The sequence below is a fragment of the Tachypleus tridentatus genome, chromosome 7, assembly GCF_004210375.1.
Source record: "Tachypleus tridentatus isolate NWPU-2018 chromosome 7, ASM421037v1, whole genome shotgun sequence".
Classification (NCBI taxonomy): Eukaryota; Metazoa; Arthropoda; class Merostomata; order Xiphosura; family Limulidae; genus Tachypleus; species Tachypleus tridentatus.
In genome coordinates this window covers 138,244,667-138,375,432 of record NC_134831.1, presented here as the reverse complement: position 1 = coordinate 138,375,432, position 130,766 = coordinate 138,244,667, and the positions used below count along the sequence as shown (strand labels likewise).

General features: G+C 31.6%; 3 protein-coding genes and 1 long non-coding RNA gene across 36 annotated transcripts; 3 read left to right on the top strand and 1 right to left on the bottom strand.

Moving 5' to 3' along the window:
* The first annotated feature begins 18,391 nt into the window (after positions 1–18,391).
* LOC143256708 (USP6 N-terminal-like protein) lies at positions 18,392–58,332 on the top strand. Of its 16 annotated transcripts, none has more exons than XM_076514293.1 (15): positions 18,392–18,548; positions 34,696–34,825; positions 36,878–36,990; positions 37,247–37,412; positions 38,772–38,814; positions 39,603–39,683; positions 40,626–40,733; positions 42,630–42,739; positions 44,688–44,736; positions 49,667–49,732; positions 51,625–51,679; positions 53,080–53,240; positions 53,671–53,770; positions 54,318–54,568; positions 54,860–58,332. In XM_076514293.1, the coding sequence occupies exons 3-15, from the start codon at positions 36,987–36,989 to the stop codon at positions 55,466–55,468; spliced, it is 1,803 nt and encodes a 600-aa protein (XP_076370408.1). In that variant the 5' UTR covers positions 18,392–18,548; positions 34,696–34,825; positions 36,878–36,986; the 3' UTR covers positions 55,469–58,332. The 16 variants fall into 16 exon arrangements, with proteins under 16 accessions (XP_076370408.1, XP_076370418.1, XP_076370419.1 ...); XM_076514304.1 differs by having other exon boundaries at positions 18,405–18,548; positions 34,750–34,825; XM_076514301.1 differs by having other exon boundaries at positions 18,405–18,548; positions 34,683–34,825.
* On the bottom strand, positions 23,336–32,946 carry LOC143256709 (uncharacterized). Its single transcript, XR_013031444.1, has 2 exons — positions 32,809–32,946; positions 23,336–23,625 (listed from the first exon to the last, which is right to left on the bottom strand). It is a non-coding gene; the product is annotated as an uncharacterized LOC143256709 (long non-coding RNA).
* Positions 58,333–69,566: 11,234 nt separating the features above from the next.
* Positions 69,567–80,300, top strand: LOC143256707 (uncharacterized). Of its 2 annotated transcripts, none has more exons than XM_076514291.1 (6): positions 69,567–69,739; positions 70,038–70,185; positions 71,778–71,912; positions 74,106–74,240; positions 74,573–74,752; positions 79,369–80,300. In XM_076514291.1, exons 2-6 carry the CDS (start codon positions 70,041–70,043, stop codon positions 79,389–79,391), a joined length of 618 nt encoding a protein of 205 aa, XP_076370406.1. In that variant the 5' UTR covers positions 69,567–69,739; positions 70,038–70,040; the 3' UTR covers positions 79,392–80,300. The 2 variants fall into 2 exon arrangements, with proteins under 2 accessions (XP_076370406.1, XP_076370407.1); XM_076514292.1 differs by having other exon boundaries at positions 69,567–69,781.
* A 10,671-nt stretch (positions 80,301–90,971) lies between these two features.
* LOC143256705 (CCR4-NOT transcription complex subunit 2-like) lies at positions 90,972–130,217 on the top strand. 17 transcript variants are annotated; one of them, XM_076514275.1, is made up of 16 exons: positions 91,022–91,107; positions 94,498–94,662; positions 99,543–99,608; positions 102,762–102,942; positions 106,300–106,401; positions 107,334–107,443; positions 111,318–111,353; positions 112,098–112,184; positions 118,177–118,260; positions 120,016–120,066; positions 120,835–120,869; positions 122,412–122,508; positions 124,868–125,024; positions 125,954–126,015; positions 126,706–126,856; positions 129,125–130,217. In XM_076514275.1, exons 2-16 carry the CDS (start codon positions 94,548–94,550, stop codon positions 129,357–129,359), a joined length of 1,569 nt encoding a protein of 522 aa, XP_076370390.1. In that variant the 5' UTR covers positions 91,022–91,107; positions 94,498–94,547; the 3' UTR covers positions 129,360–130,217. The 17 variants fall into 17 exon arrangements, with proteins under 17 accessions (XP_076370392.1, XP_076370391.1, XP_076370400.1 ...); XM_076514274.1 differs by having other exon boundaries at positions 91,023–91,107; positions 106,303–106,401; positions 112,098–112,199; XM_076514273.1 differs by having other exon boundaries at positions 91,024–91,107; positions 112,098–112,199.
* Positions 130,218–130,766: the final 549 nt, after the last annotated feature.

The following is a 130,766-nucleotide window of genomic DNA, read 5'->3' as shown; positions in this document are numbered from 1 at the left end:
TTAAACGAATGATTGAGATACAAATAGCTCTATCTGAGTGATATTACTTAAGAAACTTTATGTGTGTGTTTTTCGTATAGTAAAGCCACAAAGGGCTATCTGCTCAGCCCACTGAGGGGAATCGAACCCCTGATTTTAGCGTTGTAAATGCGGAGACATACTGCTGTACTAGCGGGGGGCTAAGAAACTTTGAATGTAGATACTGAAATATAAATATTAATTTCTCAGGAAATTATTTTTTAATAAATTAATAAATTTTAGGAGTTCAAAATAAGGGTACAATTTATTAATCAAAATTATAAAAAATTATACACATTCTACGCTACAATTATTTAATGAAATATTTAATGTTATGGTTTGTGTAACACGTTAAATATATTTAATGTTTGTATACTAATATTTTCATCAAATAATTATTATAACTTAAGGAAAAAAAAAAGAGAGAGAACATAATAATCAATGCCATTAAAAGCACAACTTATATTAAACAACGTTCATATTTCAAAGATAACACAATATCTATGTTTCTATAGAAAAAGTTACCATATTGATCAATGTCATTAGAAGCATAATTTATATTAAGTAACGTCGATATTTCAAGGATAAGATGACCTCTATGTTTCAATAAGAAAAGTGATAGCATTGATCAACGCCTTCAGAAGCACAACTTATATTAAGCGACGTTGATATTTCAAGGATAACCTTGAATCACATTCCTACCAGGGAATGGTCCCGCATGGCCAGGTGGTTTGGATGCTCGGCTCGCAATCTAAAGGAAACGGGTTCGAGTATCAGTCTCACTAAACGTCCTCACTCTTTCAGCCATGGGTGCATTACAATATTACGATCAATCACACTATTCGTTGGTAAAAGAGTAGTCCAAGAATTGACGGAGGGTGGTGATGGCTAAATTATGGATGGCTAGTGCAGATAGTCCTCGTGTAGCTTTACATGAAACTCAAAAGCAAACAAAGTAAAGAAAGATGTCGTCTTTCTTAAAACGTCTGTTAATCTAGTCATCAACCCAAGAAGACGACTAGCTTACATATTTATCTTCCTCCATCAAAGCTATGTTCTTTCAAGATGTCACTGTTACTATAGAAACGACGAATTTGAAAACTGTAAATAATATTTAACTGTGCAAACTAAGACAACTGCATATATATTCAAGGTGTATATCTGAACAAATTAAATAATATTTTAAGTATAATAAAACAGCTTAAAGAACTTTTAGAGAAACTATCAACTATCCTATAATTTTTCCTTTTATTTTTCTTTTGCACTCAACTATCGTATAATTTTTCCTTTTATTTTTCTTTTGCACTGAAGATCCCAACACAATCAAACAATGAAATCTATTTGCAAATAATAATTGAAAATTATAATTTAAAAAAATCAGTTAACTAAATTCAGGTTCATCTGGAAGAAAATTTATTTGTCTTATGTGGTTCACCTGTAACTATAACGTTGTCTCCATTTATAAAACCCCTACTTATGCCAATGGTTCATCTGCAACTATAACGTTGTCTCCATTTATAAAACCCCTTCTTATGCCAGTGGTTCATCTGTAACTATAACGTTGTCTCCATTTATAAAACCTCTTCTTATGCCAATGGTTCATCTGTAACTATAATGTTGTCTCCATTTATAAAACCCCTTCTTATGCCAATGGTTCACCTGTAACTATAACGTTGTCTCCATTTATAAAACCCCTTCTTATGCCAATGGTTCATCTGTAACTATAATGTTGTCTCCATTTATAAAATTCCTTCTTATGCCAATGGTTCATCTGTAACTATAACGTTGTCTCCATTTATAAAACCCCTTCTTCTGTGGTTCATCTGTAACTATAACGTTGTCTCCATTTATAAAACCCCTTCTTATGTGGTTCACCTGTAACTATAACGTTGTCTCCATTTATAAAACCCCTTCTTATGCCAATGGTTCATCTGTAACTATAATGTTGTCTCCATTTATAAAACCCCTTCTTATGCCAATGTTTCATCTTTAACTATAACGTTGTCTCCATTTATAAAACCCCTTCTTATGTGGTTCACCTGTAACTATAACGTTGTCTCCATTTATAAAACCCCTTCTTATGCCAATGGTTCATCTGTAACTATAACGTTGTCTCCACTTATAAAACCCCTTCTTATGCCAATGGTTCATCTGTAACTATAACGTTGTCCCCATTTATAAAACCCCTTCTTATGCCAATGGTTCATCTGTAACTATAACGTTGTCCCCATTTATAAAACCCCTTCTTATGCCAATGTGATATAGGTCAGTATTCAGATAAATCTCTACATAAGCTGTTTAATCACTATATTTACACTAGGTATACTTGGAGTGATGTTTATTCAGTAGACTAATTACTTACGATTAAATAATGCACGAGCCATACAACCATGAGGCCGTTATTATCTCATAGAAAGTGAGATCTCTCCCAAAACTAGAGATTTTTAACCACTGTTTAATGAACTTTGTTTGCATAACGCTTTCATAATGAAAAGTAAAATAATGTAAAAATAGATAAACCTGCTCAGTAAAAAATGAGTAAGAAAGTAGAATACACATTTAACCTGAAACGTCGGCTTATATTTCACTTTCTGGAACATATCTACGAAAACAAAATCCAGAGTTATAGACGTAATCTATTCAAATTTTAAATGATAGACTAAACGTATCTGAGCAGATAGAAAGTTGTGACTGGCACTCATAGTTTTTGTGGGTTTTTGTAGTAATGGGTCGGGAATTGTTATTCCTCGGATCCATCACCAGCCTTATTTAAATAAACTTCTAGTTTTTAAATAGACTTTTGTTTTGTTTATTCAACTACGGAAAATAAACACAAACTATCACTAAAGAAATCTCAACCTGCATAATTAAAACTGGGGGAATGTTTTTATCAATGTATTTCATTTATACACCGATAGTTGAAAAACTAAGCTACAAATAATAAAACAGTATTTCTTACTGTTAAGTCTCGGGATGGCTCAGAGGTAAGTTTGGGGGCTTATAGAAATTGTTTCCATTCCTGTGGTGAGCGGAGTACAGACAACTAATTGAGGAGCTTTCTCCTTAATAACAAAAACTAAATTACTATTAAAGATTAACTAGACTATTTGCAGTAATGCAATAAAACATCAGGAACAAATTTTAAATGTCATGTATCGCCAGTCGAAAGTACATTTCACATTTCATCGTTAATTGGCGTAAGAACGCTGTAAATAACAGAAAAAGGAGAGACGAGAGAAAACAAAAAGCATTGAACTGAAAGCGATGAGAAACTTGTATGATAATTTCCGTTCCTTTTCATTCTAAAGACAGATTACGTATATGAAATATAACAAACATTTTAATGAGCACATTAAACTGAATATACACATGCAATTGTAATAAGTAATTATGTGTGCACAAGTGCGTAGTGGAATGTTCGTGGACGACTGTTAGGCTTAATTGCTTTTTATTTAACAAGCAGAGCTTGACGCGAAAAGATGTTTACGTACATTCATAACGCGGTTCAGGAAGACAATAACAGATTTTAATATTTAACAAAATCAAAGAAAGTCGTGTGTCATGATTTAAAAAAATGGCATTAATTTGAGAGTCGGTTTTGCTCTTGTGAAAAAATCACTTCATAGAAAGGTGTTGTTGGGAAAATTAATTTTCTTTAATGTTAATCCATAATTAATATCAGAAATCATCAAATTCGTGTAAATATGTATATATAAACTAATAATTTCGAAAACATTTCTTTAAATGCTTAATGACTAAATATTATATAAAACTTGTCACCACATTTAAAGTTTTCTAAATGCACATACTTAACAATTCTGAAAAATCATTAGGTTATATACAATGTGATGCTTGTATGCCTGTTTAAATGATAAAATATAATAGCATATGCTATGTAAAGAATTATACTCGTTTTAAGGCATTACTGTTAGGCCTATTATATTTTAAGCATTACATTCTTTAAATTTTCAAGAATAACGACAACGTATAATAATTGTATTTCGACCACACTATGAACGTCATATCAGTTGGTGATGATGCACTTCATTTAATCTACAGTTTTATAGACTGACTAGGATTCGATAGATAGAGGTGTAATCCGAACACTAGTCATATACACCATTTGATACGACAACTGTTACGGTTTAAATGCCATTTCAAAGCTAGAGAAGCATCACAGTCAATCTCTACTTGTCATAATGCATTAATGTTAGATTTATTATATTTTCAACATTGCTTTCTTTATCATGTGTTTGTAATTTTTACATTTCGTTTATCCTTTCACACAATAAGAAACTATTCATAATATAAGTAATGAAAGTTTGAATCTTAGCGGTACATGAACAAATGACCACCATCAGAAATCCTTCGGTTTCAGATATGGCCGTTTATAATTTGGAATGTTTGTTTGTTTTGAAGTTGAGCACAAAGCTACACAATAGACAATCTGTGCACTGTCAGTTATATGGATCGAAACCCAGTTTCTAGCGTTGTAAGTCCGTAAAAATACTGTTGTGCCACCGTGAAAGGGGATTTTTGAATGATGACCTACTAGAAAAAAAAGACAAGACAAGCCAGCGACACTCGCCACCACAAGGGCTTTGTCCATATTTCAACTAGATAAAGGAATTTGCTGTCACTCTTATAATGCATGCACGGTTAAACACTGTTTAAAAAACAATCAGTGAAGAAATCTGATTTAGAAAAAAACGCTACAGTTGACTAATTTATATAAAAGTAATTGAAATAGCAATAAACTTGAATTATTGTCTTTAGATTTCAATTTTTACATTACTGTCACTAGTTAAGGTATATTTGTGGATTCGTACTAATTCCTGTGTATACGTATATGTTCTTTACTTGTGTAGGCCCGGTATGGCCAAGTGGTTAAGGCAGTCGACTCGTAATCCGAGGATCGCGGGTTCGGATCCCCGTCACACCAAACATGCTCGCCCTTTCAGTCGTGGATGCGTTATAATGTTACAGTCAATCCCACTATTCGTTGGTAAAAGAGTAGCTCAAGAGTTGGCGGTGAGTGGTGATGACTAGCTGTCTTCCCTCTTGTCTTATTACACTGCTAAACGAGGGACGGCTAGCGCAGATAGCCCTCGTGTAGCTTTGCGCGATATCCAAAACAAACTAAACCAAAATATTTGTGTATACGTATATGTTCTTTACCACACACTAGTTCTGGAAATACGTTTTGATTGTTATTGATGGTGACAAGGAGGCAAAAAATAAAAAGCGATGCACTTAAAAAACAAATAAAACTAGGGTTAAGATTACAATGTTAAAAGGTTAAAATGTGCCTTAAAAAGAAAAGTTGAGAAATATTTGAAAGTAAGATCACATAAAGAATAAGATATAGTCTCTCAGATTTATCATAAATTTATAGACTCACATGAGAATAAAAAGTATAAGTAAGTTTAGAAAACTATAGGTTCTCATATATATAAATATAAGTAAAACTCATAACAGTTCCCTCAAACAATATGAGTTTTATTACTATGATTGAAAATATCACATGTTCAGGCACAAGATGTTATAAACATGTTCAATAAAGTTAGAAAGACACAAAGACTGCCTTTACTTTCCAGATGATAACTTTAAAAAAAATGTTGTTTTTTTATATTTCGGCCAAAATTTCGTCATTGGCGCTTCATCAGGTCTACTGATACATCTTCTAGTCCTCATGAAACTGTAATGGTGAAAGTTGGCTGAAATTTCGAATATTTCACAAAAGGTTCAATAAACTTGTGTAGAAAAAAGGTGGAGCTCCATCCTAACCATTTTTCTCGTCTTTTAAGCACGAAAGAAGTAATTATAATTTTTCATTTGGTTGCACAAAAAAGTAGAAAATGTTCTAAGAAAAATGCAAAGCAACAATCAAAGTATCATGATTTCCTTTCTTCTAGTTGCTTAATATCTGAAACAATATGGTAATGAAAACAAAAAGCAATAACAAAAGTACCACGTTTATCTTTTTATGGGCTCAATAAGAGCTAAATCTCCATTTTGTGTCAAAAATGAATAACGCCATCATTTGATTTTTCAATATGTTAGAGCTGTTGGTGTTAAAAATATAGAATTACATTTTTCAAGTAATACGTAATATTAACATTAAAAAATGTGTAAACTACCATAAACTGCCTGAAAACCCCAGGTTACAGTATTTTTACAACTTAGTTCCCAAGGTTATTTTATACTGAAAATTGTTACTTTTTTTCTAATCGGGTCCAAGATACTCTTGGAAGAGAATTATCCATTAGGTTTGGAATGTTTTCACATATTGTGAAAAAAAAAACCTTCTTTGAAATTCAAATCATTTTATAGCTGTTTTATGCAATTGCACAGTTTCAATGAACATTCCACGCATCGATTACAATGGCTACGTTTGTTATTGGTAAATAATGTACGCAAGTAACCCAGGACTGTCATATTTGAATGTAGCTTTACAACTGATGGGTTACATCATTCTAATGTTTTCGATGAAGCAAAAACTAGTACCAGTATTGAGTACAGTAACTCCGTGTGAATTGATGTCTATTTTATAATCTTGAAACGATTAAGTGAATTCTTACGATTAATTCTGCAAACAAAAACTGCTTGTTTGGAAATGTTTCATTTATAAATTAAGTTACCAATTTACTAAATCCGATGACAAAATTGTTGTTTTCAATAATTAACTCTGTAAACAGCATTCCTATCCTCTGTACAAGATCATAAAATAGCCAACTGAAACCTTTCTTTAATGTTTGGCCATTTAATATTTAACTTTCGGCAAAAGCTAATTATTAGATCTTTACGCCTTTACTATATTTGGTCTTTAAATACATTTTACACGTATGTTCAACATAAAGCGTTCATACTTCAGCTTAAGTGGTTCCTTTGGTATTAGCCAGAATGGGCTTTTAATACATAAACTATATACAAAGCTCACAACCCATTCGTTAAACTGTCATGCGAGAAATTATATGTTTGTTTTAAAGCAGATTAACAGCTATCCAGATACATGTACATCTAACTGATTATTTTATGTCCATTATAAGTTGATAATCGTATTTATAATATCACTATTCTCATTTTCTAATTTGTTTTATGCTAATACTGCTGGAACATATTATATGTAACCTTAGAAACATATGACTGAGCGCGTATTCATTAAATATTTGGAACATATCACTAACTACCAATCAATTAATGTTTTATGTGTGTTGTTAATCCTTCCAGGATTTAATATTTGAAAGATGGAATAGATAATATCACATAAGTATTCTAACAAGCTTAAATATAAGCCTTAAAAGGCCATTAAAAATTGAAGATTCTAATTAGCAGGTAATTTGTATTTAATTTTGAGCCACGAGCAAAACTCTATTTATTTATTTTTAGTAGTTATTTGGATAAACTTTAGTATCATTCAGAAGAGCTAGACTGCTGGAATTTAACACAAAGAAGTGTTAAAATAATTTATTGTTGTTGTTGCTGTACAATGGGCTGTCTTTGCTCTGCCCATTTCAAACATCGAAATACGATATTTATCGTTATAAGCTCAGAAACATGAAGGTAACATTTCACGTATACGTAGAAAGATGTAGCTAGTTTTATAATTTTTCCGTAATTTTAGCCGATTTTCCTATTTTCATATGAATAGTTTTATTAAGTCGTGTACATAGAGATTGGAAAACTGTAAAGAGTATACAGATTTAAAAAGGTGGAATTATTACATTATGTGTCTTTTGTTCTACAATATGACTTGGTAACCATATGTTCTCATGACAAGAATGACGTGCAATGTTAATGATTTGAACACAATTTTATTCGCCTTAACTAAGATGACTGTGTTCCATATCACCTGTAGTGTGATTTCCAAACCTGTTGCTGTTCCAAACGGCCCCGCCAGTAGCACAGATTATGTCTACGGACTTACAATGCTAGAAACTGGGTTTCGATACCCGTGATGGGTAGAGCACAGATAGCTTAACCTCAATAAACCAACCTGTCCTAACCATTCTGCTGTGCGAAGTTTTCGCTTCAGATGAAACGTTGAAGGCTTTCGGCTATGCAACACTTGTCCTTTTCTGGAAAGATCCATGAAAATTTGTCTCCGATCAGAAGTCAGCCTATCGTCCATAATTCCAAAGTGAAGAACGTGATTATTAATGTTATTGACAAAAACAAAGCTCTGTAATTCAACACGTTAATCCTCGAACCAGACTCGGCCCCAGTTTTATCAAAAATATTTTAAAGAAGAGATTAAATAATGATTTAAGAAGGTTGTGTATTAGTCTGTTTTTATTCTATCTTTTATTTGAGTTCAAAATACTTACAATAATTGTAATTTATGCAGTGATGCTTTCGCTGAAAATTACTGAATAACTGAGATGGTTTGATTATTATGTTTTTAGGATAAGGTCGCTTCGCATTAGAACTCTAGTGTATTGTCAATTTTGTTTATTTGAACAGATCTCATAGTTCTTGATAGACTATGAGAACTGGGTTTAATATCGATAATATTACTTCTTCTTATGTAATAAATTAATTACCAACTTCAATGATCTTAAAAATAAGTAAACTCTGTCTTGTTTGCTGCATTTAATATATTACTGTGTTCAGTACTACCAAACCAACAAACACAGAGAACATTATCACCTGAATACAAACACATACACAGACAAATGATTTGTTATTTGTTATTTTGAATTTCGCGCAAAACTACACGAGGGCTATCTGCGCTAGCCGTCCCTAATTCAGCAGTGTAAGACTAGAGAGAAGGCAACTAGTCATCACCACCCACCGCCAACTCTTGGGCTACTTTTTTACTAACGAATAGTGGGATTGATCGTCAGATTATAACGCCCCCACGACTGAAAGGGCGAGCATGTTTGGTGCGATCGGGATTCGAACACGCGACTCTCGGATTACGAGTTGAACGCCTTAACCCACCTGGCCATGCCGTGCCCCAGACAAATGAAGCAAGAGAAACACACGCACAGAGACAGGCGGTTCCAAATAGTGACGTCATAAAAACAGTAAAAAACGAAACATTCAGACAAACGTAACACAAACATGCAATCACAATAAAACAATAAATACACATCGAGATATGTGATTTCTCACTAGTAAGGCCCGGCGTGGACAGGTGGTTAAGGCACTCAACTCGTAATCCGAGGATCACGGGTACGAGTTCGCGTCACACCAATCATACTCGCCCTTGTAGCCGCGGGAGCGTTATAATGTGACGGTCAATCCCACTGTTCGTTGGCAAAAGAGTAGTCCCAAGAGTTGGCGGTGGGTGATGATAACTAGCTGCTTTCCCTTTAGTCTTACACTGCTAAATTAAGGACTGCTACCACAGATAGCCCTCATGTAGCTTTGCGCGAAACTGAAAACAAACTAGAACAAAACAAACCACACTAGCAATATCAGAAAAGCAATGGAAACCGAAATACGCCGACAAATATAACACAAACATATAATCACAATAAAACAATAAACACACATCGAAGGTATTCCAGGTATGTACAGTTATCATCGATGGTATTCCGGATACCTACAAATATTATCGAAGATATTCCAGGTGCATACATACTGTTATTATCGAATGTATTCTGGGCACATAGAAAGAGCTGCTCCTTACAACTGCAAACCTTACATTAAAATAGCATCAATTAACTGTTTAATTAAGGATACAATGTGGGCAGATATAAACAGCCTGAATGATGTGAAGATGTCTTCTAGCCAGGACACATCAAATCACACTTGCAAGGGGCAAAGCCCAATGTCAAAACATTTGTTATTACAGGAGCACAATTCAGTATTGAAACTGAACCCGTCCAGAATGAACTCACACAAAACATTTCTTACACAAAATTGTAACGATTAACTTCTAATGACACACAAAGACAAACCAGCAGGATTAAAGTTCACGAAAATGAGACACGGGATGCACGGAGTCTACTATCAAACGGTGTTATTCTCTGGTGTCAGAAACTTCAGGTAGAAGAGGCTAAAACACCTATCATAGTCGTAATTCACGGTTACGAGCACGTTGGCCCAACATGGCTAGGGCGATCGAATTTAATGGTCACGGGTTCGAATCTCCGGCTGCTCAATCATGGTCGGGTTGTTGATTATTCTGGATTCGAGAAGGATTTTCCGAGTTTTCGAAGGTGAAATTTGACGTTATCTATTACAAATGCATTCTCAAAAGAAGCGACGGGGTTAGGGTATGGAATCTCTCAAGTTTGGATTTTGTTCACTTATGAAACATCAGCCCCCCTCTAGTACAGCGGTAAGTGTTTGAATTTACAATGTTAAAATCAGGGGTTCGATTCCCCTCGGTGGACCCTCAGCAGATGGCCCAATGTGGCTTTGCTATAAGAAAACACACATGAAATATCAGTACCCTCACAATTACACAATAAACAAATATCTCATCCATATATACAAACCTTTATCACAACTGAAAACAACTACTGAACAATAATCTAACATAATTACAAAACAAATAAATATTCAACCAACGATCAAACATTCAAATGTACCAAAAACACAAGTAACATTAACTACAAATACAGAAAACAACGGTATAATAGAAGCAGTCAAAAGCACATGTATTGGTTTCATCAGAAGATGTCAAATCCCTTAAAATCATCACGACAGAATTGTTTACTCAATAAAGTAGCTAAGAAACATCTCACACCTATAATTCCTTACATAATTCATACATTCGTGAGCTCTCTCTTCACCTAAAAATTCAAGATATAATACAATAATATCCAGGGTATAATACTAAAGAAGTCACATCTAACCAGGTCACACAATATCATCGAGATTAACGTATCAGTAAGGTATCTAGGTGAAATACGTATCTAATAAACTGATCAAGCGAAAAGTGACTTTCGCTAGTGAACTGTTTGATGTCTATTTTACGAATCTAACTAAGTGAAGTGGTGAGTAGTGAGCACTAAAAGATTAAAATTCATGACTATGAAGACTGTAAAATAAAGCATTTGTGCAATTAATATTAACATTTGTGCCTTAATTTCGTGAATGAATTGTGTAGTATTTGTCGGTTAACAAAATATTCTAGGGGGAAGGAAGAAGTATAGATATCACGTGGCCCTCTTAGGTTGCCAACAGCAACACGAACAAAACACTGATAGAGGCAGACTTTTAGCTACAATCAACATCGAAAAATCGTAATTTGAGATACATGACCTAGGAATCATTTTATTAAGCCATTACACATTGCACTAAATAATCAAAGGATAATAACAGCTTGCTCATGACGTTTACGATAAAACAAAAGCCCCCTTTATAAAATATTGCCAACCATCGCCCTCAGGTTATTGTTATGCAAATCAGGCATCCGATGATCAGTCATGCAAACGACTGGTTTTTCGCGCAAGATATTGTTGTAATTGTCACTTTGAAGTGAATCCCATAGTTTGAAGTGTTCCATGAACCATGGTTATAGCTAAAAAGAGAGAGAATACGAGACAGTGATTTGGATGCTTCAAACGCATGAAGAAGCATTGATCGAATGAAAGTTAATCAATCACAGCAAGCTATGTAAGCTAGCTACAGATGTAGTTAGATTAGAAGGATATGTGACGAGTTCTACACCAAAGATGGAATTTCTCGGATAGCTGGAAAGATAAATAACTACCTTCCACAGTACAAAACAGACAACCTATTGATTCTAGCTCATCCCAGTAGGCCCGGCAGGGCCAGGTGGGTTAAGGTGTTCGACTCGTAATTTGAGGGTTGTGGGTTCGAATCTCCGTCGCACCAAACATGCTCGCCCTTTCAGTCGTGTGGGCGTTATAATGGTACGATCAAACCCACTATTCGTTAGTGAAAAAGTAGCCCAAGAGTTGGCGGTGAGTGGTGATGTCTAGCTGCCTTCCCTCTAGTCTTACACTGCTAACTTAGGGACGGCTAGCGCTGATAGCCCTCGTGTAGCTTTGCGCGAAATTCAAAACAAACAAACAAATCATCACAGTTATTAGATACCTGTTTCAAGACAAATTCAAATGTTTGCAACTTTATACTGTTGATGTTACTCTATACAGAGATTTGAAAGAGACTTCATCACGACTTTAGTAACATTAATCCTAAGCACGCAACGATTGTTCCAGTCTTATTTGCTGTTCTTTGTGACCATTCACATCGGCAATGAATGTTATGAACTTCATGTGACACAGCCACTTTTACCGCAAATTTATATGAGCATAAGTTTGACTAGTCATTTACATATTATATTTCACTAGCTATCCTTACTCGGGTATTACCTGAACATGTATCGGACATTTAGCTATTTTTAAACACAAAGAATCAAAATTTCGCTCTTAATGTGACAATAAAGTCAGTTGCATAAAAATCCTAACACTGAAAAGAAACATATGCTATTTCTAAGCGTACTATGAACATAAAATTATATGAAAGGTAGCCTTCCTCATGTCATCCTGTATCACTGTATCATTGATCCTATCCCCTCATAACTCTCGTCGTATCATCCCGTATCACTGTGTCCAGTTTAGAGCTAATTGATTCTATCCCCTCATAACTCTCGTCGTATCATCCCGTACCACTGTGTCCAGTTTAGAGATGATTGATCCTATCCCCTCATAACTCTCATCGTATCATCCCGTACCACTGTGTCCAGTTTGGAGCTGATTGATCCTATCCCTTCATAACTCTCATCGTATCATCCCGTACCACTGTGTCCAGTTTAGAGATGATTGATCCTATCCCCTCATAACTCTCATCGTATCATCCCGTATCAGATGTGCTGTTGGTTGATCAGGAAATGTAGAAACGTGTAAGGAAAAGACGTACGCGCTAACGTTTATTTGTATAGATTAGGTGAGGACCCAACCCCTCATTATGACATTTCTCATGTTGTCCTGTATCACTATGTCAAATTTGTGCTGATTTGGTAGTTTTCCGAACTTAGATGGGGGTCATTCCCCACAAACCATTCATAACCTTCCCCTATCTAATTAGTAAATAATAATAACAATTAGATATTTATTTTCTAACAACATGTTGTACCAAACAACAAGTGATAGCATATAGTTTTCTTGTTTTATGACTCACGAACAATAGGGTACAATAATTGGCCAATATTTTTCGAGGTAAAAATAATATGCAAGTGCACACCATCAGAATCCCCTTAGTATACGTGCAAAATTTCAGGCCTCTAGGTTTGTTTAGTTTAATTTGTTTTGAATTTCGCGCAAAGCTACTCGAGGACTGTCTGCGCTAGCCGTTCCTAATTTAGTAGTGTAAGACTAGAGTGAAGGCAGATAGTCATCACCACCCACCGCCAACTCTTGGGCTACTCTTTTATCAACGAACAGTGGGATTGACCGTCACATTATAACGCCCCCATGGCTGAAAGGGCGAGCATGTTTAGTGCGACGGGGATTCGAACCCGCGACCCTCAGATTACGAATCGAACGCCTTAACCCACCTGGCCATGCCGGGCCGTCAAGTGTGTTTGAAGACTACAGAGTTGCAACTAAAAATGTTGATAATTTATTTTCCTTCGCCTGTAATAACAAGTTCATAGTTTACTACAAATATTGTTTTTCTTTTTTTAAATCATAATACTTGAACCATAATTTTCTTTAGAGGAAATGTGAATTGAAACAATATAAAATATGAAATAGCACATAGTAACAAAGAAAATAACATTTTGGCCCCAAATAGAATATAGTAATGCAAGTCCAATTGTACCTCAGATCTTATTTATATTAACAATTTTTTTTTTACTCTAGTAGGACAATATACAAATTTACAACGCTAAAAATCCAAGGTTCTATTCCCTACGGTGAACATGGAAAACAAAATAGTTCAAAGTGACTTTGTTCACCGCTGGGACAGCTATCAGTCTACCGATTTACAACACTAAAATCAGGGATTCGATTCCCATCAGTGGAAACAGCGGATAGCTCGATGTAGTTTTGCTGTGCGAAAACACACACACAATGTGACTTTACTCTACAACCACAATTAACAAAGTTAACAAATAATGGCCCTAAAGTTTTGTGTTATTTTTCTTGTTACTTAAACAGAATAGATAGATGGTCGTTGTGTCAGAAAATTTCTTTATCAAACAGTTTTAAAGAATTTACTTCCATCAATTTACGTAAAGTGCTACACACAAACGCGCGCGCGCCCTCTAGTTTCATCTAGTTGTTAAACTAAATATGTTTGTTATAATCAAACTTGAATGCCACCGTAGTGCATAAATTATGTTACGAACTGCCACGTACTATACTGTGTTAAGCGAAACGAAGTCTGGTGGAAATGTTTTATGCTTCATTAAACTTGTCAACTGGCCAATGCGAGCTCGCGCGACCGCACAATACTTTGAAGACATAACATTAATTAAAGATTTAAACGTAAGTGCATACACATGCAATGTCAAAATCGTATACTTCACAGTTTATTAGCAGTTTTTGAAGAGTAATATAAATGAAAAGTTGAATCTCTTTAACCCTTTGATTTTAAGTCTTCTAAACTTTGGCATGTTCAAGATTTTCACAGTAAATTATTTACTGGTGTGCCTGTTCTTGATGTTTTGTTAATTTCTTTTTGTATAGGTAAAAAGTTTTATCATTATGAAAATATATGTTTTACCTTGTAAGATGTCACACCTCTTGATTCTTCTTTAGTCTATATGATTCCATGCGATGGACAGAGCTCAGATTGCCCCACGTGTAGCTGTTTTTGCTAAAAAACAACTTTGTGAATGATTTTCTAAAATAAAAACCTTCATCGTATAAATAAAATCGTTGCTGAACGATATTATATAACAACAAATAATTTACGTCAACAACAAACCAAAAAAAATCCACAAGAACGAAAGCACAGAAATAAAATTATTATATTATGATTTATTCCACATCTTTTAAAGGAATATAACAAAGAAAATGCTTAGCAAAGAGATAAAAACGGCTTATACAACTCAACCGGATAGTTAACAGAATTAAAACAAAAACAAAAGTTTCGTTCTGGCTTCATCTCTTCACATGGCTAGAATTTTTAGAAGAAAAACCGAAGTATTGTTCATACCAGATTCCTCCAGCAGTATTCAGAAGAAAGACCAAAGTATTGTACACAACTGATCGTAGTAGATAAAAGTTTTGTTTAGTAAACGAAAGTACTGGCATTTTGGCTTTGAACATGTTGATCGGGTATTGTGTACAAATATTCATGAACGCCCGTAGAAAGGGGTCAAAAGTAAGCATTTGACCCCTCCTACATTTCATACAAAATTGCAGTTATTATGATGTAAACTTAACATTGTAATTAAACTAAATATTTTCAGTAATTCTTATTGTAAGTTTTTGTTTATGTTTAAGGCCGCATATTCTTTTGGTTTATTGACTTGCACTTTAGATATTTTGTCCCCACTCCTTGAAAATATTTATATGGATGACTGTGAAAAGATTGCTAATCCAGAGATGGAAAATTGTAATTTAAATTAACATGGATTAACTGAATTAAAATAGTGTAAAAAGGTTTTTGTAGCATGTTACTATAACGTTTGTCTTCCTAAATTTAGAAAAACAAGCTAACAATGTATCATTAAATAAGCTGTATTGTTTAGCAAAGAGCAGCTAAGAAAAGTGCAACAACTGCAGTTTCATCTTCCTTCATAGCTTTCGTTAACGTGAACTTTAAGTCACGTCAAATGTTTACGATGGTAATCATATGTGATCATTTTAAGAATCAATATTTCTTTGACGTGAGTAGAGAGAACTGTACATACACGTGAAAATACAATACTGAGAACAAAAAATATGCTTTACATGTTTTGTAGTTATAAGTTTCATAAACATCAATTTAATAAAAAACGCCAAATAGTATAACAATTATGTAACTATAAATTTTATTTTAGTTAAAAAGCATTCAAGTAGCTACCTCGTTTGTTGAACGACAAGCCAGCAGATGGCGACACGTGTTTTGATTTCAAGTAACAGGAGTGGCAAAAAATGTTGCCATAGTTCCATGAAGTGGCTCCCGATAGCGCGTTGCTGGGTCACCATGACAGACGGGAGTTGTCCAGAGTTTGTTGGTGGGAGCATGTTGTTGAGACACCATGATGTCATACCAATGCGTGCTTAGGTGCCACTCAAGTAGGTGCCAACAAGGAGAAAAATGGAAACCAGATTCACAGAACACAAAAAGTCTCCTTCACACGTTTTCGAACACTGTAAATCAAATAAACACAACATAACCATAGAAAACATTCAAATACCAAATAAAGAAACACACAGAAACAAACGCAAAATCAAAGAAGCCTTACTTATAGAACAACTCAAATCTAAAATAAACCAATACAAAGGAACACCTTTATAACTATATATATATTGAAACATCTAAACACGCCCTCTACATTCCTACACTCATTTACACAACCCCTTCAAACATGTGGTCAGCTATCGGTCAGTTACCTCTTTCTTTATTTATGAACCTGACTATTACCGAAGAAGGTCGAAACGTTGTTCACTCCTCTACATAAAAATTTTCTCAACCCAAACCAGCCGCTTTTACATATATATTTTTCTCTACAAGTGGGTTTTCTTGTCACCACTGATTAATCCTTTAGATCTGCTTGCAAATCCAGATAAAAAGCGGATAGTGTTGATGATTTACTGCAATAGCTGATCCAGGATTTCGTTAATTGGGTTGCAAATGGTGGGACTTGAGATATGTTATTCTGCAAAACAATTTAAATGGTATGAACTGGTTGACTCCAAAAATCATTAATAGGGCAGAGTTTGTAATATATTTTAGTTCCCCCTTTTGTTATAACCACTTTTTTGTGCCCCTTAAGTATTTCTTTTAAATATTCAGGGAAAGAGGAGTAGTTTTTACTTGTCTTCATGATATATTATAGATACTGTCTTATCCTAGTTGGCAGTCACAAATTGTAAACAAAATGTGGATAGCTCTTGAGAATACCATCATCTTAGAATTGAAACGAAAACACTTCAATACTACTCGTACATATTAAACTGGGAAATTTAAGTTCTACAGTAAAAAGCATCTAATCAAACAAAATGCACGAGCTTTTAAATTTCTCGTGACAATCACTGGGCTTTTAATCAGACAAGTCTAAAAGTTAATCAGTTACATAATAATATCTAGTGTAAATAACCAAGCTTGTTGGAAGAAATTTCAACTTCCAGTCTGCAAGCACTTAATACTGTAAAATGTAATTTTTATAACTAAAACTTGTTATTAAGGTTTGATGCAGGTAACCTGCCTATCACTCAAATGTCAACCTTAAACTAAAATTACACAACATGAAACTTAAGTCGTTTTTATCTAGTTTGTTCATTATTTCTTAAAATGATAATAGGCATGGCCATTAATATTCGTTGTTTCTCATAAAATTGTGTTTTTTTAAACTTTACATTGTTATTACAGTTTGATTTGTTTTGATTTTCGCACAGCTACTGGAGGGCTGTCTGCGCTAGCCGTCTCTCATTTAGGAGGGTAAGACAAGAGGGGAAAAAAAGCTAGTCATCACCATCCATCGTTTACTCTTGGGCTACTCTTTCACCAGGGCGAGCATGTTTGGTGTGACGGGGGATTCGAACCCGCGACCCTCAGGTTACGAATCTAGTACCTTAATCAGTTGGCCATTCATAGAGCAGAGAATATTCTTCATTTTCACATCCTCCGGTAGCACAGCAGCATGTTTGCGGACTTACAACGCTAGAAACTGGGGTTTGATACCTGTGGTGAGCATAGCACAGATAACCCATTGCGTAGCTTTGTACTTAACTTCAAAATACATTTTATTTTCATACAAACGTCAAATTAAGAAAATTGTTATTTATTTCAATGCTTATAATACTAATGGCTACACAGGTGTGATGTTCGTTACATCTGAGAGTTTAGAATTATTTAATACACAATCATAGCAATATACAAATCTGAAATTACTTCGATTTTCACAGCAGCAGGAGATTCCAAAACTTTATAAAGTAAATAATGCTTCCTACATCACCTGGAAGCTTCAAAATTCTACGAGACAAATACTAACTCGTGAATGATCACGAACTATTGATAAAACAAAGTCTATATACGAGTATTTTGAGCGAAAATCATATCAAGTTCCGATATAAATTGATATAATTTTTAGCATTATTTAATGTATGTTTATACCAGTAATTTTTATAAAGATTGTTCAGTTTGTCATTTTCATAGATCTGCTGAAAGTGTAATATATTTTATTCTGAAATGTTCATTTGTTGTTGGGAGACACTATCCAACATTAATTGTGATATAAATTAAACAGAATCATTTCTTAACCTCTATGTATATTGATAGATGTCGCAAAAATATGTGTGTTATCACGTGACAAAGAGATGTTATTTATGGCATATATGTGGTGTGGTTCATGATAAAACAAAATTGAGGATGGAAGAATATAACACACTTTTATGTTTCGCTTTAATTACTAAGAAAAGGATTATAACATAACACAAGGCATGTAAACGGTAAGAGTTTGAACCATGCTCAACTTAGCTTGTAACGTAGGAGAGCTGGAGTCAATTGAGCCTTTTTTTGTGTGTGTGCTTTACACGTTTTGTTTTAAACTTGAATTATTAAAGTTAAATTAATTAACTTCTTAAGTGTTTTTATTTTAGTGGGGTTGTGACACCGATGTATTATAAGAGGTCTGCTTTTAAATATTTAAGAAATTAAATATCGTGAACGCCAAATATTAGGAAGTGGTATTATTCTTTATAAAAAAGTAAAACGCTATTTTCAGAAATCAAATTATTTTAATATTTATCAACATAAACCTCCTATACACTCGGCAAAAATCGTTAAAATAAACGAATATTTATATATATATTAAATGACTGAAATATAAATTATTTGTTTGCAGATAGATAACTTAAGAACAAGGTTACACATAGCGCTGCTGTCTGTGCCCTGCCCACCAGAGGTGTCAGATATGATTTCTAGCATTGTTAGTCTGAAGACAAATTGTTCTGCCCCTTGGGGGTGAAGGGCTAGATGTGAATAAATTAGTTTAAGAATCTAACTTATTTAGGCCAGTCTGATTTTGAAGGGACTCAAAAGAAATTTAAAATGTAGGTCAATAGGCTATATGCTATTTATGCTTCTAAAATTTTCTAAGAGTATTATTTGAGGGGGAAGAACAAAGTAAAGAGATAGTTAGGAAGTACAATGGTATCAAATGTTATTAAATATAAAATATCGGCCTTTTTTGTCCATAAGAAGTATTTTTTTAGTTATGAACAAAAGCTGAAATTACCTTGGACTTCGTTTTCAAAGTTTCATGCAGTGGTTTAACTACATGAGATCCTCTACCCCCATATAAAGTAATTGGCCCACCTACATTTATTCCCCTTGTTGGCAGCTACTGAGTTTACCAGGCCCACTTGCAGTTGAAGAAGCTGTGAAGTATACTTATGCCACTGGTTTCATACTGTTTCAAATAGCCATTAAGTCCACACATAATTTTCTTCTAATAAATGATACTTCTGTCAGTTTATGTTGCATAGTATAATTACCCTAGCTGTTTCAAAAAATTAACATCTTTAAATCAGTAAATGTCACAATTTATTGAGAAGTTTAAAGTCTTAAAAGAATAAATTGTGATATCTCTGTTCAGGTGGACTGCTGGGTGTGCAGAGCCCTCCAATGGAGGTTACCCCCATGCCATCCTGATGGACTTGTCACTGAGTTAATATTTGTTTGGTTTTTTGCTGCAGATTGTTTTTCTTCCCCTTTTTCTCATCAGTTTAATTATTTTTATTACACAATAATTTGTAATTGGCAAGTACTTTTGACCCATCTGCATCACTTTCCCCTGACCCTTTTACCAAATACAGAAGTTTTAGGTTTGGATTTTTCATAATAGTCTAAACTAAAATGCTAAGTTCTCCATAAAAATATCTAATGTGCATTATAAGCAGGTCACAATGGCTTTAAATACAACAGGGATTAAACAATATACAATTGTTAATAAGTATTACCAAATGTTTTAAGAAGGGAGCTATTTTTCTTTTGTTCTTTCTGAAACACTTTGCTTTATTATGTTATTTTTCAGTAGTTATTGCTGTTCCCTTAACTTACAATGGATAGGCTATTTTTTGTTTTTTAACAGTATCAGTTATAAGATAAAATAGGTTATCATTTAATTGTAAAGGTTTTGTGTTCAGCCTTAGGCTTTTTATCTTATGAAGAATATTTGGCTGTTTAGAAAGAGTTTATAGGAAGGTTATTACATATTAGATAATTTTTGGGATGGAAGAGCTGTCATATGAGAACTGGTTAAGGTCCTTAAAATTACTTTCTATCAAGACCTGAAGGATAAGAGATTTAATTGAATGGTTCAAAAGTATAAAGGGAATAGATAAGATTGATGTACCTTTTTTTTGTACATAACGATCAGACTAGTAGAAGTAGAAAACATGTATAATTAAAATTAGGCTGAGTATAAGTTGCTTGCAAAAAAGTGCAAATTAGATAAATTTCTGAATAAGTTTGTGAGACTGGAATAAATTGTCTTTAGAATAAATAGGTGCAATAGGATTTAAAAAGTTGAGAACATAAAAAATGAGGACTTTATACAAGCAGGTGTGTGGTTGGTGAAATCAACAGAATAATCACGAGGAGCCCTTTGTTTCCTGCAAATGTTATGATATGTTAAATTAGATATCATTAGCATGTAATAAAATGTGCATGTTTTGTTAACTTAAACATTTAGATACAAATATAATTATGTTTAGAAATGACAATCACTTAGTAGTGAAAGTAGACGATAAACAAAAGTTTACTTTGACACGTGTCGTGCAATTATCAAGCTCTGTTCATGTCTTTAACTCGGACATTCCAGAATTTGTACTGAACATCTATTCTATCTGTAAAATAAATACAAAAATTGTTAATAAGAAGCAAGTAATACTTTTGAAGATGTAATTGGAGTTTTGTCAATTAAAAAAAAAAAAAATGTAATAAGACAAAGAATAACTCGTGTTCTGTTTACATAAAATGTAATTTCATTCTATTGACAAAATATGAATAAAAATTGTCATGTCTTGCTTTTATTGGAATTCTAAATTATGTATACGAAAAACATTTTGGTTGGAATTTATCTGCTGCTGTTGCCTTGGTTTTTGAAACAGGCTTGTCAGAACAAAGGCAAGAGTTTAACATCAGGTTTGCACTCATAACATTAATATCTGCAGTGTGGAGAAAAACTTTGAATATTACCTTGGCATTTAGAAATCAAAAAGTAAAGCAGCAAAATTATTAGATATTCCACCCTAATTTCCAGTTTTACAAAGTATAGTTCAAAAGTTTTATTTTGAAAAAAACTTGCATAAATTTCTTAGGTGAGGTATTAAAGCATTCTTTAAAAAACAATGCCTGTAGTTTCTCAGAAATATTAATTTGGATTTTTTTTATGTTATATTTAAAAGTAAACAGAACTTCAAGAAAATTATATGGTGGAACTTTGTTATTTAAAAATTCCAAATCAAAAATCTGTTGCTTTACAGATTTAAGTACAAGTTGTTTAAGTAAATATGTTTTAGTTATTGCATTTATTGCTATGTATAATTATATAAAAAAAGAAATTTCAAGATTTCACTGCATGTACTCGTAACAGTAATGTAGCTAATCCATTCTTAGTGATAGTTGTAGAAGATTTTTGTGGAATATATACAATATTATGAACTAAAAAGCATCTACAAACTGTGTTTCATGACATCAAGGTTTATGAATCCAATTTTTATATTCCTAGTAAACATTTTTTGTGATCATCAGAAATATGCAATTTAGTTACTGGTAGAATTGGTTTGATTTTGCTTAAACTATTTCTTAGTAATTGTACAATGACCTTACTAAAATTTAAAAACACTATTAATAAACATATATACATGCATCATTTTTCTTTTCTTTTTACATTTATTGTTCATATTAAAAAGAAAACTTATAAAGATTTAATTCTTAAACAGCTTAAGCATTTACAATTACACTTTGTTCTTAAATTTCAAATATTTAGGTGTGTGAGATGTACTGTACTTATTTTTTAAGCTATTTTAGAAAATTAACCTTGAAAGAATTACCTCTGTTAGAAAATAAATTTGTAATGTTTTTATGTATATTTTTACTTTTTTAGTTTACAATGATATAGATATTTAAATCTTTCAAAGAACTGTTAAACTGTAATGCAGTAAGAAAATAGTTAATTTTAATTATAATTAATTATGTTATTGGAAAGGTATCAAGGAATTATAAGTTTAACAGTAACATCCAACTTTTCTAATACCTTTGGTGTATCTTCCTTTATTTCCAATATATCATATTAGCATGTCATTTTTTGCTATGTGTTATTTAATATGTAACTTGTATTGGTGACAGAAGTATACTCAAAATGTTCATGCTACCCACAATTATTAATGAATGATAATAGAAATATTTAATACATTATAAATTTATCTAATACTCTAGCGTAATAAGTTTTACCCTTTATTTCTTTACTTTGTTTTATACATTTTCATAAGATTTGTAATACAAAAATGTTTGAGTAACAAAGAAAACATTAAGTATCAAACAAAATTGCATTTAAAATGTACAATACAGTTTATTTAGGGTTTTACATTCATCTGAAGCCTTTTAAAGTCATGTTAGAATAGTAACATTGTTTTAAAGTACTTGAAAGTTGTAAAAAAACAAAACTGCCCATGTTGTTCATACCATACATGTACATCACATTGTTTCTTGTTGACCACAAAATGTTTAAAAACTAATTCTACCAGTTCATCCTTTGATGTTTTAATTATACAGAAACAAATAAAACTTGTTTATTCTACATTATTAAATACAGAAATTCATAGTTGCTATGAATACCACACACTGATATTTGAACTGGTGCTTTGAATTATTTTTATTATTATATTATACACTAAATGTGCATCATTTGTTACATTTTAAATGCTTTAGTAGTCACCTTAATACTAGCTTAAATAACATACTTGAATATGTAACTTTGTTAAACTTTTGAGAAACAAAGTTTTGTTGTTTCTTGAGACATGCATCATTTCACTTTATCATTTTTCATATATGTAGTTTAGATTTCAAAACGATTACTTTTGATGCAACATAGTAAATAAATCTCAGAATGGTCCATCTTGCAAAGTATTTTCTGAAAATTTGTGAGGTTACAAACATTGACTGTTTACCGGTTGTAGTTTTGATAGTCACATCTAAGTGCAGTGATGAATGGAGAACAAACAGCACTTCATACAAGTGCTGTATCCACTTTATTTGATCAAATCAGAATTCAGAGTCACTAGCAATTGGCTGTAACAATTGCAGTTTTTAATACATAATGTGATATGCAAATAACACATATTTACACATTAAGATTGCAGCACAAACTTGATGTTACTATTAAATGTCAGGGTTAACTAGTTTAAGGCAGTCATGTCTGTGATGGTCATTTGGTGATCCACAGTTGACCTTGGAGTGTCTTGTTGATATTCAGCCTTCATACCTTTCCAACTGCTATGTAAGTATTTCAGTTTCTTTACACTATTAAAAAGAAGAGCATCAACATGTCAGTGTTATAAGGAAAGAGAAAAATTATGTGCAGTGAATGCTATTAACACTACTGTATATCATTGCCCGCAAACAACCCCCTCATTGGTCAATTTAACAGCTACTTTAAACGTTGAAATCACAAATAACTTGACTGGCCATTATCATCAGTCACTCTAAGTTCGTATTTTATGACAGATTGTATTTTGTGTATGTATATAAATTCAGGTGGGGCACTTGTATCATTATTTAAACACACGTATATACGTTGCAGTTGCTAAAATTTCATTAGTAGATATTACATATCATCGATTTTATTCTGAACACTCAAACTGTGCATGCTTTGTATCCAACCATTTTAAAACAAACGTTGAAAAACATTAGGCCTGTTAAAACCTGTTGCTCTGTTGTTGTCGTTAGTTATTTCTAATGGACTAGATTCATGTAGAATTCAGAATATAAAGAAGAAAAATTCTGAAATGTAATTCAAAACAGTTGCTTTAGTCTCATCTTAACTTGCATGCTTATTTGTTTTTTGAAACCTAAGAAAAGATTGAAGTAAAATTTTCGAGCTTTGTTACAGATGTAAAAAAACCAGAAAAAACAAACAGTATAATACATGCTCTCTTTGCTGGATGTCTTCAGTGGAAACAATCGTGGAGTTAAAAACACGGTTCAAAGCACTATATTATATTTTTATTATAATTGAGTTTGCGATATATATGTTTAAAACTTAGATTTTGGAACCTACAGTACCAATCATCTCCAATCGTAACTGAGTTTTTTGTGTTTTTTTCATAAATAGGCAATATTTTGATTGCAGAGCAGTAATTAAAGATGACCTAGGAAGGTCGAAACGTTGTTCTCTCCTAACCAATAAAAGTGTTAATACCCATACCAGTTGTTCTGAGATGCATTTTTATTTCAAGTGGGTTTCTCGTAATCAAGAAACAAACGTTTATAAACATTATATGCTTAGTTTTGTGTTTTGTTTTAGTACTGACCAATCAGAATAAATGTCGAGCCCTATATAAAAAATATGGTCTGTTCAAATTTGTCTCTATTTTCATAACAAAAAAAATATCGACAGACATAAAATCGTTTATTAGAAAAATAATGATAAATAAGTACTCTACAACATAGGATCCGTGTATATATAAAACAGAATTGTCGGTTTGTCTGGTGGCACAAATATTTTGTAAGTTTGTGAACAGTTTGAAAGTTGGTAGTAGAAAATTGGTGGATTCTGACTGACAGATTTTAAGGAATAAGTAATCAGTCATTTCAGTTTATAGCATGACCCGGCATGGCCAGGTGGGTTAAGGCGTGCGACTCATAATCTGAGGGTCACGAGTTCGCATCCCCGTCGCACCAAACATGTTCGCCCTTTCAGCCGTCGGGGCGTTATAATGTTGGCTCAAGAGTTGGCGGTGGGTGGTGATGACTAGCTGCCTTCCCACTGTCTTTGCGCGAAATTCAATACAAATCAAACTAAACTTTCTTATTGATCTGTTTTATACGTAAAATGAGCCTTGTCACCGTGAAGTAACAAGTCTGGAATATGAAGATAAATGCGATGAATTAATATTAACGTCGTTTGTATTCGTACGTGTAACTTGTACGATTACAATTTGATCAATATTTTTTATGATGTGTCAACTTTTTATTTCAATGACAAACTCGAAATGCATTCCTTTTTGTCTTCAGTCATGCCCTAACGTGTTAATATAGAATAATTTCGTTTATATTTACTGTGTAGGTAGAGAATATTGAAATGGTATAACGAGAAGTATTTGTCTTGTTTTGTACAATAGATGGCAGCGCAGTTGAGTATTGAAATTTGTAAGAGTTGCTAATTCAACAAATTTCGACCCGTATGGTAAATTTGTTATTTTATCTAGGAATAGTTTTCCGCGAAACGTCTGACGTGAATCTGATAAAAAGAAGGAAATTTGTTTAGCATATATATATAAAAGGCTCAATACTTGAACCTTTACAACTGTTATTATTTTAGGTACTAATTTTTTGTAGTACAGATTGTAACACACAAAGAAGTAATAACTATTTCGTTATAAAGTGTATATAAATACCATGTTGAACACATTTCGTTTACAATGCTTTCGAAGTAGCCGGAGAAAAAGTATGTAATTTTCTTGCATTTTTGCTCGAGAACCTTGTTGTTGCTTTGTTTTTCACTGTTTGAGAAGGTAATTAAAAATACAGAAATGGAATCATACGTTAAAAAAAACGTATTTTGTTTATTTGATTGTATATTGTGTACAATATATATTTGATCTCTTTTATTGGAAAAAAAAATGTTAAGTGAAAGGATTGGTTTCTCGTAATGATATTTGTGTAAGTTATGAGACATTAAGCTTCGTAATCTTCGTTGTGTTGCAATATTAAATTTATGTGTGTGTAAACATCTAGAATATTAATACGTAAGTTTTCCATATTTACAAATCACAAGTCATTTTCTATTGTCTCTTATCTTCTTTTGTTTAAAAACATTTTCAAATGTATGTGTAATTTAAGTTTAATATGTTTTATTTACTAAATATGAAGTTACTACAAGGGTGGCGCCATTAAAACTAATGCAAAACTAGGGAACTGTTTAGGCCAGCATTTCCCAGACTTTTCTCAGCTACGCCCCGTTTTAACAAATATGCTGTCTTACACGCCTCCCACCTCTTTTTTTCTTATTTTTGATGAGTTAAAGTGTGGCTGGTGTTGTTTCAACTTTGTATATATATGTAAATAAACAGGCACGTGTACCACACAATTTACTGCTCTGTCATTGCATGTGATTTAACCTCAACGGGTAACTATAACAAGTTAATACGTCTGTGTTATGAAGTTACTGAATGTACGTTTTTAAATTTAAAACTGTTTTACGTCAGTGCTTTTTTAAAAACCATTTTACATCAGTGCAAATTTTAAGACCAGTGCAAATACGTTTTGTAACTTACACTTAAAAAAAAATCACAAGCCATTACATGTGTACTTAGAGTTTTCAAACCTGTGTGAATTATATGCATTATACAATATTACTGAAATATGATACAAAGAATCAACAGGAGAGCAGCAGCTGACTTTGTTTCAAACACTTTTTTTAACTTCACCCCAGTATCTGGTATTATTAGTTTTATACAGTTATAATTTTCCCCATCGCAATTTGTTTTTCCTTTGTGTTTAAGTTTAAAATTTTATTGTATACTATCTGCTTCCCGTATATTGAGATAATCCTATCTTTCAAGTGCTGCTTGTGTGTGTGGGTTTAACACGTTACTGTGCTGCCTTTTGTATGGTGTTTGTTGTCCATAATGGAGTGAAAGAGACAGACGAGAAAACAGATTTCCGGTCATTAATATATATATAGTCGTGTGTAAGCGTGACTTTTTATGGAAAAGTGTCGTATAACGTAGATGAACGACATCGTGTTCACTTCCTTACGTTTTTCTTTCGGATATGAACACTTGGTGGAAATTATCGCTCAAATATTTACTACTGGAAAGAGGTAGAAGAAAAATGCTACCAAAGAATTTTTTTTTTTTTTACGTTCTAAGCGCATCATAATATTTTTATAGATGTTTGAAGCGCGAGGAAAGGAAGTAAAATTAAGTTTTGTTTCCTGAATAGTTATAGTGAAACATGTTCTTTCATGAACAATACAATGACGGCAACGTGTGCAATATATTTTAATATTAAGATAAATTCAGCGTTTAAAATGCATAGTAATTTTACCTTTTGTGTCAAATATGCAATTGCTGCCATAAGTGATTTTTATTCTTGTTTCTATTTTGCTACATGTCTGTCGTTTGGCAAATCTTTTTGAAGAGTACGTAATGTTTTGTTGTATTTGAGGTTTTCGTGTTAGAAAATACCAATTACAGCGTGTTTTCATGTAGGATCTCGGCGTGTTGCGTCATACGTATACATAATTAAACCATTGCCACGTAAGAGGCGTGAGCTAAACGTGCCTTATGGATATGTGGAGATGAAATTTCATCTATTGACTTACGATTTTGCTTGTTTCAACTTAATATTGTCGATCTAAAATATGGAAAAAAATGTTGAAATTGTTTGTAAGCTTTATGTAGCACGACCGAACGCCAATTTCGAAAATAACCATTCTAGAATGAAAACGCGGAGATGCTTAACATCATGCAATTGCGATTATTTTGTAATTTGGTAAGACATTGTTAGAAAAATAGGTATAAGAGTACAATTAATTTAGGTAGGTAAAACAAAGGAGCCGAAAGTAGCTGTTGAACGGCTTTCTACTACTGATGGTTCTCTTTATCAATGTTTTAGTCGTGCCATCGTTAGGTTCCGAAAGACATGAAAATATATATAAAGTATTTCAAAGAACTATGTTGCTGAATGTGATTTAAAGTACAATAAAAACTACATGAATTTGTACATTTTCTGTGCATGAGTTTAAACGAGAGGGGAATAAAACCTCAAAAACGTTTAATAAAAAAACGTGGTTTAGAGTACTAGACTCAGTCCGCTGATTCATGACAGTCAATCCCACTTTCGCTGGACCTTACACACCCAGTAGTTTATTGAATTTCCTGAAAACCTATACACTGTCTTTGTTGACGCTAAGCCTAACGTCCATTGTGGTTTTAGAGCAATAGACTCGGTCAGCTGGTCATGACAGTCAATCTCACTTTCCGTTAGTAAAGAATAGATCAACAGTTGGCGGTGGGTGGTGTTGGCTAGTTGCCTTCTATCTGGATTACCAGTTTAAAAATAGGGAAAGTTAGCACAGATGACTAAGAGTAGCTATGCGCGAAATTCAACAAACAAACATTATCGCTAAACCTATCTATTTCACTGCATGTTAACGGTAGACATTTTTGTATACATACCACTGAAGGATCTGTAAAGAATGGAATTCCTAAGATTCAAGAAAGATTACTTGTTTTACATCTCCATTCTCTGTTTATATAGAGTAAATTATTTTTCACCAAGTTTAGCGTGTCCTATTCTAGACACACACTCATGATTCTGATGTTCTTCAAGATATCCAAAACTCGTTACTTATTTTTATTCAGATGCTTTACGTCCCTCGGGAGTTTGCAACATTTTGAACTGGTACAGTAATCTCTTTGTTCTAAAGGACTTGTAATTTGTTACTTATATAAAAGTTATACACAAGCAAGCTAAATATTACTAAGTAATACAAGCCGTAATTGGATGACGCAAGCTCACTCTAAATAGTAAGAACATTCACGCATTATATATATACATATATATATATATGTGTGTGCGTGTGTGCATACACAACTCTAAGTATTAATAACCATCCAAATTTATTTCTGTATAAAACATAAAGGTTCATTGCTTTAGCAACAGTAGCAATGACCCATAATAAACCTTAATTACTGGAATCCGCTGCCTATTAAGATATGTGATTCAGTTTGATCTGTAAAATTATTAATGTAAGAGTCCTAATATAACAAAATAACAGGTGTGGTGTAATTTAGATGAACCATAAGACTTTCACAATTCCACAGTTAATATATCTAAATGTGATATTTCTAACTTACATAATGAAAAGGCACGGTGTTTAAGGGTCCAAAAATGAATTTTTGAAAGTGATACCAAAATGAACCATATGTGTTACGTATTTTTCTCCTGAATCTTATTTGGTTATTTAGGGTGATGACGTCATTAATAAGCCCAAATCCACAAATTTATGAGTAAACTCACGACGTTAATGGCTATATCCCAAACATATATTTCTTCGAGTGGAAACGCCCCTGACAACAATTCATATCCGTTATATTGACGTTGACTGCCTTTGTGATAAGATATATGTTTGGTATAACATAGGTAAAAATACAAGTTTTTCCCGAAAAATTGAATGTTGAGTGGCAAAGAATGGGTTTTGATTTGATTATTGTAAGAGGTTTGAACTGGCTTACTGTTACTACGAGTGGATAGTATTAGTTCTTTTGTAAGCCTATTTTATAACTCGAAATTCATTTTTAAATGTCTATGTACTGTTGTAACGGCTTTTTTTGTTATTGTTGCTATTCGGTGGGTTATTGTGAATTATGCCATAGAAAACAATGCAAAGTTCAGTCTACTTAAGGATAACACAAAAGTTTTATTTCTTGAATTTTAAGTTGTAGAAGGTAGTTGTATTATTATTCGTTGATAGGCCTAAGTTCACATTAAGTTCAAGCACTTAACTTACTAACTTCTCTCGTATGTATGGCACGTTCTATTATTTTAAGCAATTCATCGTAGATAAATTTTCGACGCAGTTGGACATAGCTGGAGATTAAATTACAGCAATTTATCCCAATATTTAGAAGTTTCCATGTCACGAGTTCTGGGTATAACACAGTTCCAGTGAATCAATTTAATTACGTCTTACCTGTTCAGAATTTTCAGATGGCATAGTCACAAGGATCAAATAAAAACTGTTTATTAGATGTGATAATATGTAAACATTTCTGATTGAATTTCCATTGTATTTTGGTTGTTGTTATTCTAAGAAACAGATAATATGATGGGAATAACTTTTTGTGAACTTACATTAATATTTATCAAACTTTATTATCTCACCTTTTTCCATTTTCTTTCAAGTTTTATTATAATATTTAGATTATTTATCAGCTTATGAAACGTATAAATGGACGTACAGCATAAGAACATTGAAGTCTTGCTACTTTTGTTAGACTATAAGGCTTCCTTTCAGTAACAGCGTCCCCTAATGAGCGATTATGAAGTGATAATGTGTTTCGTCCTTCAGTTACGTTTAGACTATATGTCCTAAATATTTAAAAGGTCACCAAAGTGTATTTCTAAAATATATAAACAGAAAAGACTGGGTTGTAATTCAATATCATTTTTCGGGAAGGGGGTAATTACTTTTAAAATTATAAATAGACCAGGTCCTCCTTAAAATTGCTCCTTAAAAAGGAGAAAAAAGTTTGTCTGTCTGTTCTCTGTGTCCTATGGTGGCACAACGGTATGTAGCATTGCTCTGAAAGGAACAAACAAAATTCTCTTTCCAAGCTTAAGCATTCTTTATTTTTTAAGTCGTGTACGTTAGGAAGTGACGCAATCTTTTTAAACAATTTTTGCTGAATGTGGCCTAACATATGAATTGAAAGTAGCATAAACTTTGATAAATAGTTTTCGAACAGAGTCCGTTCACGCATAATTTGTCCCATAGAAATTGTTGTAACTCTATCAGGCTTCATAATCAACAAATATCAAGAAATAGGCCTAGAGTAGGTATTCACACACGATAAAACTAAATTTCAAAATTTAAACTTCTGAATCAATTAAAGATGAATTTCGCCATCACTAACTCATATTTCATACGTCACAAAGACGACTTGTCAACGCCTCCAGTTTTAGGGTAACTCTAATAGAATAATGGGATTGAGTGTCGTGTTATAACGCCCTACGATTAAAGGTGTGAGCATTTTTGGTGATGAGATTCGAATCAGCAAATCGCGAATTGCATGTCGAGCGCCCAAACAACCACGAGACTGTGCGAGACCAAATTTGATCAACTGAAGTAGTGTGTTGCAGAAGTTAACTTTTATAGAATAATATATTCTAATAGTTTTGACAGCAGCTATCATTGGCACAAAAGATTTCTTTCAGTGCAATAACAGATTTAAGAATTTCTGTTCGAATGAAGAGAGAAAGTTATCGTTAAAAACGTCAGTACAAATTTTGAGATTTTAATAGCCTCGCTTATCCATTTTGAATTTGTGTTTTGTCAATTAATAACGGCCAATACAGAACTAAACAAGAGGGAATCTTCAATAGCCGCAACTGTAATTAAATTTTAAATTGTTCAAGAGATGGAGATATGAAATAAATATTTGAAAAACAAAGCACAAAAACGGAGCTATTTTTTGAGCTGTTATGTCGTTTCTAAAAACAATTGGGATAATAACGCTATTAGCGTTTAGGTATTTTTATTTTAAAAAACAAATCTGTTTCGGGTTTTCTCTCTTTCACACACACTTTGACGTCGTTGTTCATTCTCTCAATACAGAGTTAACTGTTTGGAAAAAGTGTAAGTTAACCAATGGAATATTAATGAATGTTAAATTTCTTTGTGGCAGGATTTCTGTCTTTTGACCTCTATACAGAATTTGATTGTGTAATTAACTCCTCTGACTGTTGTAACGATGTTATTTACCTATTTTGGAAGAGACTTAAAGAACGCAGCAACAAAAAAGTGCCATTGAAGATAATAAACGTCATAATATACATACTTATAATCACAACGTTTGTATGGGATACTGAGGTAAAAAAAACGAAAAGCTTTAAGCATTACATTAAACATGAGGCTTAAATCACGCTTTGTTCATCTAGAGATCTGTTTTACATCACGCTTGTCGGTGTTTGTATGTGTTGTGAAAAACTTAATAACATCGATGTTAATGACATTTTCACGTATATTCAATAGAACTATTCAGTCATTATGATTTTTATTTTCTCAAATGTCCGAAACAAACAAACGTTCACATATTTTAATTCTGAGCGTCGTAACAGTTTTAAAAAAATCTCACTTTTGAATTGCACATTCAATAGTAATAGTAGTATTATGTTTATTTGTATAGAAGCATACGCCCCAACTTGTAAAAGGATACGAATGATAATACATGGTGTTTTATTGATTCATTTGTACTGTCTTTCTTTAATCACGAGCACTAACTCCAGTAGAAAAACTGGTACGCTTTTATCCTCTAATGTTTGGTACAAGAACACGAAAGTGATTGTATAGGATGCAGTTACACAGAATAAACATACGCTTTTCTTGTTGTTCACGCTTAAGGACACAGTCTATATTTAGAATAGGGGCCCAAGTATCCAGTGTTAATGTGTGTACTTTGAAATAAGTGTAAACGTCATCAAGAAAAAAAAAACGCTAAAAACTTAAAAATCTAAATGTTTACACGTAAGACTAAAAAAAACCTTTTCGTTCAAGTAATAAATTCTGAATACACAAAATTTCAAATGATTTCTTCTCATCAGATATTTTTTATATTTTTTTAATAACTGAATTTCCTTCTGTTGCTAAACATTTTCATACACGAAGTTCTGAATATCTTTATCTTCTTCATATCAAATAATTAATAGTTAGTGTTCTTACTTATTGTATTAGTTTCCAATTCTTTGTGGACTTACTTGAATAATTTCATCATGTAATTTTTTCTCCCCACACACATAAGTTAATCATTCATTGGTTTCAAATAAGTTTTTATATGAAATTCACTGGTGATAATAAATCCAATACGTCCAACCTATTGGTCGAATGAGGACTACTTAGCAGTCACATCCGAAACGTGCATGTAGATAAGATCTGTAAGCCGGATATGAAATCGCATTCCATAGAACGTGCCTGGTATTAAGCCAGCATTAAGTAATTCTTCATCCCATGTACGTGTAAACTCCAACTATGTAAGTGTGTCGTTGTTTGTAATAAATCCACTTGTATTCGAGCGAATTTGAATTAATATCGTGAAAAACGTAAGGCTTAATTATAGTTTGCGATTTGTATTTAGTATGTACTTTTTATTGTGTTTAGCTCTAATATGCCTGTTCAGGATGTCTGATTATTTCTTAACATTTCTGATTCTTAATTTTTAAAAGTATAAAAGCCCCTTATCTCTTTGTAATTATGAGGTTCTTTTATTGTGATCCTCAGTGGGACGACAGTAAATGTATGGACTTACAATGCTAAAACCCGGTGTTCGATTCCCCACGGTAAACACAGTAGATAGCCCGATATGACTTTGCTCTAAAACAATCTTTATTTATGTCGTGGGTTGTTTTACAGTTATTGGTTATTAACCAACTTTAGAAAAGGTAAAGTTTGTGAATCTGTATACTTTACAGAAACTGATAGAAGAGAAATACATAGTTGTTACGTCTCAGTGGAACGCATTTTGAAGTCACATGAAGTAGATAAAACTAAGAGCATCTTGAAATAAAACTCCATAAGCTATCTCCAGCATGGATATAATAATAATATAAATAACCCGAATATTGAACAAATTAATTTGGTTGAGGTAAACCCATATTTCTTTCTACAGGCTTGGCATGATCTTATTGTCTTGAAGATACATCAGTACATCTCTACGCACCTAGAGACAAAACAACGAATATATTCCAATGTTTAGTACACAAAAGGTACTGAATTTTAAAAAGAAAATGTAGATCCGGTATAGAGGGCGACCATGTCCTGTAGAACATGTCTTATTTAAATGAATGCAGGAAGAATAAAAGTAAATACACGCACCCACAGTTTCGATCTATGTATACCATAAGTATAAACATACGTATATGACAGGAGTCCCCATTAGTGACTAATCGCCTAACCGATGAGTGTTTGATAAACTTACGTGTGCATGTGAACTCGTGGTTAAGTAAGCCGAAATTGCGTCCAGGCAAGACCGTTTTCTGCTTTTTGTCATCGCAAGTTTTATCTTCCCTGGTTATTTCGTTGTTGTATAAAGGATTGACGTATTATGCAGCTTAGAGTTAGTCATCCCAACAGTATGTAATAAATTCCGTAAAACATTTGATAAACGTGTGAGCTTAGAGTTTAGATAGAGTAGTATGTGAAAAAAGTCGCTACTGGTGTTCTTTCCCGCCCTTTTAGCAGAGGATACGTTTGTAGTGTTGGGTATGGATTAGGTTTATGTAACTTGTATATCAATATTCGTTAATGGTAATAGATGTATCTGTGAAACGCCTATGGTGGTAAGCTGTTGATTTTGCATTCAATATAAATGATTGCAAGGTCTCTCTACTTGTTAAAAAAGTTCTTGACTAAGTGACGTAATATTCTGTTGTATTTCTCAGATTTTATTACGTTTGATTATAGAAGATCTCTGTAATAGTACTTAATGGCACCATTTGCTCAGTTTTCAAAATTCATTAGTAAAACCTAACCTTACATCACAATACTTGTCAAAATGTAATTATCGTGTTAGTAAATTGAGGAATATGTTCGTATGTATGCATTTTTATTGAAAAATTATTGTGTTTATATCCAGTTTTATTTAACAGAACGATTCAGTATAATACAGGACCTAGTTAATTAAAAAGCAGGACTTAAAACAGGTTTATTTATGGATAAGAACTGAAGATTGGAAAGAATTGGAAGACTTGATTCTTACGAAAAAGTCAAGACTGAATGGTATATAAATTTATTGTCAATTTGGTTTACTATAGTAAAAGCATTATTGACCTAATATATGTTAAAATTTATAGATTAACTTTTTTTTTGATATAATTACATGTGCCCTAAAAGTCAGTGAGGATAGCTTTGCAGAGTTTTGAAAATATCCTTGGTGTACAGGTGTTTTTAGTGGAAGCTTTATAAACACTCATTTATAATTGTACATAAATATATTTAACACTGGTTACGTAGCTCAAAATATGAGAAGTCCTATCTAGTGTCTTAAATTTTTCATTATTTAGATAACTAGGCTTGCCATTCTTTGAAACTGATTACAGTATTGGTTATGTCATCCTTGTGAGCTATCTTTAATATTATTTGGATCATTGTTGACACTGAACCCTCCCCCCCAATGAATATTTTATTTCTATAACATAAAATAAGGAGGAAAATGTATTTTGTTGTATTTGATGAAGTTTACACAAAGTAATATGTAATGCAAGGGTTATGTATACACTTTTGACCAGAATTTTATATCTGTATGCACAGTGTATCAAAAACAGTTTTAAAAGTTTTACCTGTTTTTATTTCTAAAACTGAAAATGTTTTTACTTGCATTGTTGTGCAAATGTGCACTGAGTGAAATACTTTGTACTGTAAACATTTTCAGAGATGTAATAATATAAAAAATTGAAATGTTGTGAATGCAAATGGCATTTTATACATCAAGAGTATTTGTTATCTTTAATTTGGTTTTTCTGATATTTGTTACTAATACAAGTTTACAGTATTATAGCTCATAAGAAAACTATTTGGAAAATTTTGTACAATTTCATTGTTTTATTCATCACTACTCCCTTAATGTATGTATACAAAAATATATATATTATCCTGTTTTCATAGTTAACTATTTATAGACAGGTATTTGTTTATGTAGTTAGCACTTGTCTTCAGTCAAATAACATACCGTGGACAACCAAATGATAAATGATTAATTTTTCTGGCAATCATAATGGAACTATTAAAAAAAAAACATTACCACTATTTATATAGCTAAAACATATCACATAAACATGCACACACACACACACACACACACACACACACACACACACACACACTTGAATGCAGGTTACTAGTTTAAGTCCATTACGAATTACATGGTCTGCATTATCTTTCACTACAAAATCATGTGGAATATAAGTACAAGTATGAGTTATATTTTAATTAGAAATCTGGAGTACCTTAAGATAAATTGGTTGTGCTACCATGTTTAACTTTATGGGGAACAAAAACTGAATTTCAGCTACTGTTTTCATGAGTACACGTATGAATTGTTTGATTCAGTATCCAAGAAATAAAGTGGCTCATGTTTTTGTCAGTGTCTGACTTTGGATACGTTGATAATGTGTATTTCTATGAAAATACACTTCTATATATGTGCAAGCCTTGTGTGTGTAACTATGTGAAATGTGCTCAGTGTTGTGCAGCACTTCCAAAGAAGAAGACATTTAAATACGTTAAACCACCCCTTTTTAATAGTTCAGGTAAGAAGTTAAATGACTTTATTTCTAGTGCTAATGGATAATTGGACTTAGAGAAATTTCCTATTGGTGTCCTCTGTGATGAGTGTTTCACTACAATAACTATATTATAAGTGCATTTGTATATCGCTTAATTTGTTTGAGGGATAACATGACATTTTTTTGCCTACTTTGACGTCAGTATCAGCACCTATTACATTTAAGTAAAAACTAGTGCAGTAGATAAGATAATATTAACAGTTTACTTGCTATTCTTGTATACATAAACCACCCTTTTTCCATCATAACATATAGAAAAGAAAATACATTAGTTTTTAAAGTAAGTTTGACTTTTATTTATACAATTTTATTTTGTGTAAAGCTCATAATTAAATATCTTTATTTTTTGTAGTTTTTCTGTTTTGTCTTCCACTTATGTATTCATTTATCCAATGATAATGTTATGAGCAACTTTTTTTATTCACGTTACTTGATGCTATATGTTTATTCTGCTAATAATGTTTTTAATTAACTCTTTGGTCAACAGATGGCTTATCAACTGTGAATACAAGTACCATGGTCTTTTATATCATCTTTCCAGCTTTTATTGCTCTGAAAAATGATACAAAATTTCATTTTATCATTTCCATTCAACAATGAGTAAGTATTTTTGTATCTTATTCTCAGTTCATTTCTCATTCATTATGTTTTGAAATGTTATATAAGTAATTTATGTATAATTCATTGACATTTTGTGCAAATGTATAAAATCCTTGAAATATAAAAGTGGGAAATATAAATTAAATAGTTATGATAAAATCATGATTATTCTGTACAAGTTGTGTTTTTTTATGTGTATGATAGCTAAAAGAAGTATGTTTGAAATTTTGTTTTTCTTGATTTTATGACTGACTAGGCACTTATAACCTAACGGAGCTAACACAGTTGCAAAGAACAGCTGAAGAGAGAGAAGCAGTAGTAACAAAGTATGACCGTGGTCGAGAGAATGTAGCCAGTATTGACCCTTGGGAAGATCCAGCTTTTGAAATATATCATGTCACAGACCGTTATGGGTTTTTGCAGTAAGTTACTAGTTAGGAAGTGACCTGTTCAGGTTTTCAGTTGAAACTAATAGTATTTCCTTTACTGTATAAAGTAGTTCCAACACATGTGTGTCACTGAAATAAAATATATTTTTTTCGTCTTTTTACATCAGCTTCAGTAACTAGTGTTACCAGTAAATTTTCCTAAGTTTATCTAGATGGTTATGCAAAAATGGTGAATTCTTAGAATAAATACATGTTTCAGCTTAAACTTTCCTGCTACAAAGAAAATTTTAAAAAATTTATTCATTTCACAAAAGCTGAGAGCTCATAAATAAATGTAATTTTTTTCTAATTTACCTTCTGCTAGTGTAATTACTTATCCATTGATAACATTATGAGTTGCTGTTAATTTTATGAAGTTACTAGATGTTATATGTTTATTTTGTTAATAAAAAAACTCATGAATATTTATGTAAGTGAAGTTAAATATTAGAATTTTCTCCAAAAATAAATATACCTGTGGATGAATTAAATAAAAGAATTTTGTTAGGGCTACAGTAAGTTTGTGTGGAAAACTTTAGTCATTTTTTTTTAAATTTATAATCTATTTTTTAATGAAGTGTAAAACATATGGGAAATTATTTTTAACAGCTAGTAATTATTCAGGAGGTTTATATTGGGGCTTATTTCTATAACCACTTTTGTTTTGGTGTGCAAATTTGAAAATATAAACTGCATCTGATCAATTGCAACAGTCTTATTGATCAGATTGGGTTCTGATCTGGTCTAGTGGTTACATTACCTGAACTGTGGATTTGAAAACTTCAGTTTCATGTCTCATTACTGAAACAAACAAAAGAAAAACAGGTTCTCTGCACTTTGGTGCAGTAAGTATACTATAGAAGTGGCACTAAAAATCTGTAATGTAGTCAAACAAAAACATGGGTGCTGTTGATGAGCTGCTTCTGTCATTTCAAAATTAGAGATGGCTATATGCAGATATTACTTACTTATTTTGGTTTGAAAATTCTTAACAAAACTTATAAATCATTTTAATTTACAATTTTTATTGAATAAAAAGTTAATTTTTTTCAAATATGTAAATAGGAGAATAATAATTCAGGTTCATTCAGATATTTTCGTAGTTTGAATTATAAAAAGAAGAGTAAACAACAGGCAACCTTTTGTAGAAAAATATAGTCATAACGCAGTTGTTTTAATGTATAATTACATGTACAGTCGAATGCTATTTGTTTTTACAGATTGATTTTGTGTATTAGTAAGTGTTAGTTGTATTTCAGAGTTTTAAGTAATATGTTCACTGTTAAATAATTTTAACTTCGGCTAAGATGAAGTTTTAATATATCATACAAATAAAATGATTTTTGTTTATAGTGATCGTCGCCTTCCAGAAAGACTAACAGCTCATGAAGAAAAGGTAATGTACATAAAGCATACCCTTTATTTATTTAACCATTTTTTTCATCTTGTTCATTAAATGACAAAGGAATTTTATTAATGTAGTTAAAATATTTTTTAGTATCATGGTTATCACTTCAGTTTAAACTCATATAAAAAGGAATTTGATTGTCCTTCTCTGTTATCTTATTTTTAACGTTAATTAAAAACAAAACTGAATTAATACAAAATATTGGTTACTGAAGATAATTCTGAAGATCTGATGTTGAAAATGTGTAAAATTAACGTTAAATAGTTTAATAATGTAGCATGAAAACTGGCCTGTAAAGCTATAACCAGGATGAATTACAACAGTGAATTGCAATGTAAAGCAGTTAGGTCTGGTTCATATTTCACATTCCAATATAATTTCTGGTTTCAAGCTAAAATTACAACATGTAGAACGCTCTTGTAATATGTTTCTTTTTATTGAAAATTGTATTGCCTTTGCTTCTGCATCTGTAACATTAAACATTCAGAATGACACTGGAAAATTCAACATTCATGCACTTTATTCTATTAGAATGGTTGTGACTTTGTATATCTCTTGTTGGGAGGGGGGCTTGCAGAGCAATCTTGATACTTGACTACATATGATGTACAGCATTTATCTGTGACTGCAGTATAAAACATGCCTTAGAATGCTGTAAGCTGCATTGATGACTGTGCATTAATTTATCTGTTTGGTACTTTAGCTTTTAATGGTATTTAATGTTGTAATAATACACATTGGCTGAGTAAGTTAATTTATATTCCTGTATTTTGTAGGTTCGAGAAATAGAAAATGAAAGGTTAAACAAATGGATGAAAATGCTTAAATCATGGGAGAAGTATTCTCAGAGTGACAAAGTAAGTTTGTTATTTAGATTTTTATTTTAAAAGATAGTAAATTTTCATTTAAATGCAAAATTCTGGATATTTAAGGGTGATTTTAGAAATGTGCAAAATGTTAAGAATGCAGCCTGTGAGGGATATTTGTTTATTTTGAAAATTCTGCCAAAATACTTAGCAAACAAGATTTTAAAATGAACAAAAACAACTCATCACATTCTCAATATTCATATCTAATTTGTACAGTTTTTATATTACCAAATATTTTTTTTATTTATGATTGGTAAAATTAATTTGGCCTTCCAAATAAGAGCTTCTGATGTAATTACACTATGTAACAAAATTTTTACCTTGTTCCTGTGGAGAAAGTGTTATGTCCCAATTGCTTATGCCTAAAGTAAATAGAAAATACCTATTTTTCTCTTCAAACTTTGCTTTTGTGACCTGTGAGCATATAACGAAAACGTGATGGGAGACTATATTTGGGGGTTGATACATGAGAGAGATTTACATTACAGTCGCAAATCTCAAAAAACTACCCACTTCTAAATATTTTTGTTCATTTTTGTATAACTTTAGTATAAATACATGTAAATCTTAATTCATATGTTTTATTCAGACCATATGTAAATGAAAATGTGTAAATTTGCCTGTTTTTACATAGAAAATAGGTTAATTTCCAAATATCCTTATCCAGGTCACAAAAGCAAAGTTTAAATGGAATAATGGCCATTTTCTTTACTTTTACAACGTAAGCAATTAAGAAATAATGCATACTATCCAGGAACAAAATTTGTGTTACATAGTATTATATACTGTAAGATATCATTCCACAAAACTTCTCACAATTGTAGCTCAGAAACTACATTGTTGACAAAGGTTTTATATACTTAACATTAACTCTATGAATAACAACCAATTTTGCATGAATTTTGACCATGATTGATGATTATCGTTCAGCTGAAACGAAGAATATACAAGGGAATACCAAATGCTGTTCGTGGTGAAGTGTGGACAAGATTACTAGACATCCACCGTGTAAAAGAAGAACAAGAAGGAAAATATGAGGTAAAGTAGCTACTTGTGTTTATTAATGATTTCATCAGTAAAACCCAGCATTTGTTTGTCATGTTCACACAAGGATAATTCTTATAATACTTTAAAAATATGATTCTTTTTTTTCAGACGAAATTTCGTATGTTAAAGTCACAATTGTTTTTTCATAATAATGATAAGATATTTAAGGAGAGCAACACTAAAAATTGCACAATAAATTATACTTAACACATTTGTGAAATGTTACAAACTTTGGGTGTCGAAATTATAAATGTCATTTTGTTCTAAAAACAAAATGTTTCAAGATACAATGATCAGACTTACATATGACATGCAGTTTTATTTTCTTTATAATGTATACTTTATTTAAGCTCACATTAACTGTTTTAATGATCGTAATTACGAAAGTGTAGCATATTTTGCTAATGTGTGTAATGGAATTTTAATGTATGTTTTTCAAAATATATTTCATATTGTTTTGAAAAAAAGAAAATAATGGAAATGTTTATTTTGATATTTTTGTACCTGTGTGATAATGGGCTTAATTTTAAATTTCAAAGTATAATCTTTTGAAATCAATGAATTGCATACTGTGTGAATATTGAAACTTCTTTTGTAACTGCCTTTGTAGAGTGAATAATTTATAATTATGTGTTGAAATAAGTAGTGTAAAATAGTATATTATGCTTACTTTCCAACTATAAGTCATATTTTACAAAATATGCATATCATATTTATTTACCTGTTGTATGCATGATTATAAATTATAGTGTATAAAATATACATATTTTTCTTACTTTGTAAGATCACAGTAAATCGGTTTTCATTTTTTTTAATGAAAGGAAAGAGGACACGTGTATTATGCATTCAATGCCGTTTTGTTCCTGACCTTAATAAAACTTAAGGTATACAATAGTAAATGTGAATCATCAGTTTTTCATGATAAATTTTGTTGGTTTTGGTCCATATTTTTATAAACATTTTCTTACAGTTTTGTGCTTTATTAAAAAAAAAAAAAGCTTTTAGTTTACTGAGTGAAAAGGACAAGGAATTAAACTTGTTTGAGTTCAATACAAATTATTAGAAATGTTAAGTTCAAAAATAAGTGGCTGCCATAAAATCTTGTAGCTCTTATGTATACATAGTTTTAAAACCAAAATGTATTCTTTACTGCTGTGGTTTTATTATGTATCATAGATTGATGCTGTTGTATTAGTGATAAATGTCATTCATTACAAATGAGATTATTAAAAAATAATTGTTTGTTTGAATAAATGAAAGCTTGAATGCTGAGTAACCACTGGTTGTGAAGTCACTTTGTTTATTTGGAGAGGTTAAATTGGCCAGTTTTGTACAAAGTTTGTCACTGCAACTAGTTGTGGGTTTGATATTTTGGTGAAAGTTGTTAATGAACTGGCATCAGTGTTAGCTTTCTATATTACATGTTACTAGTGAAATAGTAATATATTGCACATGTTATTAGGTTGATATATTTTAGCAAGTTTATCATGAGAGTAAAGATATCATTTCAATTTTAATCTTAAATTATTTCAGAATTAAGATATTTTTAATACAAATCTCTTTAATCAATGAAGTAAATTATTAAATCAAATATTTTTTCCAATTTTGTTGTCATTACATTTCATTTTATACTTTCAGTACATAAACTGATAACAATATTAGGTCATACCTTTGTTGCTAAGCAACATGACATAAAAACCATTGTTCAAATGCATTGTCACCAAAATGCACTGGCTTTTCTCTCTATCTATCTATCTGTGTATACATATCATAATTGATTTAAAACAGTAGTTGGTCTGTTTTATCTGTTTATGTTTATCATTGCTTTTATCCATACAAGTTTTATATGCACTCTAACAGAAGTATTAAGTGGAATATTTTTTTAAGGAAATGAAACAACGAGCCAAACAGTGGTCACCAGATGTGAGACAGATAGACTTGGATGTCAATCGTACATACAGGAACCACATTATGTTTCGTGAACGCTATGGGGCTCAGTGAGTTTTATTTTTTATCTCTTTCTTCAGACAGCAGTAATGTGAGCACTGTTATATTAATATGGATGAAATAGATTTGTGGTGGAATTCAGTGCACATTTTATGAAAGAAAACTTTACATTTAAACATTCGTAAATTTCGAGAGGTCTTTAATTCTAGTGTTTTTGTGCTTCTTGGTTTTTTGGCTTTTCTCCTTTTCTGAAACAAATCATCATCCAACAGTTTTTTTCAGATGATGTATTTCATTCAAATTTTTATTTTCATCACACAGTAACTTTTATGTTGAAACATGGTTAACAGTAAAGTTTTATTAATTTAATATTTTCTCCAACTGTTTTTAGGTATAAAATAAAAGATAAAATAGAATGCTTGAATATCTGTAGTGTACAGGCTTAATTTTACATTGCTTGAGCAGAATAGTTGTTTGAATTATCCCAACTAGCAATTTTGCATTGCAATAGCATTAAACTAATGTAGTAGAACTAATGTTTGCCACAATGTTACTGTGTAATGTTTCAATAAAACATTCCCACAACTTTATGAAGATGTTCCAATGTCAGTAAAAATGGATATTTAGTAGGGGTAGGAAATTTTCAAGATTTTAGAATTCAAATTACAAAATTAGTATTTTTGGATGTAATTAAAAAGAAAAACAATTTTAAGTCAAAGAACATAAAATATAAGTAATATCAATTCATTTTTTAAAATAAAACTTTTGATGATAATAATAAATTTATCTTAAAAAGTTTGGAAATGACTAGACAACGAATAAGAATAAATCTAGAAAGGCCATTCAGGTAATATAGTAGTATTGTATTAACAGTATAGATAAACTTCTTCAGACTGTAAAGTTTTATTTGAGTAATAACGATGATGGTGAGATAAATGTTAGTTTTTAAAACGTTCTTTTTTTATGTAGCGAAGTTTTCAATGTTTTAAATAAGAGAGACTTCTACTGTAAAAATTTAATATTTTGGTAAAATCAATGCCCAACTTTGATAGACTTTAACTCTCTTTGTATTTGGTAAGTAAGAAGTCTGTTTGTTATAGGTTGTTGGGTCAGATAATGATTATGAAAATGTCAATCAGTTATGTTATACCTTATTTAATGTAAAATTTTCATTGTGAAAGCCTTAATTATCACTCTGTGCTACTAAAACAAAAATTAGTCTTCACATTAGGCTGGCATGGCCAAGTGTCTTAAGGCGTGAGACTTGTAATCTGAGGGTCGTGGGTTCGAATCCCTATCGCGTGAAACATGCTCGCCCTTTCAGCCGTGGGGGTGTTATAATGTGACAGTCAATTCAACTATTTGTTGGTAAAAGAGTAGCCCAAGAGTTGGCAGTGGGTGGTGATGACTAGCTGCCTTCCCTCTAGTCTGACACTGCTAAATTAGGGACGGCTAGCACAGATAGCCCTCGAGTAGCTTTGTGCAAAATTAAAAAAAAAAAGTCTTCGCATCCTGCCTTAAAAAAACTAATGGCATAGGATCATGAAACTAAAAAAAATAATGGTCTGATTCAAAAATGTGATGTTTATTGTAGGTAATTTCAGCAAGATTTGAAGTAGATGGTTGATAGATAATCTAACATCCTTAAATTTGCAAACATGGTTTGAAGAGGTAACTTAAATTAGTACAAATGTGCATCTGCATATTGATGGTTGTTATATTTACTTGTGTAGAAATAAGTGTTACCTGTATATTAAAGTACGTTACTGGCATTTCTATTGTATTTTAACAAAATTAAGAATAATTTACCGAATCCTGTTGTATTTGACATTAATTTTAAAACCTTTTTTTACACTTTACATATACTATTGCATATGCAAAGGTTTGACATCATAATAACATTATTATAATGTTATTCCTAATGAAACCAAACTACAACTTTCCAATGATGTTTTGTTAGTAACCATTTCATGTTAATGTTTTTTATAATTTTTTCAGACAGCAAGCATTGTTTAATGTCCTTTTGGCTTACTCTGTCTATAACACTGTAAGTACAAAAACATTTTTAATTACTGCTTTTTTGACCTTATAAAACCAGTTGTTTTTTTAACTAATGAAATAATTATAAAAATTGCAAATACCTATTTATATCTCGTTTAGTGTATCTATGAAAAGTATTCATGTAATTTCTTCTACACAGATGTAAACATGGGCATTAAAGGGAATATCTTTGCAGGCTTGGATTAAATTAAAATTTATGAAATGCTTAAAATGTATAATCTTTAGCATTTGGCTAATGTGAAAATTTTCTTAAAATATATAAAAAATTTTAAACAAGATTTGTTCCACTTTAAATCTATTTTGCACAGCTTTAGTACAAGAAATCTATGATATTTGCACCGTTTTTTACATGTTTCAAGGAGTGACATTTTTAATTTCTTGTATCATTAAGATTTGCTCTAATTTGAAACTACATCATTTCAATTTGCTACTTAACTTTTAATCTGTTTTTATTAATTTTTGTTAACCTAAATGGATGATAATGTAAACAAATTAATATACTGAATATGAGAATCTTTGTCTCTGATCCTTTTATATTAAAACTAATACTTTTAGTATTACAAATTGAAATGCACAGTCATAAATAGTGTTCAAATACAATAAGATGGCATCTCTCGGAGGTAGCTATTTCTTCCTCTATCATTAGACTTCTCTAAGTCAGTGGTGTTTGTTATTATATACATTAGAAAACTAAAATACATTTGCTTTAAATACAAATATAATTTTATTTGTTTCCATGATAGCTAGAGTAACTACTAGTTGTACTCATCGCAATGCTATCTTAAGGTATGTCCTAAGTATTACTGTTAGCTTAATAATGAACCTTCTAATTTGAATTTTGTAGTTTAATTTAAGTTCATGCATAGATATGTAGTTAGCTAGATGTTAGGTATTTTTAAGAAGCACCTATCAGAGATAATGCTGATCAAAAAAAGACTGCCCAGTAAATACACTTACATAATAAATACATATTAATAACATGGTGGTATGGTAGTGATTATTTACTTAATTTCCATAACTTTTACTTAAAAGTGTGGACTAGCAGAGACATTACTACATAGTGATATTATGTAATGGATCTACCAGCATACAACCAATTTGATATGTTGAAATACCAACATGTTACATTTCTATTACTATTCTACTATATTGTAACATGTCGCATTTGTTTTACCATTCTACAACATTGTAAGTACCTTTTCTTTACTTTTCTGGCAAGTTAATGCTATTTACCTTTACTTTCTATCTCTTCTTAGTATCTGTATAAAGTACCTTGTTTATACCTTTCAACTCCTCCTAAAATAGTTTCAATACATTCTTTTGCAAAAATGAGTGAGAGGCAGTATCGTTGATACAACATTACAAATTACAAACAAAATTATACACGTTTTTTTATGTAATGTCACAGAAACATGTTATACATTCTTTTGATACTGTGTTACAAAAACAAATTACACATTTTTTTGATACAACATTACAATATCAAATTATACATTTTTATTCACCTCTGTAATTCTAATATAGTCTTCATTCATCTGAATCAAATTGTATTTCTTTGGGAGTTGGTGTGAGTGTCCTGGGAGATTTCCAAACAGCTTGTGCCTGTAAATATAAAAGACCAATTTATTTTGACAGACCAATACAGCTGTCTATAAAAATCCCAAATCAAAAGGTCTGAGATTCATATTTTGGTCTTTTTGCCTTGGACTGTAACATTATATACCAAAACAAAGTTGATTAAATTAATCATTATAATCACCTGTTATATAAATAAAGTTGTGGCTGAGTTTATGCCAAAAATGAATATTTTGTATCGTGCAGTATGGAGCTTGGATAAAATTGGTACATGGTTTTGTGGTGATATCATTGTATTCTCTATTTTACTTTTGTGTTGAATGCATTTCCAATTTGGCTACATTATATTCTGTATAATTTATTGCTGTATTTACCAGGAACAGCATCCTGGCATCTGGGGTGAATTTGTCTACATGCCTCTATTGACTCATTGAAAAGTTCATTGTTATAATTTACAGTAAAATTATCAAATTTAACAAAGGTAGGATTTTACCACTATAATACTGGAAAATTCACAAATTTATGAAAATAATAATTTTAAATTTAGTAATGAGATAAAGTTTGAGGTATTAAAGTACTTAATTCAAACTTTGTATGTCATTGATGCCATTTAAATAGTTTTGCTCATTGTTACTTAACTGGCCCTTTCAGAATACTGTTATTTTCTTTACACAGTTAGTCTACTGATTGGGCATATTTTCACAAATGGATTATCTTTGTTTTTAAATAATTAGACAGGTAGTTTTTACCATGTTTACTGTACCAACATAATAACCAATTAAAACATCCATATATACATACCAATAATTATCCTATACAATGGCAGATCTTGGAATGTTTGTCTGTTCTTCTTACCCTTCATGTTGAAGCCAGATCACGAGCAGAAAGTTCCCAACTTCTTACAAAATCCCCAACATTGTTCCCTCTCAAGGCACTCAGCACAGTAACCTCATAAATTATGCTACATCATTTGATCAGGTGGATTCTTGATTACGTCTACTTATTAGCATACAGTGTGATATATCTTAACTTTTTATATGCATTATAATAAGAATCAATGAAACAAATATCTATTTAATATAGAATTTACCAGTTTTGTTGTATTTTTTCTTTGGTTGATGATCATTTCAACCAGCCTCATTAAGACTTGCCACTGATAATCTAAAGGCAAAATACTGTAATCTTGAATTACTAATGTAAAGCAATAATAGTTTTATATTGATGTGTGCTGCTTTATTTTTTTAAAGCTTTGAAAAGTTTTCTATAATTGTTTCAGTAAAGGATGTTTGTTTAAAAGATCTGTTTATGATAACTTCATTGTTTTATTCACTGTCAGTCAAGTTGCTCTTTCTTCATTATACCCCATTGATGTGGCTACAAGTTGTCACAGATTCTACCTATGAAATATATTAAAAAAACAATCATGATATATCAACACCACATGATTAATATTGATAGAAATGTATATAAATGTTGTTTATCGTGAAAACCAGATTCTTGTGGAAACCCAAGTATTCATGTAATAGTAGGCCTATTTGCAGTGTAAGCATTAGGCCTGATACGTAAACATAATGTTAGGCTTAGCTGAGACACTACTTAGTACATTTTATTTTGCTTTTGACAACAATTCAATGCCCTGAAACTTCTGAATTAAATTATTTGGTTGTTATATCACTGAAGTTATAAATAAAATAAAGAATAAAAAAACAAGCCTTTGTAATAAATCAACACAAATATTGAACATTCCACATAAACATTGCTAACTGTAAAAATCTTATTGAGTTATTTCTTCTGACACTGTTAAAAATATCTTCACACTCCTTTTTAGAATTTTTTTTGTTTTTAGTTAGTGATTTAAATAGTGCAGTCAGGAAGTCAAACTAAGGAATGTATCCAGTGCAGAGCTTCACATCCTGTTAGTGGTGATATAGGCCTCCACCAGCATTAGGAAAATGAAAGAAGAGGAGGAAGATGAACCTCAGCTACTTGTGAAATAGCTAGGTCACTAGAGACAGTTGCATATCACCTTGTTTTCGCTTTGTATCTGACCATAACATATATGCAGGTGTTATGTGATCTCAACTTGCCATGTCATACCAAGCTTAAGATCAAATTAAGAACAGCTTTGTTTCTTTTTACTTTTCTTACTTGTGCCTTTTTCTTGTCTGTGTGCTAGTCAAATATGATTTAACCCACCCTTTTCAAAATTAATTAACAAATGCTCCAAAACCACCTTCAGTGCAAACTGGTATGCATCATACCTTCCACACAGACCTTGATATTTTTTCCATTTCAGGTTGGATCAAATCCTAAACTTGCATGTGGATCTTAAGAGAAATGACAGTTCTCAATGCCCCTGATTTTCTCTCAAGCCCCTTCGGGGTGTGTTAGATTTAAAACCAAAATTGTTTCCAAGTTACTTACTAACTTACTTACTAGTGATTTTAAACTTTATACAAACTCTATACAGAGGTTAGGAAGCATACTTTGTTATTACATACCTTTGTATGGTGAAGTATTTTAGACATTTAAAGTGGATAATTTTCAAGAATTCTGGAGAGTTGAGGTCTTGTTCAGACTTGGTGTAATTAAGTTTTATATGCATCATTCCTTAAGTTTCACACTTATCCAAATTACACCAAATATCGGCAAGTAGATTGGAATTAATTTTTGTTTGATATTTTTATATTGAAAATAATATTTAACCTGATTATGATCATTTTATTTGAATGTGAAATTAACTATACAAAACTAATATTTAAAAATCAAAAAGAATTACTACATATGGAACATGTAATAGCCTATGAGTTACTCTGCCAGGTTATGTACTCTTTTGCTTTTTGTATGCAGTGTAATATTTCCATGTTCTGGTTGCCTAATAGCTCTAGCTATATGTTGTAAAGTTACATTATGACTATGAGTATTTGAACATAATGTAATAAAATTGTGTTATATATATATATATATATATATATATATATGTACTTAGAATGTAACTATTACATAGTGGCACAATGTTATGAAATTGCATTATTACTACATATTATTTAGACATTACTAAATCACTACCATGTCACTACATAATAAATATATAGTGTGTTTACTGGGTGCTTCTTTTGTTTCTGCAGATCTTTATGTATAAGAAAATGAAACAAGATTTTTGGAAATATTGTAATGAATGGTGATAGAAAATAACATATTTTAAATCACTTCTTTTTTGTAAATGATGACGCTTCAGAAAGGACACTGTAAACTTGAGTTATTCTCCAGATTTGTAAATGATATTAAAAAGTAGTGACTTTTATGTTGAGTTTTCTGCCAAATGTTTATTGTATTTGCAGGAAGTAGGCTATTGTCAAGGGATGAGTCAAATTGCTGCACTTTTACTGATGTACATGAGTGAAGAGGTAAGGGTATTAAAGTAAACTTTTATTCAAGTCACCTTTCATACACAAATTACACCCTTGTGCAAATTAATTGAAACAAATGGTCAATTTACAATATTTTCAGTATGGCGGCCGGTGTAGGCTCGCTGGACCCACTGATTTCCTATAATAGTCATTTTTTCACACAAACGGCGTCATTAGCATTACAGTCGATCTATTTTTGGGATATATGATGAAATTTTGAGGAATATTATGTCATTCGAAATTGCGTTAGAAGGGCAAGGAAACCAGTCAAAAAACAACTTCTTACCAACTCAATGAAGAAAAAATGGTATCAATGGGGTCTGAAATACAAGAACAATGGAGGAAGGTGTTATTCAGTGACGAGACTCATTTCTTCGTACAGGGTCAAAGAAGTCTGCATGTTCGCAGATCTCCAGGTGAGAAACTTAAGATAATCTTACATCAGTTAGTTCGTAAAACATTCCTTGAAGAAGATGTTTTGGGGCTTTTTCAACTACTATGGCATCGGAGGCTTACATATCATAGAAGGTATGATGTGAGGACCACAGTACATCGAAGTTTTGCAGAGAAGAGTCGTTCCAGAATTGAAAAAAAAATTTCCAGATGGATCTGGCTCCATGCCACACATCAAAACTTGTGAAGAATTTTATAACTACAATGCAAATAAAGGTGCTAGACTGGCCTGGAAACTCTTTGGACTTAAATCCTGTTGAAAATCTTTGGGCGATTTGTAAAGAAAGACTTTGGGAAAAGACTGTACTACGAAAGATAAGCTAATTGAGGCCATAATTGAGGTGTGGTACCGCGATCCAAAAATTAGTAAAGATTACAGTCAACTCATGGACTTGATGCCAAAGTGGATTAATGATCTTCTAAAAAATAATAGCAGTCATATCATGTATTAATTTGTGAGTAATTTATTCTCAGAAATAAAATGCAAAAAATTGAAAAAATCATAATTTTCCATCTTGTTTCAATTAATTTTCACAAGGGTGTAACTTGAAAGTACATATTATGAACTACCATTATCTAACTGAGACTGAAACAAATTCCAACTGTTCCTGACATGTTTTCTGCAATTAGAATATAATAACAAAGAATTCTAGGAAACACAACTTAAATGTATACTTACTTTAGATTTTAAGCTTTGAAAGTTACAGCAGGCAACAACTGAATTTGATTTATTTTCATTTGCATTTATAATGTTTTGAATTGTATTTTGGAATTTCAAAACAAATCACTGCTTCACTAGAAGAACTCTTTGGTTGTGTGTAGTGTTTGGGTTCAGTGTTTTGAAAAGTGATAACATTTCCTCTTATTAATCACTTCTTTCAGCCATTTGCCAAACTGGATTGTATATTTTGTAAACTCTTAATATACTTTACTAAACATTTGGCCTGAATTCCATGAATCTAAATTATAGGATTATATATTATATTATAGATTATATATTTAGTAAGGCTTCATGTCCTTTCACTTCAAAGAATAGCTTGCTGTTCCCACTATATTCTGTCACATGCAAGTCCAGAAAAACATGATTTGCAGACCTAACATGACACATGTATCTTTACTGAGTAAATGTGAACTTCATTTTTAACATTATAGATATTCAGTATTTTAGATTTAAGAAAGTGATAAAATATAATAGATGATTATACAATAACAGCAATCAAAGTAAGGAATGTTTTTGCCCCAGTAGTCTGAAGCAAATGTTCTTTCATTGCTTTATGAGCTGATGTTATGTTGGTTTCCTTCAAGATTTATAATTAAACAGAATTGGATCTAAAAATGATATTTCAAAGTACAATATGAATTTTTGATAAGGATATTATTGTTAATTTCTCAGGAACTTGTTTTGTTTTACAGTACTTCTGAACACTTTGTTTCAGGATGCCTTCTGGTCACTTTCTGTCTTAATGACAAGTGAAAAACATGCCATGCATGGTGAGTCAGTTTACAGGTTGTGTGCTGTATGTTTACGTATATGTGGATAATTATTTGAAACAGGCTACTTTTTTTGTGTAAGATATACATTTATATTTGAATAATCTCTTAACTTTCTATTATTAGTTAAATTACTTTACAAGTTTTATATTTTGTGTTATTCATAGGCATTCATTTGTAAGTTTATTTATTTTTTAACAAGTATAATAGTTTCTACATACTGATATGTTTGTATTAAGTTAGAAAAATATCTGGCACTCTTCCTTGCAAGCCTGATCACGCTTAGAATTGTTGTGGTTTAGCATGTAACAAGATGTTCATTTGTCTATGTTAAGTTAAAGTATCTGTCTCCCAGTAGTACTGATTAATTGTAAGTGGACTGTAGCATTGTGACATTTATGTTTCGTGCTTGTCTGTCATAACTGTGTGTACAGACACATGCACACATTTTATTATAAAATTAATTTGTGATTTGTGATACAGGCCTACAGTGATATTGAAATTTCCTCATTATGACCGTAGGCCAGTACTAAACCATTTATAAAAAGCTGGCCTAATAATTTTAGTATTGACCTACCATCATGGCAAGACAAATTCAGTTGGCCTAAAGTAAATTTGTAAATCACAGATTATTCTTGAAAATAAAAGGTGTATGTGTGTGTATACGTATAATGAATGGAAACAAAAAATTAATTTTCAAATTAAGCATTTTCAGTAACTGTTGGAGATTTAACTATCCTCGCATATAGATATATTTGTGTAGAAGTGCATTTAATATAAATGTAATTTGTATTTCTTCTGTATGCAAAACCAAAGTCATTAGTTTTAATTTAAGTAACAAAATAGTGAATCTTTTTCTTCTGTATATCAGACTTTAAGCATTTACTTACATAACAGATTTGCTTTGTGTACAAAGTGACTGTATGAAATGTTTTATGTACGACTTTTTGTGAAGCTTAATTAAACAATCTCTGTGGTTGTAGAAAATTTGAAATGCACAGTTTTACATTGGGGATACAAAGTTACTCATCTGTTTAAGTTGAGACCGAGTGGTTGAGTAAATCATTTAAATGATACATGTATGGATAAATATTTGAATTTGATGTGTGAGGAAAATGACAACCTTTCTTAACCTTTTTTTAATCAGACTCAAAAATGACTCTGGATGGGTTTGGTTGTGCTGGAGCTATGAAAAGAAATAGGAACATCTTTATACAGTTAACATGAACCGTATGATTATTACTGTTATATATAGCTTTTGTAACATGTAAAATTGACTGTAAGTATTAAAGCACATCACACTTGTATATGAATTTACAAGTTCAACAAAACAATGTATCAAGCCAACTTAATGATGAAATTCAACTGTTGTTGTTTTTTTTTTCATTTTCTTATCATAGGATTTTTCATACCTGGCTTCCCCAAACTTAAGAGATTTCAGAAACATCATGACATAATTTTAAGTAAATTTCTTCCCAAGCTGAAAAAGCACTTGGACAAGTATGACATTCATTCAAGTCTGTACACACTAAAGTGGTTTTTTCAGTGTTTCATAGATAGGGTAAGTGATTATGAGTATGGGTACTTCACTCTACCCAGTATTAGACACTTATGACAAAAAGTATCTTAAGTCAAATCATTTCAAACAGTAATTTACTAACACTATTTTTTTCTATTTTCTACTGTTCTCTTTCTACATCCATTGTGCAATAAATATTTTGTATTATGATGTTATAGCTATTTCTATGTAAAAATAATAGTTTATAATGACAAGTTATCACCACAATTAATGATGATAGTATTTAAACCACTTTAAACAATCAAACTTTGAAGTAAATCTTGTTTATTTAACTGTTTAGTGTCAAACGTTTTTATTCATTGTTTAAACTCTTTCCTCAAAATTAATATGGTACACTGATTTCATTCTAAAACAGTTCTCTTTATGGCTGTGAGTCTTAAATATCCGTTACTCTTAAAACATAATGTTTCAGGTTCCTTTCACACTAACTCTTCGTCTCTGGGACATCTATATGCTGGAGGGTGAAATGGTTCTCACTGCCATGTCATACACATTGCTTAAGCTACACAGAAGTAAGTGAAATAAAAATGCTCCATATTCTGGAGGAAATGGTGTTTATTAATCAAACTGAAATTTTCACAGTTTTTTTTTTTGTTGATTCAGTTCCATTTTGATAAGCAACTAAGGATGTTAATGTTAAGCGAATTATGTCAGTGAATAATGTTTTTGTATGTATATTTAATAACTTTTATTACTATGAAACAAATAGCCTGTGCTTTTTGTAACCAAATGTTTCACTGGTAGTCAAAGATGTTATCAGTATTCATTGCTTTACAATAACTTCAAAATGTTTCTTGTTTGGTTGGAAATTAAAACATTGATTGATTTACGAATAAAGATGGCAAAAATGCTGACTATTAATGTCTATTTTTCACAGTTCACTGAAATAAAGTTGTTTTTTATTCAAATTCAAAATAATTGTACATTATTATGTATAAGTTGGTTTTACTGTTGTAATTCAAATGAATTGCTGCTGATTTCTGGAAAATATATGTTTGAAAGCAGTCTGGATAAACAGCTATAAGATTACAAAAAAAGTATTGTTTTATATACATATAGAAACATTGTTAAAAATGGGATTAGAAGAAATAGTGGAGTTCTTGCAAGTTAAACTAGAGCAAGATTTTGGATACCATGATGATGCTGCTGTAGATGCCCTTACAATTTCTGTTGAAGATTTGCAAAAGCACAAGTTGCACTTTTCTGGCCACAGACCAGATAATGAACTTCCACAAAAACCATTTGGCTTAATGACTGAACTACCTGTAAAGCCAGAGATTAATCTAGGAAGCCAAGAAAGTGAAACAGCAGTATGTGTTTTGTATCTATTTGTCTATGGATATAGTTGTTGTTTTTTGCCCAAATTTTAAAGACTTTTACTATATATGTTTATAACAACTTGACAACCAGTCTCAAGAATTATGTGTCCATTAAAAAGTAGTTTCCTTAATTCTTATCAGTTGTATTCAGATTTTGTTGTCATTAGTACTCTAATGAAGATATTATAAGTTCACAGGTATTTTTAACCAAATTTTAACACTGATCAAAGTTCTCCTTGTAGTCTTTATTTCACTGAAAAATTATTTATTCTTGTACTACAGGTTTTAGCTAATAGCAATCAGTCTTCTCTGTGGACAAATGAGGACTTGTTGAGCACTAGTGATTACAATTCGGGAAGCAGTCTTCAGAGAGAATCAAGGAACTCGGACAACCTAGATAATGACAATGTCAGTTCAGTTGTTGACCCACTGAGTTCGAGAAACTCTCTTGCAGGAACATCACAGACATCAGCAGCAGACTTGTCTGGTATATCTGCTTTCTCTAGCCCCAACACATCATTGACTAGGCACGATCACCAAGATGGTGGTTTCTCCCTCTGCAGCACTGATTTTGACCCTCACCACCTCCTCCAGACTCTCTCACTCCAAGATAATGTGGACTACACTGAAAATATAATGACTGCTTTTGAACAGTCACCAATTCGCTCAAGGACTCAGTCAACTGATGCTGTGAGAATTTTTGTGCCATACAAACAGGCTGACTCTCCTCAAGCACTTTCTTCGAGCTCTTTGTCTCATCATGGATTTTCATGTAGTCATTCTTGTTCACCTCTTAATGGTGATGTTACTCTCACCAGTCAGGACCCCAATAAAATTACCATCCATGTTGAAATGTCTGACCCATTACAGAACTCTCAGCACATAACATGATATGTACTTCCTAGTAAGGAAGGATGTGTATTGTCATTTCACATTCCACTGGAATTTGTGGTTAATTCACACTAATGTAGTTTAAAATAATTATATTTAATGGTATCAATTGACCAATGGTTAACATCTGCAACCTAGACCATGACATAAGTGAAACTTGTGCATGTGACATACATTCCATAACTGTGAATGCTTGAACGACTTTAGTAATGCTGTAAAATTCAATTAGTAATTTATAACTTGTAATATTTTGTTTTGTCATTATAAACATTAGGAAGTGATCCATCTGAACTTGACCCAAACAAACATAATTTGTACCATGTACACACTATATACTTTGTAGGACTAACAGTTTCTTTATTCTCTCCCCTTATGATACTACCATGTGCTACCAAATCTTGTATGACAGTGTCAGATTATTTCAATATGTTACTAGTTAATCTGATAAAATATTCATTTCGTAAAAGAAGTTCATGTTATGAAGTCTTGTATTAAAGGATAAAGAAGTACTTGGGAAAAGGAAAGGCTGGTAAATATTTATATACTTTTGATCTTCTTTTTTAAGTAGTGTAATATACCTGTGCGAAGGTACAAACTGTCGTCCAAGCCAGTTACATTACAAACTTGCACCCAAAAATAGTCAATCAGTATCACAACAGCTTGGTACTGTGTAAATAGTTGAAGCTAACGTTTCTCAAATTTCACGGGACTTGTGTGTTTTAAATTGGAAGACCTGCTGGTTTTTAAGTCAAATGTTTGACTGGCAGTATGTGTCACTTCTATTAGCAAAAATCCTGTAATAGCTTCCTCGTGTCATATCTTAACCAGAGCTTAATAAAAACTTAATGGTATGTAATCACTATCCTCCTAAGTTTGGTATGAATAATATAAAGCTTCAAAGTTTTAGCTGTATACCTCTAGCTTTTGAGCTGTGTATTATACTTAAGTGTATCAGATTTTCAGGTGTGTAATTATATCTTTTTCCTGTCTTATTCATCCAGAGATATTCACATTGCCTTATAAACAGAAAGGATTATTATTCATTCAGAGGTGCATGTGTACATGAGTGCCCACAGAAATATTTTAAAGTTGGGGCAAAACAGGATCAGCTTTTACAGTGTGACTTAATAGAATGTGCTATGTGTGCTTAAACACAAACTGAATATCAATGAAAATTATTTAAAATATTTAGTTTCACATCATAATATGTGCAATTTTTTTGTGAAATGTAAGGGCGAAATTGCGCTTTCCTTCCGGCACCCAAGTTTGTAAATTAACGTAGCTGTATAAACAGAAAGGAGTATTCATCTAAGGTACACATTTATTCATGTAGTTGTATAAATAGAAAGGATTACTTATTCAGAGGCACATGTGTATTCATGTAACTGCATAAACAGAGAGAAAAGTTTACTCATCTAGAGGCACATGCATACTTATGTAGCTGTATAAACAGAGAGAAAGGTCTACTCGTCTGGAGGCACATGCATACTTATGTAGCTGTATAAACAGAGAGAAAGGTCTACTCGTCTAAATGCACATGCATACTTATGTAGCTGTATAAACAGAGAGAAAGGTCTACTCGTCTAAATGCACATGCGTATTCATATAGCTGTATAAACAGAGAAAAGTACTCATCTGGAGGCACGTGTACTTATGTAGCTGTATAAACAGAGAAAGGTATACTCATCTAGAAGCACATGCATATTCATGTTACTATATAAACAGAAAGGATTAACCATATACATCATTCAACTGTGATTTTTTTTTTTTTACTTAACATGTGCAGGTGTAAATGTGAACTAAAACGTGTTTGTTTCATGTTTGATGAATGATGCAAGTAATTTATACTAAGTAAATAAAATGAGTAACGTTTTCAGTGCAATAAAATACAGATCGGGAAGAATAAAGTTCCACTTAATAAAATGAGTTGTCAAACACTTAAAGTACCCATTAACCATAATATTATGATAAAGAACCTTTAAAAAAATGATAAAACTTAAATGTAACAAACATAACAAGAGTCTTATGTGAGGTTAATTAACAAAGTATATGTAACTCCTGAAAACGCTTCTTTATATGATATGAGCAACCGCTGAATATTTCTTGTTACCTGTAATTATTTTGTATTTCTATCATTCTAAAGTATACAAAAGAATTTGTACTTTCATGGTTATTAAAACAAAGATCCAAGTAACGAAGATAAAGTTTATGTTTAACGCTCACAGGTTTAGTAAGTAATCGTAACAAATGTAACTGAGATAGTTGTTACTCTAGTTTGTGTTTTTCCTGATGTTCGTGATACACCTAGGTTATTTTTGGGGAGGTGAACTTTTATCTCTGTAGTATTTGTGTAATGTTTCAGTAAATTCCCTTTGTGTCCCTTGGAGTGGTGGAAATGGATCGACAGATCAAATAAAAGCAAAAGTTATACAGTGAATATTTCATGTTTCGGTTGATTATTGTATACCTTTTATGAAAGCATTCCCAAGTTGGAAGAATCAACCCAATCAAAAATATTAGTGATATTATGTAGTCTACTACTGTTTTAAGGGCAAAAATATACGAGATAAAGTGCACAGTCAGTTTTGTATGTCTTTACCAGTGATGTTTCATTTTGAGTCTTTAGCTTTAGACTTAATGTAAGGGACTAAGTCCACTTAACAATGTAATTGTAGTGGTGTGTTTGTGCAGTGTACAATAATGTGCAGGTTTTTGTTCTTATTGTGATCTGAATGTTTAATTCTTGTTATTTTAGAACATTTTGAATTACGTATGTATGTACTTGTTTATATATGACAACATTTTGATAGCCATTCTTTCTACAAGTTTTCAATGAAGATGGAATAAAAGACCGTATAAACGTATGTGTGGTTTAGAAGAAAACTTCCATTTACACTGACTCACACTACTAGAAACTGGGTTTTGATACCCGTGATGGGAAGAGCACAGATGGTCCATTGTGTAGCTCAGTGCTTAATTTCAATCAATCAGTTTTTTCACTTTTTTTTCGTACAGTTTACTACAGCATTAAGAAAAAAATGTCAGATGCCTTGTAATTTCAAGAATGTTATAAAAATGTATATATAACAAACTTATAACTAAAAGCACGAGCGAAAGTTCTGTGTTAAGAACTTTATTAAACCATCATTTACTTTAATATTTCCTGACCCTTATATTCTGTCTCGTGTCACGTGGTGTGTATTCAAGTTGTAACTACCAAACTGTTCAGAATATACTTAGCATGAGTGGAGTAGTTAATAGTATCAAGCTGTGATGCGTGGAACTAATGTCAGTAGTGAACGAAAAAAGTTAGTGCAAAGATCAATAACTCTGTAAGAACGTAATTTTCACTTCCCTCCCACGTATGCGTGTTACGTACTTTCTTCTTTTCGGCGCAGATAGCCTAGTTGCTTTGCGCCATAAAACGCCAACCGATCATCCTCTTTTCTATAATTGCCCTTCGCATGCATAGATTCTCCAGTGTTTCATTCTCTTCAAATTATAGAAACCACACCACATATTCTTCAATTATGCTAGAGAAACAATTAAATCCTTCGTGTTTATGGGTAAGTATTATCATTCGGCAAAATATCCTGAAATATTGCCCATTGCTGCCAGATTTGAACACTGAAGTAGGACATTTAACACTAAAATAGAACCGCGAAAAATATTTTCAAGCGTGTTTTTCAGTTTATTTAGGGATAAATGCTTGAAATCTTACGATCGTTTGAAAATTGCAATTCCGGCTATAATTCCTATAAAAGTGCACCCTTTTCCAGGCCATTTTTCTCTTTTTCTTGTTCTTTTGCTTTTTTCCTCTCTCTTTGGGGCCTGGTGGTTAAGGCACTCGATTCGTAATCTGAGGGTTGCGGGTTTGAATCTCCGTCACACCAAACATGCTCTGTGGGAGGTGTGTTATAATGTTACTATCAATACCACTATTCGTTAGTAAAAGAGTTGGCGGTGGGTGATGATGACTAGCTGCCTTCCCTCTAATCTTGCACTGCTAAATTAGGAACGGCTAGCACAGATAGCCTTCGTGTAGCTTTGCGCGAAATTCAAACCAAACCTTTCTTTCATGAAAATAAATGATAATACGTGCAAATAAATAAAAGTTCTTTTACGATTTCGTTGTTTTTTGGGATTAGTACAGGATTCGTAATGAAACTCCTTCTTCAGGTGTTTGTCTTTCTTTTTTTTCTGTTTTATTCATAGGCCCGGCATGGCCAAACGTGTTAAGGCGTGCGACTCGTAATCTGAGGGTCGCGGGTTCGCATCTCCGTCGTGTTACACATACTCGCCCTTTCAGCCGTGGGGGCGTTATAAAGTTACGGTCAATCCCACTATTCGTTGGTAAAAGAGTGGGCGGTGGGTGGTGATGACTAGCTGCCTTCCCTCTAGTCTTACACTGCTAAATTAGGGACGGCTAGCACAGATAGCCCTTGAGTAGCTTTGTATGAAATTCAAAGTGTTTGATTCTATGGGCTTTGCTTCCTTTATCAGTTCATATCGTTCTTTTAGAATATTGGAAGAACTTCAGTAGCTTCCTGAAGACCCTGGATATAGCTCTGTTACGTTACGAGAGAATCAGTGCAAACAATAAGTTTAGCCAACAATGTTTTTTCTTTTCTGCTTAAATAAGCCCGTGAAACTGAGAATAAATTTGTACTGCAGAGGTATCCATTACGCGTTAAAAAGTCATTTTAACTACTAGATTTTGTTGTTTTTGGAATCGAACTTAAATTTATACTTCAAAAAGGTTTAAATGAAATTTTTATACATAACCTTGAAAAGTTTGGCAACCACTGGCTCAGATATTTAGCAAGTATGTTTTTTTTAGTTCTAGGAGAAACCGTAAACCTATAAAATTTTATTTTTAAATTAGAATTAAATCCTATTTGTAAATTTGTAAGTTTCAAAATGAAACTTGTTTTTTCGTGTATTATATGTGGAAGAACAGTTTAAAGAATACTTTTAGTGTTTACGATAAAAACGCTTTTATATAAGAGCTTGTCTCTTGTAATACGCACATTTTATACACAGGGGGAACTACAGCAACATTTAGTTAAACCTTCAACACTTGAAAAACTAGTTTGCTTTGGTTTGTTTTGAATTTTGCACAAATCTACACGAGGGCTGTCTGCGCTATCCGTCCCTAATTTTGCAGTGTAAGACTAGAGGGAAGGCAGCTAGTTATCATCACACACCGCCAACTCTTGGGCTACTCTTTTACCAACGAATAGTGGATTTGACTGTCACATTATAATGCCCTTACGTCTGAAAGGACGATTATGTTGGTGTGAGGGGAATTCGAATCTGCGCCTCTCAAATTGAGAGTCGAACGTCCTAACCACTTAGACATGCCAGGCCAGTAAAGAAAAAATCAGAGCAAATGTGAAGAGTTTAGAATAGTGTGGAATATGAGATTGTTTGTTTATTTGAATTTCCTCAAATCTACGTTTGGATTATCTGTACTAAAAGTCCCAACTTTAGAAGTGGTAGACTAGAGAAAACACACTTAATCAACATCACCCTTTGCTAACTCTCTTGAATTACTCTTATTAGATTGAATAGTAGGATTTGATTGTTATTTTATTACCCATCTACGATCAGAGATTTTTGTTTTTGGCAGTGACAAAACGCGAAACGTAAATTATTTCAAAAAAGTGATTGTGAAAAAATGAGTTGTTATTTGATTCAGTTTTATGTTTGGAACAGAACTTAAATTAAGAGTTTATTTAGGATGTGTGAGACAAGGGAGTAGGACTATTACAGTGAAATAAGATGTGTCGTATACGTTTTGTTGTTGTTTTTCTCTCAAATAAAAAAATACTTAATTTAGAATAAAAAAAGACTTTTGTGCACGAATTGTTTTGGTTTTAGTATAACCTCGACCAACCAAGTTTCTAGGTTATTTTAGGTTTTTGATGGTGAATTCTTACTTAAGTTGAAACTTAAACTACCAGTATCAAAGTTTACAAACGCTGGTATTAGCAATTTAAAGCAGAGCGGTTAGTGTAATTTGCTGACAAATTTATTGCCACCGATAATTCTTATACTATAGGGTCAACACAATTCGCTAGGGGCGCTGCGATCGGTGCCATCACACACTTTATCCGCAAATATTGGATAATTCATGTAAATAGTCCTCAGGGGGTCGTTTGTAGCGTATTAATTGTTCTTATATGTTTATTCACTTCCGAATTACTTGTATATTGTTAATTAGGACGACTTGTTCCAGTAAATTTAAGCGTAGCGTCTTAGGAACGGGTCGCTCAAAACTGCCTTGTCCACTGCGTAGAATGTAAGTAAGTATATGGCATCTCTCTCTCTTTCTGTAAGAGGCACTCGAATCGTAATTTGAGGGTCGCGGGTTCGAATCCCCGTCACACCAAATATGCTCGCCCTTTCAGCCCTGGGGGCGTTATATTGTTACTGTCAATCCCACTATTCGTTGGTAAAAGAATAGCCCAACAGTTGGCGGTGGGTGGAGATGACTAGCTGCCTCTCCTATAGTCTTATACTGTTAAATTAGGGACGGCTAGCGCAGATAGCCCTCGAGTAGCTGAGCGCGAAAATTCAAAACACACCAAACAAAACTCTCTAAGTGGTTTATAATATAGCATTGAAAAATTCTTATCCGAAGTCTAATGTGCTGTGATTTAAATAATGTTGTTGAAAAAAATAATACTCATGAACTTAATCCATTCTTACCGTGACAGTTGTTGTGAAACAATATTTATATGTTAACATGAATAGTGTTTCAACCACTAGCATGTCTGTCCTATTCCAACTGGTATGAAACGCAAGCATTAAACAAAAGGTCTTGTCGGCACTCGATATAGTGAATACTCAATGTTTCTTAATAATAATATTCCACAAAATATTCGTACTGACTGATAAGTTGCTGAGTTTAGTCTAAATGCTGTTGTTGTTGTTTTTTAAGGTTCATTGTTTTTTCGTAATTAGTTGCTGTCAGATCCTGGAATGAAAATTTCTGCTTTGAAAGCTATTCCTGCTCTTTCTTGTGTTTTTCAAATGTTATCATTATATAGTTTGAGATTAATTCAACTTGATTTTTAATCTAATTAACTAAAATCGTCACATTAAGTTTTTACGAAAGTTTCGCAATCATATTCGTGTGTGTATCTGTCTGTGTTTCCACGCGCGTACCTCGAAAACTAATATATCTATGTATACGAAAATCTCACACAACATTATAGGTTGGGGTGTTTTCATAGTTTGGGGTTGATAACTCTGTAAAGTGTAATCGGACTTACACCAAATTGCATTAGCACAATAAGACTAAGACTCTTTATCAAACTGCAAAAACTTATCCGGATCGTTGATCATTTTGGTTCTAAGTTTTCTAAGGTGAAATTTGACGTTATCCAAAATAAATTCATGCAATCTTTAAAAGGAGAGGCAGGACCAGGATGTCTCTGTTTCATTTTTAATTTCGCGCAAAACTACATGAGGACTATCTGCATTAGCCGTCCATAATTTAGCAGTGTAAGAAGGCAGTTAACCATCACCACCCCTGCCAACTCTTGAGATACTCTTTTACCAACGAACAGTGTGATTGACCATAATATTATAACGCCCTCACGGCTGAAAGGTCTAGCATGTTTGGTGTAACATGAATTCAAACTCGTGGCCCTCAGATAACAAGTCGAGTGCTTTGACCATCTGGCTATGCCGGCTTGGTATCTCTCTGACTGCTCTTGTTTTAACTCAGTTTATTTTCTTTGACACATCAAAATGTGCAGCTCATATATTCATTCTTCATTAGTCGAAAATGTAAATTTTTATGTGTGAACTTAACTGCTTCTTTTGTTGGGCCAAGTATAGTCTGTTGGTTAGCGTGCCCATTTTATAAGTCCAAGGATTCACTGTTCCTGAACTATCACCACAGAAACGTGCTCTGCACTTTGAAGTCATCTGTGTGCTATAAGAATTAAGATTATATCTCATTATTCTCTGAGACATCAGTTGGGATGGGTGCTGTTGGCTATATGCCTTCCATGTAACCTTTATGTTTAAAATTAGGGAAAACTATGTGCAAATAGCCCGTTAGAACTTTCTGTAATTTTTTTAAAACCAGCAAATCTTTCTTCATTTAATAAACATCTTAAAATTCTCAATTCTTCTGGCATTCAGCGAATTATTTTTTGTGTCATAATTATTTAAGCAGAATATCACATTTAAGCTATGTTTATTAAGCACCTGATATTAAGTATTCTCAATTTTAGAAACATCCACTGACTGATGATAACTGGAGATTGTGATTCAATGTTTATGAATATTTCTTCCATGTATTTTATAAAAGCTATTCCAATATTTTGATATTATTACATTAAAATGTGTAGATTGTATGTACCTTGTGACAGGGACCAGTAATGTATTGTTTCAATGGTACAATGGCCCTAAATAACGAAAGAAGACTGCGCTATTGTTCCTCCTCATTAAATATATTTTGATCTAGATAAGCATTTATACGTACATACACCTCATAAATAGTGTGGTATTCTTAAATGCACTAATTACCCCTAAGAGCATTCAGGTAGGTTCCACTGAATAACAATAGGTTCTGCTCAAAATATAATATGGAGCAACTCTAAACTATTTGTCTCTAACACGGGTTGAATATAGAAACTGGACACAATGTGGCACAAAAAGAAACAAATCTTACCCAATTCACAAAAACAATAAGAAGTTATTTACAAAGGATGGCACGTTTATTAGAGAGAGAGGTCTTTGTGTCTCGATCTGTTGGAACTAACTTAGAGATATTTTCAAGATCGAAAAAACATAGCATTATTACATGTATACATGACAAGTTATGCTACTACTTTTATGGAGTATGCATCGCTTATTGACTGTTAGTTATTCCCATTGAAAACTAAGAAAAGTTATATCCTCAAGGGATCACTAGATCTGTAATGGAAAAGTATTGTATACTTTCTCATAGTACCTACAATTTCTCAGAGTTCCGTCCTATGAGAATGCACGTGTGACACATTAGGTGGATGACCCAAAACAATAGTAATTAAGGCGAAAGGAATTTAGTTCCTCCACTGAATGACGTTTTATATTAAATTAAATACACCACTATATATAAATCTTTGAAAAAATAATATATTAAACAAGGGGTTTGTAAACACACAGTTTTCCTGCATACTACATTAAGGTTTATATTTGGATGTTCAAAATGCTACTTACTCCATAACATCTTTCTCACGAACATTAGCAGCTGGCGCAACCATAGTTAAATTACCTAATCCCTTCAAATCCATCACTGTACAGAAGTTGTGCCTAACGTTTATCATTTCAGTTTCTGATACTTTTTGGGTTAAAGAAAAAACGATCAAGTATTTTTTGAAGTAACGTACGATTTGTGCATCGTAGCTTTTCTAGAGTGCTTACTATCATAGATAGGTTTTGACTACTTTATTTGTAGAACAAAAAAATATGTAGCAGACAAAAACAGACTTCCAATTACATAATATTAGCTTTATAAACTCTTGATTTCCATATCCTTATTTTGACTAAAATGAAAACCAAAAACGATTTCGCATTAGTTTTTCCATCACGTCTTGAAATATATAGGATGATCAATAACCAATTTTCCAACTGAAAATACTAATGATACTATTTCTATCGTATTTTGTACGACATTTTATAACAACTTTTATGTTGCATATTCAGTGATAACGATGATGGACACCTTAAACATTTGTACCGTTAGATTATTTCAATGATAGTAAAAATACGGTTTAATCACACACAAAATGTTTTCCTGTACAATTTATACTTTTGTTTCCTTCATCGGCGGGCTTTTCATGACTCATGATTTATCTTAGCTAAGCCATCCATGAACATAACACTTTCAGTTTTCTGATAGAAATAGAAAAATAGCATGCGCGCTTATAACGTATATCTTTATCTTGAATCATAAAATGTGTGCTAAGGTAAATTAAAGTACCGTTGTTTTTTAAATTTTTGAATAATGTGGTACAGTGTGAACTTAGGAAGTGGGTAAGTACGATCGAGATCGAGGAAGTGATTGTTTTAAATAAGAACAGGAACCGCTCTGTGCACAGGATATATGAACCTCCATATTAATTTAATAGTGAGGATATGTCAGTCAGTACATAATTATGAAGCTGGATGTGACCAATTGCTAGTAATCGTTGCTTTTTTCTCTCTTCTTGCTACCAGCGATGACAATTCCTTCTTCAACTGATTAACATATGGAAGTCCCTTTTAAAAGTATTATTAAGTTTTTCTTGTTTATGATGCAAAAATAACATATTATTCATTAATTTACGAATTTGCGAGAACAAAATGTACAATAAATAGAATTTCATTTTAATTTAAAGTTTGTGTGTTCTTTAACGCAAAGCTATGTAATGACCCATCTATACTGTGTTTACCACGGGTATCGAAACCCGATTTTTAGTGTTAGAAGTCTATAGAATTACCGTTAAGCTACAGAGAGATAATCTAAAGTGATTATTGTTTTATTGTTTTTCGATCATTGTAATTCAAAAGCTGTCAGTAAACTAATTTACTCAAAAGCAAATCTTGCATATCTAGGTCTAGAAGAAAATTAGTTGTTTTTCAACTTAATGCTAAATCACGCGTTTGTAACCAAAATCTAAAATACATATATATATTTATACATTATTATTAAAGCCTAATATTCTAATATATATCATGTGTGTGTGAGAGAGAAAGAGATAAAGTTTGTTGTATGTGCTTCATCCGTCAAAATCCGGATTTTACCGTTTTAAGCCCTCAGTCCTACTGGTGAGCCAAGGAAGACGATAAAGAAAATTTGTTTCTTTCAGAAATTTACACAAGGTTTTCAGCACATAGCCGTCTTTAATGTTAAACTGATAGACTAAATGGAATATCGTCGATCAACAGCATCCATCACCTACTTTTGAGTCACTCTTATCGTATAGTATCGTTCACACACGGCTCCAATAGTACGGATAATGATTTTTTATTACACAGGACGCGAACCATGGATCCTGAAATATATAATGCGGCAAGATAGCCATTGAGTCGTTTCCAGCCTTGTAAAAGAAACAGAGAGAACGTATAAAATAAGCAACAAAAAATCCGGATTTTACTTTAGAAAATTAATATGTATACACATATATCATTATAGTCTGAAAATTAATATGTATATACATATATCATTATAGTCTGAAAATTAATATATATATACATATCTCACTATAGTCTGAAAAGGTTATAAGTAAACGCTTACATTAGAATTTTTTTAAATTGCTGCTTGATGCTCAACATGTTATTTGCTAGTATATATATAATATGTTCATTATGCTGTAATTAGGGTGAAACTACACCATCATACGAAGATGGATGTACTTTCAGTTTCCCACAAATATTTTTACACTGGGTTTTCAAATGAATTTGCTTTTTTTTAATTGACATTTGACTGTTTGTTTCATTGATATAAAATTATTACAATTAATCTAGATAATTACATTATTTAAGCAATGCACGTCTGCTTGTAGAATTTTAAATTATCCAGACTGTCAGGGCTTTGTATATATGGGTTTGGATTCTTTCACCAAAGGTGTCTGTGACTTGTTGGCGTTAAATTCAAACAATAAATGGACAGCATACAATTACTTGTTTTAAAACGATACATTCAAAACAAATCAAACGTATGTACAAAATTCTTTACTCTACAGATATCACAGTTGTATCTCCAATTCGGAATAATTCTCTTTTCTTCTCAAAAGTCCACTTAGTCTGATTCAATTACTTTAGAATCCAATTGACAAGATGAAGTATTCTCTATTTTTATCACAATAGTATCATATAATAATTCTTTTACGCTATCCAGTGGTTTACCACATTTGTAACCTAAACTTCAAATAACTGTCTTCTTTTCGTCAAAATCCACACAGACGAGTTCAATTACCTTAGAACACCTTTAATAAGACAAGTTATTCTCCTTATCTCTATTAAATGCCTCCAGTGGTACAGCAGTATATCTGTAAACTTGTAACGCTGTAAACTGGGGCTCAATATCCGTGGTGGGCAGAGCACAGATGACCCGTTGTGTAGTTTTGTGCTTAACTTCGAACAAACAGGAAAAAGAACTATATGATACAGTGAAACTAGGTTTAGAATATCGCCCGTTATGGCTAATCACTCATACAGTGGCTAACTTGACGGTTTTTTTTTTCGTTAACTAATTTTCTATGTGAACTGTACTTGACTTTCCTTCTTTGGTTTTTAACTTGCACTCGCTCGATCGTTGATCATTGAGGCTTTGAACTTTCTGTAAAACACGCGAACCGAACAGTGATGATTTAACAATTCTGAGTTAAGGCAACATGAAAAATACCGAAGATTCGAGAAACGTTACTCAACAATATTAGTAAAGCCTAGAAATCAATATAATTGAGAACGCAAGATACGACTCTAAGTGAGTTGCATAACGACACTTGTCATAACTGTCGTCTTCTCTTGTTATGAAAAACTAAACAGTCATTAAATTTTAGCTCACAAAATAAATTAAGTAACAACAACGTCATTAAACTTGTTTCTTTGTAATTTGGCGCAAGACTACTCCAGGACTATCTGCGTTAGCCATCCCTAATTTAGCAGTGTAAGACTAAAGGGAAGGCAGCTAGTCATCGCCACCTACCGCCAACTTTTGGGCTACTCTTTTACCAACGAATAGTGGGATTGAGTGTCACATTATAACGCCCCCACGGCTGAAAGGGCGAGCATGTTTAATGCGACGGGGATTCGAACCCGCGACCTTCAAATTAAAAGTCGAAAGCCTTAACCCACCTGGCATGCCGAGCCACGTCATTAAACAGTCCTCTCATAACAGTTTTTTGGGGAACTTTTTTTTCAGATATCGAAAACAAGTATAATAACCTTAGGCTTGTTTTTCCGTTATTTTTATAACAACTTATTTCTAAAAAGAAAAACAAATATTAAATTACTTTTTGACAAGAGTAACTAGGCATAAACATTAGCTGCAAGTAAAAGCAGCAACTTTTTAACATGTAATCTAATAACTTACATATTTGTTCTTAAACTCATTTATATGACATAAAACATTCGAAAATATGGATACTGGTAGAGATTTGACGTTTAGTGCTTCAATCTGTTTCAACCAACTACAACTTTATGTCCCTTCATGGTATTTTGGGTTCACGGAAAAAAACAACAACAAATGAGTCAACGATTTAGTTGTTGAAAGCAGTAAATATTGTGTAACTTACCAAATGCGCAATAAAAAAGACTGGACTTTGTTATAACTGGTGAACAAAACACAACTGACATGGATAGGAAAACATAAGAAAAACTAAATACATGAAAACTGAAATGAATGGTCGAATACACTGTATACAATTAAACTGAAACATTGATTCGACCAAGACTAAATTATACACAAATCTGGAAAACGTAAAGCAAATTCAACAAACCGAAGAAAAACATCTTAAAGACCAAAGAGAACACTTCTTCAAAAAGTTCTTAAGAACATCTAACCTGTTCTCACAAATCGCGCGTGAAATTCTAATAAGTTAATAATATCCTCACCACATGTGGCAGTCAGAAACTATTCTTGCTCTATGAAGATGTTGGCCAACAGCATAATGATCTCACGGAAAATAAGATATACCCCTATAACAAAATATAACACAAAAAGCTAAATTTAACACATGAATTACTGTATATCTCCTGATTTAGAACTGGAAGTTGGAAACATTTAATAAATAATAGACGAATAAACTATAAGAATCTAAGGTATGTAATAATTGTTTATTACAGTTTTCCTGTTTTTTATCAAAGGTTATACAAGTTGAGAAACAAGCAACGTGTAACAGCAACGGTTCCACAAAGGACACTCCACATACAAACAAACATATTATGTTTGAAATAAAATATCAAACTAAATAGCCTGATACAATAGCATTCAGTAAACTTCCTTGTAGAAAGTGACGTAACCTATTTAGTCAGTAAATCGTATATAAGCTTTCATCATTAGCAGAATGGGAATGGAATGTTTTACGTGTCCTTCAAATAACTATATTAACGTCACACTAGAATAGCACAATCAAGCCTTAAAACCACGTGACTGTTGTGTTAGCTATACATTATTTGTGTGAGAATGTGATGCCAGATGACTAGGGTTGCTAAAGGTGATCATAAGAAGCTGAATATAAGAGAAGAGAGACTGAAAACACAACAGGATCACAAAAAGAAGTGGTATAGCAATTGTGTTTACCTAATGAAAAGAAGTTCTTATGTGTGGGTTTCTCATATATTTTAACGATATTCTGACTTTAATTCGGTGCATTATTTGCTAGTTTTACTTGCTTTTTCGCAGAGTTATGTTTTGTGCTTAACGTTATTTCAAATTGGATTAGCAATATGATTACCTTCGAAACAAATAATGATTGCTTTGATTTATTTGCATGATTTAGGATATCCTTATTGATTGTATTTTAGCCGTTTTAACAGTAATTTCCAAAATTAATGCTTCATTTTTTTTCGTTTGTTGTAGAAAATGGAGAAAATTATTTTGTTCTGTTTTATAACTGCTTTTGTGGGTATAATGGTTTCTTCTGAAACATCTGATGAACTCTATGAGGACTCCTTAGAGGAAGTCATCTATCGTGTTCCACGATCACCACGCTCGGGAAGACATCCTGGTAAGACTGTGGTTGACATTGTTGCCTCAAATATCTTTGCACCTTTGTTTATTAGTTTACTGTTACGTATCCCACTATTCGTTGGTAAAAGAGTAGCCCAAGAGTTGGCGGTGGGTGGTGATGACTAGCTGCCTTCCCTCTAGTCTTACACTGCTAAATTAGGGACGGCTAGCACAGATATCCCTCGAGTAGCTTTGTGCGAAATTCTAAAAACAAACAATAAAAACAATACTGTTACGCACAAAGCTAAACTACCGGTATCGAAATCCGATTTTTACTGTTATAAGCACAGAGTTTTACCACTAAGCCACTGAGGAAAGAGAAGTGTTTGTACAAGAAAGCAAATTTAAAACAGTAATGATGTGCTTATAATATTTGTAACATTTTATAACTGAAAGTAGTTTTAATGTAAGAATATGAGTTTAAGTGTACATTCTTTATCGGTAACAAACTATTTCTTAATCGTATACGAGGCTTAACTAATATATATCTGAGGCACGTTTCATTTCATGTTTCCAGAAGAGTATAGGTTATCTATAGAATATTATTTTACAATTAAACACGTAAAATTAAATAACTAATCATAATTCAATAAAATATATTTAGTAATATAACTTATAAATGGTGCACCATAAGCAACTACGTTTATTATGTTCAGCTACGTATAATACAATTATAATTATCGTGCATAAATTACTACATTTAACATGCTTAAGTAGGAAATTTAAGATGAATGGGACTTTTACATCGAATCGTTTTTTTTTCCTCTTAATTTGTATGCGAGTGGTTTTAAAATCTGATTATATTTTCCTTATTGAGGCGCTTCATCTAGTTTGTAACTTCAAATTTATGGACGGCTAGAGCAGACAGTCTTGAGTAGCTTTGCACAAATTAAACAAACGAACAGAGAAACTCTTACCACAGTTTGTTTTCTTTCACTAAAGAACAGTGCACCTGAAACTTCAAGAAGAATGAACTCACTACAAAATACTTTTAAATGTTGGTTACCAGGTCACTCAGCAGTGCGTATGAGGGCTAAAGACGCTAAAAACTGTTTTTTCACTCAACGACGGAAAGAGCACAGACATTATTCAATAAACTGTGGATCAGTGACAAGTCTACGGATTTAAAAGCAAAATCAAGCGTTCTATTTCTCTCGGTGACCACAGCAAATAGTCCGAAATGAATTTGCTATGAGTAAACATAGACATATCAAAAACTGATAAACAAATTCACTCTTCACCGATTCGAATCAGTTTTAGGTACTGTAACAACAATGTTTACATTATTATCTTTCTCTTCAGAAGGTTCTCAAAACTTAAATCACCAGAAGTCTTAAACACATAAGAAAGGTTTGTTGTAGCGAAGACGCCTTATTATGTATAAGCCTATAAGTCATAAGAACAAAAAAAGGGGTACCATATACCTACAAAATTTTATAAAAAAATAATTCCTTACACCCTAAATTTTTACATTTCAACAATCCAGAGAGCATTTCTTTTTCTTTTTTTACATTTCAAATAATTCAGAAAGCAATTTTTATTTTTTATTTTTACATTTCAACAATCCAGAAAGCATTTTTTTTCTTTCAGGAATATGTAGGTACAGAAAGAGCCCTTGGGAAGACTGCAATGTTGCTACTAATACCCAACGTCGCACTCTAACCTTAAAACGTGGAGATCCAACTTGTGAGCAGGCCAAAATAGTTACAAGAAACTGCAAAAAGGGTAATATAGAATATATTCATCTTGACAGATGTATGATAATGCGCTGTAAAACAATGTAGTGTTAGGGTATAACAAATTAATGGGGTAATATTTTATTATAAAATATTTATAAATACTTTATTTATTTTATTTTACCATTATTTCAATTACTCGATTAAAGTACCCATAAAATAATCTTTGCACACAAGACACAGTTGCTGGTGTGTTGCCAGCAAATAGATAAACAAATGACTTTCTTGTAACAAACAAATCGCAGCACTATCGTTACTTTTTGTTAAAATGTAAATCATTTAAAGCCACTTTCCCCATTTACTTTCAGTAATTCAACTAACTTTTACGAAGCAACAAGTCTAGTTACTCTTGTAAATCTTTAAAAATATACAGTCCCCCGTTGGAACAGCGGGAGGTTTTCGGATTTATAACGCTAAACTCAGGGATTTGATTCCTCTCGGTGGACACAGAAGATAGCCTTATGTGTCTTTGCTAAGAAAACACAGACATGGAAAATATACAAAGGCTGGACAAAAATTGTGGCTCCCCCTTGAAAATATTGTTCATTTGTTATATATTTTATCAGAGAAAAGAAAAAAATATGTAAAACTATGTATTTTTCTAACGAGATCTGTTCAACTTTGATATCAAATCTTAATTTTAACGCAAGTTTTCCTAAGCACCAAAACTTTTCATGATTTTAGTTATATGTTATCATAAACAGTGTTGTGCACCTGATGTTGTTCCTTAGATCTTGGGCCCGGCATGGCCAAGCGTGTTAAGGCGTGTGACTCGTAATCTGAGGGTCGAGGGTTCGCATCCCCGTCGCGCCAAACATGCTCGCCCTTTCAGCCGTGGGGGCGTTATAATGTTACGGTCAATCCCACTATTCGTTCGTAAAAGAGTAGCCTAAGAGTTAGCGGTGGGTGGTGATGACTACCTGCCTTCCCTCTAGTCTTACACTGCTAAATTAGGGACGGCTAGCACAGATAGCCCTCGAGTAGCTTTATGCGAAATTAAAAAAAAAAAAAAAAATCCTTAGATCTTATTATTCTAATTAGCTACTAAGTGATCAAACAAGTTCCTCTGCAACTGTGGAGTCGTTACAAGATACCTTAGAAATAAGAGAATTGATGTTATGGAATAGCCAGATCAATCACCTGATATAAATCCGATTGAAAATTTATGTGCTTAGTTAAAGCGGTTAACGAAAGATCGCAAATCGTCCCCTGGTAGCACAGCGGTAAGTCTACGGATTTATAACGCTAAAATCAGGGGTTCGATTTCCGTCGGTAGACACAGCAGCTATACTGCTGTGGCTGTGCTATAATAAAACACACACACAGATCGCAAACCAAAAATAGAAGGTAAACTGTTGAAGTACTCAATCACTCAGAAACATCTGTATAAACTCATTGAAAGCATATCACGCCATTGTGAAGTAGTACTGAAATTCAAGGGAATGCCAACTAAATATTAACTTGTGAAACTAATTTATGTAATTTTGAGTTTCGTTTTAACATTCGATTATTGCGGAGAAACTTGTTTGATCATTTTGTAGGCTAATTAGAATATGAAGATCTAAGAAACTTCAAAGGCCCCGGCATGGCCAGGTGGTTAAGGCACTCGACTCCCAGTCCGAGAGTCGCGGATTTGAATCCCCGTCACACCCGTTATAATGTTACGGTCAATCCCACTATTCGTTGGTAAAAGAGTAGCCCAAGAGTTGGCGGTAGGTGGTGATGACTAGCTGCCTTCTCTCTAGTCCTACACTGCTAAATTATGGACGGCTAGCGCAGATATTTCTCGTGTGGCTTTGCGCGAAATTTAAAAAAATAGAAACTTCAACAGGTTCACAACACTTTTTATGAGAATATGTAACTAAAATCATGAAAAGTTGTTCAGGTGTTTACGAAAGCCAGTATTAAAATTAGAATTTGAAATTATATTTGAACAGATCTCGTAGACTGTGTTCTGTTATGTAATAAAAGATACAACAAATTAACAACACTTTCAAGGAGTTCACTTTTTGTCCACCCCTGTATATCAATTTGCATATTTCAAAATGGTATTTAGAAATTAAGATATTTTAGGATTTCAGTAACTTAATTAAACACTATTTCTCAAGGCATAAAGATATTTTGTACCACATTCAACCTTAGAGTATATATATATATATATGATAATTTGTTACTTTTTCAGTGTGTCGCTATCAGAAAGGAGAGTGGTCAGCATGTGACACAGGTGCAAACACACGCACTAGGTTAGACACACTGAAACCAGGAAGTGAAACTTCATGTGAACAGACAAGAGTGATTACAAAAAAGTGTCTTAAGCGTAAGTTGTTTTATTTATTTCTAATACGTCAGTCAGTGATTTCCATATGGTATTACGATACCTTGCAAAGCATAAATAAATCTAACCAATTAGAAACCTCTTCGCCATTGGTCAATAAAAATGAAATAAACAAATTGTCTTAATAGACATTAAATTTGATATTTCATTTTCTAAACCTTATAATGCATAAATAGGCCAAATCAATCGGAAATTCCATTGCCATAGGTTGACATAAATCGAATGACTATAGTCTTCTTAGAAAGTGGATTTGATGAAAAATTTTGTTTTAAAAAGCAAGTAACTAAATACTAATTTAAGATATGATTTTGCAGATTGTCGTTATGACCGGTCAGCTGAGTGGAGCGAATGCGATCCAGTAACCAATCAGAAGGTGAAAATTAAATATCTTATACAGGGAGATCCGAACTTATGTGAAGCGACTGAAACAGTTACCAAAGTATGTGGTCGTGGTGGCCGTAGGAAAAACAGAGGAAGAAAACGTGGGGGAAGAGGTAAGTACTTGTAGCCTTATATTTGGTATATGAGATGTGTATTACCTTTCAAGTTCAAGAAACGACACGTAATCTAGTCATTCTTTTATCACCGTGACTAAATATAACTGGGTCTATTTTATTTTCCCTCCATCTCGCCACCATTGGCTAAGCGGTAAGTTTGTATACTAATATTGCTAGAAAATCGAGTTTTGATATCTGAGTTGGGCACAGCAATGTTAGCCTACTTTTTGTGGCTTTGAACTTAGCAACAAATAAACAGATTCATTTCATTCAATTTGGAATATCAGGTGACATATTATGTACATATATACATTGGGTAGTTTAATTATAGTTCAAAAATCACTCGTTGTAAAGTAAGTTCAAATATTTATGAATTCGGTGCTTTCCTTTGTAAATAACTGTTGCCTTTTTCACGTTATTTGTTCAGCTATTTTCATCAAAAACTCTGAAACAATGTAATCTGATAATTAACTCGTTTCGACAGAGTTTTGCTATACTTTATAGAAATGTTGCCTAGATGCTGATTTATGTATAGTTCGGCAGACTCATTTTACATTTTAAAAGTTTTGGACAATGTTATTTATATTATAAAACTGATTGTACAAATGACGAGTACAATCGTGCTCTTTGGGAACACTAAAACCTCGACATCACTGACTAAAAACTCCCTTTTCTGTAACGCTATACCAATACCAGTTCTCGTACAACTACAGAATTTATTTGATACGTTAAAAAAAATATATAATATTTAGACAATAGACATTCGTTGTTTTTTTTTTCCGAAAAGAGAATGGTTCACCCTTTCCCCACCCCTCATTACAGTAGGCGCGAAGCCAGTTTGTTTTATTAACGCCTTGTACAATTCTTACGTAATTTCAACATATAGCAGAATGGACATTTTTAGAACGACTTCCTTTTTACTTTACGAACTTTGGATTTGTTTTTGTTTTTAATATCAACCTCTGTCAAACTCCCTGCAGATGATCCTACTCTTGTGGAGATATTTTTAACGTATGCTGGTTAAGGAATATACATGTATTAGTTTTTGTTTATTTGTAGAAAAAAGAATTAGACGAGTTACAGATGTTTAGTGTTAAGGTCATATTACTATTTCTTCATTAACAGCGGTCTTGAGTTTTGATTATGTATTAATAACATATTGACTCCAAATTTACCAAGTTTACGCAAACCAGGAAGAAGTAAAGAAAGGATTTCTTTATTTATTGCTAACCACGACTTTTGGAGCTGCATGTATCCCACTGGGGCTCAACACAAAGTACCTGCAATGATAAATTTCCGGATTTGGTTTCTTTGCAGCGGATGAAGAGCTGGTTAGGTTTACGCAACAAATAATCACGCAGCTGATGGATGTGCAATTATACAAGCATATTGATATGAATTAATGATAAATGATCAAATTCACAGGTTATTTCACGATTTTCATTGATAATGTGGATGATACAACGTTATCAAATACACCGTTAAGTCTGGTAAAATGAAAACTGAGTTGGACTCTGGGTGACCATTCCAGCTGTTGCGCCGATAGGTGCTGAGACATTATATGAAGATTTGTTGTTTCGCATTAAGTAAAAAATAGTTACTTCACTGATGTTACCAATGATCTTGTAGCTGTACACTTTCCTTGTGATTCCCTGCTTTTTTTTGCATTTCCTGTTTACACCATTTTGTATTTTTATGTAACACTATGTAACAGATTTTTTCACTTTTTCTTGTTCCTGGGCAGAAAGTGTTATTTCCAAATTGATTATGCCTAAAAGTAAATGAAAAAGACCTATTTTTCTCTTCAAACCTTGCTTTTGTGACCTGGGTAATGAAATTTTCAATTTTACCCATTTTCCAGAACAATCCAGATAGATTTATTGCTGAGTAGATGAAAGAGAATTTTCCCGAACTTACAAAAATTTTCAGGAATCTTTTAGAATTTTCTATAACTTTTTATAGTAATATATATACAGGGGCTCACCACTCACCACTTCAGTTCAGTTCTAGCTGTCTAAGTGAACACATAGACCTATCTGATGTTATCAGAGATGGCATCAAGAAGCTACAAGCATTCTCAAGACGCATTCTGCAATGTATGTGGCCAATTTATTAAGACAAGAGCGAAAACGTACTCTGTGACAGCATCTGCTAAAATGTGTAAAGCCTACAAAGCATATTTCGGCATGCCTGTCAGGGATCATGACAAACCCTGGGCACCTCATTTTACCTGCAAACACTGCAAAAAAAAAAAAACTCAAGAAGTTAAGACGGACAATGTTTGCTTGCTTAAATAGTACTATTTTATATAATACAAATTTTAGACCTTTTAATATTTAAATATATTTTGGTGCACCTCAAAGAGGAATACAACAGCGTCAAGACCTTGCTAGAAGCCTTGAAGTATGATGAGTATGGCTGGGAGGTTATCGTAGACTTCAAAATGGTGGCATTCCTGATGGGCCTCCAAGGAGGTTTAACTAAGTTTCCCTTTATCTTCACCTTTGGGATATCAAGGACACCGCAGCACACTACAACAGGAATCACTGGCCACAACGGACCGAGTTCTCTGTGGAGAGGCACAATGTCAAATGTGAGCCACTAGTGGATCTCCAGAAGGTGTTGTTCCCACCATTGCACATAAAATTGGGTCTTATGAAACAGTTTGTCTCACCTCTTGATAAGCAGTCTTCAAGTACGTTCGAGAATTCTTTCCTTAGCAGTCTGAGGCAAAGGTCAAAGCTGGTGTCTTTGCTGGACCACAAATAAAGATGATCCTGGAATGTACAGAATTCCCCAAGAAGCTCAGTAGGATGAAAAAAAAAAAAGCTTGAAACAGCTTTGTTGCAGTGGTTCGAGGTTTCTTGGGCAATCACAAGACCCAATATTATGTAGAATTGCTGGAGACTCTGGTGAAAAACTACGGCAAAATGGATGCAGGATGTCCCTGAAAGTCCATATCCTTAACACTCCTTTTGATAAATTAAAGGATAACATGGGAGCATACTCAGAGGAGCAAGACGAGCGCTTTCACCAAGATATACTGGATTTTGAACACAGCTACCAAGGAGTGTATAACGAAAACATGATGGGAGACTGTATTTGGGGGCTGATACGTGAAAGTGATTTACATTACAGTCGCACATCTTGAAAACCTACTCACTTCTAAACACTTTTATAGAACTTTAGTATAAATAGGTGTAAATTTTGATTCATATGTTGTTATATTCAGACCTTATGTACATGAAAATGTGCAAATTTGCCAGTTTTTACATAGAAAATAGGTTAATTTCTAAATTTCGTTATCCAGGTCACAAAAGCAAAGTTTGAAGAGAGTAATGTCCATCTTCTGTACTTTTACAATGTAAGCAGTTAAGAAATAACACATACTATCCAGGAACAAAATTTATGTTACATAGTGTAATTAAACTTAATACTATTGTCCTTGAAGTTTCTTGTATTAATTTGTTGTACCATTCATTAAATACTTTGCAACAGTTATTGAACAAATTAACTACTAACTTCACAAACACACAAACAAGACGTCTTCCCCCAATAAAGTCCCTTGTGGGATAACGATAAGTCTAAATATTTGCAACTCTAAAATCAAGGGTTCGACTCCCGTCCATTGATATAGCAGATAGTCCGATGCGGTTTTGCTATACAAAATACACACACACACACAGTAATATTAAAAAAATATTTATGAAACTACGTAATATCAGTTTTGAAAGTTGTAAACATCTGGAATAGTTACAGGTTTTATGTGTGCTTATCTTATTGCATCTTTTCGGTACTTATGACTATACAACTCAACGTAAAATGCTGTTTTATTGCCCAACAACGAACACATCGCATTGCAACAAGCTTCTGTGAGGGATGGCAAGGTCAATCTTAGATAACAACTTTTGAGACAATTTTCGTCGGTTTCTAAAGTTCCGTTTTAAAAAACTAGAATCACAACAAATAATTAGAGATGCATCAGGAGATTTAGCAGGTACGAAGTCGACTGTAGTCACCATGATTGTAGTTTATTCCGCCATCCTTCACGTGAAAATAACTGTTGGTTTTCGAGGCATGGATGAAAACTTGTGAACCATTGTCAGTTTCAAATTTAGTACTACTAGGCGAGCCCAGTTTTACTGCAATTGCTTTGTGGGCTGGAAGGTTCTCTTTATTAACCATAGTCCTCACTTTGCAGATGAGAACATTTCACAGGATTGGATTTGAGTTCATTGCTGTCCTAAAAGTCTTTTTCTGTGAATTATTTCATTTCTTTGGGAGCACTAAAAACTTCCTTTTCTGTAACGGTGCAGCCTTTAGCTTTTCAAAAGTTAACAGTAACGCTATGCCAATATCATATTTATTCAGTAGACAATCGAATACATATTTAATTGATAAATTAAACCCGTATTGCCAGGGTTCGCATCTGCAGTAGACATACCATTACGTTTATTGGCATATGCAAATCGCTCTTGTAAAGTTCAACTAACCTTCTGTCCATGTTTAGAAACATTAACCGTTTGTTTTAAGCTAAACCTTTTTTTTTAACTGATTTTGTTGAAAGTAGAACACAAATACTTATATTTTTTTAATATTTTACTCAATAATAGATGAGAATGAAGACTATGAATAATGACGAAGAAAACTAAAGCAGATCTTGCTTATGGTTTGTATTTGTAACTTGAGAAATCAGAATAAATTCATATCTTTATAATAAATTAAGATTAGTTTGTAAAGTATTCAGCAAACTTTAAAAGAGCTGTTGTTTATATGTTTTTAACCACAAGTGACTGTAAAAGAGATGTTTTCTAGTGTTTAGAAACATTATTTTGTGAGTGCAAAACAAAGTAATGTATTAATATACCAAATACTAAACCTATATTTCTAGTGCAATTTATTTTAAGGTAAAATTTGGTTTTATTTACTCTTTTTATACATTAAAACAAGAGAGAATCTGTAATTTGTCTGTAATAGCCGTTGAACAGCATAAATGAATTGGTGTATATATATATATGTACCTTTGTTATAGATCTGGTTGAAATTATTTTAAAAGACCATCAATGATGTATTTCCTTTGTTTTCTTACAAGAAATGCCATATGGTTCAATATATTTGATACTGTTTGTCATAACATATTTTAAAACATATTTATGTTTTTATTGTATTAATTAATATATTTCGTGGACAGTTATTGTTAAATGCTGTTTAATTTTTGAGGTAAAACAATTCTGTTATCGAAAATCAAATATTTTGAGTTCTGTTAAGTGATTATTTTTCGAGAATATTTAGAAAAAAGAAAGTCTAATTATATAGATATACATTATATTTTGATTTTGTTTCATATAATTTTGATTTCTAATCATATTGTGTAATTTTGTCTCTGGACACCTTTATTAATTTTTTAAACAAATCACATAATTGCATCTTTTTGAAGTATGAACAAAGAACGTGGTATAACAGTTTGTGAATGACAAATACATGGATTTGTTTAGTTCAGTTAATTAAGTTAATTATTAAAACAAACTGTTGCTTTATATATGAATGAGCGTGATGCAAGTTGTATATATTACTTTTACGATTTATCGCCAAAGAAACAAAATTTACATTACATGCACCCTGCGTGTCTAATTATTACCACAATTATGCCACTGAACAAGCTTGTTTGTTTGTTTGTTTTGAGTAACACAAAGCTACTCGAGGGCTATCTGTGCCAGCCGTCCCTAATTTAGCAGTATAAGACTAGAGGGAAGGCAGCTAGTCATTACCATCCACCGCCAACTCTTGGGCTACTCTTTTACCAACAAATAATGGGATTGACCGTCCCATTATAACGCCCCCACGGCTGAAAGGGCGAGCATGTTTGGCGCAAAGGGGATGCGAACCCGCGACCCTCAGATTACGAGTCGCACGCCTTAACACGCGTGGCCATGCCGGGCCCCTGAACAAGCTACAAACATTAAAAGCAACGTGAACGTTATGTGAATGTCAAGTATTCCTGTTATTCGGTCCAAAGTTCCATATAAGTAGGTCAATGTAATAATGGTAAGGCTTTTCTGAGATGGTAATTTAGACAAGATGTCATATAAGGTGCCATGCAAGTAGAATATTCGTATTCCTTTCTTTATAATCTGTTTTATTTTCTCTGCGTGTTGTCTTTGTTGGCTATCTTACAGTCAAGCATCTCCCAATGAAGACGACAGCTTAGAAAAAATAGTTTTTCGGAGATAAATTGTAAAATTTCTTGTTAGAATACTGAAATACACGTTCGATTTTCAAAGTATATTTTCACAATAATAAACAAACTAAACAAGACTTAGATGATTGTACCATACGGAAGACAATAAATAATTTAAATGATACGAATATGTGTGTGTATGTGTGCAACTTGAAATGACATTTTTAACCATGTGGGTTGTATTCACAATTCTAGCTATCGATCACTTTTATGTCGCACGATTTTTAATTACCAGCAAACAATTGTTCTGTCCTCTAGTGCTAAGAATCAGAAGCATTGCACCTAGTGTTTTATACATCACTTTTACATTAATAATTTCAGGAATAGGCTTTAAAATAATCAAAAGAATTATTTCCTGGCGGGACAGCAGTAAGTCTGCGGGCTTACAGCGCTAAAATCTGGGGTTTGATTCGCTGCAGTGGACATAGCAGATCGTTAAATGTGCCTTTAAAACAAACCAACAAGTAAGATAATTCTAGAACTTTGGCTACTTTGATGATAAACCTCATGCTTTGGAACTAAGGAATCTTATTAGGCACCAAAAGTGTAATTCTCAAGCAAAACCTCTCTACAGGATTTCACTGTGAAAGAGGTTCGTTTTATAGTTATAGTTTTATATTAGGGGGCTCATGTGTACATGATTACCCCCAGATCCAGAATAAGTCTTGGTTGTCCTCACTCTACACATTATACTGTCAAGAGTTGTTAATTAACCACAAACAAATAGCAAACAACCAATAATCAGACAGTCTTTACTATTATTACTGTAATTTATTTTTTCCATACGCTGCGACTCCAGTAACTCGTGAATCTCAACACAGATGGAAAGACAACTGGGATTAATACACAAATGTATTGTAAAGTCCATTAGTGAAAAATAAAATTAAAAAAATATTTAGATGAACAAATTATGTTGTATGTCACTAAAACCACAAAATTAACTATTACACTCACTTCTCACCGCTACTAAACATAGTTACGAGCCTTGATCAATATAGCTTACCTTTTTCATAGTTACGTGCCTTGATCAGTATAGTTACCTTCAAACAAAGTTACGTGCCTTGATCAATATGGCTTACCTTTAATCATAGTTACGTGCCTTGATCAGTATAGTTACCTTCAAACATAGTTTCGTGCTTTGATCAGTATAGTTACCTTCAAACAAAGTTACGTGCCTTGATCAATATGGCTTACCTTTAATCATAGTTACGTGCCTTGATCAGTATAGTTACCTTCAAACATAGTTTCGTGCTTTGATCAGTATAGTTACCTTCAAACATAGTTTCGTGCTTTGATCAACACAGCTTACCTTCAAACATAGTTACGTGCCTTGATCAATATAGCTTGCCTTCAAACATAATTACGTGCCTTGATCAATATAACTTACCCTTTTCACCGTCGTTCCTGTTACTTTGATGTTTTACACAGTTACATCCCTAAAATATGTCAAATATTTCGAACTTTTTTCAGTAAATTCGGTTGTTTTATAGATATTAATCTCTCACATTGATGAATTTTTACTAAAATAAGTGTTTTAATGTTTCTTGTAGTTTCATGTCACTAATTAGTAAAACCGTATTTTTGGAACTAAATTGTGAACTACTGCTTCCTCTTTCATATAGTTTTAAGTTTATTTACTGGTATTTTATTCAGTTTCTCTACTTACCTCTATTTCTTGACTTCTCCAGAAAATGTAATCATTTATTCTGCTTTTATCTTCTAGTTTGATTAATCTAAGCTTATGCAACTGCACGTAATTCATTTAGTGGCTAAGTGGTAAGTCCGGAAGGCTTAGAACGCTAAAACCCGTGTAGCTTTGTGTTTAGTAAACTAACGAATATTAAGCATTTAATTTCTTTTAAGTTCAATATATCATAGTTTTATTGCCTTGAAAGTTGTTTATTTCTTCTCCAACACTTCTTATCCTTTTATTGATGTCACTTTTAATTTATCTTTTAGTCTATGTATGTTATCGTTCGTTAACATTTTTCAATTAATGTGTTACAGAGACTGACCTTTTGTCTTGGATTTTTTCACATCTTCAAAAGAAAAATTTCGCTTGTTTTTCGGAACCTGCAATAAGTGACCTTCTATAACTCTGCTTAACAATTTTCTCTAGTTTCGAAGGTCCTGTGATTTGTAAGTTTACTTCATTGAGTATAAATACGTTCGGCCATTTCAACGTTCACGGATCATTTACATTTCTTTTCTATTTGTATTTGGAGATCTGTAATTCTATTCGACGTCTTCTGATATTGTTAAAATACTTGCTATTACTAATGTAATGACTAATGTATTTTCAGAAATAACTTTGTCATGTACTTCCCCTGCACTTCATTTTCGTTTTAATAATTTTCAATTTTTGTAAACAAAGACCAATCATAATTCTCCTTATCTGAATTGAGATATTCATTGTAGAATGTTAACACTCAACTCCCAAACTTGTTGGTTAATGAAAATTCGGTTAATACTCAATTTACGTTACAATGTTCGGCATGGCCATGTGGTTAAGGCGCTCGACTCCCAATCTAAGGATCATGGATTTGAATCCTCGTCCCATCAAACATGCTTACCCTTTCAACCATGGGGGAGTTATAACTTGTTAGTAAATTTCACTAATCGTTTGTAAAAGAGTAGCCCAAGAGTTGACAGTGGTTGGTAGTGACTAGCTGCCTTTAACTGTTAAATTAAAGACGGCTATCTCAGATAGCCCTCGTACAACTTTGCGTAAAATTCAAACCAAAGTATAATTTTGCAGCATTATTTCACTCACTCTTGTTCTTTGTTAAACCATAACGCCCTTCATATCCATTTTAAACTTTTTTTACCATACAATATATATAGAAATAGGGGGAAGAAAACGCCGAAAATTTATGAATAGGAAAACGTTTTTTCTTTCTTTCTTTAAAAACAAAGACACATTGGGTTATCTTCTGTATCCACCGCGGATAATATAATTTGGATTTTTAACATTCTAAATTTGTAAACTTTTCACAGTCTCACTAGGACACAAAGTAGGAAATGGATTATGCTGAAACCATTATGCCAATCTTATTGCATAAATTACGAATAAAATGTTAAACATTAATTTTGAAGCGTAATAAAAAAAAACCCATCAGAATCAAAATAGCATTACTCAGCTATATGAAGCGGAATAAGCGATGTAATGATACAAAGTTTAATTAAATAGTCTATAACATATCGTTAAGAACTTACCTAAAATTAAAACCGCAACGAACCAAATGTTGCACATTTTAGTGAGGAAGAGAAAATTTTCTGTATTTCTATACAATATATTACACTTTGCATGAGTAGTAATTTGCATGACTGTTTTGCGTTTTTATCAAGGAAAGTAAAAAAGAAAAAGCCATTTTGTAATCAGTCGCGTAAAATAAGGTTAAGTTAAAAAGTTCCCAATCTTTCATAAGGCTATTGTAGAATCCTTAAAGATGTTGTTACTCAAACAAAAAATAAGGTTGTGCATATGAACACATACCACCACCATTTGCTATGTCAATCTAGCCTCTAGGTGACACCAGGGGAGACAGTTATTGGAAATTGCTTCTTTGTATAGGTAATGCTTCAATGATTCATTTAAAACTAGATACGGAATTTTAAAACTTGAAAATAAAATTTTCAATCAATTAGATTCCGGAAAAATTTATATAAAAGACGCTGGTAAAAAAAAACCGTTTGGCCCGGGATAGCCAGGTGGTTGAGGCGTTCGACTCGTAATGCGATGGTTGCGGGTTCGAATCCCCGTCACACCAAACATGCTCTCTCTTTCAGCCGTGTGGGCGTTATAAAGTTACTGTCAATCCCACTATTCATTGGTAAAAGAGTAGCCAAAGAGTTGGTGATAACTACCGTATTTTCCGCCTAATAAGCCGAATTTCTGGCCCTAAGTTTTGGACCTGATTTCTGGGAGTCGGCTTATTGGCCGATCACTCCTTTCGGAAATTTCTTCTTCTTAGGAAATATTTTTCTTTTGAAAATGACCATAGGCGGTAATTTTGTCCCATCAGCAAAGCACGTTACGACTACAGTGAAACGTTGTTTCTGGAATTTCATTGGTTACCTAATTACAGTGAGTGGAGCCAATAACGAATGACATATTGATTCCATCTCTGTCTCAATACGACACGTTCTGCTTTACTACAGAACGCCAATGATCACACACAACATGCATGCTGACGCTGAAACGAGACTAAGAAATCATTTTGAAGAAACTTGTCACTTCTTAAAAACGGCTTCGGCTTATTGGGCGGCAATAAGCAAAAACCCTCATTTTCAGAGCTGAAAATTGGCCTCGGCTTATTCGGCGATTCGGCTTATTAACCGGAAAATACGGTAGTTGCTTTCCCTCTAGTATTACACTACTAAATTAGGGACGGCTAGCACAGATAGCCCTCATGTAGCTTTGCGCGAAATTCAAGAAACCGTTTGTTTTATTTTTGTCTGGCTTCATCTTCCATCTGAATTAGAAGATAAAGAAGAAGAATTTTGTTTGTAAAGTATCTAATGCTTTATAACTTTAATTCAATTAAGTTAAGCTTTAACGGTTGAGAGATTTTCCTTGAGCACCATTACAAGTATTACAGAAGAAATATGGGTTGTAGTCTGTTTTCGGACGTTCAAAACACAACTAGATATTTAGGTAATGTGTGTTTTAAACTAACCTTCTACCAGTTAGTTCAAAGTCAAGCGCTAGTGAACGTTTGGGAAATATGTGCTTTGAACTATGAGTGAATTTTTTCAGAGAAAATTCAGAACGAACACAAATTTCTGTAATAAATGTAATAATCTTACACAGTTGATAAGTAGCATCCAAAGAAGAAAGTGTGTCTTGACAGTTTATGATTGAAAAAAAAACAACAGGTGATTAACCCTTACTGAAAGCATATCTCGCTTAATGCGATTTGTATGAATTACTCGACTATTGTAGTGAAACTAAAAGATAATCGATACAGTTTTAAATAAATTAGGTATTGCAAAACAGTACGTGCTCCAATCGCGTAATATAAACGAATTAATTAAATAATGATGTGCTGTTGAAATAATATTAAAATTACGTGACACGCAGATGTAAATAAGATGATTCAAAATTAGGTTTACATTAGATTCTTGTGATGTGATGCGTACATTAACCATTTACAACAATGAAACGCATGTTAATATAATATCAATTACATTTAAATGTTCTAACACTCGTTGAGTTTACGGGTTAATTATATAACAAGCTTTTCATCCTTATCATTCAATAATTTTTAGCACAAAATCATTTTTACTTTCAATATTTCCCAATTTCAAGTTTACTATACCTCACTCATTGTGATTATATAGTTTATTTGTAAATTTTACGGGGAAAAACAACAATTTCGAATACAAAAAACAAGATAAATTTATGTTGTGTGTTTGAATATAAATGTAATATTGGCCATAAGAACATTCTAAATGAATTTTTATTTAATGGAAATTAATTGGTAAAAAATCTATATAAGTTCCCTATAGAAGATTTAAAAAATATAAACTTGAGAAAAAAGCCTTTAGAATGTACAATGATACCAGAAAAAAAAAATTGAATGACGTAGATCTGACACCTCTATCTTCAGAATCAACGAACAATTGGGGCCGCACATCGTAATCCGATCGTAAAAGCAACTGATATAAGAACCAGCTAAAGAAGTAATTCCTCTCTTTATAGAGTTTATCATACCAAATACGTTAAAACAGAACTTAACGATTAAAATATTTAACTGTTTTATTTGCGCAACAGTAAAAGTAACCTATCACAAGTTAAACTATTTCGTAAACATATTATTTACTGAACACAATTGTGTTATTAAGTTGCTGCTAACGAATGAACTCATGAACTTACAGGACTTTCTCACACCTTATTCATAACTAGTTATCGGATTCTCTAATTCAATAACCACTACTAAATTTGTCAATAACCTCTCTTTACATAGCTTATAAGAGTAATATATGATAATATTGTCAAAATATAACTGCTATAAAAGTCTAAACATAAGATACAAATATTGTGCAGTGGTAACTAGTAACTATAGTTGTAAAAACTACCAAACATTAAATATGTGACACACAATAACAACACAACAGTTTATTTTCAAAACTATTTCGAATAATAAGTTTTTAGTAACACATATTACTATACAGTAGCACTTCTTCGTTAAATATTATTATTTTTATCGGTAATTACAACTTGTATTTATGAATGTGTATTTGAACCAAATCCTAGAGAACGATCTAATAACAACCAAACATGGAGTGAAATTCAAGCATCCTGTTTCAATTTGTTTATAACTCTTCAACTAGGTTGGTAAATCTTGATCTCACATCTTCTGTGTTTTACTATAATATTTGAATAACTAATTCAACTCTGTAAAGTTCTATCATTTAACATGAAAAAGACCAAATGTTATCTATCTCGATTTGATCTAATTCTAAGAATTCACACTTTTTTGTCAAACATAAGAAAAATCATTCCTTTTTTCTTTTTTACTTTTTACCAAAATTGCATTAAACGTGTATTTCATGTACTGAAATAATTCAGCGATTAATAGCTTAACAAGTATTTCAGTTTGAAGAAACACTTATATCTGGCACTCTTAAATAACCTATTACTACCGCAGTGTACTTATCTATATAATTTAATTTTGACTGATTAAAAATACTATCACCTGCTCAGTATATTATTTTATTATTTTACATTGAATTTTATACCCATATAGTAGGTTCTGATTCAGCACTACCACTTCATAAATGTGTAATAGCCTTACAGGCTAATCTAAACGGATGTGGAGGAGAGCGTGATTAACCTTTTCAAACAAAATAACCCACATCAAATAGACAAACCATTAATTGACAATTCCTCATAAGTAATATATTATCAATTACAACCTTGTTATATTGCATCCTATAAAACTTATGCTTCCCTCCACCGTGGTGAAACAAGTCTTGACATCTCATGCAACGCATACAGCTTCTTTCTCTAATTTAATTCATGGAATGGACTCTCCAACCATTGGATTTTAATACACACTGAATCGAAAAACAACCATTTCATAGCTGCTGGATGAGTTTCGTTAAAAGCAGGGTCACCATATTAGGATGTTGCCTTTTGGTATGATTATTCATTTATTGTCGTTTCCAAACAGTTGAAAAGAGGAGATGGTAGGAGTAGATGGTGATCATAAAATTAAAAGGACAGTGAGGCGTATTATGATCTCTACTCACATAATATATCGTCAGCCCTAAAGTTTATCAGGCTTCTTTCCGCATCAGGACATTAAATTTACAATGTGGTTAGTATTTCTTACTTTTCCACCCTTTCATGATCTTGTGGCGTGTGATCTAAAAAATCATTAATGAAGCTGGGCACTTTTCTAGCTTCTGATGGATAATAGAACCAAGATCAATGTTAAACTATTTCTTTTTCCCATATCGTGTCTCATCTAATACTCTTCCCACAGCATCCTTGCCCAGAATTTCATGTGAGCGTCATTAATGAGCAATTCTTAATTTATAAATAAAAAAATGATGGATCTTTTTTGTAGTGAAAAATGTTTTGACTTTCGGAAGAAAATATTATGTTTTTTTTTTTAAATTACTTCTAGTTATTGATACTAGATATAAAAACGGATACTTCGATAGAAACTATGTCATCTCAGTAAAATTCATTGGTTGGGGTTTTGAGTTATCATGAAATGCGAAAGAAGCAGAAGAAACAATAACAAAAATTGAACTTTTTTGGTATGATATTTACAGACATACCCATAACTTGAGACTCAGTCATTACATAGATATTATCATGAAAGAAAACATTATGTAGTATTGTAAAGTAGTGACGAAGTATTGAGAAGATATTTAAAATACTGTTCCGATTAACAATCTGAACCATCCCTACATCGGTAGAGCTACAATTTGCCTGATATATTTATGTCAGCTGACTCTAGGACTCCCCCCCTACGTTATCGTATAGATGCTCTTAATAAATACTTAAAATAATTAAGTTTGTGTTTAAGCGCAAAGCTACAGAAAGAGCTCTATCTGCACTGTGCTCACCATGAGAAATTAATTACGATTCTTTAGCGTATAAGCTATCACGTTTATTCAGTGATGTCGAGAAAACCCACTTGTAGAGAAATATATATGTAAAATATTTTCTCAACCCAAACGAGCCGTTTTTACATATATATCTATCACGTTTATTGTTCAACCAACGAGGGGTAAGAGTTAGGTGTTACAATGTCGTAATCGTGCACTCACTACGTGTTTACCATTACCCCAAGCAAAAAAGTCAATATCATAATACATAAAAATAGCATTTGAGACATCGAGGGCGTCTATAAATCTAAAAAAAAGTTAAACGTAATCGTTTTCCTTGTAGACATGTTAAACGATTAAAAAAAAAAACAATTTCTCTCTAATAAGCACATTCAGTTTCCTCCATATCCTATTTACTTTGAGCTTACTAATAATTTCCGGAACTTTTTATACTCAAAGTGAATCAGTAAAAGTTTAGAGTATAAGATTCTCTTCATTCGAATTATTTCATATTTGATCGATACACAACAAGTGGGCGTGTGTGTGTTTTCTTTTAGCAAAGCTACATCGGGCTATTTGCTGAGCCCACCAAGGGCAACAACAAGAGGTATATTAGTTAGATAGCTTCATATGATGGTTTTCGTTTGAAATTAAGCACTAAGCTACACAATAGGTTATCTGTGCTCTGCCCACTACGGGTATCGAAACTCTATTTCTAGCGATGTAAGTTCGCAGACATACCACTGTGCCACTGGGGGCGCCCCATGGCAATAAACGAGTTGAAGATAAGCTGAAGCTGATTCACATGAAAAATGTTATTCAATAAACAGACATAAAGCTTATATAAACACCACCAATCAAAAGCGTAAAACTCAATAAAACAAAAAGTTTCTTTTTTTAGTTTACTTACTAATTATAAGTATTATTTTTTAGAAGTTACAACTCTTTATTTATTTGTTTTTTCTGTTCAGCCACAAATGCACATATCTGTCAATTCTCGTGGAGTGACATGCATATACATAAGTTACCATTATGAATTCTAAAATATTAATATATTGTTAGACTATCGAATGTTGAAATTAATACCGTTACAAAATAACGAGTGTACTTAAAAAAATGATCGCATCATTGTTCGAAACTTCACATCTACTTCAAGAAAAGTTGTTCCAAGTGGCACAGTGGTATTTCTGCGGACTTTCAATGCTAGAACGGTTTTGATACTCGTGGTGGGCAGAGCACACACAGTCGTTTGTGTAGCCTTGTGCTTAATTACAAATCTTAAAAACATTTTTCCTTTATGTAAAAGGTGTAACTTATAGTAAAATAATTCATTAAAACTAAAGTCAGTTCTAACTAATAATCTCATATTGAGGAAAACGATTATAAAAACAACTTTATGTTTTAAAATTCTTGACTTTATTTTATAATTTAACTTTATCTAGAAACAAAAAAGGAAGAAAAACCAGAACAAGAGTGACTTCAAGTGGTTAAACTCGAGATGTAACAATAACAAATTAATCTGTAATATCATCTGTGTTTGTTTTAATCATATTACTATGATTACATAACATGACTTCACTAATAATACATAATCAACTGAAAGAATGCAGCGTAAAAACATTATTATTTGCTATATAACCGTTCCATAATATATATAACTAAACGATGCAATCAACTTAAAACATTGCATTCCCACTTTTAAGAAAGTATATTATTCAGCTGGGTATTCCAAAAAGTTATCGTCAAAAATGAACTGAGTATCCATAAATTAAAACTTTAGAATTCTTTGTTAACAGATTCTTAAAGTGATTACTACCAATACCAACTTTGTTATAAAATATTTTATTTGTATAAAGCTTTTATAGTCCCAACTTCTTTTGTTTTGCCATGTAAATATAGTTCGCACGATTTTTAAAATTTAGTTTTACCACTGACTATCAGAGGGCGAGGTTGATGGTCATACGAGTAAAAAATAAAAAGGTTTTAATAATTGTGTCGTTTAAACACGTATGTTGCTGGATTTATTTTCAACGTACAATATCTCAAAGTAATATATTTTAAAGATATTTGTACTCTTATTTCGTAGTGTGGCTATTGATATAATGGTGTTTGCATTGAAGTAAATATTGGTATCTTTAGTTTTCAACTTAACTCTTATTTTTAAGTCTGTTAAAAGTTGAGCAGAACCAGTTATAATGAGGCTTAATGATAAATATAAAACTGACTCGAGTATAATACTAACAGTATACGCTGTTACATTAATAACTATGTATTATAGTGTATTTATTGAGGATAATGTTGTACTGTTTTATTTTTTAGTTTAACTGAACTTAAAACTTTAAACTAAAGTCTAAACATTTTTAATTAGCAAAGAGATGCTACTTTCAAATCAAATTAAAGAGGTAAGGTGCCATTTTCCTTTTTAGTTTTTACCCGTCATTCCACGCTTTCATCCTTTTTTTTTTTTGTAATTTTACCAATCCTAATAGCATAATACCGTTTCCGTGGCTGAATTATATAAAAGATTTAAGACCTTAACTTGAATAGAGCCATATACCAGTTTTTCACATCTTAAATTGTTGTCCTGTAGTCTTGCCCTACTGTGAAACAGAATCTGTATTTATAAAAATTCCAAACCTTTTACAGTCTGCAAAAAATCAACATATTTCAATAAGGTGACCTTTAATGAACCAAATACTCCATGTTATGTTTGTTAAATACCTTATAAGGGTGCAATGACGACCTTCAGCCAATACTTGAACTTTGAAGTATTTCTGTCTATACAGCCTGAAATTCTGTTGGCTTTCTCAGAAAACCTGTAAGAGACTTCATGAAAACTTTTCTTAGATCTTTTTTCTCACTAACTTCACCTAGAGTTCTTTTTACAAGGTTGTAAATAGTAAAGCTAATACATTTTAAGCTATAATTATAGACTTGTTGATTACAAGTCATGAAGTAATTATATCGAAACAAATTACTAATTAGGTCTCATTTGAATACTGTATAGCTCTGATAAATTTTAGTTAAGAAAGTATAATGGGATTGAAAAGTGGTCAAACTAAATCTACCTTGGGATGAAAGGGTTATCCTTATATGAGTAGTTTAAACTCCCTTAACTTTTCTTTTAACAAAGAAATGTATGAGATAATAATCAGTGATGTTGAGAAACCCACTTGTTGAGAAATTTATATGCAAAAATGGCTCGTTTGGGTTGAGAAAATATTTTACATAGAAGAGCGAACAACGTTTCGACCTTCTTCGGTCATCGTCAGGTTCACAAAAGGTCAAAACGTTGTTTGTTCTTCTATGTAAAATATTTTCTCAACCCAAACGAGCCATTTTTGCATATAAATGTATGAGATAATGTTGTTCAATTTGACAGTCTTTACTATTGGATTAATAGAATAACTTACAATTTGTGTGTTAAATTGTTACAACAATATGTAGTGGCAAATTTTAAAAGACAAGCATGCCTCTAGTTAATAAAATTGCATATTTTTAAAAAGGTGGTTGATTTATGAAATAAGTTGACATTGGAAATAGCAGAGGCCAGCTCTTTACAGAAGTTTTATATTTAAATTGATTATTATCTCAAAAGTAAAGAGTTGGCTTAAAAAGTTTTCTTTTCTCAAAGATGGTTTTGCAAAAAGTCAATTGTCTCTTGACTGTCTTGTCTGTATGTCGGAAGTAAAAGTTAAGCATCAATGGTAGTTGGGCAGTTAAATTGCCTAAGTCTTCTGGACAGTCTTGGACTTGTTTATAGGTTGAAAGGTAAAATTATGTATTTTTATGTATGTTTTTTTTTGTCAAGAAACACATTTATTACATAAAAACAGAAACAATAGGGGTGATATACAAACATTCAAAACTATCTTAAATGATTGCTAAATGTAGAAACAGTTGTCAGTTGGGGAGAAAAATTAGATGCTCAGTCATCATTCTTATTTTCATTTGTTTGAAAGGGTCCATCATCTATCCAAACATTGTTTTCCATTAACATATTTAGTTCTTTCTTTTAACAATTTGTACTTAAATGTAATCACTTTGTTAGATATAATTGAATTATCCAACCAATATTAAATATTCATTTTGGACCAGAGTTTGTGATGGGAACTAATTCTTTTATTATATTGAATTAAATATAATGTTTCAATCTATGCAGTTTTTTTGAAGTAAAAACAAAAATTTGAAATATTTTAATTGAAAGTCAACACGTGTTAATGTGTATATAAACACATTAATGAGATTATAAATGTTGAAATAAGTTAGATGTTTCTTGTATGATATTCTAAATATCTTTATTAACCTGTTCTGTATTTAATTTGTGGGTAAAATCTTTTATTCTAGCAGTTTTTAGGCTTAACCTTTAGAATTAATACCTGTTGGGCAGATGAACTAAAACTTGTTTGTAACAAAGGACAGAAATTGTACTTCTGTTTTTTTCTTAACATAATATACATTAAAAATACATGAAGGTACTAACATTGAAAAGAAAGACACTGTTTTCAAGAATTCTATCTCTGAAATTAGATGAGAGGTCCCAACCTCTCATGGTTTTCCTCATGTCACCTGTATCATTGAGTCAAGGTTAGTGCTTAATGAATGAGATATCTAGAAATGTGTAAGGAACGTATGACTGAAATGTGTGAACAGACACACAAATTTAGTTTTATGTGTTACATAAAAGCTTAAGCAGCAGTTTGTTAGCAGGTTGTTCAGTTTGTTTGTTTTTTCTTAATTATGTGATTTACTTTGTAATAACATTCCATCTTTTGTTCTTTAAGTGATTTTAAAAATATTTTTAGACAACATTATTATAGAGCACATGTTGGTTGAAAAATACTCAAATTGTGAATTTTAGTATTACAGTGTTATTTTATCCTCTCTCTGTTGTTTTCTTGTGAATCCGATGCAAGTGCCCTAATGTATTGGGTGATAAAATTAATAACTAACATAACATGTATACTGAGGATTAACTCTGTCTTTAATGGGAACATATTATTGAATTTTTACAGAAGAGTTGAACAAACATTGCAACTTTTTTGTAGTGAAATGTGATTGCTTTTGATTTCACCTTCATCTGAATAGGTTTAACACTGTTTAGTGTTTTGCAAATGCAAAATATTGTGATGAGTCTTTTAGTGAATATTCTTTGATGTTCATTCTGTTCAAACAACATAATAAATTATCTGTCTTGTTGGTTGAAGAATACTTATATTGTTGTGAATTTTAGTATTACAGTGTTATTTTACCCTCCCTTTGTTGTTTTCTTGTGAATTCAATGTAAGTGCCCTAATGTGTTGGGTAATAAAATTCATAATATACATGCTCATTCTATTCAAACAACATAATAAATTATTTATCTTATTGGCTGCTTAATTATTTTTAATTGTAATGATCACATGTTTTAAATAAAAAATTATTGCTTTTATCATAGGAATAAAATGTGAAATACTCCTTATTCATTTGATTGGGGAATTAGGATGAATGTTCATAATTCCAGATTGGATGAGCTCTGTTTTTTTGGTTGAGTACAGCATACATGATCCTGTTGTCCCAAGCCTAGGTGTTTCCTTTTGGACTTCTTCAAGGGAAGGAAAAAGTTTGTGTACTTGGGTGTTGCTTACATTATGATTTCATTGGTACAAAATGCTACAGACTGGGATCCAATCAAGTGTGTGTATATATATAAATAAAAACATTGCAGTTCAAAGTGTCTGTATAGATCATGCCTGCAAAGGTGGAAGGCTACCTTTTCAATGTAGGATTCTAGCTATATTGTCAGCAGATAGGTATGTTTTGGAAAATAACATTTTCCTAAACTAAAAAATGTATTTCCAGTAATACCTCTGCTGAGAGTCTCCCCACTAAAAATTGGTTTATGTCTCAAAAGAGTGATTATACTGTTTGAATGAGGTGCTTTTATGCAGTGTTAGATAGAGGGTGCATTGAAGTTTGTGGAGAATTTTGCAAATTAGAGTTTGCTTAAAGTGTTGAAGTTGGGCATAAAAGATTGGAGCAAACATTTTCAATGCTTATATGGACAAAGAGTGGAAACCCTTGAGATCAACAATAACTAGATTGTCAACAGAGGTAAATATTATTGGAAATAGATTTTCAATATAGGAAAATGTTAACTTTCATAATATGTGAAAGGCTACCTTCAGAAGGTAAACACATGCCTTTTTTTTTTTTAAAGTAAACACACTAATTGTTGAATTGTGTTGAACAGTACATGAGAAAGCTTAAACACTTGCATTTTAGATATCAAAATTCATAGCTAGGACTAAAAAGTTTTCAACATTTCTTCAGTAGTGAGTTCAAACCATTTTGGAAAATAATTTATGTTCAACACTGATTTCAGTATATTCAGTTCTTATAAGGAAAGCTCAAACATACTGATACAATCTACTAGACATTTTGAGTTTATGTAAAATGATGTGGCACTGAGCTCTCAAGGTGTGAGCTTATTCATTTGTAGGTAGGTCTGTAATAAACTGTCGTGCCAAACTTTCTTTGCTTGTTATACATCAAGGTGTACAGAAAATGCCCTAGTTTTATTTGTGCTCACAGATGAAGTTTGCATGTATACTTACTGTCCATGTACTTGATCAGTGGCACAAATTTTCAGTTGTCTTGTATTGAACACCACAAACATGTCATCTGCATAACATTTGTAAACAAGTGGTTTATATTCTAGAGAATGGTTTTCAACTAAATTTGTTCATAAAAACACTTGCTGTGCCCTCTATCTGTTGATCTAACAAAAATGAAAGAGAAAAAACTTCATTTCAGATCTGTGACTATCTTTAAAACTAATCTCATTCTTTTTTTGCTACCAAAGGATTAAGTTGGTTGACTTGTGTTATAAATGCTTATCGCACTACAGCTGACAACAACTCATTCTGTAATCATTGCCGTGTTTAAAATAAGGGTCTTAATTAGAGCCTAGCCTGTTGTTTTTTTTTCAAATCTTGAACTTGCATTCTCTTCTCCTGTTACTTTTAAAACAATGCAAGAAGTAAAAAGGGCCTTTATGTTATTAATTCTCTTGATAATCTTGTAAACTGTAGTAACATCACCACTTCTCACTCATTGTTTTCAAGAAAAAATAGGGTAGATCTCATCCTATCTCTGTAAGATAACTCTTCCATCATTCTAATAGCTCTCCTGTGAACTCTATTCAACAAATCATTTTTTTTTTTTTAGATAATGAGGCTAAAACTATACATAGTGAAGCTTATGAGTTGTGTAGAGATAACTGTCTGTTTTGACTTGTAATAAATGTCAGTAAATATGCACCCCAATATTATATTGTCTTTCCATTTAGTAGCAGTTATTACTTCAAAAACTGCAACAGTAATAGGCAATTGTTCACATAAATTTTTGTTGTTCTTTTTGTATTTTCCCTATAATAGAAGTATATTCACTTGCAAAGTCAAACATTTGCTCATTTTTAATGCTTTGCATTTTATCACTGATTGGCCAAACTGTTTTGAATATAATTTTGGTTCATCAAGAATCATGAGCCGAGTTACTGTTTTGCTGAAGATAGACTATTAATAGATCATAAAGCAGTATTCCATTGTTTTATTTTAATAAGTGGACTAAATAATTATTTTTGATTTAGAACACTTAACCAAATATGTATGATTGTCTTTTGTTATTATTTACATTTTTAATTGACTTTTCTCAAGTTTTTCTTTTTAACTCTGTTGTACCTAAAGTATTGTGTCAGTGATGATGAAAAGGACAATTTATTATCCCATTTATTAATACTGGAAAATAAATCCAGACAGTTGGCATTTACTGATTGATAAGGTGGAGTAAGTTGTATAAAATGGATTCTTACACTGGTGCCACACAAGTCTCTGAAATCTTGTATCAAGAGAGAAGAACTTTGAGTATGATATTATTTGTAGAATTTTGCATTTAATTGTTATATAGTTAAATTATTTTTGCACATTCAAAAGTTTACTCAATAATAAAGTTAATACAAAGGTTGAATTCTTGCTGTGGTTCTGCAAGGTGCTTATAGTTGGTGCTCTTGAACTTTGGTTTGAATTGGCACAAATAGATGAGAATGGTAACTTCATAAAAGGATATATTTTAAAATTTATGAATGTAAATGTTGAGGCAGTAATGCATATAAAAGTCATTTTGCATAGAAAGCACTTTGTTTGTGCAAGGTTACAAAAGTATTAACTGTCTTATTTCAGAGGAAAATTTATCAGCAATAAACTAGATATTTGCAGGCAGTGTTTTATAATCAAAAATAAAAACATCACATCAAAACTGATTTGAAATTCAGCCTTTTTATTTAAAAATATTGTATTTATTTATAATTGTTTTTTCATATATAGTTAAATATTAATCCATAAGTAAAAATGCATTGCTATAAGAAGTGTGAAAAGCAATCTTGCCAAAAATATGTTTGGATTTAGGTTTCAGCAGTTTATAAGTATCTTGGTAAGGTAAAAAAATTTAAAATCTCATTGTGCTTACATACTACCGTGTTTCTCCGAAAATAAGACAGGGCTTATATTAATTTTCACTCCAAAATATGACACTAGGGCTTATTTTCGGGGGATGTCTTATTTTGATATATTAAAAAAATGAAGTTACAAAGTAAAACTATTAAACTAACCATTTAAAATAAACTATTATTAAACTATTGAACTAACTGATTAATACTTAAACAAACTAATTAACTAACTATTAAACTAATTAATAAATTAATTTTTTTTTTATTTCTTTCCTCTTCCTGCCACTCTTAACTAGGGCTTATTTTAAGGGTAGGGCTTATATTAAAACTATCCCCCAAAAATCACACTAGGTCTTATTTTATGGGTAGGTCTTATTATCGGAGAAACACGGTACTTGTATAGTATGTGTTTCACTTTTTCTAGTTGCTATAAATCAGTATTAACATGGTAAATTATTATGAACTTGAATAGTTTGTTAAAGCTGGAAAATTACTTTAGTTTACATTCTTGACTTTAGGTAGATTTTTTTTACCTTCAAACATTCAAATCACATTACCAATTCAAACCTTCATTGGTACTAATTCGCACAATGTATGACAGAAATCATCAAACTACTAATTTTTATTTAATTGAAGCCCTTTTATTTTATGAACATTCCAGATATAAAAACAAAATTAAAACACTTGCATGAAATTGAAGAATGTGATAGAAAAGAATAATTATGTTTTTATATTCCAAGTAAACATAAAAGTACATCATATATATACATACAATTGGTGCTACATCCAAGAGCACTATTGTAGCCAGGTAAAAGAACTCTAGTTATCTTAGCAAAGTAAATATTTAACACTCCTACGAAAAGACGTTTCTAGTCCTGATTTCTCCAAGCCCGTTCCTCTGGCTGTGGTTTCGCTAGATAGTAGATAGGGACAGTGGGAATCTCATTAATCCATTCATTAATGGATTTAAATGGCAATTTCATTTAATTACAAAATTATTAGCCTAATATTAATAACCTTTCAAGTTGCTCTGGGACCTATTAGGCCCCACTTTTTGTAGGAGTGTTAAGTCTTAATTTGTAACAAGTTAGCAATCATTGTTTTTTAACATGAAATTGTTGATTAATTAAACGTGATAAACAAAAGATAAACAGCAAGATGACAGATACATTAATAGTTTATTTAGAAGATATACACACACTTTCAACTATAATATGCTATAAACAAAGTTTTATTGGCAGTCCATGTTTTTTTAACATCTTTGATTAACGTGTCTTGGGTGGGAGGCAGGGATTGTAGTTACTTTTGTGTTCTATTTTCATATGTATTCTACAGTAACATTTCTGACCTATTTTACGCTAGGCTTGTAATACCTTTTATTGAAGCAGTGACACTACTGAATGTACTCTTCTGTTCTTCAGCATATGATCTGTTCCAATAAATGGGAGGATCTACTGTGTGTTATGATTGGTGGTTTATGTGTGTGTTTTTAGTAAAATTTTTGTTTTCCATGCAATTAACATTTAATATGTGATTACTAATCAAACATTGTAAAGTTTAATTGACCAATGTTGTGATTGACAGATATAATCAACTAATTGAAATTGGTGGCTTAGGTTATTATATTATCAGTTACTCCAACTATCCAGTCTTGTATGAATAGTTGATTAGTTGAAAGTAATCGATTAACAGGTTTGAAAATTAATCAGTTGTCAGATGCCACTAATTTCACGGCTGCATTGATTATGACATTATCAGTTATTTCAGTTATCAAGTCTCGTATGGGTAACTGATTAGTTAAAAGTAATTGTTTTACAGGCTCAACAATTAATTATGAAATTCCACTAATTGCACAGCTCCAGTGATTTGTGCGACTAAAAATGGTAAATGTTATATTGCCAATCTCTCTAAGTTTGTGTTACTTGTTAAGCTGATAAGTATTTTCATTCATGTAGCTTACTCATTCACCATGAGAAATTTTTTCTTTCATTTTCCAGATATGGGATCGCCATCCCCTTCTCAACCATTTGGTAATTATAGTCAACCTGGTGGAGGAACTCTAGGTATGTTTAGATTAAAACTTGTTATAAAATGTATTCTCATTAGACCATTGTATTTTTAACCACTGGTCCATCATGCCCACCTTGCCAGTTTCATCAAAACTTAAGTTGCAGAATATTTATGTATAAATTGTAGTGTGTTTTTCACTGTACTTTTGTTTTAGTGGTCTACAACAGTTTAGGGTGGCAGTAAAACAGTTTCTGGTGATAAAAAAGGTTGAGAAATGCTGTGTTGTAATGTGTTAAAAATCAATTCAGTTTTTAACATCCTCAAGCACAGCATCAGCATTCAAGAATCACTATTTTGATTTTACAGCCTTGTAACTCAAGCTTGACTAATTTTCAGTTTGAGTTTTTGTTTTACACCAAAATTATCAGTGAAAAATAAACACTTTATTGTGTTCTTGTTTTCACTGTAATGTGGTTTATTGATGTATTTTTTTCTATACTCAAAATTAATACTGCAAAAGCATTTTTGGCATAATGATAAATGTATATATAAAGCTAATTTAATGTATTTTCATGTGCAGAGTAACATAACTTGGGCTTTTATCCAGTTAACTTTCTGTTGTAGAGTTGGTTGCAGGATACTTCATATCTTGGTATTGTTGTCACTTTTCTTGGAACTCTGTTGTATCATTACTTTAAGTGTCAAGAGTATATTGTTGGGATGTAGCTGTTCATAGCAACCCAGATGATATTCCTTAGGAGAGTGGTGTCATAGTTGATTTCAAAAGTGGTTAGACTTCAGCTTGGCTCTATGTAGAACAGTGACTTTTAAGCTAAGAGTCATGGTTTTGGTTCAATTATCTTTTCTGAAAAGAATAAACAAGCTACATTATGTGACTATACCATTATTTAGTCATCATTTTTGTGTTTTATAAATCAAACATTAACAATTTTTATTTACTGTATAATTTTTTTATTCTATTATTGAAGTTTCATTCTCATTTTTTTAATCTTTTATTTTTCCATAATACTTCTGGTATTTAACTTGGCTAAGTTATATGTGACTCAGATTTTCATATAATCATATTTTGACAGCCAATTATCATATGAAACAAAATCTGGTAAGTAGTAGTTAAAGAATTTATGGGAAGTTCATTACAAAAACAGTTTATGTCAAGTTCTTAAAAATGTGTTAATTTTGAAACCTGTCTGAAATATTATGAACAAAAACAGCAACAAAATGTTTGAGTAATCATCTCAAAATTACTTTTGTTTTTATAGTACTTGTTTGCTCTAAAATATCAACTTCAGATTTAAAAATTAGAATTAGAAGTCTTTAAAAATTCTTAGTTTCTGACAGATTGGCCTAAATGAGAAAACATTATTAATATTTTTTGTACATCATTATATTGCAAAATTAACATATAACTAATACTTTATTTACAAACATTGTCTAAGTTTGATATTTTGTTTGAAAAGCTTATTTCCTGTCTGAAGTGATGCATTTGAGAAAGTACCACATAAAAAGCTTTTAAAGAAATAGAAACATCTCTTTAAGTGTGGGGGAAAAGTTAACTACTTGGAATGAAGAGTGGCTTGATGGAAGAAAGCAGAGGGTTGTTATAAATAGAGTTGAGTCAAATTGGATTAATGTTGTAAGTGGTGTACCTCAAGGCTCAATCTTGGGACCATTGCTCTTTTTTGTTTTACATTAATGATGTAGATGAATAAATGGTCAATAAATACTCAAACTTGCTGATGACATCAAGGTCTTTGGTGTTGCTGGTTGTGAAGAAGATGCTGCTGCTTTACAAAAGGATTTAGATCGTTAGTAAGTTAGGCAACTAAATGTAAGATGGGTTTTAATTATGATAAGTGGAAGATATTGCATGTGGGTTGTCATAATTTGAATTTTAATTTGGATGGAAATAACTTTAAGAGTGTCATGAAAGAAAAGGCTCTTGGTGTAATGGTAGATCATTCTCTTAAGCCATCCAAGCAGTGTGCTGTTACTAGTGGTAGGGCAAATAGGATTTTAGATTGCATCTACAGAAACATTGAATACAAGTCTAAAGAGGTTATAATTTCATTGTATAGGAGAGATTAAGATCCTCAAAATTGTTTTCTCTTAAAAAAAGGAGAGTAAGAGGAGATCTGATTGAATTGTTTAAGATTGTAAAAAGAATTGGTAATGTTGATGCATCAACATTTATCACACTTAACAGTGAGAATTATAGAACTAGTGGACACCTAAATTTGGGCAAAGTAGAAGCCATCTTCAGCTAAGAAAATTTTGTCTTTCAAATAGGGTGTTTTACTTATGGAATTGGTTGCCCTCTGATGTGGAGGCACTAAATTTGAGTGTGTTTAAAAGAAAGCTTGATAGATATTAGAATCATAAGGGCTGGCTTTACGTTGTTTTAAATTTATTTATTTAATAGTTTTAGTTTGGACTAGAGGATTGGACAGCTGAGGTGAACTGACAGATACATTGTTGTCCCTGAAGATTGTTATTGTATGTAAATGGAAATGTCTGATTTTCTTGTTCAGAGAGAATTCAAAAGAACCTACATATAAATAAGGTTATGTGAATGTAAAGGAAATTCATCAATAAATTTAATTATCCTGAGCTGTTCAGACAATTTTAGCTATGAAATTAATTTGTGCATATTTCTATATTTAAAATGTTTAAAAGTGCATAATAACGTAAGCAGCAGGCTTGTAGAATTTTATATCTTATTTGAATATGAAAGTTGTTTATTGTGTAACAAAATATATTGTTTAATTTTAAAGCTTGAAATACTTTAATGGGAATTGCATATTTAATCCTTTTAAACTGAGAATAGACTTTGTTGGTATTCATTATATTTTCAGGTAAATCTTAGTTACACGGTGAATAAATTACATGTGTAGCCAAATTTAATATAGCTAATTTTGTTTAATAATGTAAAAACCTAAATTATTTGAGAGAAAGTCTCAAGCTTCACAAAGAAGTTGGTTTTATATATATAAACACATGGATGAAAATTGTACACATTAAATTCACTGTGTGTTCAAACTTGTTTGTAGACGTGCTGAAGGCCTTTGCATGAAGGTCAAAACATTATCTGTAATTGTATTTTTAAACATTTGTGAAATATATTACAAGTTTATTGATGAATTTTGCAAATATTGTTTGTCTGAACATATATATATTACACTTTTTAGGGATAGGTGCCTTAGGCCTACAACAGCCTTCACGCAGTTTATCTGGTCAACAGTTTTCTGGAAGACTTGGAAACAGTGGTAGCCATCTTCCAGGTCATGTTACTCCCACAAGCTCAGGTATTCTGACTTTTCCAACAAGTCTCCAGAACAATCTTCCTTCTCAACAACCTTCACCAAATAGGTAAACAAGATCTTGTTATATAAATGCAAGAAGTAAATGTGCTTGGTGTATTTGTATAGTTTTTACATACCAAGATTATGTAATGTGAACAAAATAATTATCTAAATATGCTTTATCTCTTGTTCTTAACACAGACTCTTAAAAACACAAAGTCTCAGGAAGATTGAATAATTATTACCAACCCATACTGAATTGTATAAAAATGCTTTTGTTATCAGTTAGTACAACATAATATGAACATGTAAGACTATGTTCTCTTGAAACCTGTTTGGTTATTACAGAACTTCCTCACTTGGAAATAAACATTTTCCTTTCTTATTGTTTTGAATATGCTGATTATAATTTCATAACTATCCATTGCATAGAAGTAGTATACCTTTTTTAATCTTGTTTTTATGATTATATGCATATGTTTAATGATACAAATGCCAATAGGATATGGTTTATTGTAAGCAGTTAAGTTTAAAAACCATTTCCAATAATTCAGTATCTTTCCTAGAGAAAAGAGCCCAAGACTAAGTGCAGTGTTCTAACTGTGGTCTAATGAATGACATATACAAGACATTAAATCATCTTTCGATTCATATTCAACATTCCTGTAGGTACAACCTGAAATCCTTTTTGCTCAACCAATATCAACAGTTGGATGGTTTAAGAGATTCATCAACCAGAACACAAAGATCTTTTTCTTTTGTAACACATTCTCTTGAAAATTATATTTATAAATCAAATGGTGAGGCTTGCAGTCTATGTCAACCAGTACTACAATATATTTTCATCCACTGGGATTGCTATCTAAAGTATATGTGTATGTTATTTTAATTCAAAGCATAACTATATATATATAAATATTTTATTTGCAGCATATACAAGTAAATATATATGTATGGAAAGAACAATAACGTATATCTAGCTGTTACTAACATACCTTGTAATTTTGTGGCATGTGTCCGTATTTACACCCAGACGCAGTGACATGGGTTGGTGATAATACATATCTTTAACAACTACATAATTAACATGGAAGAGCACATAAATATAGTGTACTTAGTAAACAAATGATAGCAGTAAGCATAATTGTTTTTATATTGTAGCAAGCAAAGGACAAAAATGTGCATTTGTTATTAGTGCACATGTGGCTTAAAGTATGTTTGGAACAATATAACATGTATAATAGAAATAACTGTTTTTATAATTACATAAGTAAAAGTAACAAACATTGATGTTAAAGAAACACCTTTATTCTTGCAATGTAAGTAAAGAAAGCATGAATGTTTCATTTTAATACACTATTTATGATAAGTTGTAATATACACATAAAGGAAGGAATCTTTTTTTTGTTTCTACAGTACATTTATTTTCTAACTAGTATGTATATGTATATAATGGATTTTAGCATATTTAACAGTAATATTGCATGTAGCTTACAGGTGTATGTAATGCAGTAAGTGTCCTTTAACTCTGTGGTATGCAGTTAAGAGACAAACATACATCAGTTGAATATTAGGTTGAGGGTGGATGTTGAAAAATTAAACTCATAGATTTCTGTAAGTTATTTAATATTAATGTTTGTAGTAATTTGGTAAGCAAAAGTAAGACAGTTTTAACTTAGAGTTTAGTCGTGTAAATATTACTATAACATTAAAATAGACTTAGCATATGTAATGGTACTTTAGGTATATTTCAGAACAGACTGGTAAACTGTAAAACAGAATAAACACATTATTAAATAAATACAATCTAAAAATTAATTTATTGTTTCTTGGTGTTTTAAGAATTAACTTGTTTATTTAAACCTATATCTTTTAGTTTAAATTCAGCTTATAGATATAGATAGGTTGTAATATAAATCAGGCTAAGTACATTTTATTACTAAAATTACATCTATAGTGTTAGTTTTAACCTGTTGACTGCCAAGTATTTCAGCTGCTACAATACAACTCTAATGCTTCTTCATTTTGTAACTTTTTTTGTTATGCTATTTTGGATAGAAAGTAACAATTTGTAAGTAGGTCAAATACATGTATGGTGCTGACATCTAGCGTTGCAGTTAGGTATTCTTGAGAATGAATTAACTGGTTCATGGCACTGTGTTGTCGATCGGCTTGGATGAGTTATCTCGTCTACGGCACTGAACAGGTTCATAAATTCTAAAGTTCCCTTTCTAAATTTAAGTTCTGTATAATTGTAAACTATTACTTTAGTGTGAAGACAAAGTAGTGATGAAAATAATATATAATTGGCTCTGAAACATTAGACTTAACACTAACAGTGTTAACAATAGTCTGCTGGAATTGGTGTTAAGCATTCACAGTTTGGTAGGTGTAATATGTACAATGACTGAGTTTTACTTGGGAACTCAGGCCTGGCATGCATATATATTTAAGGAAGCTAGTAATGAAGATGCGCAATTTTTATATAGAGTTTGTAGGCTGGAGGCTAAAATAATTAAAGTAGAGGTAATAGATAAAGAGAAATGTACACTGTGTGAAATGGCGGCAGGATTTATGAGGAGCTTGTGCTTTAATACGCAAGGGGTACATCAGCTAACAATGATGACTTTCAGGGAGTTAGAGTACTACTAGAGTAAAAAGTAGTGAATTTAGTTGTAATGGACCTATTTAGCAATAAATTTTCAGCCCTTGGCTTCTGCAGATGAGAAAGTAGTGGAGAGAAGGAAAACAAAAGGGTCAGAGGAGAATGTGGATAAGATAGTCTGTGGGGTAAATAGAAAAGGATTAGATTATGCTATCCAAAAGTGCTGGTATAAAATATTTCTGACAGAGCAGGATATATAATAAAGGGGACTGGCAGAGATGCAGGTTTTGTTGTGCATGTTGGGGCTAATGACACAGAAAGGTAGGTCAGAGGTGCTAATTCAGTACAAGGATTTGATTGAGGCATTTAAAGAAAAAAACCATAACTTAATTTTCTCAGGGATGCTGCTCAAAGTTAACTGTAGGGATGAAGTTATAAGTAGATCACTAAGACTAAATGCTAGGCTTAGGTTAATATGCATGGATGAGCATATTGGCTGGCTGGATTTGTGGGATCAATTCAGTGGAAGAAGGGAGCTTTTGGAATAGATGGTTTACATGTAAATAGGGTAGGAGCTGGCATGTTGCTGGCAGTTCACATTAAATTTGTTGTGATTTTAATACACTCTGATTGATGTGTAGGTTATAATACTTCAGGAATGTTTTTTTCTTTGTATGTGATAACTGAATTTATATTTTAAATTCTTGATTATCAAAATGTGCAAATTCTAAAATTAGTTTTAGCTTGAGTATGAACACAAATATAAGGTTGCACTTTAATATTACTTTGATCACAGCATAATTTTATTTGTGGTACTAGCAGGAGTATGCTTCCATTGAATACCAGGGGACTGCAGAGTCAGAGACCATTGAATTCTCAAGAAATTAAAAGAATGGTGGAGATGACAGGGACATTAGGAGGGTAAGCATTCAGTAGACCTGTATGTTTCAAGTATTTTTAAATGTTTCTTTGAAATCATTAAAGTAATTTACAAAAATAAAAGTATTAATAATCCCACTTTGATAAAGAAAAAGATATATAAACTGCAAGTCCTGATAATTCTGTGTAATAAAACTTTTTATAACTTTAGCAAAAAGTTGAATTTGTTGTACAAGGTGCCTATTTATTTAAAAACACACTACTCCAGCACCGACCATATATTATTGATACAGGTGTACTAACACGTAGTATCAAAAGAAACACCTCCAACAACTCTACTGATCTTTGTTTGAAATAACGTAAGACTGTCTTGAAAAAAAAGCTGTTAGCTCAAGTGATATTGAATAGTTTAGAATAATCTGGACAATAAGTTTTATAAACAAAATGGAACATCATACATGACAATTTGAACTTAAATAGTACATCTTAATTTACTGAAATATTGAAATATATATATATATATTTTTTCCATTCTTTAAATTATAGTATATTTAAACTAGATTTGTCATACTACAGAACTGACTTTTGTTACAGCATGAATTAACTACAAAACAGTGAACATCAACTGAATAATAAAAAAACTTCAAAGATTCATAACACACTAAATCAATCATGAAGTATTTGCAGCTGCCTATTGTATTTGGGTATTTTTCTGTTTCAAAAGATAATTTTGAAACATTAAATTAGGTTGATATATTTAACTAAAGACAAAATTTGTGCAATTCCTAGTGTGAAATGAAAAGTATTAAAAGTAATAAAATATCAGCATCTTTAATTAATTTCAGTAGTGCATCTTGTTGCAAATGTTCCTTGTCTCTAATGATCTGTTCCGAGTAAATGTAAACTTGCATTGTGAGAAGTATTGGTCTGTAACAATTTATAAAATTACAGTTTTTCCAATATGTTAATTTCAGAAATTCAAGTTCAATGGGTTTAATTTTTGGTGTTTCTCGTAACTCAAGGAGTTTTCCATCCACAAGTTTAATGAATAGCACACTGACTTCAGCATTCTCATCTAATCCTGGTAGGTATTAAAAAATGTGATTTGAAGAAAAAAAGAAAATATGCAGTGTTAACCTTTCTCTACTAGAAGTGACAGTTGTGAAACTTCGTTTTTTCTAAGTGTTTTAGTTTACACATAACATTTTCAGTTACTTAGAAACTTTTCATCATTTTCAAATTCTGAAACAGTGTATTTATTTCTTCCAAGAAGACATTAAATACTGAATGTCCAGACATTATATCACACATTCCTGCTGAGGATGTAAAATGTGTTTTAATGAAACCTAGTTTTTTTAGACATTTTTCTTCTTAAGTAAATCAGCTTAACTGTTAAGGTCACATCATTGTAAGGCAAATAAAGCTTGTTTAGTAAAAATATGAAAATTTATACTAGTGTGATTTCTGTCTCATATAGTTGAGGTACCTCAATTTTATTTGGCTTTTAATCTTAATTAAATTATAATTTGTTTTTAAATATTACTTGTACTGAACCAAGTATTTATACAATTGTAAATTAGCAATAGTAGATAATTTTAAGGTCCCTGTGCTTAAATTTATTTATTGAAATAGTTGTGTTTATAAACTGCTTAGATTTAAATCCCCACTGATCATATCTCTAATAAAGGTTCATGTTCAAGTCACAGTTAAGTTGTGTGAGAGTTTTAAATTGTTTTTCAGTAATTGTCAAAATGATTAATTGATCTCTGTTTGGCAAACTTAGATTGGTAGTGAATGATATTACAAGTAATACATGGAGGAACATTCCAAGCAAAGAATACCTGATCAGCTGAGGGTGTCTTTGGCATGTAGTTCATCCATATCTTGTAATTGTTTATTATACCTGATAATGCTCATTTTCATGAATTTCACTTAACTACCTACCTCCTCTTTGAAAAGGACCACAGTATTTCAGCTTCACACATAAGAATTGGAAAACAGATATTTGTTACATTAATAAGAGGATTAAGGAAAGGATATAGGAGCATCATTGATGGTTGATAATGTTCTATCTTTAATTCAAATAATTCTTTTGCTCTAGTCATTGAGAACACTTGTTATATTTAAATTATTTTTTGTCTTATGCTAATTGGGGAGAAAATATGCATAATGAAAATTATACATTTTACATAAAGAACTCCTAGTTTGAGAAATATCAGTTTGAAATAAAACTTGCACTAAGAATTTCCAAATAAAATGTTGTCCCAACAAAGTGGTTTAGTACCTTATGTTATGAAAGCAAGCTATTGACTGAACACAAGAGAAAAGTGTATTGATATTTGTTTATTTTCTTTTAAATTCATCTGGTATATTTTAGTTGTATCACTTAAATGTATTTTACACTTTATGTTAATATGGTTCTGCATTTCATGTAGCTATTATCCAAATTCTGGCTATTAAATAGGTGGCATATTCACCATGTAGGGATAATGAAAAGTTTATTAACTGTGTAACTGCAGAAATAGGTGTTTGTAAAGCTATTTGTTATTTGTATTTTTTAATAGAATTTCATAAATTTTTCTTTGTTTTTATCTAAAAGATTTTAATTCACCTTTTTTTGACTATCTTGCAGAACTGACAAGTTTTTGAATGAATTAACATGTACAAATGATTTATTTTGATATACAAAAAAAATAACATTAAGGCTTTAATAGAAGTATGGCTGCAAGTAAAAGATTAACAAGTGAAGTAAGTTCTTGTTAATTTAAAAACTCTTGCATCTTTTTTCAACTTGCCAGTTTTAGCCTTTAATATAAATGCAAACAACACAGTTTCCACAGAATCTGTTTTCAATGGATTAATTAATTAGAACATTATGCTCTTCAAGAGTAGTATGCAGTCCTATGATGCAACATTCCATTTGTATGAAATATGTAATAGGCATAACTGTCAAATTTAGGAAAATAATAAAGTTCACAGTATCTAGAGTACATGTAATGCTCATAAAAAACTTTCATTTCATGACAGATTGTCAACACTTTTCTTTTTTTGAATAAGAAAGAGACTCACTAGAGACATGTATTTGACCACATTTTTCACAGTTTATTTTCCATAGTTGGAAGCTATTGGCATATGTTTTTATTTCTTCAAGTTGGACCATTTTTCATTTTACTTTCAAAAGATATTGGACAATATTTTGTCTAACTGCTGGACTGGTCATATGGAATTATTAACCTGAGAGTTATGTTTTTGGATTTAATATTTCTGAACGTTTGATTGTGAGGCACAGCAAATGCACAAGTTACACCTCTCATTCAGCTAAACTTGTTGATTTCAAAAATTATGCTTACAAACAATTAATACAGTTCTGATATGTGTTTCATCAGTACCATTAACCTCTCCTGAATTGTGTAGTTTGGTGAAGGCCATCTGGAAGTTCTGTAAAAGTGTAAGGTTATGTAGACTTATAGGTACTTTGCTGCATCTTTTGTATTGTTGTTTCAGAAGCTGTTAAGTTTTAAGATGTGTATAACCATTTGTGAACACTGTATATTGTGAAAGCATAAGCTCTTAACTTAGCAGCAATTGTTAAAATACAAAAATTTGTTATAAAAGATCATCTCTGTGAACAAATGAGTGACAAAATTATTTTGTTTTTAAAGAAGTCTGAATGTAATTAAGAGCATTACGTATAGTGATTATTTTAAATATTAGTAGTTTTTTCTTGTAATTCGATGTAGAAATAGGCATTGCTTTAGAACCAAATATGTAAATATAAGATTTGTAGCTAGATTTAGCAAATTAATTATAATTGTCTTTTTAAGCTTTATTGAAGTGTTATGCAAAATTATAATAAGTTGTCTAAAAATGTAAGAGTGTAATAGTATAGCTCTTCTTTTACTTGTGGATTATAGCAAGCTTCATCTTTAATAGTAACTTCAGTTGGTAATTTTTTTTTTAATTATGTAAATAAAATATTTTGCTATCAGTATTAATAAAGTTAGATAAATTGCATGTAACCATTTGTATCAAGATTGCAAGACAGGCACTCTTCTGACTCAGTAGTGTGAGCTTAAGGGGCTATAACACTAATAAATTGAGATTTGATACCCACTATTGTTATATTTTGGATACTCCATTATGATACTTTGTGCTAAAAATGAAAAAAAATTACAAAACAAAGTTCTGACAAACTTTTAAAGAAATTCAAGTAGATAATATCTGGAGGAACCACAATGTTTGTAAGTGATTTACTGTATTAAAATACAGATCTTGTTCTTTAATATTAGTAGCATATTGTCCAACTGCTTGTGTTATTTTGAGTATTGATGACAGAAAGAGAACCACTTAGACCTTGAAGAATTTCTGAAGACAAATGTAATTAAGACATCAAGCTGTTCAAATGTGTAAACAACTGGAATAGTCATGTTAATGAATGGAATAAGGGCTTTTTTATTTGAGATGTGTGTGCAGTTGATTTTAATAATACACAATGGATAAAATAATTCTACTGTGTTTACTTATTTCTTAAAGAACAATATTTCATTTTACATGTTGCAAAGATATCAGTTTGCATTGTTTATCTAGTATGTTCCAGTATGGTTATTAAATAACAATATATGTACATTAGTGAAACAAGTTTTTTTAGAGTACAATCTGGTTTTAGCACCCTTTTGTGAAGCAGATTCCCCAGTTAGAAGAAATTAATTCTTGTCATAATCTTTATTGATTGTTCTGAAATAATTACTGTAAGTTATTTATAGTGCAGTTTATTTTACAAAATAGGAATGCATTTTGCATTGAATTCAGTTTACTCTGGACAAATTATTTTATGAACATGCAGAAGAATTTCTAAGTTTTGAAAATTACTTGCTTCTCTTTTGGAAGTGTCACAAAATTATAATAAAAATTTTGTACAAGAATATTAAAAACAGTCATCTTTGGTTGTTTTCCCGCAGATTCAAACCCGTACTACAACTATAACCGAACCAATGGTAACTATCTTAAATTGTTTGTTGTCTTACATTTCAAATGTACAAGCATGACCTACTAATGAGGTCAGATTCTTATTTTTTTATTGAATTTTTGACAAATTATAACAGTTAGGAAACAGATAAACATGATCTTAAACATTTATTAAAATAAAGATAATGGTAAAAATGATTTCACGATTATATTTTAGTTTGAGATATGCACAGTTGTTTTTTTTACAGTGTTTTACTTTTATTATAGCAATATCTTGTAGTGTATTTAAATCAATACTTTATTACTAATAAATATCTTTCATGGTATAAATTTTCTAATGACTTTTGTATAAGAAAGCTTAAGCCTAATTTTGAAATTTTGATCCAATAAAATCAACTCCGTATTTGTAATTTTATTATGTAATGAAGTGCTTGTGTCTTTTCTGTTCAGTTGAAAGTGAAGCTATTTCTTTACAGAAATAAACCTTGAAAGATTTAGAATTTGTGATTATCAAAAATTTTTTTCTGAGTTCTGTTAACGTAAACATTTAAATCATTCAGTTAAAAGTGAAAATAAGATTTCAAGACTTTAATATTAAAAATAATTTATATTTATAGTTTTAATATGTTATTCTAACTTAAGCAGTACAGTTGAAGTAACAATAGTTATTTTAATTAAAATGGCATATTAAACTTGGCATGTAATGTTACGCTTTTACTTCTAAGAAAAATTTACTACATTATTGAGTGGTATTGTTGCTGTTTAATATATAGCTCTAGATCTGTCTGAGTTTCCATCCCTGACCAACAGAGGACCTCAAGAATCAAACACCTCCAGTTTAGCTCCTAGCATCATCCAAGGTAGACCACCTTATGGTAAGCTAAGAAAGTAATCTTAAAGTTCAAAGTTTATTCAGCAAAAAAAGCAGTAAACTAAAGTAAGTAATAATACATTATAAAGTACAGCATGCATAACTATAGAAATCATGTTATCTTTTTTTATGCAAATTAGCAGATGTTGTGAAAGGCTCAATCAAAACATGAATCATATATTCAGTTACACAAGAAGAAATAGATGATTATGTTAAAACTACACAAAAATAATGTAAGTTAATAATAATTGCCATTATAATGCCACATGATGTAGCCCAAACAATGATGAATGAAGCACAACTCCGAAGTAGCTACTAGCCAGATGTTAAGTACCATTGAATGTAAATGCCATTTATTATAAACAATTTACATCAGTAGAAAGTTACATGACCAGTAGCTTTTGGTCTCTTAAGAACAGAGATGAACAAAAGAATTTGATGAGAAATGTAAGATTTGAAGAGAGAGAGGGATACAGATCTTAGAATTTTTTTACAGTTTTGTTAAATATTCTTTTCCTTCCTGAAAATGTTTGTTAAATTATATTTGTCATACCTTGTCATGACACCACCTTTGATAAGAAAAAAAATTCTTCTAAATATTGTTTGAACATGGACATATACAAGAAAACTTACAAGTTGAAGACCATGTTGAAAATTATGACCCACAAGGTTTTCAATTTTTTTAAAAGATATTTTAGTTAAATGGAATTATAGTAGTAAACTGAAAATCAGTTAAAATAATGGAATGCTATTATGTGGGAAAACAAGGTACACAACACTGTTAATATGGACAATGTTATGAGGGTGATATAACAATGTAAGTGTGAATCATTGCTTTGTCTGCACACTGCTATGATATGTGTTCAGCAGCAATGCAACTCAGCTTGTACTTTTGACAAGTTAAAAGAATATACTCACTAAACATTATTTTGTTTTAGTTTTATGTTACAAGAGTTTCTGACACAATCTAAAATGAGTATTATGAAGAAAGAAGCAAATCTTATTCACTTATTTATCCTTTGTACATAACTGTGGTCAAAGGGCACATAACAGTGTTGTTGAGTTATATTAAAAATTTGATTAAAGAAAGGTTTTAATTTCAAAGGAAACTACTAGAGATTCTCAGTCATTATTTCTTTCCTCCACATTGCAAAGTTTAGACATTCTTTCCACCCATTTGAGTTTATGAGTTTCAATACAAGTTACACTTGTAGTATAAATATTTCCAAGACATAACCTACGGTTAGTAGGTTCAACCACCCAAATAAATTATTTCAAGCATCTGATAGCTTAATTAGAAAGCCAATTAGATTATTTATTTATATTTTATAGTTTTCTAAGTTAAATATTTGAAATAAATATAAATTTAACAACTCTACCAAAAGTTAGGGCTAACTTTTTATCATAACTTTAGCTGCAAAAAGACCAAGTAATAAATAATAAATTTATAAGTAATAAATTTCTTGCTTTTTATTTATATTTTGTATTTATTATGATAAAAATAACTAAGTCTAAAAATTAGAAATGTAATAGACTTGATGAAATAAAGTGTCAATGAAAATAAAATATTTCCTTGAGTTTTGTATCCGAACTGTTTGTGAGTTATTTAATGTTTTATTTACCAAAACTTGTCTTAAGTTCTTGCTGGATTTCTTGCACTAGTTCAAAAAACAGTAAAATTAAATGAAAGCATTTGTGAAATGGATGAGGCTTAAAGTATTGAACGGTATGTAAATACAGATTTACTGTTTAATTATAAGGTTACGTTTAGCTTGCTTAGTACATCAGTAACCATACTTTTCAAAATATATAGCTATTTAGAAATATGTGAAAGCCTACACAAAAAAGTTGTACATTAAAATGTCGAGATTGAATTGATATCAAGTATTGTTTGTATAAACTAAATTAAACCTTATCTTATTGTATCTTTTACTATAATTTCAAAGCCTGTTCTTGTTAGAGGTTTTTTACATAGAGCTTGCACGTATTCCAAAACAGTGAAACGTTTTACTAGAAAATTTCTGAAAAACCACTAAAACAGATACAGAAATGTAAATTTGTATGTACTTTCAAATGCTTGTGCTTGAGGTTGTTGTATTTTCAAAATATAAATACGTAACTTTACAGTCATAAACATGTTCATATAGCTGTATAAACATTCTCGGTTACCCAGATACTAAACTTTAGTTCTAATTATACCATCTAGAAGATTATTTACTTTCAAAATTATTAATATTGAAAAACTGAATGACTAAATTTTTCCTACTTACTCCATAGGCTCTTTGAACAATTTTCAAACACACACAAATTGTTAGTTGTTTTATGTAATATAGAATGAATGCTTCAAATAATATGAAATTACTTTAGTAAACATCTTTCATGTATCAAGTTCACACCAAAATATTAATTTCAGAATTTCAATAAAAATATTATTCTAACACAATTTCTACAACTTTTCACTCAAAAATGTATTAGAATTAAAAATTATTATCATATAAAGTTCATTTTGTTTAATTCCCAAAGGAGAATGAAACAAACGTTCCAGCTTTCACTTCTGTATAACTCCAAAGAGTTTTATTTAGCAATTTCTCTCAGCATCTTTCATTTCGTTCTTCACATTATTTTTCTCTGATGTGGCAGTTAAGGTGCTCAACTCAGTTTTAGGGATGTAGATTTGAATCCCTTTCACTAAGCCTGTTTTTCATTTCAGCTGTGGAGGCATTATAACATGTCAGTCAGTTTGAATGCCCATTCAAACAAACATGCTTGTCTTTTCAGCTGTAGGGGTATTATGGTGCAACAGTCAATCCTACTATTTGTATGTAAGAGGAGCTCAAGAGTTGGTGGAGTTGATTAACTGCCTTCTGTAAAATATATCATTGTTAAAGTAGGGATGGCTAGTGCAGTTGCCCATATGTAACTTTGTGCAAAATTCAAAACAAACCAAACTTCCTCTGTCAATGAATTTATTACTACAGCCCTTTGATGTTACTCCTATGTTACAGCATGTGATATGAACAATCACTTAGTGAAATTCAGCATTAAATGTCCAGTTACAATGACTAAAATGATTGGATAGAAGAGACTTTACTCTGTATACTTAAACATATTGTAGATAAAATGATTTAATCTATTATATGTTGTTTATTGACATATTGGTTACAAGGATATGAACAAGAGATTTATTCAAAATTTAATACTTATTCAAACAGTAAGTCTGGGATTTTCTTTGTAGGTTATCATGTCATTCTTTTTCTATATTAACTTGTACTTGTTTGAAAGCTACAGAAAGTTCCCCTCTGACAACACTTTGGGTAAGTTTAGTTAGGGTTAATATGTACAATAAGTAACAATAAACTATTCAGATGACACATCCTTCCTTTTTTATTTTGAAATTTATTGTATTCAGTAAGACAAAATAACTTGATGTTTATTGAAAACATTGTGTCTTGGATATAAATTGACGTCAAAAATAAAATTCTCGAATACCATGACACCTCCTCTGAATGGAAATGATTGATTACATTTTTAAGAAAAATCTGGTTCATCAATAGATCTGTGTCAGTTTTTATTTTTTTTATTGATGATGGTGGTGACTTATTCACTGAGCAAACAAAATATAAAAATACATGTTAACTGATTGGATATATAAAATTTAAATTTCTGATTAAGAATAAAAAAATGAGTTTGCAGACAAAAAGAAATATTTTTAATGTTTTATGAAAATAGTGTTTCACGACAAAGTTCTGGAAATTTTATCAATTAAAATAATTGAAATACTAAATTAAATTGTTTTCGGATACTGAAACTTTGTACCATTCAAAATGTATGTATTTAGTTCCATGGAATTAAATTAAAAATTTCTGTGGTGCAAAGAAAAATATACAAGGGTATCAGTGGCCTGTTTGTTTTTTGGAAAGGAATGTTTCTTAAACATTTGTGCATTTCAACTTGAGAATGGTTGAATGGTAAAAAATAATGAGTTAAGAGTTATGATAAACTTCAGAAATATAGAAGGTTAAAGGTAGAGAGCAAGTGTTCCTTTCTTATTTCCAATGAGATTTGATTTTGCTGTAATGAATCAACCACAGTTGTCATTTTTATGGTTATAGATAAGAATATCTTGAAGACAAGCAAATGATAACCATAATAAAAAAAATGTTACGAGTGTTTTAAATGCTTATAAGTTGCTGTCAGGAAATATTAGAGGTTGGTTGATTTTCTTAACAGTAATCATTTATATATAATTAACAAATTACATCTCATAAAATAATTTCTCATTTATTTTGTTTGTGGTACAGCTGTTCTTGGCTCTCGTTTAACCCTTTTACAACAGGCTTGGCACACGAGTTCGTCTACACATTTGCACACATTAAATATTTGCACTATAACGTTTAATACAGCACGTGTATCTTCTCAAAATTTGGTAGAATTTTAGTTAAGTTTACAAGTATTTTGTATACAAAAAGCAGAGTTTTAATGAAATATTATTTCTAAGGATGTGTTTGAAAATAGTCTGTTTCATTATTAGGGTGAGTGCAAAGTGATTTTATGTTATGATTGAAAAAACTATTCTTCATCCCAAGAATCTCAGATATTTGCATAATTTCTGAAACCCACTAAATACATTTCAAATATTTGTTTTCAATAAGACTATTTTTTTATTTTATATACCCTAACTTTGTGGAGTCTGTCACTTAACAAACCTCATAACCATCACAAAGAAATTAGGAAATTTAAATTATGCTTTCTTCGTGCTAGAATGAATACATATTATAACATGAAAATACAACTGTTTAGTCTAAGTAGTTTAAGTCTCATAACACTGTATATGAACATATATATTAATTTTGTTTCTATATTGACCTCCAGTCATGCTTATCTAACATTACATAACTTGCATTGACGTGGTGTGTGTGCACTCGGCTCACATATCCATTAATATAAAACCGACCTTTAGTCTTCCCTATCTTGGCTGTGTTTTAGTGGACAATTGTTTTTGCAACATATAGTCACATTTCAATTATTAAATTATTTTTCTTAGATTATAGAACAATAAATCATGAAGGTAAAGCAAACAATTTTCTTCTTGCTACAATCTTTTACTTGGTTGCTGCTGGAAATAGGTTGCTAATCCTTTAAAATTTTACACATGGAGAATATCAAACAGAATTTGTTTTTAGATTTTCCATATACAATTGAATAACCCCAAAAAAATCATAAATAACTGCACTGATACCATAGAATTTCACTGCTTTCAGCCTAGTAACTGAGATTTATTTAGATTTTAAAAAATATGATACTTCAAGCAGACAAAAGACACAGTCTGCCTCTTTGAAAACTTGGATCAAAAGAATGCGGTAGCTTTTTCAAAGTTTAAAACAGCTGAGAAAATCACTCTGAGGACATTTAAGATGTTGATTGGTTATTCATACGTCATATACTATAGTAAGAATATGTAAAGGACCATTTCAAAGAATGGATAAAGTTGAGTTGGCCACAGTGTTTGATTCAGTACATAAGCCATATCTCAGCAAAATAAAAAGACATGAGGTTCTTATTTTATATTCTAGCTTTCCAATATTAGTAATTTGAGTTTTAATTTATACAAAATTATTGACTAAGTATTTTGGCATCACAAACATCTAAACAGTGCTGCATTCAACATACCATGTGACTCACTAAAATGTATATTTAAATGTGTTTTTTAATATTCTTTTAACTTAAGAAATTAACTCGTATATAATTTTAAAGTTTGAATTATAATCTACAATTTGATTCCAAGCTTGGACATAAATTCATAAAATAGTAGTTTAATAAATTTTTTATGTAAGTTAACAAAAGTATGACATTGCCTTTGAACCCTGACCAATGGTGAAAGGGTTAATAAGTATGTATGAAATTGTTGTAAGTGTTAAGGGGTTATATTAACTGTTTTAACTTCAGTGTATGATTATAGCATTTCTTTCTGCATTATATAGTTGGAATGGTCAAACAACCACCAAATGAGTCCAGTGAATTTCACATACATAATGAAGATTTTCCTGCTTTACCTGGATCTCAAAGTGAGTCTCTTTTTATAGTTTGCACATAAATCAGTATACGAATTTTGGTGTTACTTTGTCTAACATAAGTATCCTAGAAACAAGTAACTGTACAAATGTTAAATTTCAAACATATGATGATGTGAAATGACCAGTTTTAAATCAGTGATTTTTTTTTGTGCTCAGAAAACCATTACATTTTTTGTTTTTAAAAATTAGTTTATGTAAGATATTGAAATTAGAAAGAATTTGCTTGGAAAAGTACCAAATTTGAAACAATGCAATATGATATGCAAGTTTTTTCCTTAAATCATCTACTAAATAACCTATAGCTGAAATGTTCAGATATAAGATTTTGTTGTGGTCTATATTTTATTTGTTTAAGACAAAGTTATGAAAAATTTTTTGCCTCCTGAAAATATTTATTTTTGTAACAAATATAAATATTCAACTTTCCACTCTCATTATTAAAATTGATCATTGCATAAAATGAAGCTGCAAGTACATAGATATTGTACGTTTGTCACTTATTTCTGCCCAGTATGGCCAGGTGAGTTAAGGCATTTGACTCGTAATCTGAGGGTCGTGGGTTCGAATCCCAGTTGCACCAAACATGCTTGCCCTTTCAGCCATGGGAACATTATAATGTGAAGGTCAATCCCACTATTCATTGGTAAAACAGTAGCCCAAGAGTTGGCAGTGGGTGGTTGATGACTAGCTGCCTTCCCTCTAGTCTTACACTGCTAAATTAGGGATGGCTAGCGCAGATAACCCTCGAGTAGCTTTGTGTGAAATTAAAAACCAAAACAAACACTTATTTCTAGCCCAAATAGTTTGTAATTCAATGAATTTATGAAACTAGCAATGCCAAAAATTGTAAACTTTGAACCATTAATTTATTATACAACTTTGAAGCATCTAAATTAATGCATATATCCTTTGAAAACTGGGATTTTATTTCTCACTTTGTTTGCCCTAAAGCTCCCTTTCAATTGTAAATGTGACTTCTCATGATTGTATGCCTACAAATAATCTGTTTTATGATTGTTGTTTTTTACCACTTATAATTAATAATTTTAATTTTATTGGTTTTCTTGCTTTCTTGTTTATTTAAGTGAGTACCTTGAGAATTTATTTTAAAAAAAATCCCATTTTGTATTTACACTAATAGTATCTTACTGTAAACTTTACCCAGACTTAGAAATCTAAGAGGGAGAGGATTATTTTTGAAATAGTTCTGCATGATTTCTAAAAACTTTGCAGAGATAATTTTTTAGAAATTATATTTATAGCTGTTTCAAAATGGATAACTTATAAATAAGGTAAATATCTACATATATTAAAAGTGTACAAAAATATCAGTTACTGGAGGATTGAAACCACATTTACAAATAAAATAAGACCAGAAAAAATTATTTCATTCACACCCACTCAACATATTTTATCTGAGGTGAAATTGTTTTTATTTTGTAAACATAAATATACAAAACATTTCACTGCAAAGTATCTTTAAACAGAGTTGTCTAATGTCTATCATTGTATTAATGCTAATAAGCATCATGAAACTTGGTTTTGGGATCAATTATTACAAACATATTTGCCTGATGGCATGGAATACTATTATGCCTTATAGTAGATTTTAATCTCATTGTAAGTTGTAAATTTAAAAAATATCATATTGGAGTGAAAAAACATTTAGTGGTTTTAATGTTTGATGTCTAAAGTGTGTGTTTATTTAAATTTCTGACTTTTGAATCTTTATGAATGCACATGCAGAAGTGGATGAAATGATGCAACTGGGCTGGAAAGCATTAATTGGCATGTCAGTTAAGTCTATTTAACACATTGACTTAATGAATCATGCTCGTGTACTTTTAATATACGTTTTAATATACAGAAAGTAGAACTGTTTTCAAAGTGACTTGTAAAAAATGACCTTCGTAATTTATGCGTATATAAAACAACTTTTTACTTAAGTACTAACAGTGGTCACTGTAATTAAGATTCTTATATTCATTAATCAGTTTAACTCGATGTTCATTAGGAAAACTTGTGTACAGATTTTACTTGTTCAGTGTTAAACTAGAGATTTTGCAATTTATTTCTAGGTTGGAATGTTATTTTCCTCATTAAAAAATATATATGATTGAAATGTGTTTATTCTTGAGTTATTGTTTTTTTCTTGTTGATTTACACAGTCATTACTCTTTGCATTTTAGTTATCTTAACGTGATCAATTCATATTAATTTCCTTTGGCTTGAATTCTAAATTCATTTATCAGCAAGTCATTTGTCAGATTAAGTTTGTATTGCTTAGTTGTTTTTGTAAGTAACAGAAGATATTAGTACTTTTTTTATTTGTAACTTCTTATCTAATTTATTTTCAAGATAGTATCATGACTTTCCCTTTCCTGATCTCTAATACAATAAAGGGTTTAGCTCTATTAATTACAGAAATAAATTTTAAAACCGACAGTATAGACAATTTAACAGATATGTTCTCTAATAATTAACAGGAGGGTAATTTTTCCTTATTTCTTTGAACTATTCTATATTGTTATAAGTGCTTATTTTGTAAGTGTTTCTACTTGGCAGGTCAAGAAAATAGTCAGGGTGATATCAATAAAGTGGTAAGTGTTATTCATGTAAAACATGGTTTATATATTGTACAGGTACATATATGTTTACATAAACATTTAAATATATAACGTTCTTCATCAGTTTCAGTCAGTTATTAACTCATCTGAATGAATTAGATATGTAAAGGGTACTGTTTTCTTTCTCATTTTTGTTATGTTATCTGTCAGAATGAAGTTATAAAAAAAATCAAGGTAACCTCTACATGCTGCCATGCTTAGCATGCTAACCCAATAAGACAAAGTAGTACCTACTGTCTAAATCAGCATGCAAGTATAGAATTCAAGCTATGTCACCTATAAATGTCTCCCATGGATATGTCTGCTTTTAGAGGTTGTGCAAATGGGACCTTGAGAGTCATTATCTATTTACTGTAGTCCTCTTTGTTCAGTGAAAGTCTAAATATCTATGTAAATATTCCTGAGGAAATTGGAAATGTATTGTTTACAAAAGTCCTTTAATCAGCATAGCAATAGATCTGACAATTCTAATGATCTTGTAGAAAGCAAAGAAGAAAGAAATGAAACATTTTTCAACATAGTAATTTTGTGTACTTTTTCCTTTTTTATTGTTTAGGTAAAATTGATAGCTCTGCCAGTGTAATGCAAATATTCATAATGTTAACAATTAAACATTTTGTTGTTAGTTTTTCTGTCATAATACATCACCTTAAGCGCTTCACAATTTGCACATGCAAATTCATTTCCGTGTACATATCACAGCATGTATATCTTTTTCCATACAAATAAGTCTGTATTCCTGATGGACTTTGAAACTGTATAAAGGGAAGAATGACAACATTAAACACACATAGATATGAAGTCAGTGTCTGACTTCGGATCAACCTGGTACAGTATCACAGACTATTATCCAAAAGTGAGGATAGGAGGAGAACTTAAATAACTGTGAACAGTAGCACAAAGTCAGAGTCATCCAGAATCCCTTGAAAGACTAAACAGTTATTCAAAACCTAGGATAGACACACTAAAACAGCCTTGAGCACTAGTACACAACTAAAGTCTGTAAATAATGTGAAATAGTACACAGTTGTCCAGACTCCCTTGAAAGACCACCACATTAAACGTACAGTGGCACACACAGTTATCAGAAAACCAGAGTAGGAGACTGAAGTGGTCATGAGTATTAGAACATGACTGAAATCTCTGGATGTGTTTGTTAGTAGACAGTGCCTAAAAATAAATTAAAATGTGGTAGAGTGACTTAATGGAAGCTTACACAGTTCAGAAGTCCTAGTAAGTCTGTATAGTAGTGTTGTGTCACTAAAACAACATGTGGATGGAAAAAACATCTGACTGCAACATTTTTGAAAATGCATGCTTTCAGTTTTGATTACTTAGTATTAAGCCTGTGTGTGATTTTTTTTTACCGTATCAAATCTGTAAATCGTAATTTAGAATGATGTCGTTTTTTTCAAGTGAGACTGATTCACAGAGATTTTTCTGTAACTTATGTCATTTCTGGTATGTTTGTTTTGAAACCAATCATTTGATCCACTTTTTTTTAAAAACACTCAGCCCTCAAGTAGTGGAACTGAAAATTCTAAAGACGGTCGGTTTCCTGGCGATAAACCTGCATCTTCTCAGAAACGTGGTATACAAACATCTAAAGATGGTATGTTTTTTAAAACTTTCTGATAATCTGCATTATTAAATGTGTTTTTGTTAAGCACAAAGCTACACAGAGTTAATCTGTACTCTATTCACCAAGGGTATTGAAACCTAAATTTCAGTGTTATAACTTCTTAGACTTACCACTGAGCCACCAGCAGGCAACAGTAAGTAATGTTATCTACATATAATTGTTACTTCAGAGACACATTTTTTATGATGCTGAATATACACTCAAAAGTTATTTCTGCTCAACAGGTTGGTTATTTAATTAATTCAGCTATAATTTTACCTCTTAAATGTAAATTAATTTTTTTGCAGTTCATATGCTTATATCTCCAGATTAGAAAAAAATTCAGGGTTCGTTTTTATATAAGGGGCTATATTTGCACAAGCTTACTAGTGATAGACATGCTATTCCAGTTTGGTGGTGTATTTAACAATACTTAGTTTTGGTCTGTACTGCCAAGGTAGATTTTGTCTATGTACATAAATCCATATTTTTGCATGTTGAATTTGTATGTCATGGTTCAAACACTGATGATTTCTTGGCACTTTTACACATATGTCATAAAAATTTTATTTTAAGTGGAAGGTCGGTCATAAGTTGATCTGGTTGTGCAAGTTCTTTTGTCTTCCTTATTACAAATGGTGCCTTTTGTGATATGGCATTATTGTGTAAACTGTTGTTAATAGCTTTTACACTAATTTTGGACAAATATACTGAGAAAAAGTGTTTAGGCATATACTTCAAGTGGCAAGGATCATAAAATGCCTTGTAAATGTCAGTTTTTAATGACGAATGGCTATGTAAAGATGAATATGCATGGCTTGAATGGAATAGAACAAACACTAAACCTCCTGTAAAGATGTGCTTCATCTCTGATGTGGGTGAATTGGCACTAATCAGCCATACCAAATATGAATGTACCACAAAATATGAGTGTATAGACTTTTCTTTTACAGTGAAAGGTACCAGAAGTCATGGAGCTTCAGTTATAACCTTGACAAATGGTTCAAAAAGGCCTTCCATTTATGATCTTTATACACTTTATACACTCATTAAAATTTTTCATTTAGGCTTGGAAATGTCCTGAAAATAATTATGAAGTTGGTGTAGGAACTGTGAACACCACTAGTATGAGGTCAGTTCTGCTGTTATTTGTTTTTAAACTCTTGTAGTGTGCAAAAGCATCATATACATCCTCTAGTTTGCCCCTGAAGAAAAAAAGACACTCCTTTTGAAATTACTTGGGATATAAGGTTGTAATTTTCATAACTGTAGTTTAGGGTCATTTCTTCTCTTAACTAATTATGCATTTGTGCTGTGTGAACCACAGTATAAGGAGTCATTTTTCTCTTTTTATGATATAATTTCTTAAAATGTGCTTTTTTTAATAATTATTTGGAAATACATTCTAGACTTTGTGGCTGTAGGTGCATTACAATAGTAATGACTGTGCTGCAGTATTGGATCAGATGAGAGTAGTTTAGGTGTGGCTGTTGACTAGTTGCTTTTCTGTAGTCTGCCTATTCTATAACTATATGCAGATAGTCCTTGTGTATCTTTGCATGGACATTTTAAAGAAACTTTGAATAATTTCTTGTTTTACAACTATTTAAAATAAAATACTTGGATATGTCTAGCTACCCAGTAAATTACTGAAATGCTAACTAGAAACATGGATCAAAGCAACACCACTCCTTTCTGTATGCTTTGTATAATCCATTTAGTTCTTAGGAGAACAGTTTCAACACTCTAATTGCATAGATATCCTAGATACTGGATGTGGCTGCTTGACCAGTGTGTTTTCATGTGGAATAATTTAATTATATTCTACTAGTTTTCAATCTACTTGAAGTTTTTGATGGTTGAATGGATGACTGGATGCCTTATCTTGTTGAAAACATAACCCATTTCCAAATGAAGATCCTTCTTGATTATACTGCATATTGCTATGTGGTTCACTTGGGTGGATTTTTCACTTATATGTGATATTCATGGATTCTCACCTGTTACCAAAGCACCACACTTGTTGCAGGTCTCTCTTTTTGATGATCCTGGCTCCCAGTGTTGATGCATATTTCTTTATTGTACAGTGCCATTAATTGCAAGGAATATCTACATTTTTGAAATTCTAAATTCCCAATCTGAACATATTTTTTAGGATTTGAGTGTATGAATATTATACATTGGAAAAGGATGTCTGTGAAATGCCAAACTATGTCAAAATGTACCTCTGACATACCATTTCACTACATCTTTATATATGCTGGTGTTACCATGTAACTTGCATATAAAAATCTTATTTTGTTATTGGTTGAATATTAGGTTTTAACATAGTTATTGTTTTTCTCACTAGGCCGAGTAACCAATATTCCAGTTGGTATGGTGACAGATCAGTTTGGGATGGTTGGTCTTTTAACATTTATAAGGGCAGCAGAATCTGACAGCAGTTTAGTATCATTAGCTCTAGGAAGTGACCTCACGACATTAGGACTGAACCTCAACTCACCAGAGTAAGTCTTGTGTGTTCTTATTGATGATAAGGTCTCCAGATACTTCAATATGAAAAACTTTTTTCTTCATTGACATACACACATCAGTGTACTTTTTTTATGGAACTTTTAGCATTTAGGAAAATGTTTATCATTCACTTGAATTTGTCAGAATTATAATTGTATGATATTGTTTCAAAATATTTTCAGACAAATTCAGTCAATAGTACTCTGCATATAACATTACTATTTTCTGTACCTTAGAATAGCTGGTACGGGTATTAACACTTTTACTAATAAAGCAGAGAACAATGTTTCGACCTTCTGTTTCAAATGCTTTCTTTGTTAACCTGAAGATATCCTAAGAAGGTTGAAACATTGTTCTCTGCTTTATTAGTAAAAGTGTTAATACCCATACCAGTCATCCAGAGATACATTTTTACTTCAAGTAGGTTTCTTATCATCATTAATTACAATATTTCTTTGTATGCAACCTTATAATTTTCTGTCTATATGAAAATACAAGGGTGTAAGAAATTTAGTATGTATTTATATTGTATTTTACTATTGTGTATATTTTCTTATCAGATAAAAATTAGTCTATCACAACTTACTGAATGAAATTTTATAAAATATTGTAACTTCATATCAGTTAAGCAGCTTGGGTGAAAAAATATGAAGTCAGTAGCATTTCACTAATATAGAAAAATATACGTGCATTTGTGTATTGGTGTGAGAATTGTGTGTATGTGTTAAGTAATGTATAACATTTGTAATGTAAGTTGTGTAAATAGCTTAAGCTGAATTATTGTGTAATCAACTAAGCTTAAATTGAGTACATCATCTGCTGTTTAAATGATTCAATAAAAGCTATTGTCAACAAGTATGTGCAGTGAGTTTTCTTGTTTATACAATGAAAATATGTGAATTTAAAAAACATTATTTTTCAGAAAACTGTACCCTAACTTTGGTGGACCATGGGCGGAACAACCATGTAGGCCCCAAGACATAGGTTAGAGTTGTTTGATTCTATTCATTATTGTGCTTAAATTGCCAGTATTTTTTAAATCAATTATAACAAAAAACAAATTTTGCCTTCATTTTAGCCTAAGTTTTTCATCTTGTGAAATAGCATACATGGCCACTTTTACATTCCTGTGTTAGTATGAAGATTTCCAAGTGTTTATCTAAAAAAGTATAAAATTGATACTTTGGCCTCAAAAGTAGTCTTTCTCCTGTTATGTGCTTAGGATCCGTAAAGGTCAATGATGTTTTTCATTTTTATTGAAATACAGAATTTTGAAGTATTGTATTTATTACTCTTAAAAACGTGTATGAAACTTAAGTATTGCGTTGTAGTCTTTATGCCATAAATAATTTATGTGCACTGAGTTACTTGGTGGAATGTTAACTAACTACTAATATTCATAAATATTTAGTGCAAAAACAGTGAATTGTGGTCAATAAAGCAAGGATGTGCTTATATATATAATTAAAGAATTTTTTTAAAAAGAAAGTTATTCACTGAAACTGTTTAAACCAAAGTCTGCTAAGAATATCTGATTTTCTAGGCAACTATGAAAATGATTTCACATTTAGTATAAGAACAGCATAAACTTAGAAATCTTAATTTTGCAAAAAGTAGGACTGGAAACATTACCTACATTACTTAGGTGGTGATGTCTTGTAATGTTTTTTCCAGACTACCATGTTCCTTCAGAGTACTTGATTAACCAAAACATCCGAGATAAATTAGCGCCTGTTAAGCTCAATCGATATGGGGAAGACCTATTGTTTTTTCTCTTCTACATGTTTAGTGGAGATATTCTGCAATTATCAGCAGCTGCAGAACTGTAAGTTCTTTTACATTTAAGAAGAAAGAATAATTAGTTCCAAGTGTAATTTAAAATCTTAAACCTTGAAATAATAGGCTACAAAATTTGATAGTTTTAAAAGGTATTTATATTCAGAAATGTGTCAGACCCACCTAGCTATTAGAAGAACTTGTTTATAAGCTAAATAGAAAATTTATGGATACAAATTTATTAAATTTTTTTTCTCTAATACTCTGTATTGGCCAAATAAAAATTCATATTTTATTATTGGAAATATTTTTAAAATATTCTGCAGCGGTTATCCATGATGTTCTAAAAACGTAGGTCCAAAAGTCTTGAGAAAAATGAAATAGAAACCGTATAACTAGAGTGCTTTTAAAAGGTGGACCTTCCAAAAGAGCTTGAGTTACAGGGTTTCTATTTCACTTTTACAACAGTTATGTAATTGTATAACTTCAAACATTGAAAAATGGAGGTAAAGTAGAAATAGTATAAGATGTATGCATTAAACCTATCACTGTCATACTGGCAGAGAAAATTTATTTATGTAGTCATGTGATTCCACTGCACATTAGATAGTGTGTAAATGTCCATGATTATTTCATAAGAGCTCCTGTGTGCATTAGTAGATGTAGGCAGTGTAACTCAAGTTTGCTTGAGTTGTATGGTGTTTTAATGCTTCAAATTTGATACTTTATAAGTTGTGTTGTTTGATACTTTTGAGTGACAGTCATACAGTTTGATACCTTACAATAATTAAACCTCTTTTTAAACATTAGCTGCATGTCAGTGAAGAAGATGCACTAGCTTTATTAATGTACTAATGAAAACTGTTACTGATATTAATAACAATAAAACACTTGACTGTGAATCATGAAATGTACATAATTTATTTTGATACATTGATAAAGCAATAGTAATAGTATTGATAAAATTAAATGATAGTAAAAAAAATTTCAAACTATAGGTCTTATGAATGTCTGTAGTTTTGTAATATAAAAATCTAGCTGGTTTAACAGAACTGACTGGACAGTTTTCCCATTTTTGAAATCACTTGAAATTCATATGATGGTTTAAAATTAACCATTACTCCATTCCCTTCAATGAAAATGAATAACTGAGAATTAATGACAGATGTTACACATGCTTAACAAAATCATTACTCCTTTTATACCTGCTAATGAAGCAAAATGTTGAACATTTTCTAAAGACGTTCTCAATATTTACTATTATTTTCGATTATGAATTGTGAATGACACTTTGAAGATAATATATGAATATGAAACTATTAATAATAGAATTGGTTGAAGTACCTTGGGGTATGTTCTTCATGAGATTGATGATGGTATTCCATAATAATGAGAAACCAACTTGAAGTAAAAATTTATTCTAAAGATGGCTGGTGTGGGTATTAAAACTAATTAAAGTGCAGAATGATGTTTCAACTTTCTTTGGTCATTAACCTGAAGATGACCTAAGAAGGTTGAAACATTGTTCTGTACTTTATTTTAATTAAAGTTTTATTTCCCATACTAGTTGTTTTTGGAATGCAGATGGTATTAATGGACAAATTAATAGTTCGTACAAAGTATTGTTTCAAATGAACATTAGATTGCAAAAAAATAGATTGAATTAAACTGGAGGTCCACTTTGCTGATGAGTACAGTTTAAACTTAGTAATAACCAGTGACTGTGAGAGCAGAAAAATAACATAGTTAATGCAAAACATGAACAGTGAAGCATGGTTGATCCATGAGTGGAGGTTTGAGTCTAATCTTAAACAACTGTGTGCATGATCTTATAATATTGATGGCACCTTGACTGCTACACAGGTGCATCAGGTTCTCATCCATCATGCCATTCTTTTAAACTTAGTAATTCATCTACCAGCAAGACTAATTCAAAACATCAGAAATAGTAGTAAAACCATATCTTTATGGTAATAAGGCTGGTGAAACACTCACTCAGACTTGTGTCTACACAGTCCCAAAACATTTATGAGACTGTGTAGACTTATTTAAAACCTGAGAAAGTGAAAGGATGAGTTGGTTGAATTGTAAGGAGTAGTAAAGGATACTTGAAACAACATTACACAATTACACATTGATAAGCTGACAGCATGATGAAAATGTGTAATGGTTTGTGTATAACAAATGGTTCACGTGTAAACTACGAGTGCATTGTACAACCTATATTTTCTTTGGTGATGTTTTATATTAAATGTAATTTGTTAGTTTACTTAAGTTATTAATGATGGTATTTATTCATGTAATTTCTACAAAACAGATATAGCAGGGACTGGAGGTTTCACAAAGATGAGAGAGTATGGATAACCCGAGCACCAGGTATGGGGCCTACGGAGAAAACGAACACATTTGAACGAGGAACATACTATTTTTTTGATGCTGTAAATTGGAGGAAAGTAGCAAAAGAGTTTCATTTAGAATATGACAGACTCGAAGAACGGCCACACATTCCACAAGCATTCCCATACAACCCCTTTCAAACAATGATGGCATAGTCACACATTGAACCATTTAATTTGGTCATCTTGTTACTTGTAATATAGTAGTTTTTGAAGTGTGAGGGCACACTGCTGCGATATCCATACTGAAAGCTTCAGTATCCAAAATGTTAAGAGCTGAAAAAACAATTTTGTTTCTATATGTTCTCTTTTCTTCTTATTTTTAAAAGAAAAGTACTAAAGTAACTTTATAATGGCCAAAATCAAGTTTATTTTCTTCATTCTGTATAATTGTATTATTTTGTGTTCTGTAAGGTGTTTAGAATGATTGAAGTTAGTGTAAAGCACAGATAGAATGAGAGAAAAATAATATTAAACATATTATTTTGATTTCTTGTGTTGGTTTCTTGATACTGACAGCAGGAGTTAAACAGTTTCAGTGTTGGTCTGTGAGAGAGAGAATTTATGGCTATTTCAAATCCAACTGTGATTACTTTTGTATGTGGAGTATACAATTGTAGAAATGGTGGAAGCAAAGTTAATAGACCCATTAACTAAATATCAAGAGGACATTGAACAGTATATACTTCAAAAAAAAAAAGCTGAAAATATCGTTTCTTGAAATAAAATGGACTAAAATATTTTTGCAAGTTTAGCAGAAATGTAGACACTGAGGTCTTAAATTAACATGAAATTACATTTTACATATATTAACATAGTACAATGTCGTAGAAGCCTATTTCTACACACTGCCATAAGTGCAAATGTACAACATTACCATTTTAAGTAACTTTTTAAACATGAGAAATTTCACATCTTTTCTATTTATAAATTGTATCCACATCATGTACATCCACATATTTGTTTTAATGTTCTTTTTTGATGTAATGGTAATAAAGTTATTTTCTCATGGAAGACTCTTGTCATTGCTTACTTCCTTGAGAATTTATTTGTAATTAATCTTGTTGTTTATCATTCTTAATGTTGACAACATATTTTACTCCATAAGTGCATTATATTGCAGGAAGTGTTATCAGGCCTTAGTGACTCTAAACAGCATAGACAAATTATTCTGGGAGTATTTATGTACAACATTTCTTAACTGTGAATTTGTGTTATGAACCTTAATGGATTGAGAAAATGTTACACTATGTAGCACAAATTTTGTTCCTGGATAGTATGTATGTGTTATTTCTTAATTGATTATGTTGTAAAAGTAGAGAAAATGACCATTATTCCCTTCAAACTTTGCTTTTGTGACCTGGATAATGAAATTTAGAAATTAACCTATTTTCTCTGTAAAAACGAGCTAATTTGCACATTTTCATTTACATAAGGTATGAATAAAACATATGAATCAAGATTTACATGTATTTATACTAAAGTTATACAAAAATGTTTAGAAGTGAGTAGTTTTTTGAAGTTTGCAACTGTAATGTAAATCACTTTTGCGTATCAGCCCCC

Coding starts and splice junctions, on each gene's coding strand:
- LOC143256708 (XM_076514303.1), top strand. Junction 38,815..39,602: donor TAACAGCTCATGAAGAAAAG/GTAATGTACATA, acceptor TGTATTTTGTAG/GTTCGAGAAATAGAAAATGA. Junction 42,740..44,687: donor CGTGAACGCTATGGGGCTCA/GTGAGTTTTATT, acceptor TAATTTTTTCAG/ACAGCAAGCATTGTTTAATG.
- LOC143256707 (XM_076514291.1), top strand. CDS start 70,041: ATGGAGAAAATTATTTTGTTCTGTTTTATAACTGCTTTTGTGGGTATA. Junction 70,186..71,777: donor ACGCTCGGGAAGACATCCTG/GTAAGACTGTGG, acceptor TTTTTCTTTCAG/GAATATGTAGGTACAGAAAG. Junction 74,753..79,368: donor AAGAAAACGTGGGGGAAGAG/GTAAGTACTTGT, acceptor ACTCAATAATAG/ATGAGAATGAAGACTATGAA.
- LOC143256705 (XM_076514273.1), top strand. CDS start 94,548: ATGTTCATAATTCCAGATTGGATGAGCTCTGTTTTTTTGGTTGAGTAC. Junction 102,943..106,299: donor CAACAACCTTCACCAAATAG/GTAAACAAGATC, acceptor TTGTGGTACTAG/CAGGAGTATGCTTCCATTGA. Junction 112,200..118,176: donor CCAAGGTAGACCACCTTATG/GTAAGCTAAGAA, acceptor TGCATTATATAG/TTGGAATGGTCAAACAACCA.